The 115,477-nt window shown below is 42.9% G+C and overlaps 3 protein-coding genes and 1 non-coding gene across 15 annotated transcripts; 3 read left to right on the forward strand and 1 right to left on the reverse strand.

Moving 5' to 3' along the window:
• The first annotated feature begins 3,792 nt into the window (after positions 1–3,792).
• On the forward strand, positions 3,793–14,498 carry LOC129050323 (golgin subfamily A member 8B-like). 8 transcript variants are annotated; one of them, XM_054532306.1, is made up of 16 exons: positions 3,793–3,958; positions 5,644–5,763; positions 6,896–6,976; positions 7,822–7,860; positions 8,126–8,173; positions 8,258–8,342; positions 8,438–8,544; positions 9,546–9,632; positions 9,740–9,847; positions 10,053–10,140; positions 10,523–10,779; positions 11,009–11,230; positions 11,314–11,414; positions 11,497–11,597; positions 11,705–11,860; positions 11,923–14,498. In XM_054532306.1, the coding sequence occupies exons 1-16, from the start codon at positions 3,911–3,913 to the stop codon at positions 12,147–12,149; spliced, it is 1,875 nt and encodes a 624-aa protein (XP_054388281.1). In that variant the 5' UTR covers positions 3,793–3,910; the 3' UTR covers positions 12,150–14,498. The 8 variants fall into 8 exon arrangements, with proteins under 8 accessions (XP_054388281.1, XP_054388282.1, XP_054388284.1 ...); XM_054532307.1 differs by having other exon boundaries at positions 11,947–14,498; XM_054532309.1 differs by having other exon boundaries at positions 11,705–11,857; positions 11,947–14,498.
• A 3,523-nt stretch (positions 14,499–18,021) lies between these two features.
• On the reverse strand, positions 18,022–104,896 carry LOC129050365 (putative GED domain-containing protein DNM1P46). The gene is made up of 3 exons (XM_054532410.1): positions 104,424–104,896; positions 18,933–19,137; positions 18,022–18,218 (listed from the first exon to the last, which is right to left on the reverse strand). Exons 1-3 carry the CDS (start codon positions 104,511–104,513, stop codon positions 18,118–18,120), a joined length of 396 nt encoding a protein of 131 aa, XP_054388385.1. The 5' UTR covers positions 104,514–104,896; the 3' UTR covers positions 18,022–18,117.
• LOC129050614 (U8 small nucleolar RNA) lies at positions 29,050–29,181 on the forward strand. Its single transcript, XR_008514293.1, has one exon. It is a non-coding gene; the product is annotated as a U8 small nucleolar RNA (small nucleolar RNA).
• LOC100435531 (golgin subfamily A member 8M-like) lies at positions 86,329–101,198 on the forward strand. Of its 5 annotated transcripts, XM_054532283.2 has the most exons (20): positions 87,537–87,640; positions 89,285–89,404; positions 90,306–90,365; positions 90,549–90,629; positions 91,484–91,522; positions 91,788–91,835; positions 91,924–92,008; positions 92,104–92,213; positions 93,251–93,337; positions 93,444–93,551; positions 93,747–93,834; positions 94,222–94,487; positions 94,743–94,811; positions 96,066–96,141; positions 96,573–96,664; positions 96,918–96,980; positions 97,231–97,331; positions 97,414–97,514; positions 97,615–97,770; positions 97,856–101,198. In XM_054532283.2, the coding sequence occupies exons 1-20, from the start codon at positions 87,593–87,595 to the stop codon at positions 98,029–98,031; spliced, it is 1,974 nt and encodes a 657-aa protein (XP_054388258.1). In that variant the 5' UTR covers positions 87,537–87,592; the 3' UTR covers positions 98,032–101,198. The 5 variants fall into 5 exon arrangements, with proteins under 5 accessions (XP_054388257.1, XP_054388254.1, XP_054388255.1 ...); XM_054532282.1 differs by lacking the exon at positions 94,743–94,811 and having other exon boundaries at positions 86,329–88,371; XM_054532279.1 differs by lacking the exon at positions 94,743–94,811 and having other exon boundaries at positions 86,329–87,640.
• Positions 104,897–115,477: the final 10,581 nt, after the last annotated feature.

Below are 115,477 nucleotides of genomic sequence, written 5' to 3' on the forward strand. Positions count from 1 at the left end.
ATCTAGGAGTTTTAGACCAGCCTGGGCTACATAATGAGATCCCATCTCAGTCAGTCAACCAATCAATCAGTTACACAAAAAAGATCAAGATCTTTCTTGCTCTTTTAGAATGTCTTTCCCAAACATTCTAACAAATGTCTCGGTGTCTAAAACAATGAAAAGGGTTCATGACAGAGTTACAGCAGTCATCAGAGAAAAATCCTGGGCAGATTGCAAATGTATACCAGTTGTGAATTTCTATGACTGCAATTGAAATCCAACATTATTTTTGTACGGTCTTCTTGGGTGTATCTGTGTTTAATAACTTGTTTTCAAATTTAGAGGACTGTAGCTATGGCTTCTTCTTAGAGACCTCGACCTTGAGGGGCTCACAGTTTAATGCAAGAGAGAACTGGAAACCAAGAATTAAATGCGGAGAGTGAGGTTCTGCAGTACAGGGTGTATACAGGGTGCAGAGAAGCACTGTGGCACCATGTTCTGGCCTCATCTTCTACTGCTCTAGACTTCCTGAAATGCCATTTCCTGACCCTACCTGGACCTCCCTCTGTAGGTGCCGTTCTATCTCCTTGTAAACCTTTTCTACACCTTAAGTGCCTGCGGAAGTTCTGTTTCTTCAGAAGCTTCTTGAAGCCTGCCTCTAGCTCATCCAAATAATTGTTTTGTCTACATCTCTGTTATTTCTTTATAAATAATTACAGCCAATTCTTATTATTTGCAGTAGTAATATTCTATAAAGTTGCCTGGAACACTGAGTTAACCAAATAGCAAACCCTCGTTTCCAGGGTAAATATGTACATAAATACATATGTCATGTAGGTTATCATCTTAATTCCTAAAAACAACTCATACTGGTAGATTGAATTTTCTTTATTTCTAAAAGAATAAAGGAAGTACAGAATTGCAAGCGATTTGTATGAGGCTGCTCCACTAACAGGTGCCAGTGTTATGATTCAGACCCCGTCCAACTGGCCCCAGAGCCACAGCTTCTTGCACTATCCTGCAGTGTCCTCTACTGTCGCTGTGCTCAGGTCATCTTTGTATGAGAGTTGAAACAAGCAGACCAAGGTCACTTTATTTGACCTTAGCTTGGGACATGTGCAAAGAGTGACAGAGTTTTCACTACTGTGTGTCTATCCAGGAGCCACCTTGAAAGTGCCACAAGTATTAATTTGGGGAGTACAAAGACATTTTAGCAAGTAAGCTAATTTGCAAATATGGGATACACAAATAATGAGGGTCAACTGTATTTGTAAGTGACTGCTAGGGTCTGTTTCATGATAATCCCTTCCCCCAAGAGTGTGGAATGTTTCTTTAGCTTCTTTGATCATTTACTTATTCATTCATGTATTTATTAAGTACTTACTATAAGCGAGACTCTTCTTTAATCTGTGTGAACAAGCTAGAGATTAAGGTCCTGCCCTGTGGATTTTATATTAGAGTAAGAAAGACAGATAGCTAAGTCTGGAGCTCAGGGGGCGAGGCCTAGGTTGGAATTATAGATTCACTTGGCCAGGGTGAAACCTGGTGTGCCCCCTCCTGCTTCACATGCACAGATATACTTCCAGAATATTTCTGTTCTATTCTTGTGTATAAAATCCTCCTTTTGAGCCTCTCTCCACTGATGCATGTCCACCTTTACTTTTGTTGATTTTGAGGCCACTTGCCCATGTAGCTGGCAGGATATTGAAGAAGAATCATACTGACCTGGCTCTGCTACCTACCAGCTGAGTTACTTTGGTCAAGCTCTTGGACTTCTGAGCCTGTTTCCTAATTTCAAAAGTGGTGATATGATGTGTTAGGCACTGGTGGGTTGCAAGGAAGAGGCACACATGTATTCCCTTTGTGATGAGGGCCGAATGTTAACTTGGATGGAAAGTCATCCAAGCAGCCATATTGTCTCTGGCCCTAGTACTTTCAAAACCTCACAGAACATTAATTTCACAGTATTTAGCATAGGACTTGAGCTCTGAAGACCTATAGTGTGGTTATTTGTTCATATGGCTGTTTTCCATACTAGACCATGAACTCCATAAGGGCAGGATCTACGGTTTCATCTTTCTATCCTAGGCACTCAGTTGACTGCCTGATACATAGTAATAGAGGCATAAATGTTTCAAAAGTTGAGGAATTTTCAACACTTCCTGAAAGAATAGGAAAATATAAAGGCTTCTCAGAGAAGGTATTATTTAAGCTTTTATTTTTGAGATGATGTCTCAGTCTGTCACCCAAGATGGAGTGCAATGGCACGATCTCAGCTCACTGCAACCTCTGCCTCCCAGGTTCAAGCAATTATCCTACCTCAGCCTCCCGAGTAGCTGAGATGACAGGCCTCTGCCACCATGCCCAGCTATTTTTTGTATTTTTAGTAGAGACGGGGTTTCACCATGTTGAGCAGGCTAGTCTTGGAACTACTGACCTCAGGTGATCTGCCCACTTTCACCTCCCAAAGTGCTGGGATTATAGGCATGAGCCACCATGCCCAGCCTATTTATGCTGATTCTTTAAGGGTGAGTAGAAATTTTTTCCAAGTGACTAAAACCTTGAGACACTATTCCAAGCAGAGACCAGCAGGGTCAAAGACACAGGGATATAGAGATGTTGAAGTTTATCAAACACTGCTAGCTTTAAAAAACAGAAAAGAAATGATCAAAATCAAAAATTAAAATTAAAAATCACCTAAAAAAAATCTATTAATGGGTTTGGCCAAAGGTGACGTCACAATCAAGTTAACTATGACCATAGACACACAGTAATGGATGGAAGTTTTGGGGAAAAAACATAACATTCTCAGGTTGTTGGCAGAGTATCTGGAACAATTTAGAAATACAGACATTGAATTCTGGGAATAATTACGCTGTAGTGAAATCATTTCCTTCTCTGCATATGAAGCATGTATGTGTCGCACACTGTTCAAGGTGCTGAAAATCAGACTCTTCTCAAGGAGCCCATGAGCAATCAAGGGAGATGGATGGGTGAGCCACTGATTATCATGTGACAAGTGGGGTAATAGAGATATGACTAAAATGCTATCCAAACAAGAAGAAAGGAATTATTCATAACATATGGAGTGCTGGGGAAAGAGTTCTAAAATGAAGCTGGCCGGGTGTGATGGCTCACACTTCTACTGCCTGACCTCAGGTGATCCACCCACCTCGGGCTCCCAAAGTGCTGGGATTACAGGTGTGAGTCACCGCACCCAGCCCAAAAGCTTTGTGTTTTTACAGATATTAACCATCTTTCCTGTTTTTAAAAAAAAAGCTTAATAATAATGTAGGAGAATAAGAGAAACATTTTTCCAAAAAAGGAATCATTTTGATTATTTTATCTTATTGGAATGTTGGATAATATAGTCTGCTTCATTAATCATCAAGCATGCTATGGATTTCCCACTTTTGTAGGATCTGTATCTCAGTTCAGGTAATACTGGTAATTTTTGTACAGTATTTGAAGATGAAAGGTATAGGCCAAAATCATAGACCTTGCATAGAAGCTGGTTGATGAAGACAGCTCTGGAGGAACACATAGATACACACAGAGAGACACACACATATATATAAAGTGTACACACATATGTTTTTTAAAGTCTTAAAGGTTTTAAAGCAAAAGCCAGGCCCTCCCCTCTCTCAGAGTGGGTGGGGACAGTGGTTGCATGGGCAGCTTTCCTAATGAGCCACAGGTCCCTCTGGACACACTGCTGCCTGGCCACGCCCCCTTTCCACTTCGTCTTTCTCATTGACCAATGGGCTTGGAGCATTAAGGCCACACCCCTATTCCGCATTCTACTGTGGCCCTGGTTACGCCTCCTCTGGCTCAGTTACGCAGCTGCCTGCTAGGTGACTGGAGGTGTTGATCGGTGCTCGCTGGGATTTCGCTGACGTGGCCCCAACCCCGCCTCCCTCCCCACCCCACAATGGCAGAAGAAACTCGACAGAGCAAATTAGCTGCAGCCAAGAAAAAGGTAAAGACGTACCAGGTCATGACTCCCCAACTCAGCCACAGATCCCCTCTGACGACAAGACCGCTGCCAGAGTCCATACTACTCCTGAGGCACACTGGACTTTGCCCCCCAACACCGGCGCTTCTGGGCTCCCCCTACAAAAGTCTTGTCAGTCAGCCCTGCCCCTTCAGCAAACAGCTCAGTCCCTGCCCTCGCCAATCACCCCAGGGTGACTTTGGACGGGTGACTCCTGGGGCTCCCCACTCCATTACTGGGCCCTCACCTCTTGCCACCCCAAGTTGGACCTCCCTGGGCTCTTTGGGCTCACGTCTCCAAGGACCTGGGCCCCCCAGGCCCCGCCCTCACCGCTTGTCCCTGGGTGACTTTGGGCTGGTGACTCCTGGGGCTCCCTGCTGCAGACTCTGCCCTCCCCTCCTGCTGCCTCAAGGTCGACCTCCCTGGGCTCTTTGTGCTGGCATCTCCAAGGACCTGGGTCACAACCCTGTGTTTCCCTCCCGCATCGTGGAGCGGCGACTCAGACATCGCGCTGATGTGGTCCCTCCCCCGCACTAGGAGGAGTGGAATGTAGTGATGTCACAGTCTGCCTACTAACTGTCATTACTGCAAGACTGGCCTTGGTCTTATGACCCAGTCCCCTAAACGTTGTCACACCGTTTCTGGTTCTTCTGGTCACAGCAGAAATTTCCAGCTGGAAGGGGAATGGAGACTATGGGACCCAGGAGCAAGAGGTTTCAGGCTGCCTGACTCCCTTAAAAGACATTGACAGTGGGAAAAGCCTACCTTCCCCCGTGAGCTCAAAACGTTGACAGTATCTCTGGGTGGCGATGGGAGAATGGCTTTGGTTTGGTTTTCTCCCAGGCTTCTACTTTCCAGAGAGATTTTAACATTTTTTTCTGAGTTCTCCACCTCATATTCTAATTCTCCATGGTTCTGGGACCAGACTGCCCTTCAGTCAGTGGTCTCTGAAGTGAGATTTGCTCATCTTCTGTGGAATAGATCTTGGGAAACTGAACTTGACAGCTTGAATCTTCCTCATATTATCTCAACCTTGGGTACTTTGAGTACCACAGGATAAATGTGGGACACCTTTCTGAAGCATCAGTTTCCTCTGATTCTCTTGAGATCAAGAGAAAAAACATGAATGTACTTAGGGATGGCAGTCCCATAGGTTTCTAAGAGTATACCAGACCTCTCTCTGAAATGAGGCTTGGTTTGTCCTCTTTCTGATAAATTCCCAGATTTCACTAAAAGGCTGCCTTCTGCCATGAGGACACGTTGATATAAAAGTTTGGGAGGTACTGGGGCACTTCTTCCCACTAACAGACGTGTGAGGATGTACAACTCTAAACCACATGACATACAGCTCCTGCCTACTTAATGTATACTTTTCTACCTCTGCCTCTGGGTTTAGTCCCTGGCAGCTGCTGATTCTTGGCAAAACCCCAGAGCTTAGAGTCAGAAGACTGAGCTTCCAAGTTCCAGTATCACCTTTTTCTTTTTCTTTTTTCTTTTTTCTAGCCATGATATCAATCCCTCTCAGTCCCTAAATGATTGTGACACCTTATAGAGTTGTTGGTGTCATTAAATCAGATGGTATATAAGAGTCTTTTATAAAAACTATAAAGGAGGATGTGGCTGTAGGGGCTGATGTTTCTCATGAGTATTACTGCTCTTCTTTCCCACAGTTAAAAGAATATTGGCAGAGAAACAGCCCTGGTGTTCCAGCAGCAGCGAAGAGGAACAGGAAAGCAAATGGCAGTAGCCCTGAGACAGCCACTTCTGGTGGTTGCCACTCATCTGAGGCTGTGAGTCTCGCCTGGACAGGCTCCTGGGGACAGGGGGCCCAAGGGGCAGTAGAGGGCAGTTGTTAAGACTGTGGATGGACTGTTGGGTAGTGCTTAAGGATTCTGGATTTGGTCGGGCACGGTGGCTCACGCCTGTAATCCCAACACTTTGGGAGACCAAGGCAGGTGGATCCCAAGGTCAGGAGATCGAGACCATCCAGACTAACACGGTGAAAGCCCGTCTCTACTAAAAAATACCAAAAAATAAGCCAGGCGTGGTGGCGGGCGCCTGTAGTCCCAGCTTCTGCGGAGTCTGAGGGAGGAGAATGGCGTGAACCTAGGAGGCAGAGCTTGCAGTGAGCCGAGATCACGCCACTGCACTCCAGCCTGGAAGACAGAGACTCCGTTTCAAAAAAGAAAAGAATTCTGGGTTTGAATCCTGCCTCTCCGTCTGCTAGGGATATGATTTATGGCAAGTTGCTTGAGCTCTTTGGGCCTCTCTTTTCACATCTGTATAATAGAGGTGGTATTGTTGGACTTGTATTTGTGCAGTTTAAATGAGATTTATAATTGTTGATTTTATGTTAATCCCTAGTACATGGCCTGCTGTCAACACCCAGGACACCCAGGATATGGTCTTTGCTGTTTGAGTTTCCTCATCCCCAGTCTCAAGGGGAAGCCAGGACAATGAGAACAGTCACTTGCCATCAGGAGTCACTGAAAGGGCCCCAGGATGGGATGGTGGGGAGATAAGAACCATGAGAGAAGTTAGCATAAAGGAGTTATGGGACAAAGGGTCCAAGACAGGCAGAAAAGAAAATGTTGCCAGTTGATGGGGAAGAAAGAAAGTCGGAGGGCTCAGACAATGATTGGGACAGAACATCTCCGTGTGCACTCTCATGTCTTGTAGTCAGCAACAGGTATCCACGGGGAGGGCCCTACATCATCTGCTACCCTGAAGGATCTGGAGGTAGGAGGCTCTGGGTGGAGGTGCAGTGACCCCGCAGGCCAGCCCTCCAACCTCCTCCCACCGCGGGGACTGGGTGCCCCTCTGCCAGCTGAGACAGCGCACACACACCCCAGCCCTAATGATTGTTCTCTCTACCTCTCCCCCAACTCCTCCTCCACCTCCTCCTCTCTGCATGCGCCTCAGAGCCCACGCCAAGAACAAGCAGCAGTCCTGGACTCGAGGTCCGTAAAAATCAGTCGACTGAATAACACCATCAAATCTTTGGTAAGAGTCCAGTGGGGTCCCCTGTTTCCACGCTGCCAATCCTAGGCTCCAGTTTCCCCTTGGGGCCCTGAAGAAGGGGGCTGGGGGCCCCTGGCACCAAGGGCAGATAGGGAGCTGGGGCACCCAGGACTCACCTGGAGGGACCCCAGGGCATGCAGCATGGCTCTTCTTTTGCTGCCCTCTTTGCCGACTCTCTCCTCTCCAGAGGTCCCTACTCGAGTCCTTACTATACATGCCCTGGCATTGTTGCCTCTTGGGGAAGTGCTGGCCTGACTGGTTGTCAGGGGCCCTGTATTTCTGCCATGACTCAGTCCCTAATTTGATCTTTGATTCTGGACAAGCCACCTCTCCTTTTTGGGCTCATGTTTCCAGAGGAGGTAGTGAGTATCAAAGGTCTCTGTTAGCTCTGAGAGTCTGAGATTTAAAGGCCCCCTAGAATGGAAACCTCAGGGCCAAGGGCTCCTGTCTGTCCTTTTCATCCTATATCTGCTGTGAAGAACCATACCTGGCCCGTATGTGCTCAGTAAATGTTTACTGAATGAACGCACTTTTCTAAATCACAAGCTGGCAGCAGGGGGAGCTTTTCTCAAACTCCATCTCTAGAGGTTTATGTTACTGTCTTCTCTAGAGATTCCTGATTCATACTTTGAGTTCTGTGGCTGTGGCTGAAAACCAACAAAGACCCAAATCCTCTGTCCTTGGGAGCTTAGGAACAGTTCCTGTTCCCATTGGGTCTGAGAACTTTGCCTTTATAATCCATTCCTGGCCCCTGCCTACCGCTTCCTGTCTGGGGAATAGAGTTGAGGGGGCCACCCTCCATCACCTTAATTTGACTCTCCCCACAGAAACAACAGAAGAAACAAGTGGAACATCAGCTGGAAGAAGTAACGTGATTTCTTTGTGTGCTCATGACGTGACTGCTGGGTTTGGGGGACACTCAGATGTAGAGGCCCCAGTCTCGTCTCGCCTACTCCCAGCCTGGGGAAGAAGGCTCACTCCTCAGATTCCACCCCATCCCCACAGGGCCCCTGATAACCTGGTCCCATGGGTGGGTCTGTCCTGGGGCATTGGTGGCATTCTGGGGGCGTGTCTCTTGCTGTGCCATCTCTGCCTCTCCCTGGTAAGAGCTCTGTCTTCCTCGTCTTATAGGAAAAGGAAGCAAACAGTGAGAAACAGAAAGCCCAAAGGGAGCTAGAGGTGAGTGGAGGGTGTGAAGTTTCCTCCTGTCCTCCGGAGAGTGTTTCTTTCCATTTCAGCACTTGCTTGGCTTTTCTCCCAAAGGTTCAAATCCAGAGATTGAACATAGAGAACAAGAAACTAAATACGGACCTGTATCGCACGAAACGTTCTCTCAGATACTTTGAAGGTGAGAATCTGGGCACCCTGTCATCCTTCAACCTGGCACTTTGACAGGTCTGTAGGGGGAGTCCTTTGAGCACCATCTCAACTCTGTCATTACAGAAGAGTCCAGGGATCTGGCCGGCCGCCTGCAACGTTCATCACAGCGTACAGGAGAGTTAGAGCGGGCTCTCTGTGCTGTCGCCGCCACGCAGAAGAAGCCAGATGGGGTGAGTCCAACCACCTGCGCTGTCCCCTGGGAGCCCGGCTTCGCAGATGGAGGAGTGAGCCTAAAGGTCCCTTCTGCAGGATGGAGTGTCCTGCCCAGAAGGCAGCATGGCCATTTCTCACTGCTTTTGTGTATGGTTGTTAGAGGCAGCCTGAGGCTGAGTCAGCTGCTGTGGGTGAGTTGGGGGGCACGGTGGGGAGCGAGCACTGGATGCAGAGCTTGGAGGCCAAGTGGCTGTCCTGCCCTTACCTGGCCGTGGTCTTGGCCAAGTCCTAGGTGGGGTGTGGGGTATTGGGTACTTATACTGTGAAGGTACAGAAGGGTACCTTTAGTATGTTACCTTTTCTGTAGAGAGAGGAAACGTGTGTGTGTGTGTGTGTGTGTGTACACACTATGATAATATACATAAAACATGTCTGCAAGTGTCCATAAACAACTCAGAAGAGAGCAACGGGGTGGCTAGGAGATACTTCCCTTTTATACCTTCTGAGTTTTGGACTATGTGAATGTATCATCCTTTCAAAAAGTGAATAAAAGATTAATTTTTCCCTTCCTGACTCTGCCCCCACCCCAAGCAAGAAAAATGGGCTTAGAGAATCTGATAGACCTGGGTGTTCAAATCCTAGCTCTGCCTAAGTGATCTTAGGCAAGCACTTAACCTCAAATACTCCATGTTTTTTCATCTACCCAAGAGAGGTAATCATAGTAACTGTCTCCCATGGTGGTTGCGAGGATTCAATGGGATTGCTAGCGAGGTACCTGCTGAAGCTCTCCATAAAGGTTCCAACAGTGATAGTCATAACAATAGCAATATTATCTGACCTCTCTCCTCGTCCCTTCCAACTTCACTGAGTTTTTTTCAAAACCAGACCACGGGCTTGGAAATGCCTTGGTCTTTACTGGCCAAGCTGTATATTGGGTTTAGCCCTAGCCCTTTTAAGGGGCACTGTGTGGAATGGCCCAGGCTCCCCAGATCGAAACTTCTCACTCTTCACCATCCAGTTCTCGAGCCGCAGTAAAGCACTTATGAAGATGCAGTTAGAGCAGTCCATAAGGGAGCAGATACTGCTGAAACGACACGTGACACAGGTGAGGTTTTGCAGAGGGAGGGATGTGGAAGGAAGATGACCCCAAGTGGCCAGGAGCAGGTGAGGACCAGTGACAGCCTTTCCTAACTTCTGTGCCCATTCTTGCAGTTGAAGGAGTCACTTAAAGAAGTCCAGCTGGAGAGAGATCAATATGCACTACAAATAAAAGGAGAGAGGGCCCAGTGGCAGCAGAGGATGAGGAAAATGTCGCAGGAGGTGAGATCTGACCCTTCAGCCTCCCGCCCCCCCAACAACTTAGATAGGTCACTGGATCTTTCTGGGCATCTTTAAAATGGGAATAGTGCAGCCAGAGGTGGTCCTGGGTCTGGGCTTTGTGGAGGTGGGGGCAGAGAGGGAGATGGGAGCCTGTCCAGCCACCAGCCCCTCTCTCCAGGGCCCTTTCCCCCTGTGCTTTGGGCAGGTTTGCACATTGAAGGAGGCGAAGAAGCATGATACGCATCGGGTAGAAGAGCTGGAGAGGAGTTTGTCCAAACTCAAAAACCAGACGGGTAAGATGTGACTGGCATGACCTGGCAGCAGGACTGGCATCAGAGGGCTGTGGGGGTGGCTTAGAATGCCCCAGGAAGGTGGGTGGATGGCAGGGCTTTGAGGCAGAGGGAAAGAGGTCTGTGCCAGGAGACAAGTCTTGTCATCTCCATGAGCCTCAGTGTCCTAATGAGCAAAGAGGGCCCATTGTCAGCCACCCACAGTGCTCTCTATCTGAAAGTGGTTTGGAAGATTGGCTACCATCCGGGTGCGAGGAATCATTAGCAGTGAGGCCAAGTTTGGGGGGCCTGAGAGGAGCTGTGCGCCAAGAGGAGGGTGTTTTGTTGTTTTTTGTTTTTTTGTTTTGAGAATCCAGAGGCCCTTATGGTCTGCTTCCTTTCTCAGCTGAACCACTGCTCCTGGATCCCCCAGCAGTGCCCTCTGAGGTGGAGCTGCAAGACCTGAGGAAGGAGCTGGAGAGAGTGGCAGGAGAGCTCCAGGCTCAGGTGGAAAACAATCGGCGCATCAATCTCCTGAACCGTGGGCAAAAGGAGAGGCTTCGCGAGCAGGAGGAGAGGCTTCAGGAGCAGCAGGAGAGGCTTCGGGAACAGGAGAAGAGGCTTCAGCAGCTGGCCGAGCCACAGAGTGACTACAAGGAGCTGGTGGGTTGCCTCACCTGGGGAGCCTGCCCTCCTCCCTAGCCCTCCAGGCCTTTGTTTCCCCACCTGCAAAATGGGGCAGTGCAGCCCTCACATGAAATATTACCTTCAAAGGCACCCGTGAGCCAGAGCTTTGCTCTGGTGGCTGTGGGAGAGAGGAGAGTATTTTTCTAACCTGCCTCCACCCTTCCCGGTGCCATGGGAGGCAGACACCAAGTTCTGGGGTCTCCAGCTGCAGAACTTGCTTCTCTCTGTCCAGAAGAACGAGGACAAGAGCGCCCTGCAGTGGGAGCAGCAAGTAAAGGAGCTGCAGGAGAAGCTGGGCCAGGTGACGGAGACGGTCACCTCAGCCCAGAAGGAGCCAGAGGCAGCAGCCCCAGCCTCGGGGGCTGGGGGCGAGTCTGTGAGTGGGGAGACCCTCCGGGCCCTGCGGGAAGTCATGGAGAAGCTGGAGGTGAGTGAGTCCTAGCATGGGCCAAGAAGGGCAGGGGTGAGGCAGGTCGCTGCTGAGATGTGACCCCATAATTTTGGCTCCAGAGCGGCCTTATGGACCTCCTGGAGGAGAAGGCGGACCTGAGGGAACATGTGGAGAAACTGGAAGTTCGATTCATCCAGTACTGGAGAGAGAGATGCCATCAGTGAGTGGGAGACCAGGGCACGGCAGGGGGAGCTGCAGGGCTGTGGGAGGGGCCCCAGCGTCTGAGCCCTTTCCTCCCGCAGGAAAGTGCATCGCCTTCTAACAGAGCCAGGGGGCAGTGCCAAAGACGCAGCACCTGGAGGAGGACATCATCAGGCTGGCCCAGGACAAGGAGGAGGGGAAGGTAGGGTGTGCAACATCCCTGTGGGGGTAGGGGTGGGGGTGCGGGTGGGGGTGGGCATGAGGGTGAGTGCCAGCAGCGGCCTGACAGCTGAGCACCCCTCCCTTCAGGTGAAGCTGCTGGAGCTGCAGGAGATGGTGTTGCGGCTTGTGCCAACTATAACGAGGGGCACGGCAAATTCCTGGCCGCTGCCCGGAACCCTGCTGCTGAACCCGGTCCAGGAGCCCCAGCCCCCCAGGAGCTTGGGGCTGCCGACATGCATGGTGGTGAGTAGAGCCCCCAGGTGGGGTGAGCAGGCAGGAGCATGGGGGGCTATCACTCCACTCAGATCCCCGCCTCCCTCTCTCCAAAGATCTTTGTGAGGTGAGCCTCACCAACAGCGTGGAGCCTGCACAAGGAGAAGCCAGGGAGGGTTCTTCCCAGGACAACCCTACTGCACAGCCAATCGTGCAGCTCCTTGGTGAGATGCAGGACCACCAAGAGCACCCAGGCTTGGGCAGAAACCCCTGTGTGCCATGCTTTTGCTGGGCTTGGCTGCCCAGAGGAAGGAGATAAATACCACCATCATCAAAGAGCTGCTCAAGACATTGTTAAAAATGAAACAAAGTTACGGGGTTAATCTCCTACACAATTCATGTACTTCATTTGAATGTTACAGCCACTCATGATTATTTGTGTTTCTAATTTATAGTTTAAGTTTATTTGTAGAAAATTAAAGGAGAGTGGGTCTCTGTGGCTCTCACTGATGTTCACTCTGGCATCCTTTAGCATTTTTCTTTTTTAATTTCATAATTGTAGGGCATTAGCATGCATATTGAGTTTGCCCTTACATGGTGGGAGTTCAAACACACAAAGACCCAGTCGTCGCACAAAACTCTTCTCGCTGGTTTGAAATAGGCTCCCATGCTTTTTTAATGTTATTGCAGTGTGCATATTCATTATAGAATTCAGATAAAATTTGCTTATGTTCTGCTATTATGTTTGATCTCATCTTAATCACAGTGAGCTCTTCAAGAGCTCAATATGTGCTTTGCCCTCAAGTGTGCACTGTTTATTACTTTGTAATATGCCACTATGAGTACTGACATTTAGAGCTGTTTAAAGGCTGAGAACTGCAAACAGCCTTTCCTTCATTTTCTGTGTATTGGTGATGGGAGTAATAACCTTTTGGGGGAGCTTTTTAAATCTCACAGAAGAGGAAAGTGGCCTGCTCTGGCAGGTATGTGCAGGATAAAGTGTGTTTCATTTGTTCTGGTGCCAAGAATGAGCACTGTACTGTGGCAGTTCCCTTAGGATTTGTATATGCTCTGGGCTCGTGAAGATATTGCATCGTGAGCTGCAGCAGTTGTACTCTTTTCCAATGACCTAACAAGGGCTTATTTCTGAGGAATGAAAGGCTCCCATCATTGGCTGTGGATGTGGAAAACCTTTCCTAGCTTAGAGCATTTGTATCTATAATACATTTTAAAGTCAGAGTTCATGTTACCTGTTTTAATCACATGACTTCCTGTCCCAGTTCACAAAAGGGCGCTGGTTGGCATTCTTCTTAATGTATTTAGTAAAGATCATAAGAAATCCTTTAAGAGTTTAAATGTCCCTGGAACAGGCATACAGGCTCTGGTCAAGAATGAATTAGAGTGAAGGAAAGCTGTGTGACACCTGGCATTCCTCTCTGTTCATGGAGCTTCTTTGAGGCTTGAAGATTGATGTTACCATCTAGACGTCTCTGGCTAATACCTATTCTTCAACCACCTTGGTTACTCTGACATAGGAATTTACTTCTTTTCCTTGAGTGGAAAACACTTTAATAACAAACATTATTATAAACTAATAAATGTGAGAGTACTTAGTTGAAACAAAAAGGAATTTTAGTAGACAGTGTTATGTTATCTTTGAAAATCAAGGAGAAGTTTATGCAACTTAAAATGTTTACACACTGTGGTGCAATCTACCATTTGTGAATGTCAGTGTATTATCAGGAAACGTGTTTATACAATCGCAGAGTTGTAGTTCCTCACAAACTTCTTTATGAAGAGTGGAATATGTTTTTGTACCTCTCACTTTCAGTCAGGGACATATTTTGTGCAATATTTATGTGATTGTGCCTATGAGTGATGAATGAACGCATTTCAGTCATACATTGCCTAAATCATAACTTGATGATGCTTGGGAAAGAATCAACAGTTAAAACTTCATGAAGTTCTAATGTCTGTGTTCCAAAACACATCACATTATTAGGTTGTAGGGAGAGATGTATGTGTGCTCCCTGGGGTGGGGATTTTCTACTCACTAGACCATCTCCATTTTTAGCACTTGGCATCCTCATGATCCTTTTATAAATATGAGATGAACAGGAGAGCAGCAATATGATTTTGCCAATGGAATAACAGATTCGCTGGCATTCAATGAAAGAGGGCACATATTGGGTCCTTGTGACTTCAACTGACTCTTCCAAATTGTATGAATTTATCAATATATTAGATAAACCCAGTTTCAGAATGATAAAGAAAAAATATTAGACCAAATAATGTGGCTAATTAACAGTGGTATGATTTCTAGCCCGTGGGTTTAAAACTGTATCTTAAAGAGTCATTTTAAAATAATATAAATATTTAAAAATGTAACTGCTATCTTTATGTTATGAAATAAGTTAAAATATTTTAAAATATGAATACTGTAGTTTAAAAGAAAGAAATGGTGGGAAGGAAAAGTAGAGAAAGAAATGCCAATTCCAGTCCAAAGCTTTATTTGCCAAGTTTTCTTAGAAGGAATTTTACCAATGTATGAGTTCTTGTTAACAGAATGTGTAACGGAAATACTGAAAACTTTTGCCTAAAGTGGCATTATTGACTGCTGGCATGATGCTACTGTAATGTAATAAATTATTAAATTGTTGCAAAGTGCTGTTTTTGCCTTAAAATTTTATTTTGTGTGTCTTGAAAACTATAGTATTAAAGGTATTGATACTGTGCAAATACTGGGCATGCTTGGCATGAGATAATCTGTTTCATTTTCACGAAATTGTAGTATAACTATGCAAGTGTTTATTAAAAGAACACAAAATAAAAAAGGTATGGGATTTAAAAGTTATGGGGTGAAAAAGTTATCAGATAAAAATTGTAAAAATGTGGCAAAAAAGTAGAAAAAAGCTTTCTGAAAAGTTACCAAAAAAAAGTTATGAAAAAGAAGTTATGGAATTAAAAAAAAAAAAGTCATGGGAAAAAGCAGACCACTGTCAGCAAAGCCTGGAGAAGTGGGGCTGGAGTCTCACTGCCACCATGTCCCTACCACCCCTTCCGAGTCACCCCTTTACAATTAGGGTAGCAAGACAAGACCTCTGTCTAATGGGGAAAGACAAACAGACCCTTTGCCACCTTGATCAGGGCTGAGTCCTTAAATTTCTGGATGGTGATGATTGTTATTTAAGAGCCAGAGGCTGGTGGAGGTGGTTTGTTTGGAGGAGGCCTGATGGCCCCCTTACTCTCACCATAGCAACTTTTCCCTCGGAGGGCTCCCTTCTTATTCAGAGAGGCAGGACAGTGGGGCTGTGGACCAGGCGAGGGCACCGGCTGCTGGGGTGGCCCCCCTTCCCCGGTGTACATATTGTGTCTGTGTAAGGTTTTGTATATTCCAGAGGGTAGGGCCACCCCTGTATCATACCTAGTGGAGGTTGGAGCTGGCACATGGGGAGGAGGTTCTAATAATTATTTGTGGCTGGGAAACTTATTTATTGCTAGCAAAGGACAGAGGAAGGAGGCGGGGATGGGGTCGTGGCTCCCTGGTCATGCGACTCCTGTTTATTTTGCTTTTTATTTTGGAATAAACAGATTTAGCCATACTGCCCGGCCTGGTGTGTTCCCATTTCCCTCACTGGGTCCTGGAGTTTGTGCCACCAAATGAGGAGCCCTAGAGTGTCTTGAGTATGTCCAGCTAGGCTGTTAGGGACCTTCCAGGTGTGTTACCTGTATGCTGCCTAGTGGCACCTGGGGGATTCCATGGGGACTGCCATGTCACCTATGGGGCACAGTCCAGCCCTGACAGCCAACAGGCTCAGAAGCCTGATGTAGCGGTGGCTGGGAAGACAGGTACCAGCACCTAAGGGCACTGACTTCCACCCATCCAAGGCGTCTTCCCTTCCGTCCCCTTGCCTCCCTCCCGTGTCTGCACCTGATGGCCTGTTCTGTCTGTCCCTCCAGAGTGCTGGGCTGCCCCGCAGGCTCCCTTCAGGCTGAGTTCGTGGCCCTGCCCCCTGGTGGCCAGAGCCGGCTTCACAGGACAAGAGCCAGCTAAGTTCCAGGGGCTTTCCAGGAAGTGTCCCTTGGAAAGGCTATGGCCTTTTCACCCCTCCAAACAGCACCCTAAAAATGGCTTGGCCTTTCCCCTCCCCTGAGCTCCACAGAGAACACAGCCAGCAGAGGACACACTTCCCCATCATCCAGAAATGGGTTTGATTCTCAGCCAAGGGACAGTAGGACGGGTAGAGACTGTCAGGACACACAGCTGCCTTCACAGCACTCCCATGCTTGGTGGGGGGATGGGAGGGATGGCGGGGGCTGACTCTCTATAGGCCGGGCATGACAGGGAGGCTCACTGGAGGTGGTGCACTTCGGAGGGGCAATGTCAGGGGACAGCTTTCTCTTGTTGGGCCACAAAACTCCAAGAGGACAACACGGTGATGGATTCCCAGCACTAGAGGTGAGGCGGTTGGCCACGTGTAGGTGTAGAGGGGTGTGTGTGTGTGTGCGTGTGTGTGTATGGGTATTTACAGATATTTATAGAACAATGCAGGGGCATACCACAGAGGGGGGCACAAGTTTTCACAACGGTCACACCTGGATGTGTCAGCTCACCACTACAACAGACTAAGTCACAGATGAAGGGGGCTGGCTTTGGGGCTGGGGGAGCCACTGCCAAGTCACAGAACAGCCACCCAGGCAGGCTTGGAAAGGGAGGCCTCTGAGAAGAGGAGGGATCTGTTTAGAGGTCAAAGGGGGGCCTGGGGCTCTCAGGACGGGATGGACTTGCCTGACCTGATCGGCTGGCAGTTGGAGAGAAAGCAGAGAGAAAACAGGAGAGAGAAAAGCGAGCAGAGAGCTGGTGAGGCAAGTGCAGAGCACAGGTGTGCCACAGCAGCTGTGGGAGGGCCAGGGAGGGGAGGGCGCAGGTGCAGGTGTGGCAAGGTTCCTGGAAAAGAGGGGCTGGAAGGGAAAGGGGAGGAAGATGGAGGGAGGAGCCAGAGCTTCACAGGTAGTGCCTGGGGACTGTGGCGGCCCTCCCCACCCCACACATGCTGTCCTCTTCCATTGCACCCAGGCAGTGTACCCACAGGTCAGACCAATGCTCAGCCCCCTTGGGCTTCCCTCTTCTCTGGCCACCAACCAACTTGTCTTCCAAGTTGTCTTCCAACCAACTGGTCCAGGGCCACCTCTCACCTTGGGGAGCCCAACACAACAGCCACCAGGCCTGACAGAAGGAACATTGCTCGAACAAGGATGATGAAGCTAAATGGGATGGATGGTTGGAGTGATCACCAGAGCCCCCTCTGGGTGGTCAGAAAGCTCAGGACCCTCTGAAGGGACCCTGGGGGAGGCAGGGTGGTCAGGCAGCCGGGTGCCACTGGCTATAGACTTATAAGTCTAAGAGGGGAGCCTCAGCTTCTTGGGGCTTGCAGGTCCCAAAGGTGAGGCTGGGTCCTTCCTCCTAGGAAAAGAAGAGGGAGACCATGGCAAGGGAGGTGGGTGGGCTTGCTGGGCAGAGCTCAGCTGGGCCAGCAGGCACTGTGGTCCCCTTGGCTGAAGAGCAGGGCCGACCTCTAGGAGCAACAAGCCAAGGTGCGTGAGCCTGCTGGCTGGTGGTCGTGCTTCAGTGGGGCCCAGGGACCCTGCCTTCAGTGCCATGCTAGCAGCTATGATGGTACGTGGGAGGGAGGGAAGGGGGCTGTGTGCCCCTATGTGACCTGTGAGGTGTGTTTTGGCTTGACCATGTGTATGGGGCTCTCGAGGTTTTCTCCTAGATCACCACTGTTTTGCTGACAGATAGAGGAGGTGGGACCCTATCACCCCTGCTCTGCAGTGGATTTGGCTCTCAGCACTCCAAGGCATCCAGGCTGGGAGCTGGATGCCCCACCCTGGCAGCATGGCTCAGACAGCACAACAGGTACGGCATGCCCAGGATGACATTCCTGGGCCTCTGGCCACCTCAGAGTACAGCCCCACACACAACCCCCTCCAAGCTCTCAGCCCTTGCACCATAAACCACGAGCTCCCTGACGGCTCCTGAGAGCACCCACAACTGCCAGCTTGGGCACGGAGCCTGTTCCAAGAGGCCCCAGGCTCAGCCATGGGGGCTGGGGAGCTTTGAGGCCATGGGGGCCAGCCCTGCTACCTGCGTCTGGCAAGGACGCTCTGCACCTGCAGCCAGGAGTTGTCCACGGGTCCCCGTGTGCATGCTGATGGTGGTTGTGCTGATGTCACCGATGATGCTGAGCACCTCCTTCAGCACGTGGTGCATGTGCAGCATCTCATCACGCCACTGTGCCTGCTCTGCCAACTCCTCCATCAGAGTGTTCTGGTTCCCATGCAGGTACAGGTTGGACAGCAACTCTGATCACATGAACTCCTTGGTCTGAGAGAGGGCAAAGAGGGAAGGAGGTTGGGACCTGATGCCTGTGCTGCCCTGATGCCTGTGCTGGACACTGTGCTGGACTTGGAGCCCTGAGTATGGCTTTTCACATGCTGCTTCTACACCGCTTAGACTCCAAGATATGCCTCCCCACCGCCCTTTTCTCACTCAGATATGGACACTGAGGTCCAGAGGAAAAGTCACCTGTCCAAGGTCACAGATCTGGGAGGGGACCCAGGACCTATCATGCCACCAGGACACCTGCCTACTCAGTGTTTTTAAAAAAAAGTTTTTGGAGATAGGATCTCGCTGTGTCGCTAGGCTGGAGTACAGTGGGTGAGATCACCACTCACTGCAGTCTCAAACTCTTGGGCTCAAAGTGACCCTCCAATGTCAGCCTGTCAAGTAGCTAGGACTATAGGCACGTGCCACCACCAAACCCAGCTATTTTTAAAATATTTGTGTAGAGACCAGGTCTCACTATTTTGCCAAGGCTGGTCTCAAACTTCTGGGCTCAAGCTATCCTCCTGCCTTGGCCTCCCAAAGTGCTGGGATTACAGGCATGGGCCACTGTCCCCAGTCCCACGTTATATTTCTATGAGACAGCTCTGCTGTGGACCGTGCCTCCCTCCCTGGACCTGGTCCCATAGGGCTGGTCAGCATCTCCCCCAGGCCAACATGGCCACCTGCATCTCCAGTGCCACAGGAGCCGCCTGCCCCTATGAGGCGGTGCATGCACGTTGTTGATCATGACGTGCATGATGGTCTTGGGCGTGACACCAACCATGAGGTCCCACATGGTCTTGTAGACAATGGCCATGTAGGAGTCCACCAGGTTCTGGGTGGTTTCCATTTGCCGCTCCAGCTGTGGGTCCATGGAGCGCATGAAGCTGTCGGAGCCATTCTCCTCGGCCTTGTTGTCCTGTCATGGAGAACACAAGGGCATCAAAGTGGCCAGGCCATGCAGCCAGGCTCCAGGAATCCCTAGGATCTCAGCCCCTCCAAGGGTACCTGGAACATTGAGGCACAGAGAGAAGCAACTGGCCTGAACATGCACCCAGCTCCCCACACGCTCTAGACAGTTTCAGGTCTCTGCCTCTCAGGACCCCAGACTCCCCTGATTCAGTCTCATCTTAGTTCTGACTCTAGTGCCCAGAATTTGCCTCAAGTTACAAATCCAGAAATTGGAAAAGAACATCTCCAGGTCCCCTGCCTGGAGACCTGGCCAGAGCTTGTGCCAGGCTGCAGACGCCTGGCAAGGGGCAAGAAAAGGGCATACTCACTTTCCCCTTGTCCTGGGAGGCCCATGCACCAACACTGCCACCACCGCTGCCACCTGGGAACACGGCAAAGTAGACACACACAGAGACGAAAACGGGAAGGGTTGAGTGAACCTGGGACACTGCAGCCCAACTTTAATGTGTTGTGGAATTCTGTTAGCTAATATTTTATTGAGGAGTTTTGCATCAGTATTCATCAGTGATATTGGCCTGTAGTTTTCTTTTTTTGTTTGTATCTTTGATTTTGGTATCAGGATAATGTTAGCCTTGTAGAATGAGTTTGCAAGTATTCCCTCCTTCTCTATTTTTGGAATCATTTGGGTAAGGTTGGTATTAGTTCTTGTTTAAATGTTTGCTAGAATTCAGCAGTGAATCATCAGGTCCCAGGCTTTTCTTTGCTGGGAGACTTTTTATTACCACTTTGATCCCATTATTTGTTATCAGTTTGTTCAGGTTTTGGGTTTCATCATGGTTCAATCTTGGTAGGTTAGATGTGTCTGGAAATTTATCCATTTTTAGTACGTTTTCCTATTTATTTGCATATAATTGCTGACCACTAGTGATCCTTTGAGGTTTAGTTTTCTTTTTTTTTTTTTTTTTTTTTTTTTTTGCTATGTCTTGCTCTGTCGCCCAGGCCGGAGTGCAGTGGCGCGATCTCAGCTCACTGCAAGCTCCACCTCCCGGGTTCATGCCATTCTCCTGCCTCAGCCTCCCAAGTAGCTGGGACTACAGGCGTCTGTCAGCACACCCGGCTAATTTTTTTGTATTTTTTTTGGTAGAGACGGGGTTTTACCGTGTTAGCCAGGATGGTCTTCTCTCCTGACCTCCTGATCCGCCGGCCTTAGCCTCCCAAAGTGGTGGGATTACAGGCGTGAGCCACGCCCCCTTGGGACAGGGACACACACACACACACACACACACACACACACACACACACACACAGATTTAGTGGTTGTGGCGCCCAGTCGCGAGTGTGAAGAAGGGACCAGATGGGTCGGGCAGAAAGGTGCTGGGTCAAGAGAGGAGGGGGCAGCCGGGAGCGCGCACACGCAGGGTGCGCCGGGTTGAGGGGTGAGGGGTGAGGGGTAAGAGGTGAGGGGCCACGAGGACCAGGGCGGGGTAGGGGCAGCCCTTTCCCAGGCGGTAGCGGGGGCGCTGGTGCTGTTGCCCTTTTAAGCTGCGGCTTGACGGAGCCGCGCCTCCTGTCGGTGGAGTCGGTTATAAAGGGAGCAGCCCCCCAGGCCGCCACACAGCTCCCGCCAAGTCCTCGGTGTCCCTTGCCATTTTCCAGCAGCGCTCCCACGAGGGTCACCGCCGCGGGGAGAAGTGGAGCCGCGAGAGCTCGGCCGGGGGCCCCGCCGGGTGGTCGCGGCCATGACAGCGGCTCGGGACAGGCTCCTTTTCCGCGCCCCTCCCGCCTGAGATGAGGGAAAGATGTCCCTGTCAGCGTTCAAGGCCAAACTGAAGTTGCCGGCCTCTATCTTCCACGAGAACCAGGAGCCACAGCCGCGGCTCACGCTCCACCGCAACATCAAGGTGAGTCGCCGGGTGGCGGCCTCGCGGGGCAGGGCGAGGGCGGAAAGGGGGTGCCCAGAGTCCCAGGACAAAGGGGAACCTGCCCCAGGGAGGCCCCAGTTCCCCGCCCCTTTCTCCCGCAACTAGCCCGCCGGGCACTGCTCCAGGCTTGGGTGGGAGAAGGCGGAGGGCGCGTCTCTCCAACTCCTAGCGCGGGGCTGGCTTGGGGGCTGCTGGCCCCTCTCGGCCCCTGTCGCTGCGCTTCGAGGTGGGAGCCCGCGGCTGCCGGAGCCCTCTTGGGACCCATGGTCGCCGTCAGTGAGCCCACCTGCTCTGGGGACCGCGACAGGGCGGGGAAGGGCGACTCCCGAGTTGTTGGAGCCCAGGCGGGGAAGGGGAAAGACCTTTAAGATTTTCGGTTTTTTGGCGGGGCGTAGTGGCTCACGCCTGTAATCCCAGCACTTTGGGAGGCCAACCGGGTTGATCACTTGAGGTCAGGAGCTGGAGACCAGCCTGGCCAACATGCTGAAACCCGTCTCTACTAAAAAATAGAAAAATTAGCCGGTCGTGTTGGCAGGCGACTTAATCCCAGCTATTTGGGAGGCAGAGGCAGGAGAATGGTTTGAACCCAGGAGGCGGAGGTTGCAGTGAGCTGAGATGGAGCCGTTGCACTCAAACCTGGGGGAGAAGAGCGAGACTTCTCTCTCTCTCTCAAGAAAAAGTTTTCTTTCTTTTTTTCTTTTTGTTGAGACAGAGTCTCACTCACTCTGTCGCCCAGGCTGGAGTGCAGTGGCGCGATCTCGGCTTGCTGCAGCCTACCTCTCTTGACAGTCCACTGGTTAAAGCGATTCTCCTGCCTCAGCCTCCAGAGTAGCTGAGATTACAGGCGCCCGCCACCACGCCTAGCTAACTTTTGTGTTTTTAGTAGAGACGGATTTTTTTAGTAGAGACGCGGTTTCACCATGTTAGTCAGAATGGTCTTGATCTTCTGACCTCATGATCCGCCCGCCTTAGCCTCCCAAAGTGCTGGGATTACAGGCGTGAGCCACCGCGCCCGGCCTCTGTTTTGTTTTATACATGTAATGTATTCACAAGTATCTTTACAAAGTGATTTTGATACTCTTTTGTCTTCTCCCTAGAATCTCTTTGTTCTGTAATAATTTTTTTAGTTTATTTTGATCTTATTTTCCTCTTCAAAGCCTTTCCTTAAATATCTATTCTATGTTGCTTATCATTTGTAGTCTTTTTTTTTTTTTTTTTTTTTGAGAGGGAGTCTTGCTCTGTCACCCAGGCTGGAGTGCAGTGGCGCAATCTGGGCTCACTGCAAGCTCCGCCTCCCAGGTTCACGGCATTCTCCTGCCTCAGCCTCGTGAGTAGCTGGGACTACAGGGGCCAGCCACCACGCCCCGACAATTTTTTGTATTTTTTTGTAGAGACGGGGTTTCACCGTGTTAGCCAGGATGGTCTCGATCTCCTGACCTCATGATCTGCCCACCTTGGCCTCCCAAAATGCTGGGATTACAGGCGTCAGCCACTGTGCCCAGCCCTGATTCTATATTATAGTGAGTTGTACAATTATTTCCTTATATGTTACAATGTAATAATAATAGAAATAAAATGCACAATAAATGCAATGTCCTTGAATCATCCCAAAATCATCTCCCACAACCTTGTCTGTGGAAAAATTGTCTTCTGCAAAACTGGTTCCTGATGCCAAAAAGTTTGGGGACTGCTGGCATAAGTGGTCTCATATAGTATTTGTCCTTTTGTGCCTGGCTTATTTCACTTAGCATAATGTCTTTAACGTTCATCCATGTTGTAGCATGTGCCAGAATTTCATTTGTTTTTAAGGCTGAATAATATTCCCTTGTATGTATTTAATACGCCTTGTTATCTTTTCATCTGTTGATGAATGCTTGGGTTGCATCCACCTGTTGGCTATTGTGAATAGTTTTGCATTGCCTGTCTTTCTCATGATCGCCATCCTATTTCACATCTAGCAGGTGTGAGATTCCATTGATTGATTGATTGATTGAGACAGGGTCTGACTGTTGCCCAGTCTGGAGTGCAGTGGCATGATCTTGGCTCACTGCAACCTCCATCTCCCAGGCTCAAGCAATTCTTCTGCCTCAGCCTCAGCCTTCCGAGTAGCTGGGATTATAGGCATGCACCACTACCAGCTGGCTAATTTTTGTATTTTTAGTAGAGACGGGGTTTCACCATGTTGGCCATGCTGGTCTCGAACTCCTGACCTCAAATGATCCACTTGTCTCCGCCTCCCAAAGTATTTGGATTACAGGTGTGAGTCACTGCGCCCAGCTAGTAGGTGTGAATTTCTATGTCTTAGTGGTTTTGATTTGCATTTACGTGATGGCTAATGTTGTTGAGTATCTTTTTATGTGTTTATTGGCCATTTGTCTATTTTCTTTGGGGAAATATTTATTCCAAAATTTAACCTATTTTTAAGTGGGTTATGTATCTCTTTATTATTTCGTTGTAAGAATTTTTTTACATATTCTAGATAGGAGTTATAACAATTTTCTCCCTTTTTCTGGATTGTCTTTTTTTCTTTCTGGATGGTGTCCTTTGAAGCACAAAGATTTTAAATTTTGATATAGTCCAATTTATCTTTCTTCATTTGTGTTTTTTTGCTCCTTGTGCTTTTGGTGTAATATCTAAAAAAACATTGCTACACCAAGGTCACAAAGGTTTCTGTCTATGTTTTTTTCTATGAGTTTTATAGTTTTGTCAATATCTCTTATATTGAGCTCTTTTATCCATTTGAGTTAATTTTTGCATGTGGCATGAAGTAGGGGGTATAGCTTCATTGTTTGCACCTAGACATCCAGTTATCTCAGAACTATCTGTTGAAAAGCTTATTCTTTCCCCATTGAATTGTCTTGGAACCCTTACTGAAGATCAATTGACTGTATATGTGAAAGTTTATTTCTGGATTCTATTCTTTCATCTCTTCATCTGTCCTTATACCAGTAGCACACTCTTGATTACTGTAGCTGTTTAGTAAGCTTTGAAATCAGAAAGTATGAATCCTCCAGAAAGTTTTTTAAGGTGGGTTTGGCTGTTCTGGGTCACTTGCATTTCCATATGAATTTTAAGATCAGCTTGTCAGTTTCTGCAAAGGAGCCAGCTGGGATTTTAATCAGAGTTGCATTGACTATGTAGATGAACTTAGGAAGTACTGCCATTTTAACAATATTAAGTTTTCCTCCATGAACACAGGATGTATTTGTACTTATTTAGGTCTTACTTTAATTTCTTTCAATCATAGTTGTGTTGAATGCAGACCTACTTTGAATTAATTCTAAGTTATTTTTATGCTACTTATTGCTTGACAAATATAATTGCTTTTAGTTTTTAACTAGTTTTGATGTAATGTGAAGTGTATTTGGACCATGTGAAGCTTATTTCTGCTTTGAACTTTAGTATAAATAGGTTATAATAAAATCTCACTGTGCTAATTTTTTGGTTATGTGAAATAGAAAATCAATGTAAATTTAAAAATTTATTCTGGGCCGGGCACGGTGGCTCACACCTGTAATCCAAGCACTGAGGGAGACTGAGGAGGGCAAATCACAAGGTCAGGAGATGGAGACCATCCTGGCTAACACAGTGAAACCCCATCTCTACTAAAGATACAAAAAATTAGCTGGGTGTGGTGGTGGGCGCCTGTAGTCCCAGCTACACAAGAGGCTGAGGCAGGAGAATGGTGTGAACCTGGGAGGTGGAGGTTGCGGTGAGGCGAGATCGCGCCACTGCACTCCAGCCTGGGCGACAGAGTTAGACTCCATCTCAAAAAAAAAAAAAAAAAAAAAAAAATTCATTCTGAAATGCCATAGATGTTGAAGCTCTTCTGGCAGATGGTTATAAAGAGGAATATATAATCTTTCTATTGAGAAAATATAATCAATAATGTGAATACCTAAGGTAGTTTATTTTACATATATATCTCAGTATTTATTTATTTTTGAGACAGAGCGTCACTCCTGTCACCCAGGGTGGAGTGGAGTGGCAGGATCATGGCTCATTGCAGCCTGAACTTCTTGGGCTTAGGTGAGTCTCTCATCTCAGCCTCCTGAGTAGCTGCGACTACAGGTGTGCGCCACCATGCATGGCTAATTTTTTGTATTTTTCGTAGAGGTTTCCCCATGTTGCCCAGGCTAGTCTCAGACTCCTGGACTCATGTGATCTGCCCGCCTTGGCCTCCCAAAGAGCTGGGATTACAGGTGTGAGCCACTGTGTTGGCCTTATGTTTTATAATTTTTAAATGATACTTTTTATTCTATTACAAAACATATATAATTGTAAAAAACTTGTAAAATATAAAAGAGGAAAAAGACAATAGAAAAATTGTTTATGATGAAATTCCCAGTTAAACAGCGATTACATTTTTTTTTTTAAAAGCCTGTTGCTCAGGCTGGAGTGCAGTGGCATGATCATAGTTCACTGTAACCTCATACATCTCATACATTTTGATATCATTACTTCTGTTTTTATACATAATGTGTTCACTTTGAAAGAAGAGATTATAATTTTATAATGATTATTTTCGTTTAATGATCATGATCTCATTGCAATTATTGATCATTTAGTTTATTCCTGAACATTTTGTTATATATATTTTTGCTGTTGTGAGTGGGCTATTTCTTATAACTTGGCATTTGTGCCTACATTCAATTTACCTATAGGAAATTAATTTTTGCATATAATTTTTTTAATTGGTGCAGTGGCACAATCTCAACTCACTGCAACCTCCGCTTCCTGGGTTCAAGTGATTCTCCTGTCTCAGCCTCCTGAATAGCTGGGATTACAGGTGCATGCCACCACCCCCAGCTAATTTTTGTATTTTTAGTAGAGATAGTGTTTCACCATGTTGGTCAGGCTGGTCTTGAACTCCTGACATTGTGATCTGCCCACCTCAGCCTCCCAAAGTGCTGGGATTACAAGCTTGAGCCACCGTGCCCAGCCTGTTTGTATGTTTTCTTATATCTTTCATCTGAGTTGCAAGGGGCACATTGGGTTTCCAGGAATTTTCTTAGCTAACTCTGTTCCTTTATCTTTTAAGGTTCTTAAGCATAAATCCTCTTTTTTTTTTTTTTCTGATGGGAAATACTGGGGCATAGCCCTAGGAATACAAATTATGTTTAAATAGAGCACAAAGTACCATCTCAAAGGAATAACTGATGGTGAATGGTGATTCATTTTATTATGTATCAACTCTTACGAGGCTTAATAAATAATTGAGGTTTAACACTTAGGTAACCGTTCTGTATTTAAGTCTGAAAATTTTTTTATGTTACAGTTTCAACTTCACATTGAATATTCTGTAAAGCAGAAATAAATTGATTAGCATTCTATGAATGAAAAATAAAGCCATGGGTCGGGTGCAGTGGCTCACACCTATAATCCCAGCACTTTGGGAGGCCGAGGCAGTCGGATCACCTAAGGCCAGGAGTTTGAGACCAGCCTGGCCAACGTGGTGAAACCTTGTCCCAGCTACTCAAGAGGCAGAGCCAGGAGAATGACTTGAACCCAGGAGACGGTGGTTCTGGTGAGCCAAGATCGTGCCACTGCACTCTAGCCTGGTGACAGAGCAAGACTCTGTCTCCAAAAAAAAAAAAATTAGCTGGGCATGGTGGCGTGCACCCATAATTCCACTACTTAGGAGGCTGAGGCAGGAGAATCACTTGAACCCGGGAGACAGAGGTTGCAGTGAGCCAGGGTTGCACCACTGCCTTCCAGCCTATGTGACAGAGTGAGACTCCATCCCTAAAAAAACAAAACAAAACAAAACAAAAAAAACCCATGCTGATAATCGAAAAACCAGTTTGCCTCATCACAGTTTAGAACATTGAATTGTAAAGATCTTTTTTCTAGTCCTGGCCAGGCTTAATGGTAACATGAGCAATTCAGTTACTTTCTCAGAGTTTTATATTTCTATCTGTAAAATGGAAATGATGGTATGTACAGTTTAGGATTTTTGTGAAAATTAAGTGAGACTGCAACTGTCTTGAATAGCAGTTGAAGTACATTGATATAGGTGACATTTTACAGTGGTGTCTTCCTCAGCATCTTGTTAGTTCAGTGTTTTAAAGCTCTATATTAGTCACAGAAACAAAGTCTAATTTTTGTTCTTTTGTTCTCATTTCAGATTACAAGTGGACACCTGAGTCAGCAGGACCTGGAATCCCAGATGAGAGAGAGCTTATCTACATGGACTCAGATCTTGTTGTCACCCCCATTAATGACAATCCAAGGGTACAGAAAGCACTCTAACAACTGAGTTGTAGACTTTACTGAGATCTGAAATCTGCATGAGATTTTCATTCAGAATATTATTTACTGTCTAATCTTTCCTTTTCTCTTGTCTGCTTCTGTTTCATTTGTGCTGCATGTCTGCATTTCCAGGTCCCGCTCTGTCTGCAACGCTTTCCTCTGCCTTCACTTCCACTTCACTGGAGTTCTAAGTTTTCTCCCCTCTGTTTTGAATGAGTCAGCTCTGCCTCTCACTACTGCTTTCTTCCACATGCCACGGAGGGGTTGCCAGCCTCTTGACCTCAGACCTTAGCTCTCAGTCCCATCGTTTCTCCATCTGCACTAATGTGAATCACTCTAAGTATTCTAGTCTCTGACGTATTTTGAAGGCAGAAGCAGTCAGAGGGCACTGCTCACCAGGCTGGGCTGGGCAGGCAGATCACACGGAAGCCCTGCCCTCTCACAGGTTGTTAAGACTGCATGGGAGATGGTGAGGAGACACTATGGGAGCTGGAGGAGTCACGGTTCACAATGTACTTCTAAACCACTGTGAGTTTTTTTGCTTCTTGCCTTTTGGAATATAATACTTTATTGCTAGGGGAAAATGAGTATTTACTTTAAAAAACAGATGCATTTCTAAGTCCCTGTGTTTTGTCTTGACTTCCAACTCCACAACATACATTCCACTACTTACTCTCTATTTTAATTTTCCTGCTTCTGTTACTTTTTTTTTTTGAGATAGAGTCTCCCTCTGTCACCCAGGCTGGAATGCAGTGGTGTGATTTTGGCTCACTGCAAGCTCCGCCTCCTGGGTTCACACCATTCTCCTGCCTCAGCCTCCAAAGTAGCTGGGACTACAGGCGCCCACCACCACACCCAGCTAATTTTTTGTATTTTTAGTAGAGACAGGGTTTCACCATGTTAGCCAGGATGGTCTTGATCTCCTGACCTCGTGATCTGCCCGCCTCCACCTCCCAAAGTGCTGGGATCACAGGTGTAAGCCACCACGCCCAGCCTTCTTTTTCTTTTTTAAATCTCTTTTTCTGTATTAATTCATGACTGTCTTTTCGTATCTCATTGGGAACAATACTGTGGTTTATACCAAAGGGTTCTTGGATTCATGTTTATTTTCTAGACAGACAGCATTTTATATAGATTATTTAGCTATTTTTCATAATGGAGCTAATCCTTTTTGTGAGTTCATATGTGTGGCAGAGTAACTTTATTATGCTAAGTTTGATGTGCATTGGTGCATTTTCAAAGTGGGTTTTCTAGAACAATTTGTGATATCTTTCCCAGGGGTGTCCAGTCTTTTGGCTTTCCTGGGCGGCACTGGAAGAAGAATTGTCTTGGGTCACACATAAAATACACTAACGATAGCTGATAAACTAAAACACAAACAAACAAAATTGCAAAAAACATCTTACAATGTTTTAAGAAAGTTTAGGAATTTGTGTTGGGCCACATTCAAAGCCGCCTTGGGCCGCATGAAGCCCATGGGCTGTGGGTTGCACAAGCTTGCCTTAGACGATATTCTTTGTTTCTTTTTTTCCTCTTATAACCATATTTGATAGTTTATGGGAAGCCTTAGTCAGTGGACATTTTTGTGTTTAACTTTTAATTTTAAACTACTTTTAGTCTTAGAGAGAAGGTTAAAAAATAGTTGAGAGTTCCTGTATACGTTTTGCCCAGCTGCTCTTAATGTTCACATCTTATAGGTCTATAGTATAGTTAACAACACCTGGGAATTAGCATTGGTATAGTGCTAGTCAGGCAGGATAATCCTTACCTGTTCCTCCTTTTGGAGGGCAGTAGAATGTGGTAGTTGGAGTTGCATCATACTTGATTCATATCTCTGTATAATGATGTCATGCAATACCCTGATTGCTCCTTTTGAATTCTTTCTGAAAAAGGAAAAATAAAACATGAGTATAGTGCTGTTAACTAAACTACCAAATTTATTTGAATTCTACCAGTTGCCTCTAATGTCCTTTTTTTTTTGTTGTTCAGGATCCCACATTACAGTTAGTTGTTATGCCTCCCTAGTCTCGTATAGTCTGCCGTAGTCTTTCATGGTTTTGTCAGAATTTCTCAGACTTTTCTTGCCTTTCATGACCTTGACAGTTTGTCTTTTTTTTTTTTTTTTTTTTTGAGATGAAGTCTCACTCTGTCACCCAGGCTGGAGTGTCGTGGTGTGATCTCAGCTCCCTGCAACCTCTGCCGACCGGGTTCAAGCTATTCTCCTGCCTCAGCCTCCTGAGTAGCTAGGATTACAGGTGCCTGCCACTGCGCATGGCTAAGTTTTGTAGTTTTAGTAGAGATGGGATTTTACCATGTTGGCCATGCTGGTCTTGAACTCCTGACCTCATGATTCACCTGCCTAGGCCTCCCAAAGTTCTGGGATTACAGATGTGAGCCACCGCACCTGGCCTTTGTATGTTTTTGTAATACAGGTTATAAAACGTATGACTCAAGTCCTTGACACTTTGAAGAGTAACTGGTTCAGTGTTTTGAAGAATGTCCCTTAATTTAGGCTTATCTAAGGGTTTCTCATGATTAGAATGAGATTATTAATTTGGATTATGAGATTAGAATGAGAATATGCATTTTAGTAAGAATACTACCGTAAATACGGTAATGCTGGTTACTTAATTGGTAAAGGTTTTAAAAATACTACATATAGAAATTTTGCAGGAGTTAGGTATAGAAATGATGGTTGAATTTTTAACTAAAAGTCTCAAGATGCAGTATCTGGCCATCCTAAGCTCATGGATCCAACTACATGGTTTCTTCACATTTCTCAAATAAATTGTGCACTTTCCAGTTCATGCTATTATGGCTTCCTTGAATGGTGTCTTCTCTGATATAACCATAAAGTTCTAACCATTCTTCAAGACCTCAACCCACCCCCTACCTCTTCTGTAAACCCGGTCTCAACTATATCAAGTAAAGTGCTTGCTGTATTCTCTAAACTACTATTTACAAAAAAATTCTTTCTGTCCAGGGTTTTGTCTGTAGTTATGTCCTACCTCTTTTCAATTGTGAAATATTTTGTTGTTTATCAAATGTTTGTCTCATCTTCCCAACCAGAATGTCAGCTCTCTGAAAATAGGATTGTGTGTTTTATATTTTTGTATCCCCCTTAACCCTTGACATAGAGCCTTACCTTGGCAGGTACCCAATAGATATTTGTTGAATGACTGAATTTCTAATTAGAGGTAAATTATCTAAAGAGTAAGCCAAGATAGGGGTGAATTTTTTCTTTGAGGCTGTATTTTATTACAGATATCAATTGAAATTATTTTAGAAAATAAATTATTATCTATATATGTATGTTTTAATCTGAAAAGGCATCGTTCTTATTCTTTTTGGTAACAAATTTTACACATTCTTTTTTTGTCCTCATTGATTTATTATTTGATATAAGGGACATATAAGGAGACAGATATCCATCTTAAAAATTGTCTCAAAAGTTTTTTTTTTTTAACCACAGGTAATGAAAAAACCGCCATCAGTTAAATTTGATCCAAAAATATTGCATCTACCAGCATTTTCAGGTAAGATCATAAAGGAGTTATCGAACATGTAGACTCTTTGTATACAGATACAAATGTGAAATTTATTCAGAAATGGAATATTTGTATGTGAATAACTAAATTTTTTTTGTCTTGACAGTTGGTTATATTCTTGGAGCAGTGTTAATGTGAATTGTAAATAATCTGTAATTCATTTGTGCCAGCTGTGGACATTTCTCAGCTGAGTCTGGGCTGTCCTGTCCTCTTGTGTGTGGGGAGGTTCCTATAGATCTGGGCAAGTTTTCCTGTAGAGTGGGTTGGGGGAGGGTCTCCTCCCTTCCCTTCATAGAGCTGGTTGAATTTCCACCATTTATGGCAGGTGTAGGTGCACAGGGTTGGGGACAACAAGGAAGGATTGGGATTCTATTGGTGGGACCAGAACATTTGAGAATGGGACTAGGTGTTTCATGACTGTGGAGATGGTGTGGTAGTGGAGATACTTAAGGGATAATTATTACATTTCTGTTGAGCTAATGAAAATCTTATTTAGGGTGAAAGTCAGAAATTTTTACATACCTTAAACTTTTTTTTTGTTTGTTTGTTTAACAAATTATATTTTAAGCTGTTGAACTCAATTTGGGGAAAATTATTCATTGTGGCTAGAGTAGAATCTATGATTTGAAGTAAATTTAAAATATATTTAGGTTTCAATAAACCAGCTAAGGGTTTATATCAGTCAACTTAATTACCGATAAAAACAACCAGAAAAACCTGTGGAGAAGGACGTTTAAAGACCAAAGTGAAGCCAAATATTAATAATAGTGCTTTCATTGCCAAGTAGGTCTATTTATGCAAACCTAGAGAATTATTACCGGGAAATACTATTTCCTTTTTCTTCTTTGAGTTATTTGGGAAATTATATTTATAATATGTTTTGTCTAAAGATTGAGATCAGCCAAAAATATGTTAATTTTAGGGGGTATCACATTTCCTAGATTTTGCCCTTTTTTTGTATATGGATTTGGAGGTAGGCATTTCAGGTGATTTTAGCTATCATGTTTTCCTCATCATTTTTTACAGTAATTTTATTGGAACTTTTTAATAACTGTGGGATTTGTGCTTTTTGCAATATTTGCGGGTTGATTTATTTATACAAAGGCTCTTTTGTCTTTTACTCCAGTTGTATTCAACTTTACATTTTGTTATAGTCTAGGTTGTGGGACAATTCTGCTTTAGACATCTGCTTGGTTTGAAAGCATAGTTTTCCATTGAAGTGGTTAAAAAGTTTCCATGGATAGATAAAGAGATGGGAAATATAGAAGGACAAATAGAAGTAGTGTCATCTTTGGAGTATTTTTGGTTTTGACAGTGTCGTGTTTTCTTTGTCCTCATCTTAGCTGTCATAATTCTGTGTTTATTTCTCATGTAGTGTTTCCAGTAGTTGTCTTTCTCATCATTCATACTTCTGTTATTTTCTTTCCTTGGCAGTGGATAAGTTATAATTTCTGAAAGACCAAGATTGGAATGACTTTTTTGCAACAAGTGTGCTCACAGATCGACTCCATTGCGAAGAGCTCGAGGACCTCCTGAGCCAAGCTTAATCTCCTTTGCTGTTTGTGCGTGGTGGCTGGTCACCAGGAGGTGGCCACCAGGCTTCTCCATTCCCCACTGGTAGGCCTCTGTGATGTGACTTATGCATTTAAATTTATGTTTTTTAGAGGCTCAAACAAGTGCTAAAATAGCAATTTGATTTAACTACCATGAAAAAACTGATTTATCATGATTTTAGGTTTATGGAAATTATCCTCTGCTTAATCCTTAGGTCTTACAGTAGATGAGAGTAGATGGTGATTTTGAACTTTCTGTTGTTGTTGTTGTTGTTGCTTGTAATACTCAGATTTCCATTTTATGTTAACTTGTAAGATTTTAAAAAAATATATAGGCTGAGGCAGGAAAATGGCGTGAACCCCGGTGGGGGGCTGAGCCTGCAGTGAGCCAAGATTGTGCCACTGCACTCCAGCCTGGGCGACAGCGAGACTCCGTCTTAAAAAAAAAAAAAAAAATATATATATATATATATATGAAATTGGGCCAGGTGCAGTGGCTCATGCCTGTAATCCCAGCACTTTGGGAGGCTGAGGTGGGTGGATCACCTGAGGTCAGCAGTTTGAAACCAGCCTGGCCAACATGGTGAAACCCCGTCTCTACGAAAAATACAAAATTAGCCTGGCATGGTGGTGCACTCCTCTAATCCCAGCTACTGGGGAGGCTGAGGCAGGAGAAACACTTGAACCTGGGAGCCAGAGGTTGCAGTGAGCTGAGATCGCGCCATTGCACTCCAGCCTGGGCAAAAAGAGCAAAGCTCCATCTCAAAAAAAAAAAAAAAACACGTGATATCATAAGACCTTTTCCCTTCTCATCAGTGACTGGAATGAACTGCCCATGTGGAATGGGTTGTGGGTGTTGGTTCCTTTACTGGGTCATCTGGTAACCTGCAAGGTTTCTGCTGTGACCTTGAAGGAAGACATCAATCCTCTAAGAAATTTTTTTCCTATCCTCTGGGAATATTACTTTTTGGACTATCTTGGTCCATTGGTAAGCTCATGGGAATTTGTCAGAGTTTTTTTTTGTTTTTTGTTTCTTTTGGCTCATGTTTAGCATCGGTTGGCAGAGTGTTTGGAGTCATCCTCAGAAAGGAATTATGGTGGTTCAGAGGTGTTTTCTGTAGTGGGCCCTCATTTGGGAATTGGCTTGAAAGAATTTAAGTTCATTTGCTTCCAGGATATTATTAAGTTTACTTTTTTCTATAGTTGGTGTGTGTCTATCAGGTAAGGGCAGTCATTTAGAGAATATAAAGTGTTAGGAGAAACTAAAAGTACTGTTCTTCGTTTTTATTTTAATCTTATTCATATACAAGTGCCTTTGTAATTTCATAAATATCACTTTTGGTGTACAGTATAAATTTCCTTTTTATGAAGATCTGAGCTGTTAACTTTGCTGTCACTTTCTGTGTTTCGTGACTTAAATATTTTAATTTTTTCTTTTTTTACACTTACATTTTTTATTCTAGTTCCAATTGCTAATCCAGCATTCGCAGATAGCTCTAAACTGCGATATGTAAGTAACATTTATATTTTAAAATTTTTTTTCATGACTTTATTAAGTAGTTACAGCATACATACTTATCAAAAGCAGAGTCCCAAATAATTATCATAAATTTTTCTGACATAATGATGACTCTACTCATAGGCAATTTTTATGGGCATTCCAATTATAAATTCTAGAATATTTAAAAATAGCCCTTCTCCTAATATACAATGCTGGGATTATCTAAGCTACTCCTGGAAACTTTATTAAGTGTTCTTGTTTTTTTATTTTCATAGAGACAAGGTCTCTCACTATGTTGCCCAAGTTGGTTTTGAACTCCTGGGCTCAAGTGATTCTCCCATCTCTGACTCCCAAAGTGTTAGGGTTACAGGAGTGAGCCACTGCACCAGGCTAACTGTTACTGTTTTGAGTATTGGTTATAAAATACTTCAACCCTGATCCCTGTGTATTAATTTAGTTATACTTCCTCAAAATTTCCCTTGGCCATGCTTATCTGTCCCTCATGTAGCATGTAGCTTCCCTATGATGTTATTTATAATCTAATGAGATTATGATTTATAAACTCCCAATGGAAGGAAGTGTCCTTGCTTTTTATAGAAGTGACATACCAGGTAGAAAGCACCATAGATCAAGTGTTAGAAGGCTCTGGGTTCCGGTTGCCTATAAGACTCAGACAAATGATTATCTTTTTCTCATTCTCTGTTTCCTGGGGAGGGTGGGTGGAACAAGGAAATGGCATAGGTTTAGGATTCAGACAGACCTGGGTGTGGATCAAAGATCTGCTTTCTGGGCCAATTACTTTAATTGCTGAGCCGCAGTTTCCTCATCTATAAAATTGGGATGGGGATGAGATAACCACTTCATAGATTTTTGGTAATTATTCCACTTTGAATGAGGTAAATATATGAGATACTTTATATAGTGCCTGATTCTTAGTGGGTATTTCATTTACAGTGGGGTTGGGGTTGTAGAAGTTGCAGTTATTATCATGAAGCTTGCTTATCTCATGATTGTTAGGACAAGCACATGAAAAATCGGAGGTGAAAGGATTTTGTGAATTGTGGCAGTAGTATAATAATTATTCTTCTATGCTGGTAAAATATGGGTGAAACAATAGGAGTTTAGAAAATGCTTAATAATAAGGGTAATTCTTATTATACATCTTGTAATGTTACTGTCCCAAAGTAAAATCTGGTAATAGAAAGTAGGATTTAATACTTTGAGCATTTAATACTTTGAGAAGGCTGATGGTATGCTCATTAAAAATGAATCAATGAAATATTTATTTAAACACTTTTATTTAAAACGTGTTATATCTTTGAATGGGGTGCCCCCTGCTAACATTTTCAAACAGATATCCCAAATCATTTCCAAGTACAGTTATCCCTCTGTATCAGCCCGGAGACTGGTTCTAGTATCCCCTTGGATACCAAAATTCACACATACTATTTTTCCTCTGCTTTTAATGAAGTTTGATTGTAAAACTGTTTTAATTTGAATAAAATGATACTGAGGTAGACAATTTCTCTGGTAGGAATCTTCTTTTATTCTCCTTCATTCAAAGCCACTTCTAGTGAGGTTTTCTCTGATCTCAGGTTATATTACCTTCATAGCATATGATAAAGGGTCCTTAACTTAGTCTGGGAGATAATTATTATTGAAGTAGGTATATTTATTTCTTAGTTTTGTTTTTCCTATAAAAATTAGAATCACATGATATAATTTTATGTTTGTTTTCCCCCATAACACATATATTATGTATTTTTAATGTTATTAACATTTAAAAATAAAATACATAATAATTAAGGTAAACTTTTTATATGTTGTGAATATCTGATCATTTTGCTTACTAATTTTGGATAGTATTATAATGTTGGAAACAACATTGTGATGAACATTTTTGAGATTAAATCTTTGTGCCCGCTTTTTCTTTTTCCCTTTAGGGAAGATTCATAGAATTAGAACAAATTAGAACAAATGGGTAGAAGGCAGTAAATATCATTGTGACTTCTGAAAAATTGCTGAAGTGCTCAAATAAATTGTGTCAATATATAATCCCAGTCAATGTGTTTAAAATGCCTTTTGTTAGAACTTCCAACATTGAGTATTTATCAAATTGTATATCCTTCTATCCTTGCCAATCAACTTTGTGAGGTATAATTCATATATAGTAATAGTGTAATACTGTAATTTTTAAAATGTGTTAATTGTAAATTATGCATAATTTAAAATGTTCCATTTTAGCCATTTTTATGTGTACAGTGGCATTTAGTTCATTCCCATTGTTGTATAACCATCACCACTATTCATTTCCAGAACTTTTTCACCATCTTAAACAGAAGCTCTTTACCCATTAAACGGTAACTTTCCCTTTCCCTTCCCCGGTCCTGGTGACCTGTACTCTACTTATTCTATCTTGGTGAATTTGCTTATGGTGAGTACCTCATATTGCTACCAAAACATCAAGGAGTTTGGTCTAGGTCCTGTTGCTCACAGCACAGAAAGCCAATCACGGAGACGATGAGTGTTGCTAGGGAAGAAGGCTTCAACTGGGTGCTGCAGCTAAGGAGATGGGAGATCAATCTCAAATTTGTCACCTCAACTGACTAAAACCAGAGGTTTATTTAGCAGGGAAGAAATGTAACCATGTATGGGAAAACAGGAGTTAGGGAAGGGTGGGGAAGAGAAGTTGGTCGACAGGAAGCAGGTAGTTGGTTAGGCAATTGTGATGAGTGAGGTGGTCTGGTGTCTTATGGTCCAGATGTGGTGATCTGGTAAGTTTCAGTTCCTTGATAACTATCTGGGAGGCCTGATGGTTGGTTTCCCAACAAAGGAATTCAGATAAGACAAATGTAACTTTCTCAAGTTTTAAGACTGGGAGGCTCAATTTCTATCTTTATTTTAAAAGACTGTAAGCATCAGTTCTATAGGACAATTGGGCTGCATTCATTTACAAGTTTCATCCATGTTGCAACTAACGTGTCAGCATTTCATTCCTTTTTAAGGCTGAATCATATCCCTTTGTATGTATATACCACAGTTTGTTTATTTTTTCATCTGTTGTTGGGCACTGGCTTGTTTATATCTTTTGGCTATTGTGAACAATGCTGCTATGAACATTAGTGTTTTCTGTTTTTGTTTTTTGCTGACAGCTATCCCTATGGGTGTGAAGTAGTATCTCATGGTTTTGATTTGTATTTTGTGACTAGTGATGTTGAACATCTTTTTGTTTGATTGTTGGCTATTTGGAGAAAGGTCTAATCAAGTCATTTGCCAATTTTTATATTGAGTTTTATGTTGTTGAGTTGTAGGTATTTTTTATATATTCTAGATATTAACCCCGTGTCAGATAAGTGATTGCAAATATATTCTCTCATTACACTGGTTGCTTTTTACTGTGGCAAGTGCCTTTTTGAGATATGAATTTAGGAAGAATTTTTCTATTTTTTAAATAAGAGTTTTATACTTGAATAAGGTAAAGTAAATGCTCATCCATCATTAATTTTTTAATAAAAACACAGTTTTCCTGTTTCTTTGCTGTAGTTCTCCTCTTCGTTGATTATATTTTATCATTGGATAGGGTTTTTTTGTTGTTTGAGACGGAGTCTCGCTCTGTCGCCAAGGCTGGAGTGCAGTGGCGCAATCTCAGCTCACGGCAATCTCTGCTTCCTAGGTTCAAGCGATTCTTCTGTGTCTGCCTGCCGAGTAGCTGGGATTACAGGCACCTGCCATCATGCCTGGCAATTTTTGTATTTTTGTAGAGACGGGGTTTCACCGTGTTGACCAGATGGTCTTGAACTCCTGACCTCAGGTGATCCACCCACTTCGGCCTCCCAAAGTGCTGGGATTATAGGCCTGAGCCACCATGCCCGGCTGGTAGATTTTTTGTTTTGCTTTCTTTTGAAGAAGACCTCTCAGTGGCTTACCTCTTTGCCATGCTTTGGTGTTTGAGCTCTCTTCCCTGTACTAACTGTAGCTCTGTAGGACTTGGGGGTCAACCTTACCTTTTTTTCCCCCGCTTTTGTGTGTCTTGTTTGAGTTAGCATTTCTTTTTATTCCAGACCTGTATATTTTACTAGATTGTCTCTAGGAATCTCTTTTACTAATTTGCTTCAGCCTGCCTTCCTGCCATCTCTTTTTACTAATTTGCTTCTGCCTGCCTGCCTTCCTGCCTCCCTCCCACCCTCCCTCCCTCCCTCCCTCTCTCCCTTCCTCTCTCCCCTTCTTCCCCTTCCTTCCCTTCTCCCATGCCTTCCTTCCCCTCTCCCATCCCTTCCTTCCCTTCTTTTCTTTCCATTTATATTGAGATAGAGTATTGCTCTGTCACCCAGGCTGGAGTGCAGTGAGGTAATCTTGGCTCACTGCAACCTCCACCTCCCAGGTTCAAGTGATTCTCCTGCCTCAGCCTCCTGAGTAGCTGGGATTACAGGTGTGTGCCACCATGCCCAGTTAATTTTTGTGTTTTCAGTAGAGATTGGTTTTCACCATGTTGGCCAGGCTGGTCTCGAACCCCTGACCTCAAGTGATCCACTTGCCTTGGCCTCCCAAAGTGCTGAGATTATAGGTGTAAGCCACAATGCCTATCCTCTTCACTCCTCCTTTAGCTTTTATATTACTTCTTAGATTTCTTCCTCTCTTATTTCATCCTTTTTCTGTTCCTGAAACCCCTACAGGATGGGTGTGCGGGTTTGTGTCTCTTGACTCTTTTTTCAAATTTTCTTTTGCTTTCTCACTTTCTCTTGTTTATTGAGATATAATTCACATACCATAAAATTCACCATTTTAATGTGTGCAGTTCAGTAGGTGTCAGTATACTGAAAGTTGTTCAACCATTGCCACTATCTAAATTCAGAACAGTTTTCTCACCCAGTGAAACCCAGTACCCATTCTTCTCCAACCCCTGGCAACAACTAATCTGCTTCCTGTTGGCTGATTTGCCTATTCTTCATATTTCATATAAATGGAATCATACAGTATGTGGCCTTTTGTGTCTAGCTTCTGTCACTTAGCATAATGTTTTCAAGGTTCCTCCATATTGTGGAATGTGTGAGTACTTCATTCTTTTTCTACCTGAATAATCTTTGTATGGCTGTTCCACATTTTGCTTATGTGGTCTTGATGGACATTTGGGGTTGTTTCCACATTTGGCTATTATGAATAATGGCGCTCTGAACATTTGTCCACAAGGTTTTGTGTGAACATATACAATTTTATTTCTCCTGCAGTAGTGAGATTGCTGGATAAAATGGTAACTCTGTGTTCAGCTGTTTGAAGAACTGCCAAACTCTCTTTTTTAAGCTTTTATTTTAGGTTCAGGGGTACATATGCAGGTTTGCTATATAGGTAAACTCATGTTATGGGGGTTTGTTGTATGGATTATTTGGTCACCCAGGCACTAAGCTTAGTAAGGAGCAATCGTTATTTTTTCTGATGCTCTCCTTCCTCCCACCGTCCACCCTAAATAGGCCCCAGTGTCGATTGTTCCCTGTTTGTATCCATGCAAACTTTCTTCTTTTATTGCTCTCCCTTGACTTTATCTTTGAGCTCTCAAGCTTGGTATTTATCCCCACTCATTTTATTATTTAGGATTTCCAGTTAATTTTTTAATTTGAACAATCATATTTGAAAGTTTTTGTTCATGTTCTTTTTCTCTGATTGGTCCTTTTTCCTAGCTGCCTATATTTGGCGTGTACTTTTGAATTTGAGGATAAATATTAGGATTATAAAAATTCTCTTCTTGGAGCAGAATTTAGAATTAAATATTGTTATTAATGTTTAAGGCTAAACGTTAGGATTATATAATATAAGCCTGGAACCTGGACTTTGATAAAAAGGGAACAAAATTTGGATTATAAACATTGTATTCTTCTCTCTTGAACTTATAGGTCACTTCTTTTTCATCATGGTCCTGCTTTTTAACGCTGTTTATTTCTCAAATGCCTGGTGATCTCTGGTTCTTCGTTTATATTATGAATAAATGATGAAATTGATTGGTATAGAAGTTGGCAATACGAGTTTGCTTTATTCTTGCCTAAGTCTCTTTCTCCAATAGCCTCTCCTGTAAAGAAAGGGCCGGTATGTGGGTAGGTGAGGCCTGTTGACTGGTAGAGTTTAATTTGGGGTTCCAGCTGGCTGAAGATCAGATAGGCAGGCTGGAGGCCTCTGCAATTGCCAGGGTGGGTTTTTCTTTGCAGTGGAGCTGGCTTTCCTCATTTAACCCCTTCCCCACTTCAGTATGTGGAGGACCACAGTCGCTGCTTCCTGCATCCATCCATCCAGTGAGCAAGGTGGATTGCTCACTGTAGGAACAATTTTCCGCATTTACCCAGGAGGCCAGGGCTGCAGGGTTTATTCCATGTACCAGGGAAGGGAGATGGAAAAGAGACACGGTCTGATTGGCTCAACTGTTCCTTGTACAAGGACACAATTTTTCCTTGTGCAGTTGTTTAATCTGATGATTGTCTTGTGGCTCATTCTTTCTTTTTGTCTTAGTTTATTCCAAGTCCCTGAGGCTTCCTTGGGAACGTCTGTCTACCTGTGGTTCTTAGACAGGGGATTCCTTTGTTGATTCTCTGTCAGTCTTAATTTTATTTTTGCATGTCTGCATCTGAGATTTTCTCAAACTTTCTAGTCCACTTTTAGCCCTCCTTTTTGTTTCCAATTATCCTTTAATAAAAAGAGCTTGTATTTTAGAGACTCTGGAGGGTTCAGAAAAGTGAGTGTCGAGTGTTTAGTCTGCGACCATTAAAGACAGAGAATGTCTCATAAGTTTGGATCTGTGTTACTTACATGACTGTGATTTACACACGCTTTCTTTCCCTCCCTTTTATTTTTCCTTTTCTTTCATTTATTTATTTTATTGTTAGTATTTTTAGAGACTTACTCTAAAAAAATAGGGTCTCACTGTGTGCCCCAGGCTGGAATGGGACTACAGGTACATGCCGTCATGCCTGGCTAAATTACAATTTTTTTTTTTTTTTTTTTTTTTTTTTTTGGAGAGACAGAGTCTCACTTTGTTGGCCAGGCTGGTCTTGAACTCCTGGCCTTAGTGATCATTCCATCTTGTCCTCCTAAAGTGCTGGGGATTACAGGTGTGAGCCACTGTACCCGGCCAAAGTTTTCACTTTTTAATATGAGGTATAAGGTATATAGAAGTGCTTTATTTACTTATTTATTTATTTATTTATTTATTTATGAGAGGGAGTCTTGCTCTGTTGCCCAGGCTGGAGTGCAGTGGCATGATCTCAGCTCACTGCAACCTCCGCCTCCTGGGTTCAACAATTCTCCTGCCTCAGCCTCCCGAGTAGCTGGGATTACAGGCACCCACCATTACACCCAGCTAATTTTTGTAGTTTTTAGTAGAGATGGCGTTTCACCATGTTGGCCAGGCTGGTTTTGGACTTCTGACCTCAAGTGATCCACCCGCCTCAGTCTCCCAAAGTGCTGGGATTACAGGCATGAGCCACCATGCCCGGCAGAAGTGCTTTTAATTCCACAAGTGTTTAGGCTTTTTGGGTTATATTTGCTATTTTTACTTTTCTCCTTTTACTACATCAAAATGAGTCCTTTATAATTTCTGCCCTAGGGAATTCTAAAAATTTATCTTTGTGGTCTAATATAAAATCATTTTTAATGTATGCCATGAATGTAGTCAACTATCTATAATAATGTAGTAATAGTAGCTTGCTCAGTCAGCACCAGTTGTCATGACCCAATGGTAATTTCTGCATGTGGATTATCTCCTGATTCTTAGAACAACATGAGGTACATATTATTATTGGTCCTACTTGTTGTGCCTACCAGGCCCATGAAAGATGAGTAATTATCCCAGGGTACTGTCTCCCTCACCTCCAATGGTGGGCCAGAGCTAGGTCCAAGACTTTGAATTCTAGAGTGTTAGACACCATCCTATGCAGCCTCCCACTGAATAAGGGTGGTCACTGTTTGTAGGGTGTAGAGTTTGATACGTCTGTTACTTTGACTTCATTAGTTTTTATTTAGGATACCTGAATGTGTGAATGTATTGATTAATATATTCATTATTGCCTTCTCTCTGTGCTTGGAGGAGAAGAAAATTGAAGTTTACCACTGCTATGGGTTTACATTGCATGCTTTGTTATTTGGTGTATAAAGATTCGCACCTTAGATCTTCTGTAGGTCATACAGTTTTTAGTTTAAAGGGAATCTTTTTCTGAAGAGTTTAGCCTTGAATTCTACTGAGATTTACATTGGCAATCCTGTTTGCATTTTGTTTGCCTTGTACAGCCATACTTTTATGCACTCCTTTCCTACTAATATGTTTATTTTGCTTTTGATGTTGATACGTTTGTTCAACATACATTTTCAGATGCCCGAGTGTGCTCCAAGCACTGTCTAGGTGTCACAGTGGTGATCGGGATACAGCCCTGCCTTCATGGATCTTCTGGGCTGCTGGGGAGAGAGATAATAAACAAGTCAACGAATGAAAAAGTAACAACAAAATTTTAGTTCTGCTCTAATGTGGTAGCCATTCACTTCATGGGGGCTATTTAAATGAAAAATTAATAGCTTACTCATTCAGCACGTATTGTCAGACACAATGGTACTTTCTGCACATGTATTGTATCCTTTGTTTCTTTTAACAACATGAGGTATGTATTGTTATTCGTCCTATTTGTTGTGCCTACCAGGCCCCAGGGTACTGTCTCCCTCACCCTCAACTGTGGGGGTAATTTTTAAAATAAAAGTTAAGGCCAGATGCAGTGGCTAATGCCTGTAATCCCAGCACTTTGGGAGGCCAAGGTGGGCAGATCAGTTGAGCTCAGGAGCTCAAAACCAGCCTGGACAACATGGCAAAACCCCGTTTTTACTAAAAATACAAAAATTAGCCAGGTGTGTGACACACACCTATAGTCCCGGCTACTTGGGAGGCTGAGTTTGGAGGATTACTTGAGCCCAGGAGGCATTGCAGTTAGTGGAGACTGAGCCACTGCTCTCTAGCTTGGATGATCCTGTCTCCAAAAAAAAAAAAAAAATTAATTTAAATAAATATTTTGTTCCTCACTTGCATCTGTCATATTTTATGGGCTTGATAGTCATGTGTCTAGTGGATACTGGATTGAACAGTGCAGATGTGGGACATTTGTCAGTGCATGAAGGTTTGGTAAACAGTGGTGCCTTAGACGCTGTCATGGAGATGGGTTGTTTCTGAGGTACAGTGTCAAGTCACTGGGGGCACCTGGAGTGGTGACCTGAGAAAACCTGAATTTTGAGAAGGTATCTGTACTGTGAGGGTGTTGCCTACAGGGCATGTGGTACTTGTATTTAGGATTTTGGTAAAAAGTGACTATTCATAAGCTATTTAAAGTTTCTATTTTAAAAATATAGGATTTTTAGGTAGTGCATTTTCTTTTGTTGTAATAGGAATTGTTTTGGTCATATTAGGAAAAATAACTGGCATGTTGATACATTTTTATTTTAGTTGATTAAATCTGGTAGCCGTTTTACTTTCATAGATTAAAAAATGGTTCAGTGTTTCAAAATATTTTGAGCTTGTCTTTGAAAAGAGATAGGCAGGTGCAATGGCTCAGTCCTGTAATCCCAGCAGTTTGGGAGGCTGAGATGGGAGGATTGTTTGTCAGGAGTTCAAGGCCAGCCTGGGCATCATAATAAGACCCCAATCTCTACAAAAGCTGAAAAAATTAGCTGAGCATGGTGGTGCACGCCTGTAGTCCCAGCTACTTGGGGGGTTGAGGTGGGAGGATGGCTTTTCCAATTATCCTACAGATATTTTTCAAAATGATTACTTTTAAACTATAATCTTTTTATTCGGAGGTGGGATGCTAACTCTACAATTGCCTAGAACTTCTTTAATTTGTGTACGTTAAGAAATTTTAATGGGCAATTTAATAAGTGTTGAAATTTCTAAGAATTATCTCTGTATGTTAGAGTTGTGATAACCCAGACCTTTTCCCTGTAGTGCTTCTCTGAGTCTGATTTGTTTTCCTCCATGGGTGCCACATAGGTTTATTTATTTATTTATTTATTTATTTATTTATTTATTTATTTTGAGACAGAATCTCGCTTTGTTGCCCAGGCTGGAGTGCAGTGCCGCGATCTCGGCTCATTGCAAGCTCCGCCTCCCAGGTTCATGCCATTCTCCTGCCTCAGCCTCCCAAGTAGCTGGGACTACAGGTGCTTGCCACCACACCCAGCTAAGTTTTTTGTATTTTTAGTAGAGACGGGATTTCACTGTGTTAGCCAGGATGGTCTCGATCTCCTGACATTGTGATCGCCCACCTCGGCTTCCCAAAGTGCTGGGATTACAGGCATGAGCCGCCACGCCTGGCCACACATAGGTTTACTTTAAGAAGGTAAAAAATAAAAGCTGACTAAAGTACATACTGATTATCCCAGACAACATGCAGACATCACTAAATGAGTGCAGTTCTCATCAACTCACCATTCATTTCAATTAGAAAAAAAGTCATCAAAACTAATTTTTCTGTATGAAATACCTTTTCAAATCACACTGAATGTGATTTATTAATAGTGATTTATCAAATTCAGTTTTCTGCTGGATACTAAAGGAACACCTCATTAAGACTAGTGTTTATGCAAATAGTACAATACTGTAAAAAGTTTGGATTGTAAAAATTTCTTTTAAACTTAATGCATACAGATATGTTATTGTTCAGATATTTAGCACTTACATAGAAACTCACTGATCTACTAATAATTAGAAAAGAGACCTTTAGCCAAATGTCTCTGTATTCAGCAATAAAATGATTAATTACTGTTTTGCTCTTTTCTCTTGTTAAGGCTTTTAAAAAATTTTATTTTTCCTTTTACTATTACACCACAACTTGTTTAAATTTTGTTGCTATTGCAGAATTGCAGCAGACATTACAGTTCATGTCTCCCTGTGTATACGAGGGAGAGATTCTCTGGGCTGTGTAGATGCCCAGTGAATGGGGAATGTGGGCCTGACCTGTCACATTCAACTTTTGTTTCACCGTCTTATATCTAATGCTCATCGTTGCATAATGTAACTAGCTGGGGTTAGTTTCCTCAGTACCTACTCTTCAGAGCCTGTTTTCTCTCCATTTACAGACGGGCCAACGTTGCTTGGGTGATTGGTTTACTGGCTTCTCACACAACTGAGCTCCAGGAAAATACACCTGTTGTTGAGGTAATGTCTTTTATGACTGAAATGTGATGAATGACAAGAAATATTGTTGTTGATTCTGTAATTTAGAACATGCAGCTTTCCTTGACCTTCACTTGATTTTTCTTTGTGGGATTGTGGAAATTGTTCTAGAACTATCACCTCAACGGACCTTTAGGCTTAAACACAGCAGCTCATTTACAATGTAGTCCATCATGAAAATGGCACAGCAGAGTTAACAACACTTGTGAACTCTACTCATCATTATTTCATTTGTTTTTCAATAAGACTTTTCATTTCCAGTTTTCTTATAGTCTGTCCAACATTTTGTTACAGCTAATGTATTTGCTAGTTAAATCATAGCTTATAATTCAAAATTCAAATTCTTCTGGCTTTTCACCTTGAATTTAGTGTTTTAGTATAAAAGATTACTTTCTACCTATTCTGTTAATGTATATTACACTTAATTGGTAATAGAGTTTTATCCCTTGAACTGGGAGAGGCTCAAGAGTCAGTGTAGGTGAAAAGAACCAAGACTTTTTATGGGACATAGCAAGAGGTCCTGAAGGAGGTTAAAAAGGGGCAAGGAGAGGGTATTTTGTAGAGCTGAAGCTGGTTGTGTGGTATTTGGGGCTTTAAGAGGAATTGGAAAACTTTCTGTGTCTGTGTTGTTATTGGGGGACCTGCCCCGATAATCACGTAGGTTCTTTTCTATTTTCCTAAGCGTCAGCTGGCTTGAGAAATAAAAGGACAGAGTACAAAAGAGAGAAATTTTAAAGATGGGTGTCTGGGGGAGACATCACACATTGGTGGGATCCGTGATGCCCCACAAGCCACAAAAACCAGCAATTTTTATTAGGGAGTTTCAAAAGGGGAGGGAGTAACGAATAGGTGTGGGTCACAGACATCAAGCACTTAACAGGGAAATAGAATATCACAAGGCAAGTGGGGGCAGGGCGAGATCACAGGACCACAGGACCGAGGCGACATTAAAATTGCTAATGAAGTTTTGGGCACCATTGTCATTGATAACATCTTCTCAAGAGACAGGGTTTTGAGATCAACCAGTCTGACCAAAATTTATTAGGTGGGAATTTCCTCTTCCTAATAAGCCTGGGAGTGCTATGGGAGACTGGAGTTTATTTCACCCCTGCAGTCTCAACCGTAAGAGACAGGTACGCCCCAGGGGGGCCCATTCAGAGACCTACCCCTAGCTGTGCATTCTGTTTCTCAGGGATATCCCATGCTGAGAAAAAGAATTCAGCGATATTTCTCCCATTTGCTTTTGAAAGAAGAGAAATTGGCTCTGTTCTGCCCGGCTCACTGGCAGTCAGAGTTTAAGGTTATCTCTCTTATTCCCTGAACAATTGCTGTTATCCTGTTCTTTTTTCAGGGTGCCCACATTTCATATTGCTCAAACACACATGCTGGACAATTTTTGTAGTTAACGCAATTATTACAGGGTCCTGGAACAATATACATCCTCCTCAACTGACAGGATTAAGAGATTAAAGTAAAGACAGGCATAGGAAATCACAAGGGTATTGATTGGGGAAGTGGTAAGTGTCCATGAAATCTTTACAATTTATGTTGAGAGATTGCAGTAAAAACAGGCATAAGAAATTACAAAAGTATTAATTTGGGGAACTAATAAATGTCCATAAAATCTTCATAATCCATGTTCTTCTGTCATGGCTTCAGCCGGTTCCTCTGTTGGGGGTCCCTGACTTCCCGCAACATGTTGTCCACTATAGTAGCCAGCTGGTATTTGGAGCCTTAAGGGAAATTGGAAACTTTTCTCTCTGTGCCGTTCACTGCAGTAGCCAATTGCTGGGATAGTATCCCAGCTGTCCTTACAGTGTCTGGGTGGAGATTAATTTAATTTCATTGTATTTCCCTTGCTTACAATTCCATCTCTATTTCCTGCAAATTGTTGGATATCTGAGCTACTAGTAAAATGCCACTAAGTCTAATTTTTTCCTTTTTGGTGGGGGCTTAAAATAAATGAATTGTGACCTATATGATTACCAATGGTACCCAACTTTGTTCCCAGAGATGTGTCGAGTAGATTTTTATCTAAAAGATAAGAGCACGTACGGCAGTATTACCAGGAAGGTAAGAAGGCTTAGCATCTCAAAAATGGTTCCTTCTGATGGCTCAGAGCAAAAGGTCTCCAGTGAGATGGAGTAGCTGTAGGAGATGGGAGAGAACATAAAATCCAAGAGAAAGTCTCAAGATTTTAGAGGATATTCCTGCATTGTCAGAGCAGGCATGTGTTGCTCAGGAGCTGTGAAGAAAGAGTCTCCGAATGTGTAAAATATGACTGTTGAATTAAATGATTCAGTAGTTGCAGTAGAGTATGGATACTTCAGGAAGCTGAGTTAGTGAATTTGAAGATCAGTTGGATGAATTCTCTGAGCATTCAGAAAGAAAGAGGATAAAGATTATGAACTAAAAAGGCATGAATGGTAGTTTCAGATTTGTTGTGCTATCTACTATAGTAGCCACCAGCCACTGTAGGTATTGAGCACTTCAAGAACAGCTAGTTTGAATTGAGATGACCAACTTATAGAAAAGAATACTATGGGCACCCTGTAATTTCCAAACCCCATTGTTCTACTTGATCTTTTTCACAGCATATATCACCACCTGGCATTTTATGTATTTATTTCTCTTTCCACACTAGACTACAAGCTCCATTGGAACAGGGATTGTGAACTGTCTCATTCCACACTCCACCCCAGTGCCTAGACAGTGTCTTGTGTATATCTAGATACTGACAAATATTTCAGAATAAGTGAATGAAAGTGTATCAGTATTCTTGGGACTCCCTGTAGCAGGGCCTGGAAGATGGTATGTTTTGCTGCTGCATGAATTCTCAAGGGACTGGGCAGAGGGCACGTGAAGTAACCTGGGACCTGCTGGTCACCCTGGGTGATGTGCTGCCCTCATTCTACTGGTACTTGCTGTTGCGGCTGCTGCACTCCCACTTGGAGAGTTTGGCCCAGCAGTTCCTGAACCATATTTGTTACCTGTGCTCACTCAGGTTGAGTTCTGTGGCCAGTGTGTATTCTCAAAGTGTTTCTCCTACTCCAGTTGTTGTACTTTGTCGACGTTGTATTATTTCTGGTCCTGCCTCAACTGAAAGGAAAGTGTGGGTGTTAATTCCCGAGGTTCTTGTTATATCTTTTATTCCGGTACTGTTCTCTTCATGCGTGTTTGCTGATGCTTTATTAATTTGAAATGCAAGAACTTAGGGAAAATCATACTTATTTCATTTAAAAAAATGGTGTGTACTGAACTATCTGGTGGACTGTTTTGTATCACACACATTGTATTGTGAACTACATTTGGTTGGATAGTAGGGAGCTTATATAATAACTTGAAATTGAGCCAGGTGCTCCCTTGTGATGCCGTCTTAATTTTGTTATTTCTCAACACCTTTTAGTTCTTTAGTTCACTACTTTTAATGGCAAAAACCGTAATAACTTTTGCACCAACCTAATTCTTGCTGTGAGCAACTGGCTGTGATAATTTAAATAGCCACTAGAGGTCATTCAAGCACTAGAAAAAAGGTTGTGCAAGTTTTAAGAATTTATGTTTCAACTTCCAGAAGCAGGATCTGTGGAGGCTGAGCAGTTACATGGTACCATGTTTTATCTTTTTCCTGTTTTTTTAGAAGTTTCTGCTACAGGATGTGTGGCTCCATTCCATTGGTGATTTTTACTATTTGAGAGGAATCAGATGAATGAAAACCATTATAGCCTCTCCAGAAAAATTCAGTCAGCACCTAGCACATGATTTCAGGGGATCTGAAAACCCTGTGGAGTCCACTGGTGAATCTTTGGTTCAGAACTCCTGAGGCCAGGTTTCTGTAAAACTCAGAGTTGGGTGCTTGTAGATAATTCTTCAGTAATCAGTAACAAAATTTCAAGTGTAAGATAAATCCTGAATTCTCTATTAGGTTTACTATCAGTGAACAAGAAAAATTGTGGTTGAAGATCTCATAAGCACTTTATTTTAGTTTTTATTTTACTTATTTACTCATTTATTTTTTGAGACAGAGTCTCTCTGTGTTGCCCAGGCTGTAGTGCAGTGGTGTAATGTCAGTTCGCTGCAACCTCTGCTTCCCGGGTTCAAGAGATTCTCAGCCTCAGCCTCATGAGTAGCTGGGACTGCAGGCTTATGCCACCATGTCCCACTAATTTTTGTATTTTTACTAGAGATAGGTTTTCACCATGTTGGCCAGGCTGGTCTTGAACCCCTGGCCTCAAGTGATCCACTTGCCTCGGCCTCCCAAAGTGCTGGGATTACAGGTGTGAGCCACTGCACCTGGCCCCTATAAGCATTTTAAAGGCGTAGAACCTCATTTTGTTACTCACCTTTGTACCCCACAGTGCCGAGCCAGCAAAGTAATGTGTATTTCAGGCACTCAGTCAAAGCTGAAGGGTTTAATGAATGATTAAAAGAATGTTAGAAGAGTATGATGGTGTAATTTGTTACAAAGAGAAAGAAAAAATGAAGCAAAAATCTATTTTACTGTCCTTGTAATATAATTTAAGTCTCTTTCATCTTATTCTCTCATCAGCAGCTACAGAAAATAACTAGCCATGATCTCCTTTATGCATTTAGAAGCCTTTATTGGCATCTGTATCTTTTTCACAGGAAAATATAACTATCTGAAGCTTATTTTCCTAGATAACACATTTACCAGTGTGTAATCATTGTGGTTTCTATATGTAATAATTTAAATAAATATTTCTCTTATTAAGCCAATATATTTAGTGTGAAGCATGCAGTGGATATATTATAGGAAATTTAATACAGACTCATCAAATGCAATAACTGAAAGGAATTTTTTTTTTTCCTTTTTTGGTGACCAAGTCTCATTCTGTCAGCCAGGCTGGAGTGCAGTGGCGCGATCTTGGCTCACTGCAATCTTCATCACCCAGGTTCATGACATTCTCCTGCCTCAGCCTCCCGAGTAGCCGGGATTACAGGCATGCACTGCCATACCCAGCTAATTTTTTTAGTATTTTTAGTAGAGACAGGGTTTCACCATGTTGGCCAGGCTGGTCTGGAACTCTTGACCTCAAATAATCCACCCATCTCAGCCTCCCAAAGTGCTGGGATTACAGGCGTGAGCCACCATGCCCGGCCAAAAGGAATATTAACAGACATTTTAGGTTAACCCATTCACTAAATTTCTTTATTATTGGTTGGGCATGGTGACTCATGGGTGTAATCTCAGTACTTTGGGAGGCTGAGGTGGCAGGATAACTTGAACCTAGGAGTTTGACACCAGCCTGGGCAACATGGTAGAGACTGTGTCTAGAGACCCTGTCTCTAGAAAAAATAGAAACAGTCTAGCGTGGTGGTGCGGATCTGTGGTCCCAGCTACTCAGGAGGCTGAGACATGACCCTGGGAGGTTGAGGCTGCAGTGGGCTATTATCATGCTACTGCACTCCAGCTGGGTAACAGAGCAAGAGCCTGTCTCAAAATCTTTTTTTATTATTATGGAAAATTTCAACATATATAGAAGTAGAGAGACTAGAATAATGAGGTAGCATCATTCACTTCCAGCAATCATCAATACTGGCTAATCTTGTTTCATCTATGTCTCCTGCTTTCATTCTCCCTCTCCCTTTTTCTCCCCCTCTCTCTCTGACTGGAGTATTTTAAATAAAATGATATCATTTCATTAGCAAATATATTTTTGTAACAGAAAAAGATTAGAAAAATATATAACCACAATTTCATTATCACTCCCAATACGTTCAACGGTAGTCCCTGAATATCATCTAATACCCAGTTAGTGTTCAGATTTTCTTGATGGTTTCATACATGTCATTTTGTAATTTTTCTTTGAGCCAGGATTGTGTTTAGGTAATGTGATCCCTAAGTCTCTTAATTCCTGGTCTCTTTTTTTAGTGTCATTTATTTGTTACAAATTATCCCTTGTCTTGGCCCAAATGGGAACATCAGAAGCTTTATTGCACCCTTTTGGTGTTATTTAACAGAGTCCTTTATCACCTGCCTCTCCTTTCTTGCACGTGGCTGCTTATACGTGGACCCTTGGTTCAGTGCTCTTTTGGGGGGATGGCTTAGGGAAATAGGAATTTTTCATAGTTGGTGCTGTATTTTTCCTATTACTTCATAGAAAGTGAGACAACTAAACATTATATGCCCCTATTAGAGGGGTTAAAGTTGATCACTGGAGTCAGATGTTGTCGGCCTTATTATAAATATTCCCATCACTCTTTTCTTTCTTCATATCTTCATCTGTGAGCCAGGAACTCATCACTCTTTTATAGTTTTAACATCAATCGATTATTGTCTACATGTAATAATCCTTTAGAGATGCAAAATGATAATTTTCTTATTCTGTAATTTCCTTTCTATTTGTAGTTGGAAGTTTTCTTACAGAAGAGCTTTCCCTGATCAACTATTTGGTTATCCTAAAATAGAATTTGTTTCTCAAGGCAGGATAAGTGCTTGATTGTTTCTCTTGGTAGGTCAGTTTTCAGAATAAAGAGTTGGTACCATAGAAATCTCCGTAAATGTCCAGTGAGTTGGTACCTTAGAAATCTCCATAAATGTCCAGTGAAATTGATTTTATAGTCTTAAGAACTTATAGATGTATATATGTATATGTATGTCATCTAGTCCTTTGCAGTCATTAGTCTTTTTGATGCTTAAATTGTTTCCTCTCCATCCAGTGGGAGCCATTCAAGTTTGCTCCTTTTTCCCTTTGACATGAGCCTACTCCTGTCTCTGATAGCTTGCGGGCTTCTTGGCAGTGAGCTATCACAGGCTTGTTTTGGGAATAGTCAGCTCCTAGTTTTGAAACCACTTCCATAAGGAATCTCATTTACTTTTTTTTAGAAGATGTAGTTAGAGAATGCAGTCTGGGTTCTCTAGGATTTTTTTTTTCTTCTTGTAGAGATTTTCAGAAGTCAGGTCTGGGTACTGTTGTTTCTTAAAAAGAGAGAAATTCTGAGTTTATTGATACCTTTCCAATTCAGATTTTTTTATTGAGATGGAGTTTCACTCTTGTTGCCCAGGATGGAGTGCAATGGCACGATCTCGGCTCACCGCAATCTCTGCCTCCCTGATTCAAGTGACTCTCCTGCCTCAGCCTCCCGAGTGTCTGGGATTACAGGCATGCACCATCATGCCTGACTAATTTTGTATTTTTAGTAGGGACAGGGTTTCACCATGTTGGCCAGGCTGGTCTCAAACTCCTGAGCTCAGGTGATCTGCCCGCCTTGGCCTCCCAAGGTGCTAGGATTACAGGTGTGAGCCACTGCACCTGGCTCCAATTCAGATTTAAAATTTGTTTGTACCTCTTGATTTACAATTTTTATTTTTCTTTTCATAAGCTAAAAATCCTGGCTGGGCACAGAGGCTCATACCTGTAATTCCAGCACTTTGGGAGCCGAGGCAGGTGGATTACTTGAGTTCAGAAGTTCGAGATCAGCTGGTCAACATGGCAAAATACCATCTTTACTAAAAATATAAAAATTAGCTGAGCATGGTGGTGCACACCTGTAATCCTGGCAACTCGGGAGGCTGGGGCATGGGAATTGCTTGAACCCAGGAGGCAGTGGCTACTGGGATCACACCACTGTATTTGAGCCTTGGTAACAGAGTGAGACTCTGTCTCAAAAAAAAAAAAAAGAAAAATCTTGACCATTAATAACATTAACATAATGATCTATTTTTTTTAGCTTAAAGTTTAGAATAGTTTAAAAACAGTAGTACATGTATTGTTACTAACAACAAAACTACAAAGTACATTGTAAGTACTTTTTTTCCCTGGTGATATATCCCACTGGATGATACATACAGTCAAAACACTGAGTTTTGAAATCAATTTAAATAATTCTTCACTTCCTACTTCTGTCACCAATATGATATATAGTTATATATGTTTCTTTTCTTTTTTTTTAGATATTTAGAGATGACTTTGTACTTTCTTTCTGGTTTAAAATTTATAATTCTTTTTTATTGAAGTGTTAGAAATATACAGAAATATGTACAAGAGGTAAATGTACTGCTTAATGAATTATTGGCAAGTGTGAAAACCTAAGAAACTGCCACTGGGTCAAGAAACAGAACATTGAGTACGACGTTGCCAGCATACCCGGGGACCCTCTTGTGCCCTCTCCCAATCGCTGTTCTCTCCGTTTGTGCCAAAGGAAGTTACCATAACTTCCAACTCTATGATGATTTTGCCTGCTTTTGAATTTTATTTAAATTGAGTCATATGATATGTATACTTTGGTATCTGGCTTCTCTTATTTCATATTATGTTTATGGAATCATCCTTGTTGCAGGTATCTGTAGTTCATTTTTAGTGCATGAGTATACTACATCACTGGCAATGGGCATTTGGATTGTTTTCTGTATTTGGCTATTATAAACCTTGCATACACATTTTCATGCATTCGCGCAAGCTCTCTGTTGGGTATGTGTAGGAATAAAATTGGTAGATTATAGGACATGTGTGTGTTCAACTTTAGGGGGTAATCTAAACTCTTTTCCAAAAAGGTTGTAGAAGTTAAAATGCTTTGACTAATGAAAGAATGCTCAGTGCTCTATATTCTCATTAATGCTTGGTGTTGGCATAAAATCATGTTAAATAAGTATTTACCAGTTTCCTCTTTGTTTTCAACATTAATGGTTATTGAGTTTGGTATGACATCTGAAGATACGAGTATAGAATTTTTCTTCCTATCTCTATTAATAGGTGGATTATATTAATGGAATTCTTAAAAATAAATCTCCTTTGCATCTTCAGAAGAAACAACTTGGTGCTCTCTATAATTCACTTTTGGAGTCTCTTTCCTAATGTTTTTTTCTAGAATGATTCCTCTATTTTTTCTTGCCACATTACATTGACTCTTGGAGAGTCCAGGCTGTTTGTCCTGTAGAATGTTCCACATTCCAGATTTGTCTGCTTGCTTTTTCTTGGTATTGCCAACTTATTCCTCTAGTCCACACATTCCATATAAAGTGTAAGTTAGGTCTGGAAGCTTCATTAGATTCATGTTAAACCTTTTTTTTTTTTTTGATAAGAACATACCATAGGTAATATTGTGTACTTCATATTTCAACTCATCAGGAAGCATGCAGTGTCAGGTTTTATTAGTTGTGCCTACTTTGACCATTTGATTAAAGTGGTGCTGCCAGAGAGCTCCATTGTAAAGGTACATCTTTTCCTTTGCAGTGCCACTTTACCATTCATGTGATGTATGCAATAAGAACATAATATTAAAAATCATGTAGATTATAACTGCTGTTTTAACATTTTTCTAATATAAAACATACAATTTTAGTTCAGGAAATGTTAATCATTATATTATCATTAATCACCATTGCATTTTCTCTTTATTTTCAACAGATTATTACTATTTTTATTTTTGAGCTGGAGTTTCATTGCGTTGTTCAGGCTGGACTACAATGGCACAATCACAGCTCACTACTTGGGCTTAAGCCATCTTCCCACCTCAGCCTCCTAAGTAGCTAGTACTACAGGTGTTTGCCACCATGCCCAGCTGTTTTTGTTTGTTCTTTTTTTTTGTAGAGATGTAGTCTTCCTATGTTGCCCAGGCTGGTCTTCTTAGTTTTAAAAATATCATTTTAGCCAAGCTTTATTGAATGCTTACTGTGTACCAGGTGCCAGGCTGGTCTTAAACTCCCAGGTTCAAGTGATCCATCCATCTGAGCCTCCCAAAGTATTGGGATTACAGGCATGAGCCATCACACCTGGCCTCAACAGATTATTAATTCACTATCACTATGATTGTTTTTGAAATTAATCTAACTTAATTTTTGTTTTTTGAGGCAGAGTGTTGCTCTGTTGCCCAGAGTGCAGTAGCATGATCATGGCTCACTGCAACTTCACACTCCTGGGCTCAACTGACCCTCCCACCTCAGCCTCCCTAGCAGCTGGGACTACAGGTCCCTGCCACCATGCGTGGCTAATCTTTTAATTTTTACTTTTAGTAGAGATGGTGTCTTGTATTATATCCCAGGCTGGGAAATAACTTCTGGTGACAAGCAATCCACCTGCCTCAGCCTTCCAAAGTGCTGGGATTACAGGCATGATCCATTGCACCTGACCTCTAATTAATTAATTAATTAATATATTTTAATGTATATTTTTTATTTCATTTTCTTTTGGAGTACAAGTGGTTTCTGATTACATGGATAAGCTGTATAACAGTGAAGTCTGAGTTTTTAGTGCACTGGTCACCCGACTAGTGTAGATTGTGCTCAATATGTAATTTTTTAATTCCCTCTCCCCTCCCTCACTTGTGAGTCTCCAGTGTCCATTATAACACTCCGTATGCCTTTGCATACCCATAGCTTAGCCCCCACTTATAATTGGGAGCATAAGATATTTGGATTTCTATTCCTGAGTTACTTCCTTAGAATAATGCTGGCCTCTAATTTAATTTGAAAAATTTATTTTACATTCTATGTCGTCATTTTTTTTTATGGGATGGTCACACTTTATGATTCAGTTCTTTAAAAGAGTGAAATATCATAAGAATTAGTGACTTAAGTATATTGGTACTGTGTTCTTTATCTTTCTACTGAGTTAGTTATAGAATTGAATTTTATGTTAAAAGTGGATATATGGTGATTGGAAGCATTATTTAACTTAGTTCTTTCTGAAAAGTGTGTGCTTTTGGAAACTCTACACATAGCATATGACGAATCCGTTTCAAAGGCTGTGAGACTGTGGGCTCCACTTTGGGCTCTTGCTCCATGTTAAGATGCACAATGGCACTACTTCCTGTTCTCTGTCTCCTAGCTTGACTAGTGTTGCTTTTCATTTCTAGAACAACTACACAGTGTCAGTTCTGTCATTCTCCTTATTTTCTATAGTCCTCATTTTCAATTTATAATCTTTTTTAAGAACAAACAGCACTTGTTGCACTTTCTGAGATGTATGAATTATATATACATATATACAGACTTATTTTTCCCTATAGTTTTTCCATGTAGCATTTATTATGATTTTGTAAATATTCTAATTATAAAAATAACATGTGGTCTTCTAATTATGGCAATTTAGCTATTGAAATAATCTTGCAAATTATGTGTGATCCTCCCACGTCAAAAGAAAAAAAACCACAAAAACAAACATAGAGGGTGGGCTCAGTGGCTCACACCTGTAATCCCAGCACTTTGGGAGGCCAAGGCAAGTAGATCAACTGAGGTCGGGAGTTTGAGACCAGCCTGACCAATATGGTGAAACCCTGTCTCTACTGAAAATACAAAAATTAACTGGGCCTGGTGGCATGTGCCTGTAGTCCCAGCTACTCAGGAGGCTGAGACAGGAGAATTGCTTGAACCTGGGAGGCAGAGGTTGCAGTGAGCCGAGATCACAACACTTCACTCCAGCCTGGGTGACAGAGTGAAACTGCATCTCAAACACAAAAAAACACAAATCAAACAAACCTAAAAATGCAAGGTAAAATGTAACAAAAAGACTTTGGAATACACATGGGAATGAACAAGAAAGTGAGGGAAATTTTCAAAAGTCAGAAATGGGGGCAACTAAAATCCTGAAATGGTAACACTTTAAGGCTGCCTGGGACAAGATGAGATGGTAGTTATTGCTGTTGTATAATAGTTTTGAGGTTTGATGCAATTTAAGAATAGAAGATGAGGTCTGAGGTTTGCCTGAAACAGTTAGGTGGAGCTGAGAGCCTTGAAGGCTATTCTTTTAATAAAATGGGGAATTTGAAAAAAAAAAAAAAAGCAACTCACTTATTACCTACACAGAGAGATAACAAAGAAGTTTGTTTGTTTATTTATTTATTTAAGACTGAGTCTCACCCTGTCACCCAGGCTGGAGTGCAGTGGTGCAGTCTTGGCTCACTGCTACCTCTGCCTCCTGGATTCAAGCAATTCTCTGCTTCGGCCTCCCGAGTAGCTGGGATTACAGGCACCTACCACCACACCCGTCTAGTTTTTGTATTTTTAGTAGATACTGGGTTTCACCATCTTGGCCAGGCTGGTCTTAAACTCCTGACCTTGTGATCCACTCGCCTTGGCCTCCCAAAGTGCTGGGATTACAGACATGAGCCATGGCACCCAGCCAGTTTGTTGATTTTTATCTTCAACTCTAGAAAGAGGGAAAAAAAGTCTTCCATATAAATTTTCAACTGCAGTTTTTTGTTTTCAATTTTCGTCATGTTTTGGGGTATGAAATTATACTTCTCCCAAACTGGGAAATTAACATAACAACCACACCTGGGCTTCTGGTTCTGGTAATGGTCGAGGAGCTGTATTGGGCTTACCCTCTTGCTAATAATAATAATAATAATAATAATAAAAGATCTGCATGGAATATAAAAACAAAAGTAGATGGAAACTGGAGGCAACACACTACTTGAAGGAAGGGAAGTGACCTGGCTGAGCTGTACATTTAACTGGTTTATCCTGCAGATGCGCTAAGTTCACACCAAGGGAATAGAGTTTAGGCAGGAAGTGACTTCTTCCTGGGGCAAGGAGCTGAGGTTGGAATTTGTCCCTGCTGGGAAAGAGTGGTGGAGAATGAGTAGGGAAAAATCATAGTGAGAGCAGAGTCACAAAATATGTGTACAAGTTCCTCTACAGTCATTGGCTAACTTTGACATTGTGCATGTGCTGAATGACACCCTGTGGAAGCCAGCAGAAAGCAGCAGCTGGGAGGTTAAAGATTTGAGCAGAAATTCCAGCAGTTGCTCGAGCTAGGGAGATAGAGTTTGGAGGTGAAGTCTCACCAAGTTAAGAGGGGCTTGGTAAACACCTTGAATTTTCCATTGAAATGTGAGAAGGGCCATGCCACACTTTAGGACTAAGAATCATGTAATGGGACTAAGGGTTACATCCTAGGGCTAAAGGAAAAACAAGAAAAGACTAGTACTAACAAAAGCGAAAAGAAGCCTTCACAGGATTGAGGTGACTGGCCAGACGCTACTTGCCAGAACACAACTCAGTGCTCTGTGGAGGAAAATAAGGTTATCGAGAGTCTTTAGTATATATTATCCTGAAGGTTCAGAGGAGAAACTCTTGGTGACTGTGACTTAGATAAAGAGATTTTAGACTTAACACCAAGAGCATCATCTATATAAGAAAAAAGTTAATAAATTTGTCTTCATCAAAATTAAAAACATTTGCTCCACCATAGACCCTGTTAAAATGATGAAAAGACAAGATAGACACATGGATAAAATCTTTAAAAGCTACATATCTGACAAAGGACTCATATCTGGAGTATGTCTCAAACCTCAACGCAAAAAACATTCAATTAGAAAATGGGCAGAAGACATGAGAAATATTTTACCAAAGAGGCTATATGAATAGCAGATGAGTACATGAGAATATATTTGTCATTGTTACCTGTTAAAGAAAAGCAAACTAATTCTGCAACTATATGCCTATTAAAACAGTATAATAGTGGCAGTACCAAGTGCTGTCAAGGATGCTGAAAAACTAGCTCTGTACATTGCTGATGGGAGTGTAAAATCGTACAACTACTCTGGAAACATTTTGGCCATTTGGTAAACTAAACATTTACTTACCATATTTTAACTCCATATTACATATCCATATGAATATACATATTACATATTCACTTTGAGCTTTTTTTCAGAGGTATGAAATCTTATGTTCATGCCAATATCTATATATGACTATTCATCCTAGCTTTATTTGTAATAAACTGAAACTGGAAACACTAGAATGTCACTCAGTTTGTGAATGATTAAACAAACTGTGTTACATCCTTGGAATGGAATACTGCTTAGTAAAATGAAATGAACTATTGATACCCAACAACTTGGATGGCTTTCAAGGGCATTAGATGAGTGAAATGTCATATTAATATACCATTCTTGAAATGACAGTGTGAGAAAACAGATCAGTGTGTATTAGTCCATTCTTATGCTGCTATGAAGAAATACCCAAGACTGGGTAATTTATAGGGAAAAGAGATTTAATTGACTCACAGTTCCACGTGGCTGGGGAGGCCTCAGGAAACTTACAATCATGGCAGATGGCACTTCTTCACATGGCGGGAGGAGAGAATGAGTGCCGAGTGGAGGGGGAAGCCCCTTATAAAACCATCAGCTCTTGTAAGAACTTAACTATTGTGAAAACAGCATGAGGGAAACCACCCCCATGATTCAGTTATCTCCACCTGGTCCCAACCTTGACATGTGGGGATTATTATGATTCAGGGTGAGCTTTGGGTGGGGACATAGAGCCAAACTATATCACAGTTGTTGCCAGGGGTTAGGTATATTGGGGGAAGAGGGAGAGTTTGAGTGCATAAGGATTACATGAGGGAGATCTTCATCATGATTGATTGGTTCTGTACTTTGATTGCAGAGGTGGTTGTGTGAATCTACACATGTGGTAAAGTGATGTAGAATTATATATGCACATTGTACCAATGGCAGACTTTTGGCTTTGATATTGTTCTATAATTATGTAAGATGTTACCATTATGGGAAACTGGAGGAAGGGCATATGGGACTTCTTTGTACTGCTTTTTCTATTCCCTGTGAGTTTATAATTATTTCACAATAAAAGTTCAAAAACACTTATTGGATGGACATCACAGAACATAATAAAAGAAAGAATCAGTGAATTATAGGTCTGTTTAATAGAAATGACTCAAACTGACACACAAAGCAAAAAGAATGAAGAAAACAGAACACAGTGTCTGAGACTTTGTGGAATAATATGATATAAAATTATCTAACAGTCACATGATTTGATTCTCAGAAGGAGATGAAAGAATGAGATAGAAGGAATATTTGAAGGAATAATTGTTGAAAATGTTTCCAAATTGATGATAATGTCAGCTCACATTCCCAAGAATCACATTGAACCCTGACCAAGTTAAACCAAAGAGGACTACATCTAGGCTTATCATAGTCAAACTGCTTAAAATCAAAACTACAGAGAAAAATCCTAAAAGCAATTAGAGAAATCCTATATAGTCCATGTTGGGAAACAGTTGTATGAATGTGTGCTGACTTCTCATTTGAAACCATAGATGCCATTAGACAGTGGAACAATATTTTTAAAGTATTCAAAGAAAAAAATTGCTATCCCAGAATTCTATATTTTGCCAAAGTATTCTCAAAAATAAAAAGGAAATAAAGAATAAAATGGGTAAATTAGTCTCCAAACTGAGAGAATTTGACTGGAGATGTTAAAATGAATTTTTCATGTTAAAGTTAAATGAGCAAATATAAACCTGGGTTTACAAGAATAATTGAAGAGTGCTATAGTGATAAATATGTTGGACAATAAACAATTTTTCATAACTTGTTAAATCTATTGTTTAAGGCCAGAAAAATGGATTGTGTGTTTTATAACATAAGTAGAAGTAAAATATATGACAGCAATTGTATAAAGGGTTGGAGGAACATATGTGACGTGTTTAATGTGAATTTTATCATATCTCTATATTTTATGTGTATATTGTTTTATGTATATATTGTATGTGTGAGGTTTTTTTTTCTTTTTTTTTTCTGTTATTTTTTGAGAGAGTCTCACTCAGTTACCCAGGCTGGAGTGCAGTGGCATGATCTTGGCTCACTGCACCTCTGTCTCCTGGATTCAAGTGATTCTTGTGCCTCAACCTCCTGAATAACTGGGATTACAGGTGTGTGCTACCATGCCTGGCTAATTTTTAATTTTATTTTTTAGTAGAGTTGGGGTTTCATCATGTTGGCCAGGCTGGTCCTGAACTCCTGTTCTCAGGTGATTCATCTGCCTTAGCCTCCCAAAGTGCTGGGATTATAGGCACCAGCCACCATGCCCTGTATAGCCCATAATACAGCTAATATTGTATATGTACTTACACGTATGTGAAATAGTATAATGTTGATTAAAGGTTACTTCTGATAATTTATGCATACTATTATAATTGGAAGACTATCCAGAAAAAAAAAACAAACTGAAAAACGAGAGTAATTACTGAATAGTGAGTAGAAGAGATGAAAAGGAATACTTGGCTAATCATAGTGTGGTGGTGTTTACAACTGATTGTAACTAGTTACAGATTTGTTTCTTCTCCACTCCCACTGCTTCACTTGACTAGCCTTAAAAAAAAACAAAACTGATCTGTGGTCTGTATCCCTGGCTTTATGGGATGTATACCTCTCCAGTGTCCCCAGGACAGGAGCTTGCAAATGCCATAAAACCTGGAGGACACTACAAAACTGTCAACGTCAGGCTAGCAAATGTGATAGGATTAAATAGGTTTTTATAAAAGTTTGATAAGTTTTTTTAATAAAAGAAAAAGAAGAGCTATCTAATTATCTATGGAGAATAATATAATCTTGGTACAAAACTGGAACAAGGATGTCCAAGGAAAGTTCACGATGGAACAGTCTGAATGGCGAGTCTTTGTCACAGGAGAGGGCACAGGGCAGTGCTTAGTGCTCGGCCTCTGGAGCCAGGCAATCCGGATTTGTATTCCTGCTGCCACTACTTATCTTCCCTGTGACCTTCGGGAAAATGACTCGCCTTCACTGCACCTTCACTTCCTCATCGATAAAGGGGGAAATAACCTTTACAATAAGCCTTCTAGGATGAAATGAAATAATTCAAGGAAAGTCACTTAACAATACCCAGAACATAGAAAACCAAATAGATGTTAGCTATTATTAACTTTTAGGAACATGAATTCCAAAATTTTAAGTAAAATAATACCAAGTTGAATACAACAATGTACACACACAAATAATGCATCATGGTGAATTAGGTTTTATTACAATAATGCAAGGGCAGAGTCAACATCAGATACTGCACTATTAGCAAGCTAGCTTCCTTTTGTTTTAAGACAAGTTCTGACTGCCACTCAGGCTGGGGTGCAGTGTCAACATCTTGGCTCACTGCAACCTCCATCTCCCCAGCTCAAGCAATCCTCCCCACAGCCTTCCAAAGTGCTGAGGTTACAGGTGCGTGCCACCACACCCAGCCCTATCTTCCTTAGTGTAAAGCAATTATCATACTTAATAGTAAAATTTTAGAAGTGCTTTTCATCAAAGTTAGGCAATAGACAATGGTACCTTCTATCGATGTCTCTACTGAACATGGCACTGGAGACCCTAGATAATGTGTTAGGCTAATGCATATGAAATTGCCATTTTTTTTAGGTTATGGAGTGCAATGGAGTGCAGTGGCATAGCATCAGAAATGTATGTAATTCAACCTATAATAGAAATAAATCAGCTGGGCGAGATGGCTTATGCCTATAATCCGAGCACTTTGGGAGGCTGAGGCAGGCAGATCACCTGAGGTTAGGAGTTGGAGACCAGCCTGGCCAAAATAATGAATCCCCGTGTGTACTAAAAAAAATACAAAATTACCCAGGTGTGGTGGCGGGTGCCTGTAATCCCAGTTACTTAGGAGGCTGAGGCAGGAGAATCTCTAGAACTCAGGAGGTGGAGGTTGCAGTGAGCCAAAATCGTTCCACTGCACTCCAGCATGGGCAACAGAGCAAGGCTCTTCTCAGAAACAAACAAACAAACAAACAAAAATAAAGAAAATTTCAAGTTTTCTCTTTACACAATACAGATGTACTTCATAATGGACTTCCTCAACATGATTCATGAGTTAAGTGACATTCAAACTTGGTAGCTTTTCAGTAGAACTTCCTTTCCCAACAGTTTTTTCTGTTCCTTTAATTATGGCAATATCTCAGAGCTCTGAACATATGTCAAGGGTTTGAATATTTTTCATGTGGCTGGAAATTTTTTCCCTCTGCCAAACTTGGAACTTTTTTCCTCTGCCTGGAACTTTTTGCCCCGCATCTTCCAATCGCCCCCTGTGTCCTCTTGCCATGCCACTACCCTTTCTTGAGTGTGTCTATTTTCTGGCATACAAGACATTACACGCTCATCTTGTGTTTTCCCTACCCTGACCCACAATCAGCCATTACTTCAAGGAGCCCTGCTTCCATTACTGGAGAATGCTGTTAGAAACCAGGATCTGGTGCTAGGCATGCTCATTTCTATTGGAGTGTCATATAAACAATTTGTCAATTTTTTGTAGGTCCTCCCAGTGAATAGGATTAGGAAATAAAACATGCATACTAACCACACATACACACACATCTACATCTGTTTCTGTATCTGTCTGTATACATATTAAAATAAACATGAGTTGATAACGAATGTTTCTGCTTTAATCCAAGCACAGATTTCATCCTAGCCTCCCCCTCTTCCTTCTTTTTAGCCTTTTCAACAGTGGGAAGTGTGGCTCTTGTTATGTACACTTTATTCACTTATTTGGTTGACCCTAGTATCATAAAGTAGTTCCGTATGCCTGTGACAGATTGACTAACTGGAGTCCATTGTTTGTGGACAGATATTTTCACCCTAAGCCTCACAGCAGGGGTGGCCAAACTTTTGGCTTCCCTGGGTCACACTGGAAAAAGAAGAATTGTCTTGGGCCACACATAAAATACACTAACACTAACAATATCTGAGGAGCTAAAAAAAAATCACAAAAAAGTTTCATAATGTTGTAAGAAAGTTTACTAATTTGTTTTGGGCCACATTCAAAGCCATCCTGGGCTGCAGGTTGGACAAGCTTGCCTTATAGTATCCAGTCAAAATGCTGTTTTCCAAAATCAGTTATTTTCTTCTTCATCCCTTTCAGTGTGGCCATTATTTATAATGCAGTTTGGTTCATTAGTGTTTCTATTCCAAAAACACCCTCAGCCTTCCTATCCTAGTTTTAATGAATTATTAGGGTGAAACATAAAAAGAGTTGGAGCTATACAGAAATGTCTACTCAGAGGTGCTTTGTTCCCTCCTATTCTGTTCCCACCACTCCTACTTTCCACTCCTTTTTCCACTGACCCTGTGAGCATCATATTTATTGTTAATGGCAGTTACATTTTTACCAAGTGCATACTATCTATAGGCACTTGGTGTGTATTGCTTCTTCTGGTGTTCACAGCAACCTCTTGAGGTAGGCACTATTATTATCCACCCCTCCCTTTTTTTTTTTTTTTTTTTTTTGAGACAGAGTCTCACTCTGTTGCCCAGGGTGGAGTGCAGTGGTGCGATCTCAGCTCACTGCAACCTCTGCCTCCCAGGTTCAAGCAATTCTCCTGCCTCTGCTTCCCAAGTAGCTGCAAGTACAGGTGTGAGCCATCACATCCATCTAATTTTTGTATTTTTAGCAGGGACGGGTTTTGCCATGTTGGCCAGGCTGGTCTCAAACTCCTGACCTCAGGTGATCAACCCCTCTCCACCTTCCAAAGTGCTGGGATTACAGGCATGAGCCACCGTGCCCGACTATTATCCCCATTTTTTAGATGAGAAAGCTGAGTCCCAGAGAGCGTAAGGATCTTGTCCAGAGTGACATCTCTGATGCATAACCAGTACTCAAACCAGTATTTTTCTGACACCAAGGCCTGTGTGTAAACTGTAAAAGGGCTGTTTGGCACCTACTTTCCTAAAGTTGTCTGATCCCTTCTCAGTCCAGGTCTTCCTGAAGTGTGGCACTTCTGAAGTCACCTTTCTGAAAATATTCTGGTAACTGTTAGATCCCTTGTTCTAGCTATTTGTGTGTTCTGTGTGGTTAAACAAGGTTCACAGTGGGCCACCTGGCCTTTGGAACTTGGGTGAAGAGGCTGCCTTCAGTTCATCCTCCCCACCCCCATTTTCAAAACATGGGTTTCCACGTGTTAGTTGTAAATTAGGAAACATAACCATGTTTTGAGGCTTCATAGAAAACAAACGTCTGGGGTCACACAGGTTAAAGGAGGAACCAAATTCAACACTATCACTGTTCTATTCAGTAGGCAATTCTGGGGCCTTCCTGTGTCTCAGGTTCTGTACTAGTTGTTTCAGGTCTTTGGGATAAACACAAACTATCCCTGCCCTCGGGGGATTAAGGTCAGGTGTACAAGTGACTCTAATTTGAGGCAAGGCTGGATTCAGTGCTGGAAGAGGAGGGCACACCAAACGCTATGGGAATTCAAAGAGGAAATGATCAGAATGAAGAGGGAGAGATGGGTCATTCCGGGAGAAGCTTCAGGGAAAAGCGACATTTGAAATGAGACTTTGGAGAGTGAGGGAAGTTTGGACAGATGGATATAGAGGATGCAAGGTCAGGGGAAAGGTTTTAGCTGGAAAGTCTGCTTTGGCAAATGTATGGGTAAAAAAAGAAAATCCACTTTGGGAGACCAAGGCAGGTGGATCGCCTGAGGTCAGGAGTTTGAGACTACCCTAGCCAACATGGTGAAATGCTGTCTCTCCTAAAAATACAAAAATTAGCTGGGCGTGGTGGTAGGCACCTGTAATTCCAGCTACTGGGGAGGCTGAGGCAAGAGAATCACTTGAACCCAGGAGGCAGAGATTGCAGTGAGCCGAGATCACACCACTGCACTCTAGCCTGGGCAACAAGAGTAAAACTCCATCTCAAAGAAAGAAAGAAAGAAAGAAAGAAAGAAAGAAAGAAAGAAAGAAAGAAAGAAAATCGCAAGGCAGTGTGGGGAATGGTGAGTAATCTAATTTGGTTGTTGAAGAGAGGATGTAGAAGGAAGTGACAATAGAGAAAGCCAGACAGGTGGATTGGGGTCATCTTAAGGGCCTTTGTGCGAGTTAGGATGTTCTAGACTTCCAGTCAGGCTGCCCAGCTCAGACTGGCTTCAACAATGAGGGGGTTTATTGGCTGTGTAATTGGGAAGTCCAGAGGTTCTAGGACTACAGAAAATTATTATTTAGTATTAGTTTGACAACAACACCTTCTGTTTTCTGGGAGTAGGAGATGCTTGTCAAGCTGTAGGTCACTGAGTTGAATATTATCATGCTTTATTAAATTGCCAAGGGCACAGTAATTGTTGAGGGGAGAAGTACACATGAAATAAAACATGAACAGCTCAGAAATGTCAAATGATTATGACGTTGTTGTAAATTATTATAATTCTTTGAGCGTCTACTAAAAGCAGAGAAACTTGAGTTCCAGGTTGTGGGCTCAGTTCCACCAACAATAAGGAATGCGGTTTTGCACGAAGCCCGTCTTACTTCTATACTCCTCAGTGTCCTCACCTGCAAAATGAGGCCTTTATATATATAATATATATATATAATATAATGTATAATATATATTATATAATGTATAATATATATTATATAATATATAATATTTTATTATATTATATATATTATGTATATTATATAATATGTATTATATAATATATATATAATGTATATTATATAATATATATATATATATATTTTTTTTGAGACGGAGTCTCGCTTTGTCGCCCAGGCTGGAGTGCCGTGGCACAATCTCTGCTCATTGCAAACCCTGCCTCCTGGGTTCACACCATTCTTCTGCCTCAGCCTCCCAAGTAGCTGGGACCACAGGCACCCACCACCACACCCGGCTAACTTTTTGTGTTTTTAGTAGAGACAGGGTTTCACCGTGTTAGCCAGGATGGTCTCGATCCCCTGACCTCGTGATCCACCCGCCTCCACCTCCCAAAGTGCTAGGATTACAGGTGTGAGCCACCACGCCTGGCCAAGGCCTTTATTATATTAGGGTTCCCACTGTTTTTTAAAATACTTTTATTAAGTCCAACATTTTTATTAGGGTCATTGCTTTTATACATGCCTATTTATGAAAAGGTTTTTCGAGTATTTACCACTTTTTATTAGAAATAGAGACAGTAAGAATGTTTGGTTTAATTGACACAGGCGTAATTGAATGGGTATAAATGGCCATAGGAAGAGAAAATTAAGTTGATTTACTCTGTTTGTTTCACTGATGAGGGAATATATCATTCAAACACCCAGGAATGAAATCTGTCCAACTCACAAATGGGGAAACCAGCTGTGTCTGTACCCATGGCCAGCCAGATTGAACACAAATCAGGAAAGTCAGTAACTTTTCCTCAGTTCTGAGGGACTTCAATGGCTGTGGTTCATTTTCCTTTTGCTTCTGAAACAGTGCAAGTTGATGCTCACCTGGACAGAGCAGCAGTGAGTGGTGGAGTCTGAAGGCCAGGTCTGTGTTGAGATGACTACACATCATCTCCCAGTGCCCAATGCATAGAAAAGACACACTGATAAGTGTGAGATGCTCAGTGAAAAATAAAATCGGGGGTTGAATCATGATGGGGGATACTGCATACTCTGTTTCCCCCCTGCAGATTTCCAATGCTCATTAGTTTATAGAGACTCTGAGAATTCTGGCAGCAAAGGCACCTGCTGAGTTATTTATGAACTAGTTTAGCTAAACCAGACTTTCAACAATTCATTACTAAAGACCACTCAAAATCTGTCAACACTCTGTCATCTCTGTGTAATGATAGAAACATAGAAATTCAGGGTAAAGGTTTAGAAATTTCTATAGAAACTTGTCATTCTCCCAGCATCTGTATGTGACATCAGGGGACTTGTCTCAATGAGCAGTTACAGACCAACTCAGGTTTTGTCAGACTCGATGGAAACATGCAGAGTCTGTGAGCTGCAAACGAGTCACATGCACAGGGACCACATTGCAAGCTGCGTTCTTTAAGGATAGTTTGTCAACTATAGTATAATCTCACACATCTGAAAAATGGGAACATCTACTCTATAAAGTCTTATTTTTGCAATAATTTTAATTTTAAATCAAGCCAGTGTTAGCATTATTAGTGAAAACAAAAGAAAGTTGTATTATTTATTATTAAACCTAATTTGAGAGTGAAACAAATTGTATTAATTTTTTTAACCAATAAAAGATGCACCTTGTAAACCAAGAGATGATTATGAAAGTGATTCTGAGGAAATGAAGACCAAAAGAGTTTGTCCTTGTTTTACTCAGAAGTACTATTTCTAATGAACAGATGATCCCTGACATACAATGGTTTGACTTACAATTTTTTGACTTTATGATGGTGTGAAAGTGATATGCATTCAGCAGAAACCATACTTCTGTATTCAATAAACTACACAAGATATTCAGCACTTTAAAATGGGTTTGTGGGAGATAATTTTTGCCCAACGGAAGGTGAATGTAAATTTTCTGAGAATGTTTAAGGTAAGCTAGGCTAAGCTATGATGTTAGCTTAGGTGTATTAAATGCATTTTAATTTAATTTAATTTAATTTAATTTTTTGAGACAGTGTTTTGCTCTTGTCACCCAGGCTGGAGTGCAATGGTGTGATCTCAGCTCACTGCAACCTCTGCCTCTTGGGTCCAAGCGATTTTCTTGCCTCAGCCTCCCCAGTAGCTGGGATTACAGGTGCGTACCAACATGCCTGGCTAATTTTTGTGTTTTTAGTAGAGACAGGATTTCACCATGTTGGCCAGGCTGGTATCAAACTCCTGACCTGAGGTAATCCACCTGCCTCAGCCTCCCAAAGAGTTGGGATTACAGGCTGAGCCACTGCACCCGGCCTTAAGTGCATTTTTGGCTTAGATTTTCAACTGATGATGAGCTATAACTCCTTTGTGAGTTGAGGATCATCTGTCTTGAATTTGGTTTTACAGGCATAACTAAAGGTGGAAGGATAGAATCACAGTGTGTTACTGGCACAGGTGCATCGGCTAGTGAAGAAAGAAGACATTCAAAATGTAAGTTGCATTCATGTGGGAAGCACAAAGAATTAAATTCAAAACAATGAAACATTAGAGAAAAGCCTGGAGTTAAAAGACAACAGAATCAGATGTTTACTATTTCTCATTTTAACACTAGTGCTTTACTGGCTTCTAATAAAGTTGTACTCCAGGAGGCTAAGACTGAAAAGTGACACTAGTGAAAAATAGCGTTGAAATACTTCCTTAGAAAAGTTGGGTGAATGTGGGGCAAAGATGCCAGTAAATTTTAATTTTCCATCGACACACAAATTCAAAGTTTTCCAGAGCTGGTAAGTGAAACGGAAGATCCACTCACAGGACACATGCAGCATGCGAGGGGAATGCTTTTCAGCACTTCTTGATGGATGCACAAATAATGCCAATGTGGTAAATGTCTTTGGTAAATGTGCAATGGAATGTAGTTGTTGTGTGAAGGAAGAATTTTGTTTTCAGCTTCATTTTTGATAAACACAAGCAGCTCTGGACTGTGTGAAACCATGGAGCATTGCATAGTTAACAGAGGTGGTTTGGAGTCTTTTAGCTTTGCATAAGAGGATGTTCTGATGCAGAATCTACAGTGACAGGGAACCATTCTGGACAAGTTACAGAATTAAGGAGCTTGTGCCATGATGGAAATAAATCAATGACTTCTTTCCTTCAGAAGGTTTTTCTCTGCCCCTCTGTGATGGTTAATTTTTTTTTTTTTTTTTTTTTTTTTTTTTTACATGGAGTCTTGCTCTGTGGCCCAGGCTGGAGTGCAGTGGTGCCATCTCAGCTCACTGCAAGCTCTGCCTCCCGGGTTCATGCCATTCTCCTGCCTCAGCCTCCCAAGTAGCTGGGACTACAGGCACCTGTGGCTAATTTTTTGTATTTTTAGTAGAGCTGGGGTTTCACCATGTTAGCCAGGATGGTCTCGATCTCCTGACCTCATGATCCATCCGCCTCGGCCTCCCAAAGTGCTGGGATTACAGGCATGAGCCACCGTGCCCCAGCTTTTTTTTTTTCTTTTCTTTTCTTTTTCTTTTTCTTTTTTTTTTTTTGTTAGTCCTTCCCTCCAGTGTCATGGAGATAATCAGAAAATGTTTTAGAGCAAAAAAATTTATTTCTCCTTCTTGTTGTTAGCAAAGAAATTTATTTTTCCTTCTTGTTATTATTTATTGGCCTTGGAGACATACACCAAATAGCTCATTCTACTTCTGAAATTTTGTTTTGATTTCCCTGGCCCCTCCCCACAAAGTATTTCAGATTAGCAGGGAGTCAAGCATCGACTATCTGTGAATAAAATATTTCAGGCTGCTTTTGCATAATATACATGCTCTTGCCTTTACGAGTCACACCTACATCTTCTGGTGTTGTAAAACACCAGGTAAGGAAGAAAACAATGTTTCTGAGTTCTGCTTTATCAGCCCAGTAGAGAACTCCTTCCTTCCCTGAACTGAAGGCCACGTCTAAGGGGTTGAAACAGGGCCAGTTACATTCTATGTTCCCAACATAATTGTCCATGCACAGATCCAATCAAGTTAAATGAGAAATAGGATATTTATTCTAAAAACAAGTTATTGCTACAATAAAAACAATACTATAGTAATATTCTAATAATAAGATATTAGAATAAAAACTGGTTATTAAAGTACTAAACAGTTGAAAATCTAAATGTCTCACAAGGTCAACCGTATAGCAAGTACATAAGATTTAGTATTAGTCACACGTTAAAAATTATATCCATAAAAGTAATGACATAGGAAAACAGTTTATTGACACAGATATAACAAATATAACTAAACTATGCTAAAATGCATTTTAAAATAATATATGCCAAAATATTATTGATGACTTTGGATGATGGTATTAATACTAAGGTTTCAAATTTAATTTGCTTCTTACATTTTAGTACTTTTATAAATTTTTAAATAATAAAATTAGTGTCTTACAAATATCAAGTAATATCTAGAAATCAGAAAAAGGCATATTGCCAAAGGAGGACCGAGTTAGGAGATTTGGGGCTCCATTAAGTTTTGTTTATCATCAAAAAACAAACAAAAACCAGGCAAAAGTGGCAAAAAATATCTCACTCCCTTCCTGGAAAAGTAAATGAAACTATAAAGAATTTCCAAATTTAAAAACTATATGTCTCAAGTCTGTTCATAACTAGTGAAGTCACAGTTTCTAAAAACAATGATAAAGTTTTAATCGATATTTAATTCATATTTTTTGTTTAAAAAGCTATCAGTATTGAAAGATAAATTTCATGGGAAAAGCATTGAATCGTTAAGTTTTGCAGTCACAAAGGTAAATATAATTTGCTTAATGCTGTCCTCAGTTTACAATGAGTCTTTAGTATTTTCTAAGCTATGAGTTCACCAAAATATAGGATTGTTTTGCTACATATAATTTGCTCAGTGATAAAACACAAAGGAGTTACCTATATTAAGATGTGAATAATAAATTTATGCAAAATTTATGAAAGTGTACATTGTAAAGACAATAAAACTTTCCCTTAAATTGGTGGGAAAGGAGCTCAAAAGCTAGCCGGGTAATTCATTATTTTAATGACTTCCTGCTTTACTGCAAAACCTCTCTGTTCATTCGGTGTTGGCAGTTTGAGCCTGTGTTAAGGATTTAGGCTCACACTGAAGCTTCTATAAATTTCTGGATATCTGTCATGCTGGCATGTAGGTCATTCTCCTTTAGGAATGATGAGGAGGCTGGCAAGCGGTTGCTCCAAGGGAAGGGGTAATTTTTCAAACCTGAGCTGTCCAAGCTCAGCATGAATTGGAGTGGGCTGCTGGCTCAGGCTAGCAGAGGCAGCCATGAAACATGCAAATCTGCAATTCGTTCTGCCAGGTCGGTCCCAGCAGGTGTCACTAAAAGGCAGCCCTGTGTGCTTCTGTCACTGTGGGGCAGCCTTGACAAGGAAGGTGGAAAGGAAAAAGAGACCCAGTGCTGAACTCCAAGCAGAGATGGGGATTTTCTCTCTGCATATTTTCCCTCCCCTCCCAGCCTGCATTTCCAATAACATATTGATTTATATTTGTATTATGAAACAAAAATGGTTGTAAGCAGATGTTCTTTCCTTTTACACACGTTAGCTCCTATTTACATTCCTAACTGAACAATGTCTAAAGAGGTACTTAAACTGATGTAAAACACAGATAATCTTATGACCAAATGCTTAGCACAAGAAAAAACTTCAATTTGCAAGAGAAGTCCCTCCAAATACAGAAAGGGCCAGTATTGTACGAGGTACCTTAACTAAAATGTGGCAATGTAAGGAGCAGAGCAGGAAGAACCTTTAAGTCCAAAACTTGCAACAAGTCAATTCCATAGTCAGTTTCCCTGGCCCTTCCACAGCAACCTGGGCATCTGTTTTCTCAACAATGGAGGTAACAATAGTAGGTATTTCAGAGGAGGAAATGGCTTAGAGCAGTGCTAGAATATGGTCGTGGCTATATAAAGTTTAGCTATTTGTATATTGTAAGAAACCTACAATGTATTCTTTTATCGGTAGTCAGTAATGGATTTCTTGTGGGAAAGTAGCAGCCTCCTATGGGGGGAACACCTGCAGTTCCCACTAAGTGAACACTGGTGTCTGCTAACCTTTGCCTCTATTTATCTCAATAATACACTGTCAAGCTGTCCCTTGAGTTAGCAATTTTATTTACATTCTTTTTCTTTTTTTTTTTCCTTTCCCTTTTCCTTCCACAGAGTCCCTCTCTGTCACCCAGTCTGGAGGGCAGCAGCGCCATCATAGCTCACTGCCACCTAGACGCCTGGGTTGAAGCAATCCTCCCATATCAGCCTTCAGAGTAGCTGGGACTACCTGCACGGTCCACCACCCCCGGCTAATCTTTGTGGGCTTTGTTTTGTTTTTCCCTTCTGGGTTTCCGCCGGGCGCAGTGGCTCACCCCTGCAATCCCAGCACTTTGGAAGGCAGAGGCGGGCGGATCACCCGAGGTGGGAGACCAGCCTGACCAACCTGAAGAAACACCATCTCTACTGAAAAAAAAAAAAAAAAATTAGCTGGACATGGTGGCTCATGCCTGTAATCCCAGCTACTAGGGAGGCCTAGGCAGGAGAATCACCTAAACCCAGGAGGCGGAGGTTGCGGTGAGCGAGATCACACCATTGCACTCCAGCCTGGACAACAAGAGTGAAACTCCATCTCAAAACACAGACCAGTTTCACCATGTTGCCCAGGCGATCTGGAACTCCTAGGCTGGAGCGATCTGCCACTCTCAGCCGTCCAAAGTCCTGGGATCACAAGGGGCAGGCACTACACCAGGCCAATCTATTCCTTTGTGATTAATAAATTGGACCGGGTGTGGTGGCTCACGCCTGCAATCCCAGCACCCCAGGAGGCGAGGCGGGCGGATCACCTGAGGTCCGGAGTTCGAGACCAGCCTGACTAACAGAGAGAAACTCAGTCTCTACCAAAGAAAAAAAAAAAAAAGCCGGGCATGGTGGCTCACGCCTGCAATCCCAGCACCCAGGGAGGTCGAGGCAGGTGGATCACCCAAGATCAGGAGCTCGAGATCAGCCCGACCAACACGGAGAAACCCCGTCTGTACCAAAAAAAATAAAACCAAAATTAGCTGGCATGGTGGCTCATGCCTGCAATCCCAGCCACTCAGGAGGCTGAGGCAGGAGAACCACCTAAACCTGGGAGGCGAAGGCCACGGTGAGCTGAGACCGAGCCACTGCCCTCCAGCCTGGAAAACAAGAGCGAAACTCCACTCAAAAAAAAAAAAAAAGAAAAGACCATGTTTCACCACGTTGCCCAGGCCGGTCTGGAAGTCCTAGGCTCAATCGATCTGCCGCGCTCGGCCATCAAAATTACTGGGATCACAAGCGTGAGCTACCACGCCAGGTTGATCTATTCCTTTCTGATTAGTAAATTGGACCAGGCGTGGTGGCTCATGCCTGCAACCCCAGCACCCCGGTAGGCGAGGCGGGTGGATCACCTGAGGTCCGGAGTTTGAGACCAGCCTGACCAACAGTGAGAAACCCTGTCTCTACCAAAAAAAAAAAAGCCGGGCATGGTGGCTCACGCATGCAATCCCAGCACCCAGGGAGGTGGAGGCAGGTGGATCACCCGAGGTCAGGAGCTCGAGATCAGCCCGACCAACACGGAGAAACCCCATCTGTACCAAAAAAAAAACCAAAATTAGCTGGCATGGTGGCTCATGCCTGCAATCCCAGCCACTCAGGAGGCTGAGGCAGGAGAACCACCTAAACCTGGGAGGTGGAGGCCGCAGTGAGTCGAGACCGTGCCACTGCACTGCAGCCTGGAAAACAAGAGTGAAACTCCACTCAAAAAAAAAAAAAAGACCGTGTTTACCATGTTGCCCAGGCCGGTCTGGAACTCCTAGGTTCAAGTGATCTGCTGCGCTCGGCCGTCCAAAGTCCTAGGATCACAAGGGTGAGCCACCACGCCAGGCTGATCTATGCCTTTCTGATTAATAAATTGGGCCAGGCATGGTGGCTCATGCCTGCAATCCCAGCACCCCCGGGAGGCTGAGGTGGGTGGATAACCTGAGGTTGGGAGTTTGAGACCAGCCTGACCAATATGGAGAAACCTGTCTCCACCAAAAAAAAAAAAAAAAATCAGCCAGGCATGGTGGCTCACTCCTGCAATCCCAGCCACTTGGGAGGCTGAGGTGGGAAGATCACTTAAAACTGGGAGGTGGAGGTTGTAGTGAGCCGTCATTTACTCCAGCCTGGGCAACAAGAGCGAAACTCCATCTGAAAAACAAACAAACAATAACAAAAAAACAGGTTTCACCATGTTGCCCAGGTGGGTCTGGAACTCCCAGGCTCAAGCGATCTGCCTCGCTCCTGGGATTACACTGTGAGGGTTAATTTTATGTGCCAACTTGACTGGGCCACAGGGTGCTCAGATTAAACATTGTTTCTGGGTGTGTTTGTGAGTGTTTCCAGATGACATTAGCTTTTGAGTCAGTGAATTCAGTAACATAGATGGCCCCATGGAGATGGACATCGTCCAACCTGGTGAGGGCTTGAGTAGAACAAAGGGAGGAAGGGGAAATTTGCCCCCTTTCTTTCTGCCTCTTTGCTTGTGCTGGGACATCTCATCTTCTGCCCTGGGACTGGGATGTACACCATCAGCTCTCCTGGTTCTCAGGCCTTCTGACTTGGACAGAATTAAATCACCAATTTTCCTGAGTGTTTCAGCTTCCATAATAAATCTCTTTTTAAGAAAATGTGGGACATATACAACATGGAATACTATGAAGCTATAAAAACGAACAAAACCATGTCCTTTTCAGCAACATGGATGCAGTTGGAGGCCATAATCCTCAGGAAACTAACACAGAGACAGAAAACCAAATACTGCATGTTCTCACTTATAAGTGGGAGCTAATAATTAAGTCCTAATTCCTAGAACCTGTAAATGTTACCTCATTTGGAAAAAGCATATTTTCAGGTATGATTAAGTTAAGGATCTTGAGGAGAGATTATCCTGGATTGTCTCTGTGGGCATTAAATCCTGGCACATATATCCTTATAAGAGGGAGATAAAGGAGATTTAACTTCAGACAGAAGAGAAGGAGGCCCTGTGACCAAGGAGGCAGAGCCAGGAGTGGTGCAGCTGCAAGCCAATGAATGCCAGCAGCCACCAGAAGCTGGGAAAGTCAGAGAATGGATTTTCCCCTCAGCCTCTGAGAGCACTGGCTCTGCTGATACCTAGACTTCAGCCCAGTGATACTGACTTTGGACTTCTGATATCCAAAACTGTGAGAAGATAAATTTCTGTTGTTTTGATTCACCAACTTTTTGGTAATTTGCTCTAATAGCCACAGGAAACTAATGTACATGCCTACTGGGGTCCAGTTGTGTCCGGTGACTCCTGCTTTCCTGGGACAGGCAGGCTGCTCCATGCCTCCTGGCCATCCTACTGGGTGCTGGACACTGCAAGCTGCTCCATGTGTGCTGGCCATCCTCCTGGGTGCTGGATGCTGCAGGCTGCTCCTCCATGCCTGTTGGCCATTCCCTTTGGTGCTGGACAGCACTCACATTGTGAAATCCACTGGCCCTGTGAAAAACACCTGCAAATGTTACCAGGAGAGTGGTTAGTTCTCTTTTTGGCAACTCTTGTTATTGCTTATGGCTTAACATCTGTGCCTCCAAGATCCCTTCTCTCTGCCTTCATCGATGCCAGGAAAGCAATCACCTTTTGCCTTTCTTTGCCTCTCAGCAAGTGGCATGTCCCCATGTCACTTTAAGCGTCAAGCACACGGAGCCCAATAAGATGCTGAAAAGTGTCTGCCTACAAGGTTACAAGGTGGTGGAGACATTCTGAGCTGGTAATTCCAGGGCTCAGTAAAACAGCTACAGGAAATCTGAAGTTCAAAATGCTGAAGTGAAAAATGAGTGATCACAACGAAGGGAAACACAAGCCCCTTCTTTTAAAAACATTATGATAATAACACACAACATAAAATTTACCATATTAACCATGTGTATGTATACGGTGCAGTAGTGTTAAGTATATACATGTTGTTGAGTAACAAGTTTCTAGAACTTGCTTCTCTTGGAGAACTGAAACTATAGCCACTATACAACAACTCCCCATTTCTCTATCCCCTGGCTTCTGGAAACAACCGTTCTATTTTCTGTTTCTATGAGTTTGACTAATATCGAACCTAAGGTAAGAGAAATCATACACTATTTGTCTTTGTGTGACTGGCTGATTTCTATTAGTATGATGTTTTCAAGGTTCATCTATATTGTAGCATGTGACAGGGCTTCTTTCTTTTTTAAGGCTGATAATTTTATAATATTCTGTTGCATGGATAGACCACATTTATTTATTTATTTATTTATTTATTTATTTATTTATTGAGACAATCTCACTGTGTTGCCCAGGCTGGAGTGCGGTGGCATGATCATGTCTCACTGCAGTCTGAATCTCACATTCTCAAGTGCTCCTGCCACCTCAGCCTCCTGAGTAGCTGGGACCACAGGCACATGACACCATGTCTGGATAGTCATCTTTCTGTGTAACTGGTGGAGAAATGGGAGGAACAGTAAAGAAACTGTCTTAGAATAAATCTGGTGACAGCAGAAGAGAATATGAGTCACATTGTCCTCACAGAGCCTTGAAGAGTGTGACAGTGTTTGAGGGCCACACTGTCGTCTTAGAGTGAAGTGAGGAGAACCTACATTGGTTTGGTAGTCATGGGGATGGAAGGAGGAAAGAAATGTGAAAGCTCATTGGCGGCAGAATCAAAATGGCTTGGTCTTTGTAGTCAACTATTAAGTGAGAAGGAGGAATTACTGGCTGACTTAGAAGAAGTAAAAAATGTGAAATATCGATAAAACACAAAGCTCGTGATTTTAGTCAGGGTAAAGACTAAGCATTGTGTAATTCTAGATAGATTATTAAGCAGTTTTGTTCCCATATTTTATATCCCATATGTTCTAGCTATGACCCTATTTCTTTGTTTCTTGACATAGACAAACATTTTTTAAACTAAGAGCTTTATTGTGATACAGTTTTTATATAATAAGCCTCACCCTTCAAGTGTACAGTTCAGTGGTTTTTAGTATATTCAGAGTTCTGCAGACATTATCACTCCCTAATTTCAGAACATTTTCATCTCCCCAAAAAGAAACCCTGTACCCACTAGCCGTCACTCCCTGTACCCATCTTCCCCACTGTTGATCCTGGCAACCTCTAATCTAATTTCTATCTCTGTAGGTTTGCCTATCCTGGGCATTTCATATAAATAGAATCATACCAAATGTGGCATTCTGTGACTGGTTTTTCTTTACAGAGATTATAAATCAAATGCCTGAAGATGCTAAGCTTAGGAGAGTGTTTGATGTACAACTTGGACAACTGAACTTTTTTAAAGTTGAAAATATGGCTGTGTCTGTATATGTGGCATATTATCCTTAGATGACCCTAACTTCAATTATTAAGAATTTTTTCCCCTAGTAATCTTCAACTGTCTCAATATTCAGCAGGAACCCCTTGGAGACAAAGATCAGTATGAATTTGGAACACATGTTGACAAAATGAATGTAATTTAATATAGTACAGTAGTAAAGTCAACCACTTTTAGGTGTTGATGCTGCTGAAAGTGTACATTAAGGAAAAGTTTACCTACCTTACTTTTTGTGGAGGTGCTAGAACTACTTCTCTCTTGGGTTTAGATTTCAACAAACCTTTGCATGGGCATTATGTGGTTGCACAAATGTACTTTGTTTTGACCCAAAAATGCAAAAACTTCCTTTCTTCCCACTTTCTGAGACTCTGCAACCTTAAAGGAAGAGTGGGGTACTTTAAAGGAAAGGTGGTGGTGGTTGGATCATGGGTAACAATGTCTACTGTGTACTTCCTTTCCCAAAACAAGTCCCTGTCTACCGTCAGCATTTCCAAAATTTGAAGATCAGGTGTGGTGTTAACTCATTAACTAATGACTAGATTTTGAGCGGTTGTGGAAGCAAAATCTCACCGAGTGCCTGGATGTTCTAATTCTGTTAAGTCAGTGAGTGCATATTCCATACAACACTCTCTTAGCCCGGTGGCAGATTTAAGGAGTGGGTGATAGATTTCTATGTTTCAGAAATCAAATACACAAAGAATAAACATTTTTAATCCCATGATTCTTTGCCCAAGTTTAATTTTTTGGAGAGTTTTTCTTTTAGATTTTCTTTCCCTTCCATTAAACTTCTACTTTGAAAGGTCCCAGGGTTTGGGCAAAGCAAGTGAGAAAGACACTTGCTTCGATTCTCCAGGATAAGGGATTGAAGAGGACTTCTTTCCCTCATTTTATTATTGAATAATGTCACAATAACAGTTATTAAGGTGAATAGTCTACAGTAGAAGTTTTTAGATGCCTTCTCTGCAAAATAATTTGGTTTAGTCAACCCGAGGATGCCTTTGGTTAGCTGGAATGGAAGATGTGCAGGCTAGAGTGGTCTTGGTAAGTCTTCCAGGGGGAAATACAGCATTTGGAAGGGTAGGAAGCAGAAGGAATCTCAGGCAAGGGAAAGGTGTGGGCAGAGCCCCGGAGGACAGAACAGGTTGTGGTGGACTTGGTGTCCACATAGACCTAATTAGTGGTCTTAGCTTTTGTGTTTTCAAAATTACCACAGTTTGTGTTCTACAACTGTCATTCCCTTGATTTTATTTTAGACATACTATCTGTGTATTTTGAAATTTAAAATAACAGTAAAGGAGAAATGAAATTATTTTGTTTGAGAAAGAGTTAAAAAGTTAAAACATATGGATCTAAATAATTTTCTAATGGGAGATTTGGTACACCCCCAGAAGTTGTTTTTGGTTCAGAGAATAGTCTTTCAGATCTAGAAAGGACTCGAGGAGTCCCAGAGAGGTGCTGCCTGGTCTGAACCATTTGATGCTCACGACAGAATGGATAAAAACAATTTGAACCAGGAAACCATGCAGATGTTCATATTTTGGATAGGGTAAGGTCAATGCCATTGTCAGAGGAAAAACTCTTGGCCATCACAGGATGGGAGAGAAAGTTTGAGTTGTAAAGAATACTCAAATGCCATTTAAGGAAAGGGGTTCTTCTGCCCCTATTCTTTGGAATATTTAGAGCTAAGTTCTTAGTTTTTGACATCATAAAAATGTCAAAGTATTCTGTTCTAAGAGCCATTTCAAACAACTGACTAGAATTTCAGAGCAATTACATGAGAGTAATACCATGAAAATTTTTAAATTACCCATAGTCCTATATCCCTAACAAGTATGTTCATGTTTGCATGTTCTCTTCTCATCTTTACTGTGTGTCTACTTTCTTAGTAATGGCACATAGAAATTGTTTAAGCAGGAATAATTCTCGAGATAATTTTGTATGTTTCCTTTTTTCTTTTTAAGGTATGTATTGGGTGGAGGAGCATTATGTATTGAACTTCTCACAGAACAGGTGATTATTTTCTTATAATACTCAATTTTCAACCTCCATAGAGTGTTTTGATTATGTAAGTTAGATAGAAAGTAGAAGGTTCTCTTGGAGAAATTTTAGTGTTTTTTTTTTCATAGCTCCTACTTTCAAGAATGAAAAAGGTAAACCAGTAAAATGACGCTGTTCTTGGTACTGAATCTATGCTGGGATAGGCATTAAGAGTGACCTTTATTTAAGGTTCTAATTTGCTCACGTTGGGCACTTAGAACGTCAGTTTGTTGCTTTTTGTGCGATTCTGGAAATGGTCCAATTTTACTTTTTCCCCTTGACTCCAGACTTTTTAACACTGATGTGCTGCTGTTGAGGCATATGCCATTTTGTTAGGCCTTCTCAAGTGGGAATCAGGAATGCTGCTGTGTTCCAGAGATGTTTTGTTCTTCCTGTAGGGCTGAAGCAGTGCCTACTCGACAGAACCAGTCATCATGCAAAGAAAAGCCACCTGACTCAAAGGCAAAGCCAGAGTGCAGCTTGGAGGAAAGAAGGTATTTTATTAAGAATTTTACATAAACCATAAGATATATTTTATATTACTTTGTCAGCCTTCTTCGTGTCTTGACTTAATTCTTTCTGAGAGAATTCATTTCATTTTCATTTGGTTTGTTTTCTTCTTGTTACAAAGATGATCTATAGAAAATATAGAAGTATAAGAAAATTAAAGATACTAACTCATAACTGCTTAATGATTTAGTATCTGCTTGTTTAGTCTTTGTTGTATTTCCAGTAGGCAAACATGTCTACCGTTGTAAATTTATTATTGGTATGTATACCCTAGTAAGTTAAAAGTTATATGTACTTTGAAGTTTTGCAAAATTGAGTTCATATTATAGAATTAATTCCTGATGAACTTTTATGTGCTAGGCACTGGTCTTTTTATTTAATTATTTATTTTTACTTTTTTTTTCCTCTGTGCCTATGCTTACCAAGTCTTTTTATTTTTTACTTTTTATTAACTCTTTTAATCCTCTGAGTAAATTAAAAAAAGGGTATTATTAATATCTGCATCTTGTAGATGAGGTAACTGAAGGTAGGTAACTTGTCCAAGGTCACAGGTGGCAGAGCAAGGATTAAAACCAGACAGTCTGGCTGCCCAAGGCCCAACCAAGAGGAGCTGAGAGCAAGCCACTTGGCAGAAGGATGTTGGTCAGGCTGGTTTCCTGTTCAGTTACCATGAAACGTAGGCTTAACCTTAATTCTAGGACATTACCGAGAAAGCCTTCCAAAGCCATAGGTTTTTTACCATGACCATGACTTTTTTTTTTTTTTTGAGACAGAGTCTCACTGTGTAACCCAGGCTGGAGTGCAGTGGTGCGATCTCAGTTCACTGCAGCCTACCTCTCTTGACAGTCCACTGGTTAAAGCAATTCTCCTGCCTCAGCCTCCCAAGTAGCTGAAATTACAGGTGCCCACCACCACACCTGGCTAACTTTTGTGTTTTTAGTAGAGACGGGGTTTCACCGTGTTGGCCAGACTAGTCTTGAACTCCTGACCTCAAATGACCCACCTCTGCCTCCCAAAGTGCTGGGATTCCAGGCATGAGCCACCGCACCAGGACCCAAGGCCCTTAAGTTTTAATGTCTCATTCTTCAGTCAGATTTTCCTTGTTCCCGTGTGTTCAGCCAATTGTTTTTATGTTTGTGTTGAAGGAGAAACTAACAATGAAAATGGACTTGTTGACAGAAGAAAAGTAGGAATGCAGCCTCTGGTGCTGTTTGAGTGATCCCTCTGCCCCAGGCCTGGCTGTGTGCTGCTGTGTTCTGGTAAGGTGCATTGTAACCTTTCTGCGGCAGGTAAGAGTCCTGTACAGGTGCTCTGCCCACTTTACCTTTCAGGCTTCTGTATCAGCTGTTTTTCCCTTGTAGAATGTGCCTCTGACCTGTGCCCCTGACTTCCACCCCTTAACCCTACCCAAAACATCTTTACATGTCTGACCATCAAGCCTCTTCTGGGTCATATTCAGTTCATGCTGATATTTTCCCTTCCTCCCTTCTTTAGTCCTTACTGTTTTTGCTTTGGTCATGTTATGCTATATTCCGTAAGCCTTTAAAAATTTTGTTGTATCATGGCAGGGGAGAATATTTTATAATTATGCTTTGTGCATTTTATCTTCCACTCAATGAATGCTTGGTAAATATTTGTTTTATTGAGTATATGACCCTGTTCTAGCTATACTGTGTTTGAACAAAAATGTTAACTGCCTTGTAAGTTAACTGCTAAGAATTTGTCAAAAGTGCAGAGATAACATCCAGAACTTGTCATGAACATTACAAAAAGCTATCTAAGTGCTTGATGGAAGTCTGCAAATTGACTTCATGTGAAAGAGTGTAAGAAGTGAAAATATGAAGCATGACTGGAGCACTGGAGTGATAAAGCAAGGGTCCCTTTCTCCAGATCCTTTGTAACAGTGTCATGTGACCTCTTCTAGATCATTCTGAAAGACAATGCCAGCTCGGAACCTAGGAAAGCATCCAGTTGGTTTCCGCAGGTTAGGTGGTTCAAACCCTCATTAGCACCTTTGTTTTCTCTGCCTCAGTTTGCTTACAATGATGTTCTCAGTAGCTGTAATTGCTGTCTGTCTTTGAATACTTAAGCATTTTTTTTTTAGGTCACAGGGTATATGTGCATTTTTATTTTACCAAGTGTTAGAATTTTTACTCTGCCTTTGTGGGCTCTGGGTTAGCTACTTGGTTGTTTCATTGTAAAGTGATTAGCAGGAAGAACTGTGTGTGTGGTGTGTGTACTTTAAGTTTCTTAATTGGGTTGGTACATGTAAACCATTTAGAACAGTGTGTGTGTGTGTGTGTGTGTGTGTGTGTGTGTGTGTGTGTGTGGTGTGTGTACTTTAAGTTTCTTAATTGGGTTGGTACATGTAAACCATTTAGAACAGTGCCTGCTGCATACCACATCCCCATCAGTATTCACGTCTCTCATATTCTATCCTCACACTTGATTGATAGTTTGCTTGATTATGTATTTCTAGGTTGAGGATAATTTTACCTTAGAATTTCAAAGTCTGTGCTTTTGTCTTCTAACCAGTCGTGGTGGTGAAACCTCATGCCATCCTGAGTTTCACTTGTTTATGCATGACTTTCTCCCTGGAAGCTTTTAGGAATTTGTCCTTTCCTTGGTGAGCTGAAATAGCACAACAATGTACTTAGTGTGGGTCTTTTTTCATTCATTGTGCTGGGTACACCAAATGAACAGGCCTATGGATAGGCTCTTTCAAAGTTGGAGTCTTGAATCTTGTCATATTTTTGGTGTTAACTTTCTCTTTTCCATTTTATTTGTTCATTTTGAAGTGTCTATTAATTGGATTTTGGACCTCATGTCTTGAGTCTTGTATTTCAAGTTATTTCTAATTTTTTTTTAAATTTAAAGTTCTGGAATATTTTCTTATCTTTTGACTTTCAGGAAATTTTATTTGGACTGTAATAACTTTAAGTTTTGTTTTGGTTATTTATTGTTGCTTAACCAATTTTCTCAAAACTTAATGGCATAAAACTACACATCTGTCTATCTGTCACTACTGTATGGATTAACTGGGGCTAGCTGGACAGTTTTTCTTCTGGTCTCATTTGGCAGCTCTCACTGTGCAGTTAGACAGTGTCAGGGACTGGTCATCTGGATGCTCAGCTGTAGTCGAATGTCTGAGATGGCTTCTTCACCCACAGGTCTGCTGCCTTGGTGTTTCTTGATGTGGCCTTTCTCTCTGCATAACATCTCATCGTCTCGGGTCTCTTCATGTGGCTTTTCTTTCTCCAAGAGGGTAGTCAATTCTTATGTTTGGCTTCCAGAAGCACAGAAATGAAGCTGCCAGAGGTTCTTAAGGCTTAGACCTGGAACAGCTCCAGTGTCATTTCTACGACATGCTATAGGTTAAAGTGAGTGTTGGGGCCAACCCAGATTGACTATGGATGGGCCTGTCTAAGGACATGATGACAGGAGGTATGGCTCATTGGCGACCAACTCCCAAGATGAAGCATGAGTTCTAAGAACTTTTTCTTCTCTGATTATTTCTTATTCATATTCTGTTTTGTTTTATACATGTAATATATTCACAAGTGTCCTTATGAAGTGATTTTGATACTCTGTCTTCTCCCTGGCATCTCTTTGTTCTTTAATAATTTTTTTCTTAGTTTATTCTGGTCTTATTTTTCTTTTTAAAGCCTTTCCTTAAATATCTATTCTATGTTGCTTATCATTTGTAGTCTTTTTTTTTTTTTTTTTGAGAGCCAGTTTTGTTCTTGTTGCCTAGGCTGGAGTACAATGATGTGATCTCGGCTCACCACAACCTCTGCCTCCCAGGTTCAAGCAGTTCTCCTGCCTCAGCCTCCCAAGTAGCTGAGATTACAGGCATGTGCTACCATGCCCAGCTAATTTGTGTATTTTTAGTAGAGATGGGATTTCTCCATGTTGGTCAGTCTGGTCTGGAACTCCCAACCTCAGGTGATCCACCCACCTCAGCCTCCCAAAGTGCTGGGATTACAGACATGAGCCACCGTGCCTGACCTGTAGTCTTTTTTTCATTCTTTATTTGTTCATTCATATTTGAGAGAGGTACTAAAAGACTGGGAGGTGGGGTGTGGTGACTCACACCTATAATCTCAGTGCTTTGGGAGACCGAAGTGGGAGGATCTCTTGAGCCCAGGAGCTCAATACTAGTTTGGGCAACATAGTGAGACCCCATCTTTACCAAAAAAAAAAATAGCTAAGTGTGGTGACACCCATCTGCAGTCTCAGCTACTTGGGAGGCTGAGGCAGGAGGATTGCTTGAGCCCAGGAGATTGAGGCTGCAGTGAGCTGTGATCATGCCACTGCATTCCTGCATTCCAGCCTGGGTGAAAGAGCAAGACCCTGTCTCAAAAAAATAAATAAATAAAAATAAAAGTAAAAATAAATAAAAATTGATTGGGAGTTCTTTGTGGCAAAGACTTGTCAACTGATAGCTTTTAGGAGGAATGTATGCTGATTCCTAATTGTTATCCTCCATCCCTGTATCTTATCTCCTGGTGCAATCATAAATGATGGCTGGAACTACTCCATTCCTCTGGATGTAAAATCTACATTCTCTTGCCTGAGGTAGATATGTTTGCTTGGGTTCTGTTTAAGGAGATGGGGCCAGCAGTGTGTTTCAGGGCCTGGAAAACGTGTTCTCTGTCTGGGCTTTTGGTTAATCTCTGTTTTCAGTCTTGCCTATCAGTCCCACTCTCGGGGGTACCTCGTGTCTGAGTCTAGATCATTTCCAGGTTGCTGTGGGACAAATTAGCCTCGTTGTTCTCAGTATCCTCCTGACCTCCACCTTTGTTTGCTTTGCTCCATTAATTAACCATTTTCCATTTACTGTCATTGTCTAATGAAGATGAATTCTCTTCTGTTGGTAACCCCATTCCTTTTTTGTAATTGTGTGCTCATACAATGTTTATTCTTCACTGTATTTCTATTGGAGCCTCAGGACAAAGAGTAAATGGTGAAAATATGTGTTCAGTGTTAAGTTTTCCTTCTGTAAGACATCTGCAACTTGTGTTTTTCACCGAATAGATCATGGACCTAATGCATATAGAGCTACTTTGTTTGTCATGATTGTGCCTTCAATTATATGTAGAAATATAATTTGTGAATTGCCTGATGAAGTTTTCCTAATTTTGAATTATCTTTGCATTCCTATAGTAAACACTGTTAGAATGGCTATGGTAATATTTTATTTTTGCATTTTTACTTCTGTATTAAATAAGATTATAGTTTTGTTTGCTTCCTTTAAGGCTGTTATTTCATTTCAGTATCAAGGGTATGCAGGGCTGAGTTGGGAAGCTTTACATCTTTTTTCTAAGATCTAGGATGTAGATCTGGTTTACACAGTAATTTTCAATGGCAGGAGTATTTTGCCTCCTATGGGACGTTTGGAAATATCTGGAGACATTTTTGTGGTCACAACTGGTCATGGTCGGGAGGTCTTATTGGCATTCTGTGGGTAGAGGGAATGTTACTAAATGTCTGACAACACACCAGGAGAACCCTCCACAAAGAATTATCTGGCCCAATATATCAATATTGCTGAGGCTGACAAATTCTGGTTTAAATAAGTATCCAATATGGAGGATGAGTCTTTGTCTTTTTCCTTCTTCTGCGTATTGGTCCCCAGATTTTCCACTACTTCAGTTAGTTTTCATAACTGTAGATTCTTAAAAAAAAAAAAATGAACACTTTGGCCGGGTGCGATGGCTCATGCCTGTAATCCCAGCACTTTGGGAGGCCGAGGCTGGTGGATCACGAGGGCAGGAGATCGAGACCATCCTGGCTAACATGGTGATGCCCCATCTCTACTAAGCCAAAATACAAAAAATTAGCCAGGCGTGGTGGCGGGCACCTGTAGCCCCAGCTACTCGGGAGGTTGAGGCAGGAGAATGGCGTGAACCCGGGAGGTGGAGTTTGTCGTGCCACTGCACTCCAGCGTGGGTGACAGAGCGAGACTCTGTCTGAGAAAAAAAAAAAAATGAACATGTCATCCATACTTCTAAGGTGTTGTAAAGATGTGCAAAGTTTTCACTTTTTGCATCATATTCACATGTGGCTATATGCCTTTTTCTCTTCAAAGTTTTCTTTATCTTGATTACTTATCAGAGGCTTGACTGTTTTAATCTCAGTCTTTTGAAAGAATTCTCCTTTAGTTTTATTTTTTAAATCTAGTGGTTTTTCTTTTTTACTTTTTCCTTATGTCTTAATTATTTCCCCCTTTTTGTTTGTTTTGCTTTTCCTAGTTTAGTGGATCAATGTAATTTAAATTGCTTTTTAAACAAACATGTAAGGGTATACGTTTTCGTTGGGTGCTGTTTGACTTCATTGCACAAGTTTTAAAATCTACTTTTTAATAGCTTGTACTTTCTAAATTATTTCATTGCATCTTTTGTTCACATTGCTCTTACTATTAATTTTTTATTTTAATTAATTAATGAATTTATTTATTTATTTATTGAGATAGAGTCTTGCTCTGTAGCCCAGGCTGGAGTGCAGTGGCATGATCTTGGCTCACTGCAAGCTCCACCTCGGGGGTTCATGTCATTCTCCTGCCTTAGCCTCCCAAGTAGCTGAGACTACAGGTGTCTGCCACCATGTCCGGACATTTTTGTATTTTTAGTACAGATGGGGTTTCACTGCGTTAGCCAGGATGGTCTCGATCTCCTGACCTCATGATCCACCCACCTTGGGCTCTCAAAGTCCCAGAATTACAGGCATGAGCCACTGCGCCCAGCCCAAAAGCTTTGTGTTTTTACAGATATTAGACATGTTTAAGAAAAAAAATCTTAACAAAAACGTAGGAGAATAAGAGAAACATTTTTCCAAAAAAGAGAAATCATTGTGATTATTTTATCTTATTAGAATGTTGGATAATATAGTCTGCCTCATTAATCATCAAGCATGCTATGGGTTTTCCATTTTTATAGGATCTGTATCTCAGTTAAGGTAATACTGGTAATTTTTGTACTGTAATCAAAGATGAAAACTGTAGGCCAAAATCATAGACCTTGCATAGAAGCTGGATAATGAAGACAGCTATGGAGAAAAACATAGATACACACACACGGACACACATATATATAAAGTATACACACATATATTTTTTAAAGTTTGAAAGCTTTTAAAGCAAAAGCCGGCCCCTCTTCTCTTCCAGAGTGGGAGGCCTCTCCCCTCTCTTAGAGTGGGTGGGGACAGCGGTTGCATGGGCAGCTTTCCTTGTGAGCCACAGTTCCCTCTGGACACACTGCTGTCTGGCCACACCCCCTTTCCCTTTCATCTTTCTCATTGACCAATGGGCTTGGAGCATTAAGGCCACACCCCTATTCCACATTCTACTGGGGCCCTGGTTACGCCTCCTCTGGCTCAGTCACACAGCTGCCTGGTAGGTGACTGGAGGTGTTGATTAGTGCTCACTGGGATTTCGCTGACGTGGCCCCAACCCTGCCTCCCTACCCACCCTGCGATGGCAGAAGAAACTCAACAGAACAAATTGGCGGCAGCCAAGAAAAAGGTAAAAACGCACTAGGTCATAGCCCCTCAAACCAGCCACAGATCCCCTCTGATGACAAGACCCCTGCCAGAGTCCATACAACTCCTGAAGCACACTGGACTGGGCCCCCCAACCCCGGTGCCTCTGGGCTACCCCCACCAAAGTTTTGTCAGTCAGCCCCACCCCTTCAGCAAACAGCCCAGTCCTTGCCCTCACCAATCACCCCAGGGTGAATTGGGTGGGTGACTCTTGGGGCTTCCCACTCCATTACTGGGCCTTCATCTCCTGCTGCCCCAAGCTTGATCTCCCTGGGCTCTTTGGACTCTCATCTCCAAGGATCCAGGCCCCACCCCCTTTGGTCTGGTGACTGCTGGGACTCCCTGCTGCAGACTCTGCCCTCCCCTCCTGTTGCCTCAAGGTCGACCTCCCTGGGTTCTTTGTGCTGGCATCTCCAAGGAGCTGAGTCCCAACCCTGTACTTCCCTCCCCCATCATGGAGCGGCGACTTGGACATGGTGCTGACATGGTCCCTCCCCCCACCAGGAGGAGTGGAATGTAGTGATGTCACAGTCCACCTGTAACTGTCATTACTGCAAGACTGGCCTTTGATCTTATGACCCAGTCCCCTAAGCATTCTCACCCCATTTCTGGTTCCTCTGGTCACAGCACAAATTTCCAGCTGGAAGGGGAATGGAGACTGGGACCTAGGAGCAAGCGGTTTCAGGCTGCCTCACTCCCTTACAGATGTTGATGGTGGGAAAATCCTACACTTCCCCCGTGAACTCAAAACGTTGACAGTATCTCTGGGTGGCAATGAGAGAATGGGTTTGGTTTGGTTTTCTCCCAGGCTTCTACTTTCCAGAGAGATTTTAACATTTTTTTCTGAGTTCTCCACCTCATATTCTCATTCTCCATGGTTCTGGGACCAGACTGCCCTTCAGTCAGTGGTCTCTGAAGTGAGATTCGCTCATCTTCTGTGGAATAGATCTTGGGAAACTGAACTTGACACCTTGAATCTTCCTCATATTATCTCAACCTTGGGCACTTTGAGTGCCACAGGATAAATGTGGGACATCTTTCTGAAGCATCAGTTTCCCTTGATTCTCTTGAGATCAAGAGAAAAAACATGAATGTACTTAGGGATGACAGTCACTTAGGTTTCTAAGAGCATACCAGTCTTCTCTCTGAAATGAGGCTTGGGTTGTCCTCTTTCTGATAAATTCTGATTTAAGAGAAAGGCTGCCTTCTGCCATGAGGACACATTGATATAAAAGTTTGAGGGGTACTGGTGCACTTCTTCACACTAACAGATGTGTGAGGATGTATGACTCTAAACCACATGGCATACAGTTCCTGCCTACTTAATGTTTACTTTTCTACCTCTGCCTCTGGGTTTGGTCCCTGGCAGCTGCTGATTCTTGGCAAAACCTCAGAGCTTGGAGTCAGAAGACTGAGTTTCAAAGTTCCAGTATTGCCTTTTTCTTTTTTTTTTCTAGCCATGATATCAATCCCTCTCAGTCACTAAGTGAGTGTGACAACACTTTGTACTGTTGTTGGCATCATTAAATCAGATGGTGTGTAAGTGTATTTTGTAAAAACTGTAAAGGAGGATGTGGCTGTAGGGGCTGACAGTTCTCATGAGTATTACTGCTCTTCTTTCCAACAGTTAAAAGAATATTGGCAGAAAAACAGCCCTAGAGTTCCAGCAGGAGTGAACAGGAACAGGAAAACAAATGGCAGTATCCCTGAGACAGCCACTTCTGGTGGTTGCCAGTCACCTGGGGATGTGAGTCTTGGCTGGCCAGGCTTCTGGGGACAGGGGGGCCAAGGGGCAATAGAGGGTAATTGTTAAGATTGTAGATGGACTGCTGGGTACTGGTTAAGAATTCTGGCTTTAGCTGGGTGTGGTGGCCCATGCCTGTAATCCTAGAAATTTGGGAGGCCAAGGCAGGCAGATCATGAGGTCAGGAGATCCAGACCATCCTGGTTAACACGGTGAAACCCTGTCTCTACTAAAAATACAAAAAAATTAGCCAAGCATGGTGGCATGTGCCTGTAGTCCCAGCTACTCAGAAGGCTGAGGCAAGAGAATGGTGTGAACCTGGGAGGTGGAGCTTCCAGTAGCCAAGATTGTGCCACTGCACTCCAGCCTGGTGACAGAGCAAGACTCTGTCTCAAAAAAAAGAAAAAAAGGAATTCTGGGTTTGAATCCTGCCTCTCCATCTGCTCTGCTAGGGCTATGATTTAGGGCAAGATGCTTGACCTAATTGGGCCTCTCTTTTCACATCTGTATAACAGAGGTGATACTGTTTGACTTCCACTTGTGAAGTTTAAATGAGATTTGTTGTTGTTGTTTTTATGTTAATCCCTAGTACATGGCCTGCTGTAAACACTCAGGACACCCAGGATATGGTCATTGCTGTTTGAGTTTCCTCATCCCCAGTCTCAAGGGGAAGCCAGGACAATGAGAACAGTCACTTGCCATCAGGAATCACTGAAAGGGCCCCAGGATGGGATGGTGGGGAGATAAGAACCATGAGAGAAGTTAGCATAAAGGAGTTATGGGACAAAGGATCCAAGACAGGCAGAAAAGAAAATGTTGCCAGTTGATGGGGAAGAAAGGAAGTCAGAGGACTCAGACACTGTGGGGGACAGAACATCTCCATATGCGCTCTCATCTCTTGTAGTCAGCAAGAGATTTCCACAGGGAAGGCCCTACATCATCTGCTACCCTGAAGGATCTGGAGGTAAGAGGCTCTGGGCACAGGTGCTGTGACCCTTCAGGTCAACCCTCCAACCTCCTCCTCCAGGTGGGACTGGGTGCCCCTCTGCCAGCTGAGACAGCCCACACACACCCCAGCCCTAATGATTATTCTCTCTACCTCTCCCCCAACTCCTCCTCCACCTCTTCCTCTCTGCATGTGCCTCAGAGCCCATACCAAGAACTAGCAGTAGTCCTGGATTCAAGGTCCGTAAAAATCAGTCAACTGAAGAACACCATCAAAGCTTTGGTAAGAGTCCACTGGGGTCCCCTGATTCCACACTGCCAATCCTGGGCTCCAGTTTCCCCTTGGGGCCCTGAAGAAAGGGGCTGGGGGCCCCTGGTGCCCAGGACAAATAGGGAGCTGGGGTGCCCAGGCCTCACCTGGAGGGACCCCAGAGCATGCAGCATGGCTCTTCTTTTGCTGCCCTCTTTGCCAACTCTCTCCTCTCCAGACACCCGTGCTCGAGTCCTTGCTACACAAGCCCTGGGGTTGTTGCCTCTCGGGGAATTGGTAGCCTGACTGGTTATCAGGGGCCCTGTATTTCTGCCATGACTCAGTCCCTAATTTGCTCTTTGATTCTCAACAAGCCACCTCTCCTTTTTAGGCTCGTGTTTCCAGAGGAGGTAGTGAGTATCAAAGGTCTCTGTTAGCTCTTGAGTCTGAGATTTAAAGGCCCACTAGAAAGGAAACCTCAGGGCCAAGGGCTCCTGTCTGTCCTTTTCCATCCTATATCTGCTGTGAAGAACCATACCTGGCCTGTACGTGCTCAGTACATGTTTATTGAATGAACCCACTTTTCTAAATCACAAGCTGCCAGAAGGAGGGGCCTTTCTGAAACTCCGTCTCTAGAGGTTTATGTTGCTGTCCTCTCAAGAGATTCCAGATTCAGACTTTGAGTTCTGTGGCTGTGGGCAAAAGCCAACAAAGACCCAAATCCTCTGTCCTTGGGAGCTTGAGGAGAGTTTACCAGTTCGTGTTCCCATTATGTCTGAGAACTTTGCCTTGAAAATCCATTCCTGGCCCCTGCCTACCGCTTCCTGGTCTGGGGAATAGAGTTGAGGGGGCCACCCTCCATCACCTTAATTTGACTTTCCCCACAGAAACAACAGAAGAAACAAGTGGAACATCAGCTGGAAGAAGTAACGTGATTTCTTTGTTTGCTCACGAGATGACTGCAGGGTTTGGGGGGCACTCAGACATAGAGGCCCCAGTCTCGTCTCACCTACTCCCAGCCTGGGGAAGAAGGCTCACTCCTCAGATTCCACCCCATCCCCACAGGGCCCCTGATAACCTGGTCCCATGGGTGGGCCTGTCCTGGGGCATTGGTGGCATTCTGGGTGCATGTCTCTTGCTGTGCCATCTCTGCCTCTCCCTGGTGAGAGCTCTGTCTTCCTCTTCCTACAGGAAAAGAAAGCAAACAACAAGAAACAGAAAGCCGAAAGGGAGCTAGAGGTGAGTGGAGGGTGTGAAGTTTCCTCCTGTCCTCCGGAGAATGTTTCTTTCCTTCTCTTTCAGCACTTGCTTGGCTTTTCTCCCAAAGGTTCAAATCCAGACATTGAACATACAGAAAGGGAAGCTAAATACACACCTGTACCACATGAAACGTTCTCTCAGATACTTTGAAGGTGAGAATCTGGGCACCCTGTCATCCTTCAACCTGGCACTTTGACAGGTCTTCAGGGGGAGTCCTTTGGGACCCATCTCAACTCTCTCATTACAGAAGAGTCAAAGGATCTGGCTATCCACCTGCAACATTCATTGCAGCGTAAAAGAGAGTTAGAGCAGGCTCTCTCTGCTGTCACCACCACACAGAAGAAGAAGGCAAACCAGGTGAGTCCAACCACCTGCCCCATCCCCTGGGAGCCTGGCTTCACAGATGGAGGAGTGAGCCTAAAGGTCCCTTCTGCAGGATGGAGTGTCCTGCCCAGAAGGCAGCATGGCCATTTCTTGCTGCTTTTTTAAAAGGTTTTTAGTGGCAGCTTGGGGCTGAGTCAGCTGCTGTGTGTGAGTTGAGGGGCACTGTGTGGAGTGAGCACTGGACGCAGAGCTTGGAGGCCAAGTGCCTGCCCCGCCCTTACCTGGCTGTGGTCTTGGGCAAGTCCTAGGTGGGGTATTGGGTACTTGTACTGTGAAGGTACAGAAGAGTACTTCTAGTATTTTACCATTTCTATAGAAAGAGGAAATGTGTGCATGTGTGTGTTTGTGTACATACTATGATAATATACATAAAACATGTCTGCAAGCATTCATAAAAAATTCAGGAGAGAGCAACAAGTTGGCTGGGAGATACTTCCCTTCTGTACCTTCTGAGTTTTGGACTATGCGAATGTATCATCCTTTCAAAAAGTGAACAAAAGATTAATTTTCCCCTTCCTATCTGTGCCCCCATCCCCAGCAAGAAAAATGGGCTTAGAGAATTGGATAGACCTGGGTGTTTATATCCCAGCTCTGCCTAAGTGAACTCAGGCAAGCACTTAACCTCAAATACTCCATGTTTTTTCATCTATACAAAAGAGGTAATCATAGTAACTGTCTCCTATGGTGGTTGTGAGGATTAAACGGGATTGTTAGCATTGTACCTGGTGAAGCATTCCACAAAGGTTCAAACAGTGGTAATAATAACAGTAATAACAATAGCAATATTATCTGATCTCTCTGGGCCTCTGTTAGCCAGCTATAAATTCAATCTCATTCCCTGTCCCTTCCAACTTTACTGAGTTCTTTTAAAAACCAGACCACGGGCTTGGAAATGCCTTGATCTTTACTGAGCAAGTTGTATATTGGGCCTAGCCCTAGCCCTTTTAAGGGGCACTGTGTGGAATGGCCCGGGCTCACCAGATTGAAACTGGTCACTCTTCACCATCCAGTTTTCCAGCCACAGTAAAGCACGTATGGAGTGGAAGTTAGAGCACTCCATCCAGGAGCAGGCACTGCTGAAAGCGCAGGTGACACAGGTGAGGTTTTCTGAGGGATGGATGTGGAAGGAAGATGACCCCAGGTGGCCAGGAGCAGGAGAGGACCAGTGACAGCCCTTCCTAACTTCTGTGCCCATTCTTGCAGTTGAAGGAGTCATTTAAACAAGCCCAATTAGAAAGAGACGAGTGTGTGCAACATCTAAAAGGAGAGAGGGCCCGGTGGCAGCAGAGGATGAGAAAAATGTCGCAGGAGGTGAGATCTGACCCTTCAGCACCCCCACCTTAGATAGGTCACTGGATCTTTCTGGGCATCTTTAAAATGGCAATAGTACAGCCAGAGGTGGTCATGGGTCTGGGCTTTGTGGAGGTGGGGGCAGAGAGGGAGATGGCAGCCTGTCCAGCCACCAGCCCCTCTCTCCAGGGCCCTTTCCCCTTGTGCTTTCGGCAGGTTTGCACATTAAAGAATGAAAAGAAGAATGATATGCGTCGGATAGAGAAGCTGGAGAGGAGCTTGTCCAAACTGAAAAACCAGATGGGTAAGATGGGGCTGGCATGACCTGGGAGCAGGATTGGCATCAGAGGGCTGTGAGGGTGGCTTAGAATGCCCCAGGGAGGTAGGTGGATGCAAGGGCTTTGAGGCAGAGGGAAAGAGGTCTGTGCCAGGAGATGGCAAGTCTTGTCATCTCAATAAGTCTCAGTGTCTCAGTGTCCCCATCAGCAAGGAGGGCCCACTGTCAGTCACCCGCAGTGCTCTTTTTCTGAAACTGGTTTGGAAGACTGGCTACCATCCCGGTGCGTGGAATCATAAGCAGTGAGGCCAAGTTTGGGGAGTCTGAGAGGAGCTGTGCACCAAGAGGAGGGTTTTTGTTTTGTTTTGTTTTTTTGAGAATCCAGAGGCCCTTATTATCTGCTTCCTTTCTCAGCTGAACCCCTGCCCCCAGAGCCCCCAGAGCCCCCAGCAATGTCCTCCAAGGTGGAGCTGCAGCACCTGAGGAAGGAACTAGAGAGAGTGGCAGGAGAGCTCCAGGCCCAAGTCAAAAACAATCAGCGCATAAGCCTCCTGAACCGGGGACAAGAAGAGAGGATTCAGGTGCAGGAAGAGAGGCTTCGGAAGCAGGAGGAGAGGCTTGAGGAGCAGCAGGAGAGGCTTCAGCAGCTGGCCAAGCCACAGAGCATCTTTGAGGAGCTGGTGCGTTGCCCCACCGGGGGAGCCTGCCCTCCTCCCTAGCCCTCCGGGCCTTTGTTTCCCCACCTCTAAAATGGGGCAGTGTAGCCCTCATGTGAAATGTTACTTCTAAGGGCACCTGTGAGCCAGGTGGCTGTGGGAAAGAGGGGATGATTTTTCTAACCTGCCTCCACCCTTCCTGGTGCCATGGGAGGCAGACACCAAGTTCTGGGGTTTCCAGCTGCAGTGGGTGGCTGCTGATTGCTTCTCTATGTCCAGAACAATGAGCACAAGAGCGCACTGCAGTTGAAGCAGCAAGTAAAGGAGCTACAGGAGAAGCTTGGTGAGGTGAAGGAGACAGAATCCTCCACCCCATCCAAGAAGGGCTGTGAGGCGGGCAGCAGCCTCTGGGGAGGGGAGGTGCCAAGCCAGGGGCAGCTCCAGCCTGGGGGCAGGTGACCCCAGCACTCTCCAGAGCAGTACTGTGACTGTTTCTTGCTTCCTGCCCTCTGACTTTTAGAGGTGGGTAGCCCTGGGCTCCTCTCAGGTCTGGACATCATCATCCCAGCTAGAGGCATGGAGCCCCCAATCACAGGGGAAGAGACGGTGGTATAACAGGCTCCTTATGCCAGGTGCAGTGGCTCATGCCTATAATCCCAGCACTTTGGGAGACTGAGGCAGGAGAATCACTTGAGGTCGGGAGTTTGAGATCAGCCTGGCCAACATGGTAAAACCTCATGTCTACTAAAATTACAAAAAAATAAAATAAATATTAGCAGGGCATTGTGGCACATGCCTGTAATTCCACCTACTCAGGAGGCTGAGGCATGAGAATCGCTTGAGCTCAGGGGGTGGAGGTTGCAGTGAGCTGAGATTGCACCACTGCACTCCAGCCTGGGCCACAGAGTGACACTCTTGTCTCAAAACAAAACAAAAAGACTCCTTAGATTAAAACTGGATTCCAGCCTGGTTCCACTGGAATGGTTCACCATTCAAGTACTTTTCATCTCAAAGTCTGTTTCTTTAACTTCAAAGGGAAGTTAGCATTTTCCTTACAGAGGTGCTGAGGATTAAATGAGAAGAGGGTATGAGATTTGAGGCTGGGGAAGGAGGCATGGGGTTCTAGGAAAGGGAGGCAGTCACTTAGGCCTGGAGCAAGGGGCCAGGGGCCTGGGCAGGTGACAGAGCCCCACAGTGCCCTCGCTACCCCACTAATGGGCCCAGAATCTGGAAACCAGCCACCACGTGCTCTCACGCCCAGGATCTTCCTGCAGGTGGAGCTGAAGAGCCAAGAGGCTCAGAGTCTGCAGCAGCAGCCAGACCATTACCTGGGTCACCTGCAGCAGTACGTGGCCACCTATCAGCAGCAGGTGGCCGCCTATCAGCAGCTGACCTCTGAGAAGGAGGCACTGCCCAGGCAGTGACTGCAGCAGACCCAGCTCATGAACCAGCTGCAGCAGCAGGAAGCTTGGGGCAAAGCGGTGGCTGAGATGGCCTGCCAAAAGTTGCAGGAGACCCAGGGGAGGGAGCTGTGGAGGACAGGGCCGTGAAGGGGATGACCTGGCAAACTCCATCCCTTCTCACTCTTTCCTGTCCCCTTAGGAGCACATGGAAGCTACCAGCCAGCAGAACCAGCAGCTAACAACCCAGCTGAGCCTCATGGCTCTCCCTGGGGAAGGTATGGGAGACCGCTCAGAGGAAGAGGAGAGAGCCCCAGGAGGAAGGGGGGACTGTTAGCAGCATAGGATTGAGGAGTTGGAAGAGACCTTTAGAACAGCTGGTCATTATGCCGACCGGGTGCCTGCACTAAGTTCGGCATCAGTGTGTTGACCTCCTGTGAGCAGGGGGCCACCAAGTTGCCTAAGGATGGCTGAACTGGCCCAGGTCAGAAAGAGAGCAGGTCAGAACTCCCACATCGACCAGTAGTGGGAGTGTGCCTGGGTGGAATAGCAAGATTTTGATTCTTAAAAGTACAAATAAAGAAGAGCAGCTCATTCCTCTCTGGGAAGGGGCTGGCTCAGGGTTACACAGTGAGGGTGGAGGCAGAGGTGGGCCCACAGTACCTCCCTTGTTGGGTTGTCTGAAGACCCCTCTGGCCACCCCCCACAGGAGATGGAGGAGGACATCTGGACAGTGAGGAGGAGGAGGCACCTCGGCCCATGCCAAGCATCTCAGAGGACCTGGAGGGCAGGGAGGCCATGGTGAGCCTGACTCCCCCTGCACCCATTTTGCCACCTTTCTCTGTGGTCCCTCCAAGACCCCTTTATGCTCTTAGTTTCCCTGCATTCTGGTTTCTCTGGACCCTCACCCCTTCTGGGAGCCAGTGGTCAGACACCATTTCACCCGTAACAAATGTGTACTCTCTGAGGCCCCAAGGGAAGGGGCTGCACTCCACCTCTCTGCCCCATTTGCTGTGTGTATGCCCCTACAAGAATGCTCATGTCTTGCCCTCAGGTGGCGATTTTCAAGTCCGCTGGAGCCAGTGTCCAGGAGGAGCAAGCACGGTTACAAGAGCAGGTGAAAAAGCAGAGGGTGTGCTGCCAGTGCCTGGCTCACCCGGTGGCCCCTGCCCTGAAGGAGCCAGAGGCAGTGGTCCCAGCCCCAGGGACTGGGGGCAAGTCTGTGAGTGGGGAGACCCACTGGGCCCTGCAGGAAGTCATGGAGAAGCTGGCCCATGCCAGGACTCACCTCCACCTTCTCCATGACTTGAAAATGCCACCTGAGGGCAGGTCGCTGCCGAGATGTGACCGCAATATTTTGGCTCCAGAGCGGCTTTATGGACCACCTGGAGGAGAAGGCAGACCTGAGTGAGCTGGTGAACAAACAAGAACTTCGCTTCATCCACTACTGGCGAGAGAGATGCCATCAGTGAGTGGGAGGCCAGGGCACCACAGGGGGAGCTGCAGGGCCGTCAGAGGGACCCCAGCATCTGAGCCCTGTCTTCTTGCAGGAAAATCCATCACGTTTTAACAGAGCCAGGGGGCAGTGCCAAAGATGCGGCACTGGGAGGAGGACATCATCAGGCTGGCCCAGGACAGGGAGGAGATGAAGGTAGGGTGTGCAACATCTCTGTGGGGGTGGGGGTGGGGGTGGGGTGGGTGTGAGGGTGGGTGCAGGCAGCGGCATGACAGCTGAGCACCCCTCCCTCCAGGTGAAGCTGCTGGAGCTGCAGCAGATGGTATTGCGGCTTATAGCAACTACAACAATGGTCACAGAAAATTCCTGGCTGCTGCCCAGAACCCTGCTGATGAGCCCGGTCCAGGAGCCCCAGCCCCCCAGGAACTTGGGGCTGCAGACAAGCAGGGTGGTGAGTAGAGCCCTCAGGCGGGGTGGGCAGGCAGGAAGAGGGGTTCTCCCACTGTGCTCAGATCTCCGCCTCCCTCTCTCCAAAGATCTTTGTGAAGTGAGCCTCACCTCCTCTGCTCAAGGAGAGGCCAGGGAGGGTCCTCTCTATGACAACCCTACCACACAGCCAATCGTGCAGGACCACCAGGAGCACCCAGGCTTGGGCAGCAACTGCTGTGTGCCATTCTTTTGCTGGGCTTGGCTGCTGAGAAGAAGGAGATAAACATCACTGTCATCAAAGAGCTGCTCAAGAAATTTTTAAATAAGAAACCAAGTTATGGGGTTAATCTCCTACACAATTCATTTACTTCATTTGAATGTTAGAGTCACTCATGATTATTTGTGTTTCTAATTTATAGTTTAAGTTTATTTGTAAAAAGTTAAAAGAGAGTGGGTCTCTGTGGCTCTCACTGATGTTCACTCTGGCATCCTTTAGCATTTTTCTTTTTTAATTTCATAATTGTAGGTCATTAGCATGCATATCGAGTTTGCCCTTATGTGGTGGGAGTTCAAACACACAAAGACCCACTCTTTGCAGAAAATTGTTCTCGTTGGTTTGGAATAGGCTGCCATGCTTCTTTAATGTTATTGCAGCATGTATATTCACTACAGAATTGAGACAAAATTTGCCTATGTTCTACTGTTGTTTGATCTAATCTTAATCACAGTGAGCTCTTCATTAGCTCAATATGTAGTTTGCCCCCAAGTGTGCACTGTTTATTACTTTGTAATATGCCACTATGAGTACTGACATTTAGAGTTGTTTAAAGGCCGAGAACTGGAAACAGCCTTTCCTCCATTTTCTGTGTGTTGGTGATGGGAGTAATAACCTTTTGGGGGAGCTTTTTAAATCTCACAGAAGAGGAAAGTGGCCTCCTCTGGCAGGTATGTGCAGGACAGAGTGTGTTTCATCTGTTCCAGTGCCAAGAATTAGCGCTGTATTATGGTGGTTCCCTTAGGATTTGTATGTGCTCTGGGCTCATGAAGATATTGCATCAGGAGCTGCAGCAGTTGTACTCTTTTTTGATGACCTAAAAAGGGCTTATTTCTGAGGAATGAAAGGTTCCCATCGTTGACTGTGGATGTGGAAAACCTTTCCTAGCTTAGAGCATTTGTGTCTACAATACATTTTAAAGTCAGAGTTCATGTTACCTGTTTTAATCACATGACTTCCTGTCCCAGTTCACAAAAGGGCGCTGGTGGGCATTCTTCTTAATGTATTTAGTAAAGATCATAAGAAATCCTTTACGAGTTCAAATGTCCCTGGAACAGGCATACAGGCTCTAGTCAAGAATGAATTAGAGTGAAGGAAAGCTGTGTGGTGCCTGGCATTCCTCTCTGTTCATGGAGCTTCTTTGAGGCTTGAAGATTGATTTTACCATCTAGACATCTCTGGCTAATACCTATTCTTCAACCACCTTGGTTACTCTGACATAGGAATTTACTTCTTTTCCTTGAATGGAAAACACTTTAAAAAATAATAGAAACATTATTATAAACTAATATATGTGAGAGTGCTTAGTTGAAACAAAAAGGAATTTTAGTACACAGTATTATAGTATGTTTGAAAATCAAGGAGAAGTTTATGAAACTTAAAATGTTTCCAAACTGCAGTGCAATCTACTGTTTGTGAATGTCAATGTATTATCAGGAAACGTGTCTATACCGTCACACAGTTATATTTTCTCACAGACTTCTTTACAAAGAGTGAAATATGTTTTTGTACCTCTCTGTTTCAGTCAGGGACATATTTAGTGCAATATTCATGTGATCGTGCCTACGCATGATGAATGAATGCATTTCAGTCATATATTGCCTAAATCATAACTTGATGCTTGGGAAAACTTCATGAAGTTTTAATGTCTGTATTCCAGAACACATCACATTATTAGGATGTAGGGAGATATGTATGTGTGCTTCCTGGTGTGGGGATTTCTAGTTACTAGACCATCTCCATATTTAGCATTTGGCATCCTCATGATACTTCTATGACATTAACAGGAGAGCAGCAATACGATTTTACCGATGGAATAACAGATTTGCCGGCATTCACTGAAAGAGGGCAAATATTCGGTCCTTGTGACTTCAACTGACTCTTCCAAATTTTATGAATGTATCAATGTATTAGATAAACCCAGTTTCAGAATGATAAAGAAAAAATGTTAGACCAAATAATGTGGCTAATTAACAGTGGTACGATTTCTAGCCCGTGGGTTTAAAATGCACTTAAAGTCCTGTTCTTGCCTTTTATTTTCTGAACTTGCTGCTTTTGCATTCTTTGTGTTCAGTTTAAAGACAGTTACTTTAAGAGCATTTTAAACCCATGTGCTAGAAATCGGACCACTGTTAATTAGCCACATTATTTGGTCTAACATTTTTTCTTTTATCATTCTGAAACTGGGTTTATCTAATACATTGATAAATTATTTCAAAGATACTTTTATCATTGAAATCACTTCACTTTACCCTGATAAACATCAGTGACTACGAATGACCTTCAGATAGCGTTTAGCATCTGTAACCAATCTGACAATAATGTGTTCATCAGGTGCCTATGGATTAAATCACACACTGGCATATTTAAGCTGAAGGTCAGTCTGGAAAATAAATTTACTATATTGACTGAAATACCACTCTTTGTGTAGGTATTTGTCATATATTTAAGAAAAAGCTAAAAAGAATGGAAACTGTATGACAATAACTTAAGTCTTTCTTCAAAGTGCATGCCGTCTTTTGCGATACCCCATTCAGCCAAGTATTTGTGCTCTTCCTCATTCAGTATAAGGCAGCTTTCAGTTTGCTTAGAAGGCAACATTGGAATGTTAGAGTTCATCAGAAACATAGAATTTTAAAATGTGAGTCCCGCTGAATACATTTGAGTTTCTGTAGGAAGAACCAGAACACCTGAAGATTGCAGTATATAATAATCATTTTAAAAGTATTTGATTAAACCTGATAGATTTTCCAGAAATGAAAAAATATCAGCTCTAAAACCAAAGCTGATTTTTAGAAAATTTGAAAATGTAAATCAGCCCTATCCATAATATATTTTCTGTAAAACTTTATCTTGAAGAGTCATTTTAAAATAATATAACTATTAAAAAATGTAACTGCTATCTTAATGTTCTGAAATAAGTTAAAACATTTTAAAATATGAATACTGTAGTGTAAAAGAAAGAAACGGTGGGAAGGAAAAGCAGAGAATGAAATGGCAATTCCAGTCCAAAGCTTTATTTGCCAAGTTTTCTTAGAATGAATTTTACCAATTTATGAATTCTTGTGAACAGAATGTGTCATGGAAATACTGAAAGATTTTTCCCTAGAGAGGCATTATTGACTGCTGGTGTGATGCTACTGTAATGTAATAAATCATTAAATTGTTTCAAAGTATTGTTTTTGCCTTAAAATTTTATTTTGCGTTTCTTGAAAACTATAGTATTAAAGGTATTGATACGTGCAACTGCTGGGCATGCTTCACATGAGATAATATGTTTCATTTTTTCACAAAATTGTAACATAACTATGCAAGTGTTTATTGAAAGAACACAAAATAAAAAAGTTATGGGATTAGAAAAAATTATGAGGTTAAAAAGTTATGGGATAAAAAATGTACAAAAGTTGTGGAAAAAAAGTAGAAAAAATTTTTATGAAAAGTTACAAAACAAGTTATGAAAAAGAAGTTATGGGATTTTTTTTTAAAAGTCATGGAAAAAAAATAAAAATTATAAGCAGGCCCCTGTTAGCAAAGCCTGGAGAAGTGGGGCTGGAGTCTCCCCCGCCACCATGTCCCTACCACCCCTTCCCAGGCACCCCTTTACAATTACGGTAGCAGGACAAGACCTCTGTCTAATGGGGAAAGACAAACAGACCCTTTGCCACCTTGACCAAGGCTGAGTCCCTAAATTTCTGGGTGATGATGATTGTTATTTAAGAGCCAGAGGCTGGTGGAGTTGGTTTGTTTGGAGGAGGCCTGATGGCCCCCTTACTCTCACCATAGCAACTTTTCCCTCAGGGGGGCTCCCTTCTTATTCAGAGAGGCAGGACAGTGGGGCTAACTGTGGACCAGGCGAGGGCACGGGCTGCTGGGGTGGCCCCCCTTCCCCAGTGTACATATTGTGTCTGTGTAAGGTTTTGTATATTCCAGAGGGTAGGGCCGCCCCGTATCATACCTAGCTGAGGTTGGAGCTGGCACATGGGGAGGAGGTTCTAATAATTATTTGTGGCTGGGAAACTTATTTATTGCTAGTATAGGACAGAGGAAGGGGGCGGGGATGGGGTCATGGCTCCCTGGTCATGCGACTCCTGTTTATTTTGCTTTTTATTTTGGACAAAACGGATTTAGCCATACTGCTCGGCCTGGTGTGTTCCCGTTTCCCTCACTGGGTCCTGGAGTTTGTGCCACCAAACAAGGAGCCCCAGTGTCTTGAACATGTCCAGCTAGGCTGTTGGGGACCTTCCAGGCGTGTTACCTGTATGCTGCCTGGTGGCGCCTGGGGGATACCATGGGGACTGCCATGGAGCCTATGGGGTGCAGTCCAGCCCTGACAGCCAACAGGCCTAGAAGCCTGATGCAGCGGTGGCCGGGAAGACAGGTACCAGCACCTAAGGGCACTGACTTCCACCCACCCCAGGCATCTTCCGTTCTGTCCCCTTGCCTCCCTCTCCAGTCTGCACCTGGTGGCCTCTTCTGCAATGAGCCGAGATCGTGCCACTGCACTCTAGCCTGGGCGGACCCTGTCGAAAAAAAAAAAAAAGGAACTGCTGCCTCCTGCTGCTGAGAGCATACACTGGTATGACCAGCTTAGAAAACAGTTTGGCTCCATCTCATAAGGTTGAATATTCACACTCCTCCCAGCCCGGCAGCTCTACTCTACATCCAAGACAAATTCTTGCCTATATAAAACAGGGGATGTGGACAAGGCATGCAGCTCTGTTCAAAATAGCAAACATTTATTGCCCATCAACTGGAGGGTAGCTGACTAAATTGTGCTTTTTCTTCCCTTTGATTTCCTGTAGTCTTATGATGCAAGTGGCTTTCCCATGGCTAGCTTGGGGAGGGGGATACTCTTGGCAATCGAGTCTGGGTTGGCAGTCCTGCTTAGCCCTAGGGCAATCGGTGCCGCCCAAAACAAGAATAAACAGAACAAGTTACCAGGTGGAGCCAATGCCTTGGGTCCCTGGAGGTACAGACTTGTACCTGTAGGGAATAGCCATCATATACATCAGTCTTTTCAAATGCTTTTGTCACTGGGCTGAGTCCAAAGGACATCCTCTCCCAAAACATTACAAAGTTTATTTGGGCTACCATTTATCCAGCATTTATCATGTGCCTGAGCATGTACTAGTGTACTAATTGCATGCATTATTTTATTTATTTATTTATTTACTTACTTACTTACTTATTCATTTATTTGAGATAGGGTCCCTTTCTGTTGCCTGGGCTGGAGTGCAGTGGTGTGATCACGGCTCACTGCAGCCTCAAACTCCTGGGCTCAATTGGTCTCACCTCAGCCCCCCGAGTAGCTGGGACTACAGGCATAAGTCACCAAGTGCAGCTAATTTTTAAATAAACATCTTTAAATAAACATTTTAAATAAATGAGGTTTGACTTTGTTGCCCAGGCTAGTCTTGAACTCCCGGCTTCAAGCCAGCCTCCTCCTTCTTCCTTTTTGTTGCATTTAATCTTCACCATCACCCGATAAGAGTGCCTGGGTGTAGGTGCTCCACACGGTAACAATGGAGCAACCTCCTCTCATAGGTGACAACGAGATTCAGTTTAGTCAAACAACTTCTCAAAGGTCACACAGTTGGAGGGTGGCTGAGCCAAGATGAAGACCTAGGACTCTAAAGCTGTTGTGCCAGTAAATGACAAAAATCTCTGGGGGTTCAGGATAGCTTCCTCCCAAGAAATCTTTCTCCAAAGATTCTAAAAACAATCATAGATCCATCTTTCATAAAGCAAACAAAACTAGCAGCCCCTTCATTTTGGGGTGGGGAGTGGGGGGAGGATAAAGGTTAGCTAAGCTCCAGGGCATCCCATTTTAATCCTACGTATTTATAAGGCAACTGCCAGCACAGCACCCCGAACCTAAAGAACCCTGCACAGCTGTCTCTGTGGGGCATGGCGTGTCCATGGATGTAAAGATTTTCCAATGTGTGCTTACAGGCCAGTGGCATCATCCTCAGTCACAGGTTAAAGGGCAGCTAGGCCTGGCCTGCTAGGCACCACCATGAGAATCTGCCGAGCTTTCCAACTAGTTTACCTGTTGGTTGCAGTGACAGACGCACTGAAAAGAAGGGGTGTGGGTGGGAAGAGTTCTGATTTGAGGTCCCCTGATCCGGGCACGATCTCTTTTCCCAGTCGCAGGAATCAGGGGACTCCATCTGTAAACACGGGCTGAAGCTATGTCCCCCAGCCCCCTCTTTCAACCAGGCGTCACCCTCTGCTTCTCTCCCATAGACAGCCTAGAGCTGCCAGCATTCCCTTAGGATCTGTGCCCTCAGGCCTGGCTTAATTTTTTCCTCTCCAAAGAGCCATCTGTAGGGCCAGAGCCCGGCAAAGCCTAACTCATTACTGGATGCCAGTTCCTTTGCCTGACTTTCAGTGATTCCTACCTTACTCTGGGGTTTTATGTTTCTTGTCTCAACGCGAACATTTCTCATTCCTCCACAAGTTGAATTGCTCACTCCAGCCAACTGAAGCATGCTTTTCTTGACAGTTAGCTTGAGGCACACGGTTGGTGCTTAAAAAAAAAAAAGCATTATGTCAATTTCATTCATCAACAAAAGTGATGGCTCCACTGCAAAGTTGATAGTGCTTGCACCTCTGAGTTCAAGAGCCTTCTAGACAAAGGGCTCTGAGCTGAAACATGAGCATGCACACATATGCCTCTCTCTCGGTCTGATGAGATAATTTGGATACGTGGTTGTTATCCTTGAGCATTTTCCTGCCTCATTAATGCACGTGTAGCCAACACAATAATAATCATAGCTAATAACGGCTAAGGCTGAGGACTTTCCTTAGCCAGGTAGTGGCTTTACAACTTTAAAGTTTTCACTAGACTCTCATTGAATCATTTCTCTTTTTCAGATCAAGAAACTGAGACTTACTATCACATTTGGGATTAAGTTAAAACAAAAAAAGAAACTGGGGCTTAAAGTTGTCAAGTATTTCACAGCCAGCAAGTGCCTAAGTTGGAACTTGAACCCAGGCAGTCTAGCCCTGGGATCCTGTGTCCTTACCCACTCTCCAGTGTTGGCTACGCAAAACTAAAGTGTACACATTTTCAACTATAGTTTAAATGCGTGACATATTTTTCACTATATTTTATGTAGGTGACTTTCAGTTTGGGGGTATTCTACTTACACAATCTATTAAGCTGGATATTAACTGAGAACAAAAAGAAACTAATGCACTCTGAAAAACATAAAACATGCGCAACATGATGTCACTGCAAAAGACAAATCAACACATAGCCTTCTTGTGACTGTATTTTGCTGACCGTCCACGAGTTAATCATCTGCCTGAACTCAGCAGTGCTCTGTTCCCTTGGGACACACACACACACACACACACACACACACACACACACACACACACACACACACACACACACACACACACAGAGTGGCTGTGCCGCCCTGAGCCTCCAGTTGGCGAGTGTGAGGAAGGGACCAGATGGGTCGGGCAGAAAGGTGCTGGGTCAAGGGAGGAGGCGGCAGCCGGGAGCGCGCGCACGCTCTGGACTCGTGCACCCGCCGAAAGTGGTGCGCGCAGGGCCCGCCTGGTTGAGGCCTGAGGGGTGAGGGTGACGGGGGCGGGGTAGGGGCAGCCCTTTCCCAGGCGGTAGTGGGGGCAGTGGTTATGTTGTCCTTTGAAGCTGCGGCTTGACAGGAGCCGCGCCTCCTGTGGGTGGAGTCCCTTACAAAGGGAGCAGCCCCGCAGGCCACCACACAGCTCCCGCCAAGGCTTCCGGGCACCTTGCCATTTTCCAGCCACGCTCCCACAAGGGTCCAGGCGGCAGGCAGAGGCAGAGTGGCGAAAGCTCGGCTGGGCGGCCCCGCAGGGTACTCGCCGCCGTGACAGCGGCTCCGGACAGGCTCCCCTTCGCGCCCCTGCCGCCGTAGATGAGTGGAAGATGTCCGTGTCAGGGTTCAAGGCCAAAGTGAAGTTTCTGGGTCTATCTTCCACAAGAACCAGGAGCCGCAGCCCCCGCTCACGCTCCACTGCAACATGACTGTGAGGCGCCCGGCGGCGGCCTCGCGGGGCAGGGCGAGGGCAGAGAGGGGGCCCCGGGAGTCCCAGGACAAAGGGGAGCCTTCCCCAGAGAGGCCCCACTTCCCCGCCCCTTTCTTCCGCGACTGGCCCGGCCCCGGCCGGGACTGCGGGAGGCTTGGGTGGGAGGAGACGGAGGGCGCGTCTCTCCGACTCCTCGCGTGGGGTAGGCTTGGGGGCTGTTGGCCCCTCTAGGCCCCCGTCGCCGCGCCCCGAGGTGGGAGCCCGCGACTGCCGGAGCCTTCTTGGGACCCATGGTCGCCCTCCGTCGGCCAGCCTGCTCCGGAGACCGCGACAGGGCGGTGCAGGGCGGCTCCGGCGTTTTTTGAGCCCAGGCGGAGAAGGGGAAAGACCTTTAAGATTTTCGGTATTTTGGCTGGGCGCAGTGGCTCACGCCTGTAATCCCCTCACTTTGGGAGGCAGAGGCGCGCGGATCACCTGAGGTCAGGAGTTAAGAGACCAGCCTGGCCAACATGGTGAAACCCCGTCTCTACTAAAATGTACAAAAATTATCCGGGCGTGTTGGCAGGCGACTTAATCCCCGCTACTTGAGAGGCAGAGGCAGAAGAATCATTTGAACCCGAGAGGCGGAGGTTGCAGTGAGCCGAGATCCAGCCGTTGCACTCAAACTTGGGGGATAAGAGGGAGACTTCTCTCAAAAAAAAAATTATTTTTTCTTTTGAGGGAGTCTCACTCTGTCACCCAGGCTGGAGTGCAGTGGCGCGATCTGGGCTCATTGCAGCCTATGTCTCTTGACAGTCCACTGGTTAAAGCGATTCTGCTGCCTCAGCCTCCCGAGTAGCTGGGATTACAGGCGCCCGCCACCACGCCTGGCTAACGTGTTTTTAGTAGAGACGGGGTTTCCCCGTGTTGGCCAGGCTGCTGTCAAACTCCTGACCTCAAATGACCTACCTCTGCCTCCCAAAGTGCTGGGATTCCAGGCGTGAGCCACCGTGCCAGGACCCAAGGCCCTTAAGTTTTAAGGCCTCATTCTTCAGTCAGGTTTTCCTTGCTCCCGCGTGTTCAGCCAATTGGTTTTAAGTTTCTGTTGAAGGAGAAACTAACAATGAGAACGGACTCGTTGATGGAAGAAAAGTTGGAATGCAGCCTCTGGTGCTGTTTGAGTGATCACTCTCCCCCGGGTCTGGCTGCGCACTGCTGTGTTCTGGAAAGGCGCATTGTATGGTAGATGCCGCAGGTAAGAGTCCTGTACAGGTGCTCTGCCCGCTTTTCCTTTCAGGCTTCTGTATCAGCTGTTTTTCCCTTGTAGAATGTGCCTGTGACCTGTGCCCCTGACCTCCACCCCTTAACCCTACCCAACTTGTCTTTACATGTCTGACCATCAAGGCTCTTCTGGGTCGTATTGAGTTCATGCTGATATTTTCCCTTCCTCCCCCCAATTTTTGCTTTGGTCACGTTATGCTATATTCTGTAAGCCTTTAAAAAAATTCTTTTATGGTGGCAGGGGAGAATATTTTGTAATTATGCTTTGTGCTTTTTATCTTCCACTCAATAAATGCTTGGTAAATATTTGTTTTATTGAGTATATGACCCTATTCTAGCTATATTGTGCTTGAACCAAAATCTTAACTGCCCTGTAAGTTAACTGCTAAGAAGTTGTCAAAAGTGCAGAGATAACATCCAGAACTTGTCAGGGATAGTACAAAAAGGTCTCTAAGGGCTTGATGGAAGTATGTAAATTGACTTCATGTGAAAGAGTGGAAGAAGCGAAAATGTGAAGCATGACTGGAGAGCTGGAGTGATAAAGCAAGGGTCTGTTTCTCCAGATCCTTTGTAACAGTGTTATGTGTCCTCTTCTAGAAGATCATTCTGAAAGATGATGCCAACTTGGAACCTAGGAAATCACCCAGTGGGTTTCTGCATGTTAGGTGGTTCAAATCCTCATCAGCACCTTTGTTTTCTCTGCCTCAGTTTGCTTACAGCGATGTTCTCAGTACCTGTAATTGCTGTCTTTGAATACTTAAGCATTTTTTTTTTAGATCACAGGGGTGTATGTGCGTTTTTATTTTACCAAGTGTTAGAATTTTTATGCTGATTTTGTGGGCTCTGCTTTAGTCACTTGGTTGTTTAGTTGTAAAATGATCAGCAGGAAAAACTCTGTGTGTGTCTGTGTGTGTGTGTTTGTGTGTGTGTGTATTTTAAGGTTGTTTTGTTGTCAGAACACTTAGAATTTTATTTTATATGGTAATTCTGTCAGTTTACTTTATTCTCCAGCCCACATTTATTGAACAGCAAAGTATGAAAGTAGTGTGTCCCATAACCAGCCTTCAGAAGAATTACAACTGCTGTATGTCTGAACTTTATTTTCTTTTCCTTTTTTTTTGTTTGTTTTGTTTTTGCTTTTGTTTTTGTTTTTTGAGATGGAGTCTCACTCTGTCACCCAGGCTGGAGTACAGTGATGCAATCTCATCACACTGCAAACTCCGCCACTCAGGTTCAAGAGATTCTCCTGCCTCAGCCTCCTGAGTAGCTGGGATTACAGGCACCTGCCACCCCACCCGGCTAATTTTTGCAGTTTTAGTAGAAACAGCCATCTTGGCCAGGCTGGTCTTGAACTCCTGACCTCGTGATCCACCTGCCTCAGCCTCCTAAAGTGCTGGGATTACAGGCGTGAGCCACCATGCCTGGCTGAACTTTCAAGAAGAAGTTTGTGCATCAATTTTTTAAAAATTGTGATGTCAAAAGATAGCTGTGTCCTACATTTGGAAAGATACAAAAACTGAACATTCTGGCAGGCAGTTTTGCTTACTGGTGCTTGAGATAGAGCCATACATTGGTCTCAGTGGATTTATGGAGAAAAATAGATAGAGAAAGTTATTTCTAAATAAGACCAAAAAATCCTTTTCTTAAGCAGTGACAGGTAAAGAGGTTGTCTTGGTTAACCTTGAAATGTGTTGCTCTTGATTAAGATAGTTTTATGGTGGGGATGGTAGTGGTGATAAACTTGTTTGAAATTTGTCCACTTATAATAACCTTTGTGGTAGCTGTCCCAGACAACTTCATCCTCACAGGCCTTAAAATTACTATAAAATTAATAGAATAGAGGAGAAACAAAGGACCTGAATAATTAGATGCTTAGATAATTGTAATGTGTTTTCATAACCGGTGAGAAAGAGCAGGGTTAGAAGCACTTAAACATTCTACGTAAGGAACACTGCCTGAATTTATATTGCAATTTTTGAGCACCATTCGTTGTTTAAAAACTGGTATATTGTAGGTCATATTTTAAAGACAAATAGAAAACTTTTTTCAAGATGGATATAAAGCTTAAACTTATCAAAATTACAAAATTTAAAGCATATGATTGAAAAACATTAATGCATAGGTTTACATATTGGTCATCATTTTAGATGTCTTTCAAAATTGATTGTCTCTTAAACTGAACAAACTTTGAACATGTTGTAGCATTTGTGCTGAAGGTTAGGTTTCCTGGGGTGGTGGATATTTTATAATATGGATAACAAAACCTTCTTATTTTAAGACATTTAGAAAATTTTAGGCAAAACTAGAAAATGTTGCCGAGAATTCTCCCACTCAGAAGGTACTATTATCAGAATTTTGTATTTTTCCAGTCATCTGCTCATCTTATTTCTCCTGTGCTTGTATATGTTCCCTCTCCCTTGAAAAATCAGATTTTTTTTTTGTAATCTGCTTTTTCACTCAACGATATTGTAGATCCATGTCATAACTTATTCCTCTACAGTAGCTTCAGTTATTGTGTGCTTTCTGTTGGATGACTATACCATCTAGTCAGTCATGTTTCCTGGTACTAAATACGTAGGGGTGTGTGTGTGTGTGTGTGTGTGTGTGTTGTATTTTTTCTACCTTAACTAATGCTTTAGACATCATTAGGTAGAGCTAAATCCTTGAAACCTTCCAAGTGGTGGCTTTCAGTTCTCATTGCTGAATTGGTTTCTAGAGATGGAAAAATTATATTTTATGGAAACTTTTTTTTTTTTTGAGATGAAGTCTCGCTCTTGTCGCTCAGGCTGGAGTGCAATGGCATGATCTCGGCTCACTGCAACCTCCACCTCCTGGGTTCAAGCAATTCTCCTGCCTCAGCCTCCCAAGTAGCTGGGATCACAGGTGCCTGCCACCACACCTGGCTAATTTTTGTATTTTTAGTAGAGACGGGATTTCACCATGTTGGCCAGGCTGATCTCAAACTCCGGACCTCAGGTGATCCACCCACCTCGGCCTCCTAAAGTGCTGGGATTACAGGCATGAGCCACCGCACCTGGCCTTTTTTTCTTCTAGGTACCAGCTTTTATTTATCAGTTTGGTAAAAATGTTAGAAAGTGTGCAATAAAATGGGCATTCTCACAGTTGTGGCACAAAGTATAATTATCTTTGACTTTCTAGGAAGCAGTTTGGCTTTGTAGAAACTTGCCTAACCTCTCCCCATTGAGGCAAGATGAATTCTGACTACGCCAAGGTGGCCAACCTTGTCCCTGTGATTGCAGATCTCCCAGAAAAAGAGGTCTAGTCTCAGAGAAAACCCAGATTTTCTTGGCTTAGCCCACCTTGACAGCTAATCACTGGAAATGGGGTGGGCTGGTAGAGTCCTTTGGTCAGATTTTGTGTCAAGAGAGGGAAGTGGAAAGATGGGAGGGAGGTAGTAGCAAAACTGGCCTGAATGGAACTCTGTAAGTTAAAATGGCAAAGGGATGTTTCTTCCAAGAAAGAAATTCTAGGGAAGGAAGGAAAGTGGAGGGGAAGGCAGCAGTTCTCAAAGTTTTGGAATCAGGACTCCTTTACATTCTTAAAAATATATTGAGGGCCCAAGGAGCTTTGGTTTATGTAGGTTATATCTATTGGTATTTATCATTAGAAATTAAATCAGAAATATTAAAATTATTCTTTAAAAGTTCACCACATATTGTTATAAATGTTCTTATGAAAAAATTTCTAAACCCAAAGTAGCACAATCTTATATTTTTTGCAAATTTCCTTGATGTCTGCCATGTCATTTTCATCTGCATTTAATTTATTGTGTGATATTTGCTTGAAAAAATGTGAACAATGTCCAATCTCATACAGATAGCCATTTTAGATCACTGTGGATATATATATTTATATATTTATGTATATATAAATTTTTTTTTGAGATGGGGTCTTGCTCTGTCACCCAGACTGGAATGCAGTGGTGTGATCACAGCTTACTGCAGCCTCAGTCTCTGGGGACTTAGGTGATCCTCCCACCTCAGCCTCCAGATTAGTTGGGACTACAGGTGTGTATCACCACACCTGGATAATTTTTTGTATTTTTTTTTTTTTGTAGGGACAGGGTTTTGCCATGTTGCCTAGGCTTCTTTTTTGATACTCCATCAAAACTTGGTTTTTCTTGAACTTTGGATCTTTTACCCTTGCGTGATATTATAACATCATGCACTGGTCATTTAGAAAATAATGGTTCACCGAGATCTTCTACATGTTGATACGTTTGATGATACAGTATCAAAATACATTCATCAATATCACCAACAATCTCATTAGAATACATTTGGAAAGCAATGGTAGATATAAGTTTTCTAAAATTCTAATTTTCTGTTCAGAAGCTTGAATCTTATTATTAGCAGTTTTATTATTGAATTTTATTATGGCCTGTCTGTTGTTTTTCTTGAAATGACAGAATCTCATTTTTTGAGAAAGTGTCTCCCAAAAACCCCAGTTGAAATAACATTGTTTGTCAGTACTCTTTTCAAGTAAAAATGATATTCCATTAAAGTGGTTAATTCACTTCATGACTTAGTCACACAAGGGTTTTTTCTCAGGCAGTCTGTAGGAATGCTTATGTGTGCTTCCAACTTCATCACTTGAAATATTAAAAAGAGATATTCAAGGATTAAGATATAGTAAAATTTTCACTGCTTCATCACAGACATTCTTTTTATTTTTGAGGCAGGGACTTGTTCTGTCACCCAGGCCGGAGTGCAGTAGCATGGTCACAGCTCACTGTAGCCTCAACCTTCTGGGCTCAATCCTCCTGCCTCAGCCTTCCAAGTAGCTGGGACTACAGGCATGCAACCACCATGTCCAGCTAAATTTTGTATTTTTTGTGGAGATGGGGTTTCACCATGTTGGCCAGGCTGGTCTCAAACTCCTGACCTCTGGTGATCCTCCCCCCTTGGCCTCTGAAATTGCTGGGCTTACAGGCATGAGACATCATGCCCGGCCTGCCCTTCCATTTCAAACCTTTCCTGTGCATAGTGAAGAATACCATGACTACTAGTAGTTTGGTGTTACTGCCTTTATTTGTGCTAAAGTGCCAGCATTTTTACCCACTATTGTATTTGCACCTTTACAGCAAATGTCACTATGTTAGTATTCCTGTTAAAATAGTTTGAACCTGGATGTCTGAGGGCCCCACTTTGGGAACCATTGAAATAGGTACTTAAACCTACTATATATCATATCTTTTCATCTACAAGATTTTTAAAAACATAATTTCATTTAATTTTTTCTGTAATTTTAAAAATATGTTTTTGAGGAGTTTCAGTTCAGAGCAACACATATTTTATTTTGCTTAAGCTGAAGTTTATTAGACAAATACTGACCTAATAGAATGAGGTCCTAAATCTAGTTGCAGTTTCTTTAGCAAAAAAAAAAAAAAAAACCCAAAACTGAAAACATAAAAATGGTCCCGTATGGTGTAGTCCCAATGTATGCTGAAGAATTTGAAGAAGAAAATGCAATACTCAGTAAGTGCTGTTCTTTATGAATAGGATTAATTCTGAACAGTTTCTTTTAGCCTGTAAAGAGATTTGGGACACAGTAAGAGAGGAATGAGAATATAGTAAAATAAACCATTATTGAAGAGATATACTGTTAATGATGTCCTCTTTCAATACAACTTGCTTTTTTCTTTTTTCTTTTCTTTTTTTTCTTTCTTTTTTTTTTTTTTTTGAGACAGAGTCTTGCTCTGTCCCAGGCTGGAGTGCAGTGGCACAATCTCAGCTCACTGCAACCTCCGCCTCCCTGGTTCAAGCGATTCCCCTGTATCACCCTCCTGAGTAGCTGGGACTACAGGCATGTGCCACCATGCCCAGCTAATTTTTTCTTATTTTAGTAGAAACAGGGTTTCACCATGTTTGCCAGGATGGTCTCAATCTCCTGACCTCGTGATCCACCCACCTCGGCCTCCCAAAGTGCTGGGATTACAGGCATGAGCCACCATTCCTGGCTAACTTGTTTTTCTTAAAAGAACCTTCAGTAAATATTTTGTTTCTGTGGCCTCGGCTATAATTCAGATTACAGTTTTCAAAGCAGTGTTTCCTAAAGTTGTTTGTGCAAAATTGTTTTCCATGACTTGAACCTAGTTGTTCTGAAGCTAATATATAATAATAATGGCTTCTCCCCAATTTATAATAGAAAACAGTACAAAGTAACAGACTATTATATGGGGGATGGAAGAAAAAGGACAAGGGTTGAAAAAGTAACTATTGCATACTATGCTCACCATCTGATTAATGGATACATATGTACTCCAAACCTGCGTATCAAGTAGTATCCCATGTAAAAAATCTGCATATGTACCCACTAAATCTAAAATAGATGTTGAAAGAAAAGTTTTTCTATGTCAGCAATAATTGAATTGAAGGTGTAAAACTGTAATAAAAATTGAGACACTACAAAGTATCTTGTAGTTAAGCTACAAAAAAAAAATTCTAAAGCCATCTATATAGAAAATTTTAGGAACTGATCTTAAAGGAAATCCAAATAAGTGGTGAATTATCATGTCAATCGATGTGATAAATTAATATTAAATTACATTATTTTTTCAATAAATCTAATATGGTCATTGATTTTAAAATGTGCATAGAATATTAATTTTTAATAAATAATGATTAATTTTTAAAAATGCAGAGGGTTGGACTTGCCTTATCAGACATGGGAACGTATTACAAATATATGGGGAAAAATGCGGTAACTGGTGAATTTTTCGTTTTCATTAAGAAATAATGGATCTGGCCAGGCGCAGTGGCTCATGCCTGTAATCCCAGCACTTTGGGAGGCTGAGGAGGGCAGATCACCTGAGGTCAGGAGTTCAAGACCAGCCCTATCAACATGGTGAAAACCCCCTCTACTAAAAAAAAAAAAAAAAAAAAAAAAAATTAGCCAGGCGTGGTGGTGGGTGCCTGTAATCCTAGCTGCCTGGGAGGCTGAGGCAGGGAGAATCCCTTGAACCTGGGAGGTGGAGGTTGCAGTAAGATTGCACTACTGCCCTCCAGCATGGGCGACAGAGTGAGACTATGTCTCAAAAAAAAAAAAAATGCTGGATCTCACTGGCAATGGAAAGGGAAAGGAAAGTTACTGATGGCAACATATTACTAATGGTAAATAAGCAATGAAAAGATACTCAGTATCATATGTCATTAGAAAATTGCAAACCAAAACAATGAGATGCTACTACATAGCTCTTATAATGGCCAAAATCCAAAATAGTAACACTACTGAGTGCTGGTAAGAACAATGAGCAGAAATAACTCTTATTCATTGCTAGTTGGGATGCAAAATGGTACATCCACTTTGGAAGATGGTTTAGCAGTTTTTTATGGCACTAAGCACACTCTTAGCCTATGATTCCATAATTGTGCTTCTTGGTATTTGCCAAATGAGTTGAAAACTTATGCCCACACAAAACATACACACAAATGTTTATACCAGTATTATTCATAATTACCAAGACAGAAACAACCAAAGTACCTTTCAATAGGCAAATAGACTAACACTCTATGGTGTAGCCATACAATGGAATATTAATCAGTTCTATATAAAAAAAAGAGCTATCAAGCCACAAAAAGGAATGGAAGAACTTTAAATGCATATTACTGAGTGAAAGAAGCCAATATGAAAGCCTACACACTATGTGGTTTCAAGTATATGACATTTTGAAAAAGGCAAAACTGTGGAGACAGTAAAAAGATCAGTCATTTCCAGGGGTTCCTGGGGAGGAAAGAAAGGAGGAATAACTAGGTAGCACACAGGGGATTTTTAGGGCAGTGAAACTATTATTTTCTGTAACATTGTCATGGTGGGTACATCTCTGTTAAAATCCATAAAATGGACACCACAAAGAGTGAACCCTAATATAATTATGAACTTTAGATAAAAATAATTTATCAACATTTTCTCATCACCTGTAACAAATGTAAGATACTAATGTTAAAAATACCACAAGATGTTAAAAATCGGAGAAATGGGGGTGGAGTGAGAGAGTCTACAGACAGGCATTTTAACTTTCACTAATTTTTGCCTGTAAACATAAAATAGCTCAAAAAGTAATATCTATTAATTTATATATATATATAAATATATATGTGGTTACTACAATGTCTTATTGAGATTAATACACAGTGAGAGATTGTGTCTA

Source organism: Pongo abelii, chromosome 16 (assembly GCF_028885655.2).
Source record: "Pongo abelii isolate AG06213 chromosome 16, NHGRI_mPonAbe1-v2.0_pri, whole genome shotgun sequence".
Classification (NCBI taxonomy): domain Eukaryota; kingdom Metazoa; phylum Chordata; class Mammalia; order Primates; family Hominidae; genus Pongo; species Pongo abelii.

Excerpts from the sequence above, each read along its gene's own strand:
- LOC129050323 (XM_054532306.1), top strand. The coding sequence starts at position 3,911 with ATGGCAGAAGAAACTCGACAGAGCAAATTAGCTGCAGCCAAGAAAAAG. Across the intron at positions 6,977-7,821 it reads ATAACACCATCAAATCTTTG|AAACAACAGAAGAAACAAGT; the intron begins GTAAGAGTCCAG and ends CTCTCCCCACAG. Across the intron at positions 8,545-9,545 it reads CGCAGAAGAAGCCAGATGGG|TTCTCGAGCCGCAGTAAAGC; the intron begins GTGAGTCCAACC and ends TTCACCATCCAG.
- LOC129050365 (XM_054532410.1), bottom strand. The coding sequence starts at position 104,513 with ATGCTTCAGTTGGCTGGAGTGAGCAATTCAACTTGTGGAGGAATGAGA. Across the intron at positions 19,138-104,423 it reads ACATAAAACCCCAGAGTAAG|GACAACAAGGCCGAGGAGAA; the intron begins GTAGGAATCACT and ends TCTCCATGACAG. Across the intron at positions 18,219-18,932 it reads GCATGCACCGCCTCATAGGG|ACCAAGGAGTTCATGTGATC; the intron begins GCAGGCGGCTCC and ends GCCCTCTCTCAG.
- LOC100435531 (XM_054532283.2), top strand. The coding sequence starts at position 87,593 with ATGGCAGAAGAAACTCAACAGAACAAATTGGCGGCAGCCAAGAAAAAG. Across the intron at positions 92,214-93,250 it reads AGAAGAAGAAGGCAAACCAG|TTTTCCAGCCACAGTAAAGC; the intron begins GTGAGTCCAACC and ends TTCACCATCCAG. Across the intron at positions 97,332-97,413 it reads TGGCGAGAGAGATGCCATCA|GAAAATCCATCACGTTTTAA; the intron begins GTGAGTGGGAGG and ends GTCTTCTTGCAG.